Source organism: Podarcis vaucheri (genome assembly GCF_965113315.1).
Source record: "Podarcis vaucheri genome assembly, chromosome: 13".
In the NCBI taxonomy this organism is placed as follows: Eukaryota; Metazoa; Chordata; class Lepidosauria; order Squamata; family Lacertidae; genus Podarcis; species Podarcis vaucheri.
The window spans coordinates 24,694,223-24,816,854 of NC_138751.1; the positions used below are offsets into that span (position 1 = coordinate 24,694,223).

General features: G+C 42.3%; 6 protein-coding genes across 16 annotated transcripts; 1 reads left to right on the forward strand and 5 right to left on the reverse strand.

Annotated features, from left to right (window-relative positions):
- Positions 1-3,195: 3,195 nt before the first annotated feature.
- LOC309517207 (butyrophilin subfamily 1 member A1-like) lies at positions 3,196-19,251 on the reverse strand. Of its 3 annotated transcripts, none has more exons than XM_082196329.1 (13): positions 18,788-19,251; positions 16,950-17,056; positions 16,381-16,722; positions 14,661-15,056; positions 13,631-14,002; positions 12,722-12,775; positions 11,180-11,221; positions 9,732-9,752; positions 9,573-9,614; positions 8,937-8,969; positions 5,338-5,379; positions 5,005-5,031; positions 3,196-4,373 (listed from the first exon to the last, which is right to left on the reverse strand). In XM_082196329.1, the coding sequence occupies exons 2-13, from the start codon at positions 17,020-17,022 to the stop codon at positions 3,859-3,861; spliced, it is 1,959 nt and encodes a 652-aa protein (XP_082052455.1). In that variant the 5' UTR covers positions 17,023-17,056; positions 18,788-19,251; the 3' UTR covers positions 3,196-3,858. The 3 variants fall into 3 exon arrangements, with proteins under 3 accessions (XP_082052455.1, XP_082052456.1, XP_082052457.1); XM_082196330.1 differs by having other exon boundaries at positions 9,573-9,593; positions 13,652-14,011; positions 18,788-19,249; XM_082196331.1 differs by lacking the exon at positions 11,180-11,221 and having other exon boundaries at positions 9,573-9,593; positions 13,652-14,011; positions 18,788-19,249.
- A 1,892-nt stretch (positions 19,252-21,143) lies between these two features.
- On the reverse strand, positions 21,144-35,106 carry LOC309517221 (butyrophilin subfamily 2 member A1-like). 3 transcript variants are annotated; one of them, XM_082196359.1, is made up of 13 exons: positions 34,996-35,106; positions 33,215-33,314; positions 32,824-32,895; positions 31,572-31,847; positions 30,961-31,059; positions 29,190-29,216; positions 28,743-28,769; positions 27,902-27,928; positions 27,299-27,325; positions 26,053-26,079; positions 25,382-25,402; positions 25,257-25,283; positions 21,144-22,967 (listed from the first exon to the last, which is right to left on the reverse strand). In XM_082196359.1, the coding sequence occupies exons 2-13, from the start codon at positions 33,234-33,236 to the stop codon at positions 22,423-22,425; spliced, it is 1,197 nt and encodes a 398-aa protein (XP_082052485.1). In that variant the 5' UTR covers positions 33,237-33,314; positions 34,996-35,106; the 3' UTR covers positions 21,144-22,422. The 3 variants fall into 3 exon arrangements, with proteins under 3 accessions (XP_082052485.1, XP_082052486.1, XP_082052487.1); XM_082196360.1 differs by lacking the exon at positions 34,996-35,106 and adding an exon at positions 34,884-34,990; XM_082196361.1 differs by lacking the exon at positions 34,996-35,106 and adding an exon at positions 34,346-34,839.
- Positions 35,107-35,788: 682 nt separating this feature from the next.
- LOC309517307 (uncharacterized protein) lies at positions 35,789-50,919 on the reverse strand. Of its 4 annotated transcripts, XM_082196449.1 has the most exons (8): positions 50,295-50,919; positions 49,129-49,194; positions 44,705-44,995; positions 42,163-42,246; positions 41,138-41,204; positions 40,510-40,565; positions 38,966-38,997; positions 35,789-38,463 (listed from the first exon to the last, which is right to left on the reverse strand). In XM_082196449.1, exons 1-8 carry the CDS (start codon positions 50,410-50,412, stop codon positions 38,392-38,394), a joined length of 786 nt encoding a protein of 261 aa, XP_082052575.1. In that variant the 5' UTR covers positions 50,413-50,919; the 3' UTR covers positions 35,789-38,391. The 4 variants fall into 4 exon arrangements, 2 of the variants coding, with proteins under 2 accessions (XP_082052575.1, XP_082052576.1); XM_082196450.1 differs by lacking the exon at positions 41,138-41,204; XR_014213176.1 differs by having other exon boundaries at positions 38,383-38,463; positions 38,966-40,565.
- Positions 50,920-54,269: 3,350 nt separating this feature from the next.
- Positions 54,270-92,654, reverse strand: LOC309517308 (uncharacterized protein). Of its 2 annotated transcripts, none has more exons than XM_082196451.1 (7): positions 92,577-92,654; positions 92,315-92,380; positions 90,727-91,017; positions 58,147-58,164; positions 55,929-56,219; positions 54,480-54,785; positions 54,270-54,374 (listed from the first exon to the last, which is right to left on the reverse strand). In XM_082196451.1, the coding sequence occupies exons 1-6, from the start codon at positions 92,596-92,598 to the stop codon at positions 54,658-54,660; spliced, it is 816 nt and encodes a 271-aa protein (XP_082052577.1). In that variant the 5' UTR covers positions 92,599-92,654; the 3' UTR covers positions 54,270-54,374; positions 54,480-54,657. The 2 variants fall into 2 exon arrangements, with proteins under 2 accessions (XP_082052577.1, XP_082052578.1); XM_082196452.1 differs by lacking the exons at positions 90,727-91,017; positions 92,315-92,380; positions 92,577-92,654 and adding exons at positions 59,483-59,773; positions 60,540-60,605; positions 62,615-62,935.
- On the reverse strand, positions 73,690-81,865 carry LOC309517312 (uncharacterized protein). 2 transcript variants are annotated; one of them, XM_082196458.1, is made up of 5 exons: positions 81,765-81,865; positions 79,320-79,385; positions 76,760-77,050; positions 75,894-75,911; positions 73,690-74,096 (listed from the first exon to the last, which is right to left on the reverse strand). In XM_082196458.1, exons 1-5 carry the CDS (start codon positions 81,784-81,786, stop codon positions 73,987-73,989), a joined length of 507 nt encoding a protein of 168 aa, XP_082052584.1. In that variant the 5' UTR covers positions 81,787-81,865; the 3' UTR covers positions 73,690-73,986. The 2 variants fall into 2 exon arrangements, with proteins under 2 accessions (XP_082052584.1, XP_082052583.1); XM_082196457.1 differs by lacking the exon at positions 75,894-75,911 and having other exon boundaries at positions 73,690-74,123.
- A 2,458-nt stretch (positions 92,655-95,112) lies between the features above and the next one.
- Positions 95,113-114,648, forward strand: LOC309517290 (E3 ubiquitin-protein ligase TRIM39-like). Of its 2 annotated transcripts, XM_082196431.1 has the most exons (9): positions 95,113-95,245; positions 96,010-96,114; positions 97,840-97,896; positions 101,187-101,240; positions 104,112-104,156; positions 110,255-110,275; positions 110,505-110,525; positions 111,678-111,704; positions 113,684-114,648. In XM_082196431.1, the coding sequence occupies exons 2-9, from the start codon at positions 96,012-96,014 to the stop codon at positions 114,277-114,279; spliced, it is 924 nt and encodes a 307-aa protein (XP_082052557.1). In that variant the 5' UTR covers positions 95,113-95,245; positions 96,010-96,011; the 3' UTR covers positions 114,280-114,648. The 2 variants fall into 2 exon arrangements, with proteins under 2 accessions (XP_082052557.1, XP_082052558.1); XM_082196432.1 differs by lacking the exon at positions 97,840-97,896 and having other exon boundaries at positions 95,114-95,245.
- The last annotated feature ends 7,984 nt before the right edge of the window (positions 114,649-122,632 follow it).

Genomic DNA, 122,632 nt, shown 5'->3' on the forward strand with positions numbered 1-122,632 from the left:
GATTCTATGATTTGTTAATGTTAAAAACTGTCTGGTCTCCATGTGTCCCCAAGAGAAACGGGGTGGTAGCAGCAAAGAAAGCAATCACAGTGGTGGCACAGGGTCAATAGACTGTCAAACGTCCGGGGGCCCTGTGTGATTGCCACATAGGGAAATATTGGTTATTACATGGAAATGAAAAGAGGCAATGCAGATTGATGCTGCTTCGTACAGCAAGTACAGACACCTTAATCCTAAAGAGCAAAGAGAGTCCCTAACTAGACACTGGGTGCCGTTGTGTGCTGCAGACTCCCACTAAATGAAAAGGGAGGGGTATTCCTGATCCAGAAGCAAGCAGAACACAATGTGAGGGATTTGAGATCTGTGCCTTTTGAAAAAGTTAAGTTCTCCCCTTCAAGGCAACAGTGTCTCTCACCCATTGCTTGGTTTGTGGTCAAGCAAAGCATGTGATTCATAAATTCACTTTTGAAACAGAATTTCATTGTCTGTCTGAAGTCTGGTTCCTGCATATAGGAAAGTGACAATTAAACTTTCTGATAACTACAAGGATTTGTATGCTGATCTTTACTGCAACTGTTAGGGGTCAGGATATTTGCTACACCTTCCAGGTCATGTCTTAGATAGGAGCTTGTACCAGGGTCACAGATACTTCATGAGAGGTATATTTTATACCAATGCTAGCTGCACTAATGCCACAATCCATTGCTTTTCATTAATTGGTTGAAATACTTTTGTTCTTTTAATCTAGAAGGGAGAAAGTGTTTTGGATATTGAAAAGTTAAATTGATTTTGGTAGAGAGGAGAACTGCATGCAACTGGAAGCATGTGTTCCACACACATTTTAAAACATTGGTGCGCTTAGCTTGTTGACAAGGGATACACAAATTTTAAAAAAAGTCTTGTGATAAGCTTTGTATATGGAATCACTCTTGTCTGAAAATCATACTTGGGCCCACTTACATGGATGGTCTTCCCTTGTCCAAATATGTGCACACAATTATTTATTTATTTATTTCAATGGAAATATGCACACTAAATAAGCATTGTAGAAGCTCTGCTGTGGTGAAAACAAGAAGGTTAAAAATTGCAGGCCTGGCAACTCAAAACGTTATCAGTTGCCACCGATTATAACTTTTTGTATTTAATTCTAATTCTAGATATCTGATTATAATCTAATAGATGTCAGCAGCAATACAGAGGAGAGGAAATACAATATACGGTTTGCACCAGAGTTAGGGATAGTGACAGTTCAGACCAATACTTTTAAGATGGGCACTTTTGGTAAGTGTCTTAGGTTCTCCAACAACCACTGTAGGATCTGCAAATCAGCAGTGTTTCCCTTTACCAAGATTTGGGTGAGATGAAGTTATTGGAGATTGCTGGTGCAGAGTTCTTTGGTGTCTAAAATGCTAACCCTGTAATAACTGTTGATCTGACTCCCGAGCATACTATCAAATTTCCAATGGTCTTCTCTTGCATTTGTCATTCCACTGCCACTCACACTTAGCTGGGCCAACAGGAAGAGAATAAGGAGGGGGCTCCGCTAGGGGCGCCACAGAAGATGGCCGACAATACCATCTCTCCAACTCACACGAGGTAATTTAGAGGCTGAGATGGGAGTAATCAGCCTCCCAAATTCTTCCCGGTGGAAGGGAAGATGCAGTCTCATCTGCGGCTGCCTACAAACCATCCCTGAGTTCGTAAAGAAGGAGGGGGTGGGGGCACTGGATGGAAAGCCCTCGAGGGAGATCTCCTGGACTCGAGGGAGATCTCTGTGAGCACTCCAAGTTCCATTTGTTAAGATAAGAGATTGGATTTAAGAATTATGGACATTCTTCAAGCGAAGAAAGGGTATTTAATCTGCTAATTAAGCCAGCCACTGAGATGCCAAGAGTGACGGACTGGAAGAAAGATAACATCAAAGAATAACATCTAAGCTCGTATGTTGAAACGGAATGGAAAGGAGGGGGGGATAAAACTTTTTCTTTTCCTACTACGATACTACCTAACAACCCCCCCCCCAGAAGAACCGTCTACATTATCTATAGCAAGTGAGTTAGGAAAATATAAACTGTGTGGAAATAATAATATTAACTAAAGCCTTTGTTCTTTGAAATATTTGGAAGAAGATAAAAGACTCTCCTGTGATGCACTATTTAATTGGGATCCGCCATTATGAGACAGACTGAGTTGCAGAGATTAATAGTCATAGGGGGAGGCGAGCTCTTACTTTGTTATTATATCTGTATTTCAAGTTCGATTTGGCAAACCTCCTGTGGAAAGACTAATGTTTGGGCCAATGACAAAAAGTCTTGTTTTCTTTTTGTTGTAAACGAACCCCCATCAACTTGGGAATGACAAATAGCACTCCTGCAGACAATCTCAGTGAACAAGCTGGAATATAAGGGTTCAGGTCATCCCTCAGGTACCCTGGACATAAATTGTTCAAGGCTTTGTACATTAATACAAGAACCTTGAACTTGGCTTGGTAGTAAGCAGATATCTAGTGCAGCTGTTTTAACAATGTTGTCATGTGTCATCAGCCAGTCAGCTTTCTGCACTAGCTTGAGCTTCCAAATCAGACTCAAGGGCAGCCCAACATAGAAGGCATTACAGTAATCCAGCCTTGAAGTTACCAACACATGGACTCTAGTGATCAGGCTATCCCTAGAACAGCTGTAGTTGGTAAACCACACAGAGCTTGTAAAAGACACTCTTAGTCACAGAGGACACTTAGACTTCTAGTGACAAAGGTGTATCCAGGAGTACAGAGGGAGTGCAACCCATCCAGAACATGCAACTTGCCAAGCTCCCAAATATGGGAGTGTTCCAAACAAAGAACCTCTGCATTCCCAGGATTCAAGGCCAGTTTATTGGCCATCATCCAGTGCACCTCTGTGGACATCATGCAAAGACAGACTTCTGGACAACATATTTAGAAATATCCCTATTTGGATTGCTCTGATTGGGTTCATATGAGGATTTTTTTATACTACAGTTTTTAATTCTGATATATGTCAAAATTAGTTATACAAAATTCTAAAGAAAACAATGGAAACATGTATTGAATATTCAATATATTTATTCATTTTGAAAATTTGTAAGCAACTCCTTAATCAGATTATCAGAGTGACTTAGATCAACAAAAAAACCAGATCAAGAGTTAAAAGCCTGAGAAAATAGATATATTTGGATGGCCCAGAGTGATCCAGGGCTGTCATGGGGCAAGGCACCAAGCTGGAAGATGAGCAGGCATCATTTAGGAAAACCCACAAAAGGCAAAGATCTATCTGCCCACTGTCTGCACCATACCAGAAAAAGGAAGGTGCCACCTCAATCTCTTTCTTCCCCAATGTAACCTAACTGTCCTTCTTTCCTGAAGACTTGCCCTGCAGGATTGCTCCCCTTGCTCGACAACTTTTGAGTGAAGGCAGCAATGCTGCTTTGCAATCAGAGAAGACACTTAATAAAGGTGCAGAATTGAACCCCAGTTCTCAAATGTAATGGCTCCCTCACCTGCCATCCTCCCAGCTCTGTATTTATTTAGGTTTTTTTTTTACCCTGATTAAAAATTAGCCCCTTCCCAAACTAATTTGGGATGGGTTTCTGGGCTGGCTAAGGAAAGGTTGCTTTAATTAGGGGCTCTGGATTAGAGCCACAAAATTGATTGGGGAAGGGGACTGTACACAGCGCAGTCACTTGTAACATTACTTCTATTCCGAGTCTTTTATTCTCTGACACCAATATGGGAAAGAAAGAAAAAATCATGGTTAAACTAAAGACCTGTGCTAATTAATTCTCAGCTATCTGTGGAATTTGTTTTCATTTTTTCTACACAATCTCATTTTCTTTCAAATATTACACAATTTTCAATGGCTGATTAGTTACAGAGCCTATATAGAAGAAGGGATAAAGCTCCCCAACACCAAGTGTTTTATAAGTGTGCAATTTCCTATGACTGAGAACATCATAAAAAGTTAGGCTTCCAGCTGAATTATCTAGGAATATTCCTAATTTTGTAAGCTTTCCGTTCACTTTCAGGCGGGTCCACTGCTCTGTCCGAGCCCAGTAATCTTTCCCATCATCACATCCTATGACCCAGTACCCATTCTCAGGAGACAGGGTGATCTCCCCCTTTCTAGAAGCAGTTGCAGAGGCAACTCCCAAGTCCCAGGTTTTTTTCTGACCGATCTCCACTTCCCAGTAATGTTTGCCTTCTGAAAATCCACATTCTGCCAGAATGAATGTGCGGGAGTCAAACCGTTCCCCCCAGTCAGAAACCTTAGAAACATTTCCTGTGTTCCAAACACTTTTGCCATCTTTGGACACTTTTAGCTTTGGGTGAGCTGTCCTGGGGTCCAAGACCACATCAGCTGCAAAGGAAAGGAAAGGGCTGAACTCAGAATGCGCAGACTGGAGGGTTGCTTTATGTGACTCTTTGAGGACACCAGCATCTCTTTGTGGGTTACACACACATCTGCTGCTACATGGCATTGTGACATATTATGGAAAATACAAATTTCTATTCCAGAGAACAAAGCTTGTTTCAAAAAGCAATTTAACCCATGTATGCACCAATGTAATTCTGCTGCAATCCTCAGCATACTTGCAGGCCCAGGCACTGTACACCTCCATCCCCAACCCTTTGGAAGAACTGAAGGACAACATAAACTCTTTGGGGAATATCAAAATTAGAAGGGAGTGAAGATCAGCATGATAACGAAATGGGGACTGAAGATCAGCATCAGAGACAAGGAGCAGAGTGAAGATATTTCCCCCATGCTGAGCTTCACTCCGCCTTCATTGCAATGCCAAATTTTACTCCTGTCTCATCACCGCTTATCCCTCTTCCCTTTAAAGAATCATCTGGAAAACCTCTATGAAACTAATTAGAATTGCAGATTACCACCAGTGCATTGGTTGTTATTTTGTGTTGCTTAAAACCCCCCACTATTTTTCATTTATCAAACCATGTGAATTTTTAAAAGTATTTGTTATTCTCACCTTTGTGTAAGTGGGCAGCTAATATTTCTGTATGTAAAGAAATGAACAAAAACATTTCGTGAGGAAGGATGACAACCATAGTTGAATTTTTAGAAGATCTAGCAGTGTAGATGCAAATGTCCACATAATAATTGTTGGCATGGTAAGGTCACACACACACTGCATTGCAGTATGGCAAAGGAAACAATTAAGAGGAAGAGGGTGAGACATTTATGTTTCTATGGTTCTTGTAAACTGCACTTTTAAAAATAAAAAGGATAACCTTTTCAATCCCCGTGCCTCCTAAAGAATATATTTTGTTCACAAATGTGCAAAACATTACATAAGACTCACCTTTAACCATCTCCAATTGTTCCTTTCCTGCTTCATATTGTTCTGCAAATGAAAAAAAATATTTCTCAGATGAAGTACAAGTTTAAAACTAAAAACATGCTTCCCAGTAAATCAGGAGTTTGAAATGTGTTTGTTTGACATAATGAGAAACATAGAATAAGTGAATAATAAGTTGATTGATTCACTGGTTGAAAGCTGAAAGACAATGAGATTTCTCATTATGTTATCTTGAAATTGGAAAAAAAGATTTATGCTCAAATAATGCCACCAAAAATGGTGGGCCATCTAGTGCTCGGTGGTCCAACTTTTCATACCAAGCGTCACAAGCGTACTTTGATATGGTACCCATGGACTGCACACTGCCTTGTCACATGGAGCAGGGGAGGCAAAATTTTCTGAATCTCATTCTTTCGATTCTTGTGCTGTCTCAACTGTCATTTGCATCCAAATTTCCCCTTGTGCATCTAGGTTTCTAGTGCAGCCCTGCTAGATGAGTTGAACTACATTGCCACATATTATACAGAAACCATTAAACTTTTGGGGCTCTGACTTGATCTCTATTATACAAAACAGCTAGATAGGTAAGCTATTAGTTTAGGCAATAAGGGTTTGTGTAGCCTGTGTATCATCTTGCATTAACTGGCAATTTTGGTAGCATTGCATAGCACCTCCACTCACAAAGCCTTTTAATGGACTGTCAGTCCTTTGGGTTGTAAGAATTAAAACGTATTTGAATTTACAATGAGAATCTGCTGTTTTTTCCTAATTCCCCCAAGTGATTAAAAGTGTTTTGGCACACTGAAATAACTACCATGGTATGCAATGATCTCTAGATTTAAGATCTCCCAAAATGCATCTCTGTAAATATACATGGAGCAGGTGAATTTACACACATGTGTAAACTGGCACACTGGCAGAGCTGGTAAAATCATTAATCCAGTTAAGGACTTCCGGGTTAGCGCCTCTGGCAATGGCGGATTTCCTCTGATCGGGAGGAATCCGCTTCGTGGAAATCAGGGTCTGGACCGCCACGGCGAGGCAGAGACCCATTAAAAACCACAGGCGGGAGAAGCCTGTGGATGTGGGATTCGGCAGGCACCTTTTGCACCTCCCCTACTCGCGGGGAAACCTGGTTTCGGGGATCCGGAGCGACGTGGGGTGAGCGGCGCGGTGCTTCAAATCGACTGCTTTTTTCACGAAGTGAAGCCGCATTGCTGTTGCCGGAGAGCGCTGACTTTTTCCTGTGGACAATTGGACTTTAAACAACTACCCGTGAGTAGAATGGAAAATTGGATTACTAAACATCTTAATTTGGCACCGAAACGGGAAGGTTTCAAACAGGAAGTCCACCTTCCTCTTTTGTAAATAGATTGAAGCAAAGACATTGCAAGCTAAAGTCTGGAAAGTCTTTTGTAAAGGTTTAAATCTCCATCGGCTAAAATTACTAAACCCCCCTTGGAAGCAGGAGAAGAGGGGGGAAATTTTAGATTGTTTAAGCCTGCAGGAGAGAGAGTGAAGAAAGAAAAATTACCACCGTTTTGAACCTGGGAACGGGCTGCCAGTAAGACCGACGTTTTGTGAAAGTTCATTGACTGTGAATAAAACGTATGTCGACAGATAGTAAAATAAGAGAAACATATTGATTCCAATGTTTCCTTTTGCACTTAAAAGGAGCAAAATATTTGAAAATTGAAATTAACTTTGTTGCTGGATCTGCTTTTAAAAGGACGGATACAAATAGAAATTGTTTCCCCTAGAGGGAGCTTTTGAAACTGTTGCAGGAGTGGAGCTGGGGAATTTTCCAGCTGCAGAGATTAAAGACCGTGAGAATTAGACATTGACCTTGGACAAGAATGTGGACAGAAGAAGCCTTAGTGATTGCTTTTTGCAAGACAAGTGCTTTATTGGAACAGCTTCATGAGAAGACGGATGTGATGATTACTAAAATTGACAATTTTGGACAAAAAATGACTGATTTGGGACAAAAAGTGAATACTTATACAGAAACTACTCAGGAACCGACCCAGGAATCTGTTTTGACATGGCAAGCTGTGGAGAAGACAAAGGAGGAGGTTGTTGTTGAACCTCAAGCAATACAAGTGGAGAGAGCCTCGGCCTTGCATGAACATAAGCTGTTGTTTTCTATGATCGAATCTGGAGAAAGCCAGATTTGGAGAGATGGAGTCCTGCTTGGATTGGAGAAGGAAAGTTGGATAGATCCCCTTATGCAGGGATGTTCTGGCTTTTGGGATCTGGTTTTGGGCCAGGGGGAGATTGGAGTTGTGGGGGCCTTTAACTTTGGAGGGATTTTGAAACATGCTTTGAAATATCTTTTGGATTTTAGTTCTGACTATGGAGAATGGGCTGACCTGTCAAGAAGGGATAAAGACACTGTCTCTCCGAGATCTACTCCTCAGTGCCAAAGGAAGGAAATTAAGAACAAGATCAGCAGAAGACAAAGTAAAGTGCAGGTATAAATATGAAGAAGATCTGCAGAAGGGACATGGAAAACAGTTAAGAGCCTCGGACAGAAGATCACCAGGTTGATGGACTATATGGAATTGATAGAAAGGACTGACAGAACCCAAGACCAGGGAGAAGAGATGGTGGATGAAGATTGGTAGAAAGTTTTAAAAATTATTTAGAGAAATATTGTAAAATTAATGAGTGTTAGAAAAATGTTGGAATGAAACTATACGGCTTTAGTAGAAATGTTATAAGGAGTTATGTACAAATAAATTTTAGGGTTTTTATGGTAAGATAAGGTTAAAATAAATTAAGACAATTAAATGACAGAAAATAGTGAAAGATGGAAAGGATTTGCTAAAATAATTAATAACTAGAATACAAAAAAGCGAGGTGTGAGGAGGTCGATGAAACAAGTTAATGAAAGATAAAGATATGGAAATATTGGATGTGTTTTTAATTGTTTTAGTTTTAGTTTTGATGTATTGTGTTTTTTTGTTCTTTTTATATATATATGTATTGTAATGTATTGATTTGTATTGCTTACTTTCTCTCTCTCTCTTTTTCTTACCTTTTTCTGTAATCTTAAACTTTTAATAAATATCATTTAAAAAAAAAGGTGTGAGGAGAACTTCTGAATATGTCTTAAATGCTATGTGAAATGTGTGTAAGTATTGAATATGCCTGATCTGTTCTTTAAATAGTAGTTGTGATGGAAGGAACCAGAACTGTGATGCATGAAGCAGAGCTTTAACTCATTTCTCTCCATATTGCACCCCGATGACAATAATCCTCCCCACACTGAAGCTGCTGAAGCTTTCATTAATGTTCAAGGAAGAAGCTTCCTTTCTGAATAGTCCCCCCCCATTGGGGGGTGGGTAATTTCTTAAAGGGCTATAGCAAGGGGAGCATTAATTTGGCACATACTTACTGACAAGGCTATTTTGGCAATGTGTGATTTTGAAGTTACCTTCTTTAGAAGTGGAAAAATAATGGGTGGTATTTAACTAAGTTTTCCTTGGAGCAGACACTTTGAAAAGAATGATCACGACTATGCTAGGCAATTACTCTGAATAAAACTTAGTTTTACTTGAAGAGTAAGTTCCAAACTAAGAAAGGAGAGATTCACTTACCTGTTTTTGCCTTCATTTCTCCCTTTAGTTTTTCTAGAAAGGAGAACATATATGGTTTTTAAAAATCATGTTATGGCATCTGTAAATCTAATTTGCAATACATATTTCCTTACACACACACACACACAGAGAGAGAGAGAGAGAGAGAGAGAGAGAGAGAGAGAGAGATCCTTATAGGATACCTAAGTAATATTGTTGTGAGGTTGGTGGTGGGGTTAGGCTGTATGGTGCTCGAGCCCCTTCTAATTCCTGGTTCCAACAAATGTTAAAATGTAATGAAGGATCTCATTGTTGAATTAGCCAGGGTAGGACCATAATGGGCTATAAGTATAGATTGATAGCATAAGAAAGGAAGTTGCTCTGTGCCAGAGGGGAAATGAGTGGGCCAAATCCAAAGCTGTGACTATGGGAGAAGCAAAACATTCTGGGATGTTAATGCTATGAGCCCCTCCATCGTAGGCTCAGGTTGTATACCATATATCATAAAGACACCACAATCTCCGCAGTCACTTGTTCCAAGGAAACCAAACTCTGGGTAAGTGCCTGGAATCCCTGGAATCTCTCACAGCTCCAAGGTTGGGGTGACGTGCAACAATATTTTGTTTAGATTTTGTTTGAAAAGTTTTTGCTACTTACCATTTTCTGTCTTTAACTGTTCTGCAAGGTAAGATATATTTGCTTTTCATATGAATTTTAAAATGAAAATTTTATCAGCAAGAACAGCATGAGATTTGTGATATGTTTCTTTCACTACCAACTGATGGTTTAAAAGGTGGAATCTATTACAAGACTTACCATTGCCTTTCTTTAATTCTTCTGCAAAGAAAGTCAAAGGTTTCATGTGAGGTAGATATTTTGAAATAATAAACCATACATCCTAGCACAATCAGAGCCCAAGAAGACGTAACAGAGGGAAACCATGATTCAGTTATCTCACTTCTTACAAAACTTCACAGCAACTGCAAGAGATTGAAGTTTTGATTTGAGGAATCACAGGAGGGAAGGGAATATTTAATTGTTTTTCCTCTGTAGCATTTCCTGATGGAAGTCAAGGTTTATTCTTAGCTTTCTGATTGTGGTTTGTTTGAGTGAATCAAACCATGATGCCTGGTTTGGGCAAAACACCAAGACAAGAGAGAACCATGGTTCCCCCTCATTAATGGTGGTGGGAGGAGCAAAGTAGGAGTGATCTGTTTGCTAATGAGTAAACCATTAACTGTGGCTTACTGTGACATGCAGATCCAGCCATTGGAGTTTGCTATGTATTTATTTCACCAAGAGAAACATAGAAACAAATGTTACACTTTACTTTGATTGGGAGCAATTGTTTCTGCAAACCACATGCACACAAATGCAGTGATTTTATTAGAATAAACAGTTTGTTTTCAAAAATAAAATGGCTGCATTAAATCATGGATTATGTTTGTCTTTCCTTTCTACACATCTTCTCTTGCAATTGAAGTCTGCAAGGAGGGCCTCTCTCAGTGTTAACTACTGTATCATTGGCCACCCACTATAACCCAGTGCTTCCCTCTTCTTCTTCACCACATTGCCCTGCTCCCATCCTGAGTGGTACCATGTGCCACAATTTCCAAAGGTGTCGTAATAAACATCCCTTCTTGTAAGAGTCTTTACAAGTATACAAGCTTTCTAATACCCTCCTCTTCTGGTCATGGGGTGATAACTTCAAGTATAGGTGCTATTTGAACCGGTTATTGTTGTTTTCCTTGAGCATTTTCTGTGTTTGACCAGCTGAATCCAAATCGGCCTGAACTTCGTTGATACACCTTTGACCGAAAAACCAAGTATGACACCAACACTAAGGTGGCTAATGCCAATTTGTTGCCAGTATAAACTTATCCTCACATTGGTTCAGCCATATGGAGTCACATTCCTTTAATCTTGAAATAACTCTGTTGGCTGACTATTCATTTCTGAGCTCAGTTGAAAGACTGATGCTTAAAGCCCTAAACAACTTGGGTTTCAAATATCTGAAGGAAAGCAACTTCCCATACCAGTTTCAAGCACTGTTCACTGTTACAAAATGCATCTCCTGCCTCTTGGAAGAAAATCACTCCATAGTTTTCTGTGTCCTAGAATTGTAGTGGCTACAATTAAGAAAGGATTAGGCCTTGTCTCTGATATTAGTTCATAATTGAAGGTAGGGCAAAAACACTGAAAGTATGTTTAAGAAGTTAAAAAAAACCCCACAGACACTTGAACAAATGAGAACATTAACTCACCTAGCTTTGTATAAAAATGCCAACTTACTATGAAGAGGAAAGCTGAGAATAAATGAAAAGATTATTCTTTTTATTTTAAAAAGTGCTAATTACAAGACAAAGAACACTTAAATAGGGATGGAATTACTTTGAGCTTATTCACATGGATCTTTGCCCTGTTTCTTGGGTTTTCCTTAACAGTACTAATAAAAATGCAAAAACATTATGACAATATGCATTATCATATGCATATGCACATATGATAAAATGACCAGCTCAGAAACAGGTACATACAACAATTCATATAACTGTATAAAAACATTTATGCACTAATAATTACAAAGCATGTGTGCGGCTAAACCATGGGTAGGCAAACTAAGGCCCGGGGGCCGGATCCACCCAATCGCCTTCTAAATCCAACCCGCGGACACTCCCGGAATCAGCGTGCTTTTACATAAGTAGAATGTGCCCTTTTATTTAAAATCCATCTCTGGGTTATTTGTGGGGCCTGACTGGTGTTTTTACATGAGTAGAATGCATGCTTTTATATAAAATGCACCTCTGGTTTATTTGTGGGGCATTTTTTCCACAAAATATAGCCCGGCCCCCCACAAGGTCTGAGGGACAGTGGAACGGCCCCCTGCTGAAAATTTTTGCTGACCCCTGGGCTAGACTCTTTGATATGTATTTTAAACTGTGCATTAATAGGGTTGTGCACTGCAATCAGCCATGTTTGGAACTGAATTGGGTCAGTTTCAGTGGAATCCAAGTGTTGCTCAAGTCTGGGGGTTGGGTGGCCCTGAGGGATCCAGGGATGTCAGGGGGTAACCCAACAGGCAGAAAGGAAAGACAGGCATTGGGTGGGAAAGGGAGGCAATGAAAAGTCAGTAGGGGGAACCTACCTGACTAGAAGCAACTTCCCAATTTCCAGGCAGAAGGTGGGGCGGTGATGGTGGATGCCTTTTGATTTGGGGTGCAGGCTTTCACTCCCTACTTATCAATCCTGCCTGGACACTACTTCTTCCCAAAGCCCTACCCTGAAGAAGCATTTCACCTACTTCCAGAGGCCCTGGATTGGGGTGTGTGTGTGTGTGTGTGTGTACACGCACGCATGCAGCCCTGATAACTAATCTAGCTTTAAAAAAGGACAATGACAATGCTCAAGCAGCATAAACAGGCACATGATGCAAGGGACCTTCCAATAAGGGCAAAGCCTGAAGAGGTCAGAAGCCCCAAATACTGTGTTTAAATCCATTAAAATGCATTCCTCCTCCATCCTTACACTTATCTTTTGATCCCTCGCAGCAGTAACAGAAAGGGTCAAAGATGGGAGATAGTCATAGCCCTGTGGGCTTGTTCTGTCAAATAGAAAGGTGGAAAACCTATTTCTTACTTAATGCAATAAATAGATTTGAAGACTGGCTGACACAATGAAAGGAAAGCATCACCTCTTATTTTTAATTATCTGGCTCAAAACATACCTTAATAAATAAATATGTCACAGTGCATAACACTGCATTTTAATGAATTTCATACCTACTCCATTCATGTAAGGAAACTTACCTAGGAAAGCAAAGCCACAGAACATCCAGACTTCAGCACTTTGGACAGGCACTTCTAAAAGACAAAAGCAGGCTTAATTAAATTTCCCTCCATTGCCTCACCAGAAGCAGGGTTTTCAGAGGCTCATAGAAGCTCAGAGTTTATCTTGGAATGTGTCTTAGGTCTCTTCCTTCTAGAACTTACATGAAGCTTTGGCCCCTCCATTTCCCTTTGGCCACATTCAAAAACATTATACATATTCAGGAGCAGGGCAGATGTTCCATTGGGTGCCACAGAAGTCATACAAGGTGGTCTGAGAAGAAGTTATATTTTTTTTTCTTCAGTTTTCCACTTTTAAAAATCAAGTCATGGATTGAAAGTTTCCGGCACCACTCAGGTGGGCTCCATTGCCATTATAAGAGAACAAGGAAAGCGTTCATGGTGAGTCCAGAACCTCTTTTTCTGTCATTACCCCTTTGGAAACATCTCCTGAAGCCCTCACAGAATATATGAGGTCCTCTACAGACCCATGGCCACACCAGGACATGATTGTGGCAGAAAGCCAACAACAAAACTGGAATAGCACCACTAACAGGCAAAGAAAGAGGAGGAAGGAAACTTAAGTTGTTAAGATTTAAGATACTTGAGGTTTTAAATTTTGGAGGTTTCATTTAGGTTTTGAATTTTCTATAGTGTACTTTTTATTGCTGTGAACTGCTTTGAAACCTCAGACGGTGAAAAGCAGGATGTAATTTTTAAATAAATAAACAATTAAAAAAATAAAATAAAACTCCCAGTCCTAAAAAGGAAGAAGTGTTTACTGCAACCCCAAATGCATTTAGGAGGGAAACTTTATCAAATGCACATTTTAGGAAATCAGTGGGTTACAGTTTGTGCTGAGCAGAAGAGAAGAATTATGGAAGTTCTTACCATCTAAGCCTTCATAATTACCTTCTATTGTCACCTCCACAATATCTTCTTTGTAGACATCATCACATGTTGTGGCACAAACATACTGGCCACTGTCTGCTAGTTGCACATTAAGAAGAGTCACTTCAAGGAGCCCATTCTTATAGTATCCTTTGTGAATGCCATTATCATCACTCTCTCCTGTGCTTTTTTCTTCAGCCCTGTGCTGGTTTGTGCTGTTGTGGGTGTACAATGTGTGATTTTTTGAGCCTTCCCACTTATATAATTGCACTTGCACTCTGGAATATTTGCATCCTCTTACTTGGCAATGTAATATCACATCTTGTCCAATTCTGCCAATTTTAGGATTTACATTGCCGACAACTAAAACACCTACAAAGGCTGAAAAGATAATAAGAAATATTATTGGACTTCATTTACCCCTCACCTCTTAGCAAATAAATGACTGAATAAATGCATACTTCCAGCAAAGTCTCTTGATTTAAATGGAACTGATTCTCAGGTGTATGTAAAATTGCCACTTGAGTCTAGAACAAGTTCAGTTAAAATCAATGGACACACATTGGATTAATCATTGTAGGATTGTAAGTTCAAGCTGTAACCCTATCCACATCTACTTGGAAGTAAGTCTCATTGAAGTCAATGGTTGCTTTTGAGTAGACTGATACAGGATTGCACAATTCAAGAATAGGACCATTTATGGCAGATGCAAATATTGACCAGTAGACTATTGATGCAAAACTGGAGGATGTTCATAGTCACACTGGTGTGATCATTTTTCACAAGCACACACAATTTTGGAATTATCAGTTATAACATACAGCTCACAGTAAATACTCTTAAAATAGTACTAGTTTGCCATTTAATCTTGACTATAACCAAAAGCAAAGCTTTAAAATTGCCTGCAAAGACCCCAGTTACTTTTCATGTGATCCCAGTTACTTCTCCTGCAAGCAAAGCAGGAAAAAGGTGTTATTACCAAACCCTTTTCCTTGCTTCTTTCTTTCTTTTTGACATTGGTATTATTTACCTCTCACATCAAGCTTGTAGATTACCACTTTGCGCTTCAAGTTAGAGTTCACTGAACATTCGTATCTCCCTGCATCTTCTTTCTCAATGTTATTCAGTTTCAGGGAAATATTTCCAACCCCAAGATTATTGTGTTTCAACACCTCTGCGTTTAGTTTGTACTTCTTCCTAAGCCATACTTGGCTCTTGGGTCCATTTGAATAAGGGCACCTAGCATTAAATTTGTCTCCATAACAAACCGATGGGCAGGTATCCCAATAAAGCTGGTAAGAATAGATGGTCCTGCTCTTCCCAGGGCTGCGTCTTCTCCACTGCAGTTCCAGATGAGAGGGATAATAGGTCTCAATCATCTGGCATGGAAGAATGGCAACATCCCCAACAGCAACACTAATTAAACCTGGAAAACATTCATTTATGTTAATAACTCATACTTTACATACACTCACACAGTAGTTCATACTTGTGATAGCACAGCTATACTAGGAAATGAGTGGAAAATAGAGATGTATAGAGCTGAAGCTATCATTTCCCATAACCACAACATTCGGTAAAAATTTTAAATTTAACTTGGAAAATTTGCTGTTTGTTTCTGGGTCCAGTTCAAGGTATTCACCTTAGTGTTTCAAACCTTACCTAACTTAGGTCTCAAAGGCCACCTCCTTCCCTACAGACACTCTCTGGTGCTACGAATGGTGTATAAAGTAGCATTGGTTGTTTAACCACCACCAGACCTTCAGGAGATGGCATAATTTGTGGGAGCCCCTAAGTTGTGGAGTTCCATCCCCACAGAGATGTATCTAGCATCTTACAGCTTCTGGTGAATGCTGAAGATGTACCTCTTTTGACACTTGAAATGTATATTTTTAGAACCCATCATATTTCTTGGATAGTAAGTTATTATAATCTATTTGTAACATGGTGCCATAATTGTGTAACCCACCCTGGGATCGTAGAGTGAAGGGCCATAAAATAATAATAATGTGAAGCAGAAGAGGGTGGTCAGAGGCGATTGTATTAATGGCACGAGCAATTCCCATATTTAGCAAATCACCCAGGGGGTGCCAGTCATATCAGCTGCAAAATCCCTCAGAACCATCTGCAAGCCATTTAGATCCAGCAGTCTTCAAGGGTGGACCTTTGTAACAAGTCCCCTGCCTCTGCAGAAGGGGAAAAGGGTGCTGGAAGCCTAAATCTTGACCAGAAGTGATCCAGCCATGACAAGCGACTGTGTTCATATCTCCCACTTCCATATATCCCTCTTACTGCCCAGTCCAGGAAACCAGATCCAGAGATTGTGGCTTGCCCCATGTGTTGGGCCAATAACAGGTTGGGACTACCCCTTGGTTGTCACAGCAGCCATGGTCCTGAGCCAACCCAGAGTTAATGGCCTTGGCAAGGATGCTGAAGTCTCCCAGAACCAATAGTCTGGGACTACTCAGCAGAGCCTTTGAGACTAACCTTGCCAGCTCAGGTATGTAGACTGCTAGGCACTTAGCTACGTAAACCTGCAGAATTCCTAATCTGTACCAATTACCCAATGCCAGGGACAAACAATCTAGGTTCCCAACCAAGTGGACAGAAAGTTTGGAGAGAGAGAATTTTTCTAGAACTCCCCCCCAACTCTCAAGTCCCTTCTGAGACGTCTACCTAGTCTCAGTAATATAAACCAGGTCTCCACAAGTCATGGATTAGGGCGATAGCATCTAAGCCTTCGTAGTTACCTTCTACTGTCACCTCCACAATATCTTCTTTATAGACATCATCACACATCATGGAGCACACATACTGCCCAGCGTTTGCTAGCTGCACCTGGAGGAGAGTCACTTCAAGGAATCCATTCTCATAGTATCCTTTGTGAGTGTTGTTCTCTTGAACACTTTCTTGAACGCTGTACTGCTGCTCTGTGCTATTGTGGATATACAAGGTTTGATTTTTGGAGCCTTCCCACTTATATAAGTGGACTTGTAGCCTGGAAGATGTGCAGCCTCCTACTTGGCAGCACAATATCACATCTTGTCCAACTTGGACAATTTCAGGGCTGACAGTTCCTTTAATATAAACAGCTGTAAGGAAATAAAAACAGCAACTTTGACTGATGGAATTAGTTTGAGGTCTATGTGATCTCAATACCAGCATAATAAAATGGTGTCGTCCCCATCCCCCATCCCCCCCAAAGTCCTGGTAGGTCAGAATTGCATTCTTATGGGAAAACAATTTTGTGGAATGCTGTATATAAGAACTATAATGACAAATCAAGCAGTGTTTCTGGGGAGAGCAAATTGCTTCTTACCCTTCTTCCATATTCCAACAAAACTGATCATAGCAACACCAACCACAAATATCGGCTTGACTAGTCTCTCCATTGTGGTGAGAAGTCCCTGGCAGCCATCCAGATCTCTGGCAGCATAAAAGAGGGGGGGGGGGAGTTGGTTAAACAATGCATGACTTTGCAATGTGTCCCGACTACTCAACACAAACCTATTATCGTCTGTGAACAGAATAATTTTAAGAATTGGATTTCAGTTAACTGATAAACTTCCCAACAGAATGGGTGACAAATGTGGTATTTCCAGGTTCACTAGCATTTTTTTTTTTTACAATCCTTCCCAATTAAAAGCTGTGTTGCCTCCTTCCTCATCCTTAACCTCGATCTTGTTTTAATAATAATAATAATAAATTTTATTTATATCCCGCCCTCCCCAGCCGAAGCCGGGCTCAGGGCGGCTAACAACAATAAAACAGTACAAAGGTACAACATAAACAACATTCTAAAATCATTCATTATAAAAATTAATTAATTCAAGCCACTAGCAACCATTGGGCCAGAGCTCTGCGAAGATTGCCGAGGGAGGGAGTCAGGCTGTGCCCTGGCCAAAGGCCTGGTGGAACAGCTCTGTCTTGCAGGCCCTGCGGAAGCTCCCTCTTTTCCCACCCTGGGCAGCCCACAAGTTGCCCTTGCAGGTGAAGGTTAAGTGTCTGTTTATCGTCAGCATCAACTGCATCTCCATCATCAGCCAACTGCACAATCCTATGCATAAGGCTGCCTCTCCCTATAGGAATCAAACTGGACCCTGCAATCATGATCTGAGGCCCTTCTTCGTGTTTCTCCCCCAGGAGAGGTCTGGCTGCCGGGATCAGCTAAGCAGACTCCAACAGGATTAAAAAGGGAGTGACGGAGACCACAGAGGTCCCAAGTCAGGAAGAGAAGAACTAACCCCAGGTAGCGTGGGGGGGGGGACAGAGAAGAAAAGAGCTGGACACTGGACCCCATGTTCACCCAGTGCCAACAGACAGTTGATCTCTCGTTATTGGATATGGTCCTCATTTGATGCTGGAGTCAGATGGCGGGTGAGTGAGGTGGGTCTATTCAGCTAGTTGCTTCTCTCAATGCAGCAGCAGAGCAGCAACAGCTGGGTAAGCAACAGCCATGCAGTGGGAGCAGATGGCATATAAATATAAATATAAATATAAATATAAATATAAATATAAATATAAATATAAATATAAATATAAATATAAATATAAATATAAATATAAATATAAATATAAATATAAATAAATATAAATATAAATATAAATATAAATATAAATATAAATATATTGCATATCATTTGGGAATTTTCCATGATAAAATCACTCTGAGAGATTTAACATATCTGACAGGGTGTGTAATTCCAAATGACTAAAAATATTACTTGCATGTATATTCACTGGATATTACAGTCAAAAATATTTCAGGATGTTTTGAGTGCTTTATAAACAGCAGTGTCAAATTACTTGAAAAAAGAGCAGAGAAGTTTTTTGTCAAGCGTACCAGTAGATTTGTATAGCCAATAAAGGAGATAATAGTTTAATTCATCTTTGTAAAGGTGTAATTCTTCTTCATAAAGATATCCACAGCTTTTCAAATCGTGCTGTGGGTCTCCTTCTCCCTCCCTCCCTCCCTCCCTCCCTCCCTCCCTCATACAAACACACCTTTGCCCCTAGCTTTATTAAAACATTAAAAATCACCTTGCCAAGTGTAATTAGTGAACAACTCTAAAAGTAGAGACAGACAAGGATCATCTTTCATAATAAAAAATAACATAAAAAACCAGTTTGCCATACCTGAAGACCTCTCCTACTTACAGTTAATTCTCAGAACTGGACAATATATTTTGCAAATGAATTGAAATATGAGCCAACAATCCATTCCTCTGATCCATATCCATATGGCTTCTTCCAAACTATACCTTTAGACTTTTTCATTCATTGGATTAAAACAGCAACAACCTGTAATACTGATCAGGTGGTATCCAGTAGCATCAAATTTGAATAATGGCGGGCTTAGCTCTATATGAATAGGTGGCTGGAGTAGAAAGGATTGGCCCTCTTTCTACCACAAGAGCCAATCAGCAGCAAGTCACTTTCCATGTCTTTGTCAAGATCTTCTTTTTACTACATGAAGTGAAAAGGTAAAAGGTACAGTAATATATCTGAAACTGATGAGTTGGCAATGACAAATACGACAGAGACTAGATTTCTAACTAATCGTCCCTTCACTGAATCTGAATAAAATGGATACGACTGTGCCTCAGATGGGTGTGTCACCACAGAATTCAGAGGAGGAGAGCAAACAAGGAAGTATAATTCTCAACTGCCTGCTTATCCAACCTTTGCTCCCTTTCAATAATTAACTGTTACACACCCTTTCTTCCCTGGTAGTTTTATAACTAAAAGATATGGTTGCTTTATAGTTCAGATCAATAAATAAATTCTTCTCCTACCTTCTTGGCCTGTATCCCTCATTGGCATCTTAGCCAAGAGTCTCAGATCCTGTTTTCACCAACAGGGCTCTAAACTAAAGTTACCAGACATCCCCGTTTCCCGGGGACAGTCCCCAGATTTACAAATCAGTCCTCATACAAAATCCACTGAAGTTGAAAAGTGTCTCCGGATTGAAAAACATCTGGTAACCTTACTCTAAACACACTATCCTTAAGCAGAGTGCATACCATGCAACTGTCCTGTTTTAAGTGTGACATCCTGGATTTACAGGAGCCACCTTGGCTTCTGAATCCCAATCCTGGGTGCCCCATTTTGGTTCCTGTGCTCTGGCAACACCAAAACCAAAGACAAAAAGACACACATGTTTTGCTCCTACACAGTGGCATGAGTCAGTTGGCTCACACCAGACCGTGGGACCAAAAGACAGAACCACTTGTCTTTCTCCTTCAGGACGAGGTACTGGCTTCCGGAAGTGCAGCGCTGGCATCTGGAAGTATGTTGGCTGGAAAGTCAAGTTGTTGTAGGTTTCAAAGCGGTGGCAGGTGTGATGGCCACAGTGGAGATGTCAGCGGGATGGTGCAGGGTAGGGGGAAATGGTGAGCCCAAGGGAGGAAGCTGAGAGCCAGGGGGGCAGGTCCTGATTGAGACGGGGTGCAGCTCCTATGGTCCTGTCCATAGGAGCCAACTCCTAGAGGTCAAATCCCTTCATCCCCCCTAAAATGTTTGAGGGGGCCTCCCTCTGCCCATTGATGGGCATTGCCATCCAAATGGTTTATGCATGCTATGTCTTGTGATTGATCATGCTGGGCGGGACTTATCTCTCCCTCCAATATTTTATAAAAGTGGGCACCCTTGGTCCTGCCATTCTCACTGGCATGCTGGAGAGGGCCTTCTTGGTGGCTGCTCCCAGACTCAAGAACTCCCTCCCTGGAGGAGCTAGACTGACTCTCTCCTTTTCCTTCTGCCAGCAGCTGAAGACCTTCTTGTTCCAACAGGCTTTGGGAAACTGACTGCTTTTAATGAAAGGGCTGGTGTCGTGATGTTTTTATGGAAATTATTTGCATGTTTTAAACAGATTTTATAGACATGTATCATTTTAATTCTATCAATGTTTAATTGTTTTTAATTATTGTTTTTCTATGCTTTTATTGATTCTTGTTTTATCTGCAAGCCACCTTTAATTCCATTAGGGAAAAAGGCATGTTGTCAACAACAACAACAACAAATGTTCCTTCCCTTTTACATTGACTGCCTTAATATTTGGCTTCAAAGGTTGTGCTGTTCCTCATTCCCACCCATCCATCACCACATTGTGCATATCTTTTGCACTTAGAAGTTTCTCTATGTGTGTAGGCTCTCTGCATGATTTATAACCTCTGTTATTTTTCCTAGGGTTGAGCTAAATGTATGGCCTTGCAGCTTTCACTACACTTGTCCTCTACATAAAAGTAAGGCAACAGTGGTGAACAACGAGCTTAGGACTTCCCATTGGGCCTGCAAGTCCACGTGGCCAAGCCACATCTATCTACCCTACCTCTGAAGTCATAAGTAACCATCTCTGCTTGCAAATTTATTCCAATTCATGTATGCAAAGGAAAAACTGTCACAAGATGTCAGATGATAGACAAGTAGGTGGCCCCACAATCTTTGTCAAACTTGGCTGGTGGTGTTGGAAAGGTAAGTACACTGGGTAGATCCAATTCCTCACCCTGTGACTCCTGTGACTCATGGAGAGAGCTAATGGCAACAGGATATAGGATAAGTTGTGCTATACATTCTAGAGTGTGAGAATGAGTTGACACAGGGGTGTTATGTTTGGTGAAAGTCTCAATTCTTTTTAGTAATTAGTAGTTCTGTCCCTAGTCATTGTTCTTTAATTTCCAGTAATAGGATTACTGATCTAAATAAAAATGTTGTGATAAGAATAAACTATCAAATGGCTTCTTCAAGGAGGAATATTGTTGCCCATCCCAGAAGTTACACCATATGTCTGCAGTTTATAAGTTCCAGATTCTAAACCCACTGACAATTGTCTCATTTTTGCTTATGTAACTGACTGTATAAAAATTCCAGCACCTGATGAAAAAGGTACAAAGATATAACCAATATATTAGTACATATATTGTGTTGAAAAAAGTAGTGACATAACTGAAACAAGTAGCCCTTCTCTGCTGTTTACAGTTGAAGACCATGAGACTGATGATTGCAGTCTGTGATAGAGTAATTTCATATTTCATAAATCTTCTTTCAAATTTATTTATTTTTCTATTATTAATATACCAAGAAAAATCACATATCCATATTATATATATATATATATATTTTAAAAAATAACAATATACAAAATATTTTATTTTAATGATTGCTATCAACAGTAGATTTCAAACTACTTCTCCAGTTATTGATATGTACAGAATTGCTGACCAATCTATAGTTTATAGTTTATCTTGTGCTTTTGAGGCTGTGGGATGTTTTGCATATTCTGCAAAACCAAACAAAATCCAACAATCTGGAAAAAACAACAACCCAAACCTGTTGCATATCTGAAGAGACAAGACACATTAGTAACTTGTGGCATGTGCTCTCCAGGGTCAAAATCAATACAAAGAAAGCTAGTCCAAATGTTTGTGATTCTTTCTGTAGCTGAAAGAGCATGAAGGTTGTCTCATTTTTTCTGCTTCTAGAATGAACCTGTCTTCTTCTGATCCAGATCTAGTAACACCTGCTACAAATACCTGCCCTTTGGTTTCTGTTTCCAGGATAACGCTCCCACTTTAGGCTGGTTCAATAATATATGATTATCATCTGACGGAAGCAATATCTAACAATGATGACTTGCAACACAGGCAGAACACCTCACTTCAAAAGTTAGGCTTCCTAATGGAGCATTTACATTAATTGCGAGTCATTAGGTGTAAAAAAAATCAAAATTAAAGGAGCAGATGTAAACCAGTTGTTACACAAGGCTCAGTGAAATGTAGAAAACATGGGAAGTATTAAACATTTAGGGATATTAAACATTTAGGGATGCTAACTGATCGGACTTCCAAGAACCTATCATCACTCCCAGGATTGAAGAATGGATACATTTTCTCAGAGAATTCATAAGGGATTGACCGAATAGGGCACATCTTCTGGACATTATAAAATGACAGCACGTTCTCATTCATGTCCAGAAAAACACCTACAACTTCACATTCTTCATTCTGGCCATCAGTTAGGCTATTTCCTCCAGTGCAATGAAACTTACCCTGGAACCATCGTATACCAATATATCCCTCCTCCAGTGGCTTTTCCAGCTTCTCCTCTTCTAGCCTTTTTCTTGCAGTTATAGTAATTACTCCCAGCTCCCACTCACATTTGTGTCCAACGTCCACCTCCCAGTACATCTCCCCCTCACTATACCCCTCATTTGCCACTGCAATCAGAGGTCCTTTGGGATCTTTCAGTTGTTCTAAGAGAGAATGGTTATATTTGACTTTATTCTTCTCTTTGATGATGAGTTTGGCATGTGTGCATTTCGGATCCAGAGTGACATCGACTAGAGAGCAGGAAGAAACAATAATGCCATTTACAAAAGAAGATTGTTACTATCCATATTAAACACAGGGATCTTTTTTGTGTGAGGTTATTGCTTGTGACCCCTTGCAGTGGTATGGTGAACTATCTCTGTCCCACCTCATAAACCACTGTCCAATTACATTCCACCACATTGTTGGGTATTACGACCATATAGAGTCTAATTTAATGCACTCTCCATCTTGTGTTTCTGCAGTGATTTTTTCTGGGGGGTACGCAGGGGTATACATACCACTAAACATTTTGTGAATCTAAGTTTGGCCTCATTGAGGGGCAATATTTCAATATGAGTAGGAAAATGAGAGTACCCCTAAACATATTTTTAATAGAAAAAAGCACTGTGTTTATGACTTCTAGACTGGAATGAAGATTGTGAGGGGAAAAATATTTCTAACCTCAAAAATGCTTTTACTTTGAACTGTTCTGTGTGAACATTTTTTTAAAAAAATAAAATAAATAAATTTCAACCAAGGATTATGGTTGTTGACTTCAGTGTAATATAGACAGAAACATACTTTTAAAATGATAATGTTGAACCCAGCATCAGCTTTTGAAATCAATGCTCTAATCTAGCTATTCGCTATATGGGGAAAGGACATCTGGAGTATCCCTAAATCAGTGTTTCCCAACAGGTGTTCCGCGGCACACTAGTGTGCCGTGGACACGTTGCCTTGTGTTCCGTGGGAGGGAGGCGGGCGAGTCGGGCGGTGAGAGGTGGGGCGGCGGCGGCGAGCACACGCGGGGCGGCGAGCGAGCGAGCTCCCACGTCCCATCGCCGCTCGCTACTGGGCCTGCACTTCCGGGCCTGCCCCAGGAGGTGGGGTTGGGGCATCACGCCCTTCCCCACATGAGCGGGGAATCCCATCTCAGCCCCCGCGAGAGCAGGGGAATCCCATCCGGCCACGCCTCCTGGCCAGCCAATCGGCTGGCTGGAGGGGGCGTGGCTTGCCCTATTTAGGGCCGGAGCGGAGGGGGCTCGCCCTCTCTTCTCCGGCTAGCCCCATCGCCGCTCGCTACTGGGCCTGCGCATGCTCGGCGAGCACACGCGGGGCGGCGAGCGAGCGAATCCCATCCGCCCCCACATGAGCGGGGAATCCCATCTCAGCCCCCGCGAGAGCAGGGGAATCCCATCCGGCCACGCCTCCTGGCCAGCCAATCAGCTGGCTGGAGGGGGCGTGGCTTGCCCTATTTAGGGCCGGAGCGGAGGGGGTGTGCCGCGAGATTTTTTTCATGAAACAAGTGTGCCTTTGCCCAAAAAAGGTAGGGAAACACTGCCCTAAATACAAGGACTTTCTAACTTGGCACATTGATTGCCCCCTTAACTGATGTAAATTGAATTCTTATGTAGTTCTAGTGTACACTTGAAAACGTTGACAACATTAAAATAAATTCAACAGTGTAAATAAGGTTTGGTAGATGTAATAATGGAATACTGAATGGTTTAGTTTATGTAAAATATGCAGGGATTTATGATATATGAAATGAACTATGGAAAGAGAAGTAGGGAAGTCATTGATATTTTAAGGATGCTTAAATGAGTATTCTAAATTGTAAAACAGAAAATTTAATAAAAATTATATATATAAAGAAAGTGCTTTTTCTGGGGGGACACAGGGGTACGCATACCCCTAAAGATTTTGTTGATCTTTGTACTTTTGTACTTTTCACTGTATTTATTTTTCCCAATTTGAACTATAAAATTGTGATTTTCTTGAGTCAAAATGAGAGTATCCCTAAACATTTTTAAAGAAAAAAAGCACTGTATAAAGGGATTCTTATGTAGTTCTAGATTGGAGTGAAGAGCAAAATAGTTGTTACAATAGATTGCAATTGTTGTGGGGAGTTTATAGTTATCAGAATTACAGCAGATGAATAAGGGAAGTTTAACCCTTTTTGATTTTGCTGTGGTCCAGATGAAGATTGCTCCTCCATTGATGCTGCTTGCATTGGGAAGAAGGGTCTCGTTGGTGCCAACATTCACAGCAACGAATATGCAGATAGCAGCTTTGGGGGTGTGATTTTTGTCAGGAATCAAGATCAAGGGAAGAGAGTTAAACTCCCCACCCGCCTGCAATAATTTATTAGTCTTCTGAGATACTGATAATTATCATTACCAACACCACTATTTGTATTTTTTTAAATGGGCACACTAAATTCAAGGAAGCCTTTAATATACTATATTCTCTCATTTGGCCTTGAGAATATAGACTGACAACTGCTAAAGGTGTTCTATATTCACAAATGAGCATACCTGCACAGGACAATGCCCTCCTGAACTCTGCAATGTAAAACAATAGGTAATCATGAGATTTGCAATGGTGCAACAGTTTCCATTTAAAGAATGTAAGAATCAAAACATGTTTTGATCCAACTCACCTAGTTCATGCTCGGCTTTTGCTGCAAATGAAGATAATATTCAGTCAGCAACTGTTTCACAAATGTCTTCTGACAAAACATAGATAATGTGAGTGTTTCAAGCAATCAGATGGAATGGCTTTAAAACTAAGCATAGAGAAATAAAGAAGTGCAAGGTTTTTGCTCAATTCTTCTTCAGTTGAAGCTGAATGTAGCCTGAGTTTAGGTCTTAAGTGTAGGTAATAAGTATAGCTATAGACCTCAGATCAATGCATAACTTCAATAAATAAAAAGACCTAAAGTGCAAATTAAAGGGGGGCACACTTTGAGGGTGGCTTTTGCATCCTGACTCTGGAATGCCTTATAACCTCTTAGTCAAACAGCAAGCTATATCCTTCCTGGATAGATTCACTTGGCAGAGAAAATAATGTTTCTTCCAGAGCCTTTCTGAGGGCAAAAAGTACCTCAACAAGATACCCACTTTTCTTGTCAGTGACACTACTAGTTGTTTGCCCTGGCAGGTGCATTCTATGGCTTGTGAGTGCGGGGGGGGGGGGAGAGAATAGGAAACAAAGACAATTTAAACCTCATGAGTAAAAACAGCCTCTGGGTGAACACAAAACATATATGAGTGTTGCACCGTCCATCCACTCAGTCACATGTTACTGAATATTACTGAAAATCATCTTTACCGAATTTTTCTTGCACTTTCTTGAATTCTGCAAATGAACAAAATAAAAAGGATCAATATTTTATGAATACAAGCAAGGTAGGGCTTTTCAATTTGCCTTTTAGAATGTTTAAGATTAGCTTAGTTTTATTTAGTTTAGTTTTTCTATACAGTACCCAGAAACAATCAGAACTATCTATCTATCCATCCATCCATCCTAAAATTTAAGGCAAGTATCATTATCTAATTTTATATACAGTGGTACCCCGCAAGACGAATGCCTCACAAGACGGAAAACTCGCTAGACGAAAGAGTTTTCCGTTTTGGAGGTGCTTCGCAAAACGAATCTCCTATGGGCTTGCTTCGCAAGACGAAAATGTCTTGCGAGTTCCTGCGGGTTTTTTCCCCTCCCCCCTTTTTCTAAGCCGCTAAGCCGCTTATCAGCTGATCCGATAAGCTGATAAGCCGCTAAAAGCCGCTAAAAGCGCTAATAGCATTAATCCGCTAATCCGTCAATGGGCTTGCTTCGCAAGACGAAAAAACCGCTAGACGAAGAAAATCACAGAACGGATTCTTTTCGTCTTGCGAGGCACCACTGTACTGTTTTTAGATCAGATTTGATTTGCGGATATCAAAACATTTTGCACTACATTCTGAGGACAAGGACCTTAGAGATTTAAAAAATATTAAGCTGTTTAAAAATTATTATAAATACACCAGCTTCTAAAGTAGTACAGTCATACCTCAGGTTAAAGTAGCTTCAGGTTGAGCATTTTCAGGTTGTGTTCTGCGGCGACCCGGAAGTAACAGAACGGGTTACTTCTGGGTTTTGCCACTTGCGCATGCGCAGATGCTCAAAATGACATCATGCACAGAAGCGGTGAGTCGCGACCTGCGCACGCACAGGCGTGGGTTGTGTTCTGCTCAGGATGCAAACAGGGCTCTGGAACGGATCCCGTTCGCATCCAGAGATACCACTGTATTTCCTTGGCTAGAAGGTGCAGCAATGAATTTCCTCTTCATATTTAGTATCTACTAGACCATTCAATACAATCTCTATTTTATGATTAAATGTCAGTGGGCTTCATCTACCTAGCTGCCAGGTTCAAGTTATGACAGCTGCAGCTGGAGAGAGAATCAGGCTGTAAAAGGAAGAGTGGCTGCAGCAACCCCGTCAGATGGGTGGGGTACAGATAAATTATTATTATTACAGGTATTATTATTAAGAATTTGACTAGTTGACATCCCTGCTAGTGCTATGGAATTACCTTTTCCTGTTTCTTCTTTTACTTTCTCTGAATAATAAAAGAGTGATAGTTAGTCACATGATGAGCAAAGTATTATTAAATTGTTAAAAATGTGTAACAAGTGAAATGTACAAGTTGATGTTTCTGTTTTATCTGTAAGCTGCCACAAGTCCCTGTTAGGGAAAGAGGTAGGATATAAACAAATATAATAATGATGATGGTGATGATAATGTATTGACAGTGAAATTTTAAGTGTGGCACATGGATCTCCATAGCAGTTGTGCAAACTTCATTTCTAACTGTGTCTGGGAACATAAACACAGAATGATATCTGTGTGAAATCTACAATGAATGACCCCAATGTTCCACCAGGCCTTTTGTCAGGGCGCAGCCTGACCCCCTCCTCTGGCAATCTGCACAAAATTTTGCTTGATGGTTGCCATTAATTTGATTTTAATTTGATTTAATTAATTTTATAATGAATGTTTTAGAATGTTGAACTATTTTGATTGTTGTTAGCCGCCCTGAGCCCAGCTTCGGCTGGGGAGGGCGGGATATAAATAAAATTTATTATTATTATTATTATTACCATTATTACAGGCAGAAACTGAATGGGACTCTTACCTAGTTCCCATTGAAGCTTTGCTTTTTCTTAAAGAGAGAGAGAGAAGAGAAATATTATTGTCATCTGTGGATAATGAGGGGGAACGCACATGAATGCACTGTGATTTGGAAGAGAGCTGTACTCTGAATTTCATTATGTTTTTAGTGGGCTTTTCAAAGCTATAAACTAAAAGCATATCCTTAATCAGATTTTAAAGCCACATTTCAGATGTAACATTCACATTCAAATCAGCAAGACCTTTAAAGCCACTAGCATTTATTGGATCATGCCATATATCAAAGGAGAAGGGGATTCTGTTGGGCAGCAGTGGTAACATCCAACTACAAAAGCTGGCCTTCGGGAAGTGGGGAATTAAAGATCTGACCCACTGGCAGTATCTCATCTTCCAGTTCTGGTTTGGGTTTTATATTCCAGAAAACCACCAACTGATACTAGATAGATATCCAAGACACATACACAGGAAGTGTGTGCACTTCATTATGAACGGGAGGTAAACATTTCTCTTTTAGTTCATAGATATTATCTACTGGCCTGTACTCAAATATTCTTCCCCTGCACAATATGCTAAAGCTCACAGTTGGAAACTAGCCAAGAGGACTATGCCATAAACAGTGGTGGCCCCAGATGCAGAGGGCAAGTCAAGCGGAGGGTGTAGTTCTAGCCCTGCACTCTTCTTCCAGACCATTTGCTCAGAGGCGACAGGCAAGTGAGGAAGAGCAGGAGCAATGCCATTGGATTCCAGTGCCAGGGGATGCCCAATGGTGCTAGTCATGGAAGTAAATATATTCAGGGTAATTCATGTGCAATTTTAATAAGGACGAGTAGAAAATCCATGCTTACCTTCCTCTAATGCTAACTTTTCATTTTCTGCACATGGGGAGGAATATATTAGTATTATTAACATTTGTTCAGTGCACTTTGCGAAATGTTTGACTTACAAAATCTTAAAATGATGATCAACTTATGAAACATTTAAAATCCATATCACAGAATATCTAATTATTGGGTGGGTGCAACAAAAGCACTAATATCCATGCTCTGTTATGTAATGTATGGAAACCCAGCCAGCTTTTTTTTTTGGGGGGGTGTTAATAAATAATAAAATTATTATTATTACTTTGAACCTTATAACAAACAATGTATAAACTTTCAGCCCTGGTAAGAACCTCAGCATAGTTAGGACTTGAATGGCTTCACTCTGCCCCACCCAGCAGACTTTGCTCAGCCCCTTATTCTCCCAGTTAACGCAATCCCATAAATCATTCCATAAAGTGATACAGTGATTACCTGAAAAAGCAATCTTCCAACGATCGTCTGAAATAAAATAAAGAACAAGATTTTTAATATACTTTCTATTTTTATACGCATGTTCTTTGTTTATAGGGGGAAACCACTCTCAGCATTATGTAACAATAAATGTTCTGAGAAGGTGCATGCTTAACAGGAGACCATAGACAACCCTGGCTCTATGATGTGATGGTCTAAACCACTGAGCCTCTTGGGCTTGCTGATCAGAAGGTTGGCTATTCGAATCCCCACAACAGGGTGAGCTGCCGTTGCTCTGTCCCAGCTCCTGCCAACCTAGCAGTTCAAAAGCATGCCAATGCAAGTAGATAAATAGGTACCACTGTAGCGGGAAGGTAAACGGCGTTTCTGTGTGCTCTGGTTTCCATCTCGGTGTTCCGTTGCACCAGAAGCGGTTTAGTCATCCTGGCCACATGACCCGGAAATCTGTCTGTGGACAAAGGCCGGCTCCCTCAGCTGAAAAGCGAGATAAGAGCCGCAACCCCATAGTTGCCTTTGACTGGACTTAACTGTCCAGGGGTCCTTTACCTTTTTTTTTTTTTAGGTGCACACTTCTATGACAGAGCCAGTATGGAATGGACTGGGCCAAGAGGATTTGCCTGTGGCAAAATGTACCATACCACATCTCAGTGTTGTGGCCGTTCACTGCCACTACCTGCAAGTACACCAGCATTACGGTGGCCTGCTTGAGTTTAGGTCTGAAGTGCTGTGATGAAGTGGGTTATGGGAGAGGGGGCTGGAGGGCTGCCCTCTCCAAAGTCTCCAGGCTGGTGCTGTACAGCTGTAAAGCCCAAACACTTCCTTCCCGTTTGCCTTTTCACTCAAAGTCTTTGCTTGCTTTTCCTCCAGCACCACCACCAGGCTGCTAGCAATGCGGCGGCAACAGTGGGCGATACCTTCTTTGGAGGCCAGCTCCACCACTGCTGTGGCACCTGCTGCTTGAGGTGGCCATCTTACATTGCCTCATGGGCACAGCGGCCCTAGGAATGGTGGTGTCAGATTAGGCCCCCAGAGACAAGAGTTCAAATCCTGACTCTGCCATGAAGCTCACCTTGAACCAGTCACTGTTCTGCTTAATTTATGTATGCGATGGCACATCCATAATCATTGACACATGCCCTTCTGGCCTGCACTCTTTTATAAAGACTTCAGGAATGAGGTTATTACCCGTCTTTTATTGTCCATTCCGGGTTGCCCAGCCACTGCCACAGTGTCCTTTCTCTTGGCACCTGATCAAGATGAGCAGGTGACAGCAAAGGTTGTAAGGTTTTTAGCTGGGGCAATTAGAATAAAATCCACTATTGGACTATTGATTCAAAACCCTAAAATGTATTTTATATAATTGACTTTTTTATTTTTATTCTTTGTTGTTTTATTGTTATGGCCAATGGTTGACACAAATAAAGATTCATTCATGTATGCCACTATAAGCTTCTTGGAATAGAGATGGGATACAATTGTAATAATAACTACTACAACAATAATAGTAAAATTTCCGTTGTACACCTGACATGTGTACACCAGCCCCTATAGAAAGTATGGAAGTGGGTGTAAACCTAGTTATAGATTAACTTCATATTCTGAATTTTCGTGTTCTGCTTGTGGTTATTTATATACCCTAATGCACATCCAATCCATCTCTCTCTCTCTCCAAATCCAGAAACATGATGATAAAGATATCCCACACCCATTTAATGTGTCTCTCTCTGTGTGTGTCTTCATGTTCATGTTCTGGAACAATGGGAAAACTTACGGTTTAGTTTTAAATAGGTGAAAATTATGACATTGATGATAAGTACTGCAATGATGAAGAAGCCAACCATACAGAGGGAGGTGGAAGGGAAAAAGATATCTGTGAATAGAACAAAGTCAACAGTTAGAAGATCTTCTCTGCTTTTTCTTTTTTTCTTTTTAATTCGTCCATAGGAAACAATAAGCACAGTTTAAACCAAGTTTCAAAATAATAATGATAAATAAATATGAATATCTACAGATAGCAGAAAAGACACCTGGCAAATTCTGCATCCATTGACAGAATTCTTTAGTTCAGACCAATGTGGAGCCATAATGCAACTTGAACAACAATTCATGTTTCTTGTTATATCTCAAATCTTCACAGGATTAATTTTCCTAGTCCTATGGACCATGTAGGAAAGCAACATTAAAGTAAATCCTACTCAGAAGACTGGATTTATTGTTTCTTTGCTCCTAATCCTCAATATGCATAGGCAAATTATTTCACTTAATAATGTTCCCCCAAAAGTTTATACTATTGTTAGGGAGCATTGTGAATATTCATTGTTAACATTGTGTTCATTCTACACATTCATCACCATTTTCTATACAGCACCGTTTCTCATTCACCTGCAATTACAAGGGATGTTGATCCTATTGGTGTATTTGAAGATTTACTGGTGATTCTGCAGGAGACAGCACTCCCAGAACCCCATTCTAGAAGAACAGAATTTTCAATGCTGCTTTTGCCCAGAGTGGTTGGAGTAGCAGAAAGTTCCTGTCCTTTGCCATCCATCCATGACAGCTGCAGAAGCTCAGGAGATCTCACATTCTCAGATTTGCAGACAAGTCTGATCCCACTACCCTCATATTGGTCAAGAACAATCAAAGGGCTCGTACTGTTACCTAAAGAGATAGGAAGATAGTTCAGTGTGAAGCATAAACACCAATAAATATTTGGGCAAAATTTGTATTTATTTCTGTAATCTGGGTTACATAAAGCAATGATATTCAACTAGCGGTCTTGAAACTTGCATGCCAACCCAATCCTACCACCACTTAGTTTTTATAAAATAAATAGGAGAAGCAAACATATTGTAGAAAATCACAAGTGAGTCCTATGTTTTAGGGTAGAATTAATAGTGGTCACTGGGTTTGAAAAGATCAAAAAGTTCTAATATGAAGAACATGATGTTATCCACTATGTGAACTGCATAGCAGGAAAAAACATTGGGCTCTGAGGTAATGCTTGTCAATTTCAAACCAACTCTATTTCAAAGAATGTAGAAAACATTCTCTAGTCATTCCCACTTATAAGAAGAATCATTTTGAGTGTGCTCAGAAATGATCACTTTTTCTGGTAACTGTGGCTTTCCTCGCCCTTAAAAGGTAGGCTTGCTTGGGGACAGAATTATAAGCTCAGTCTGAAGGATATTGAAACAGCAGTTACTGGAAAGGGCGATCACTTCTATGCAGGCTCAAAACTGCATAGACAGGAAAAGGTGAACAAGACAACGCAAAACAGGTTTATTGATCATCAGGGGTTTGCACTAGATGATCATCAAGGGCCTTTACAGTTCTATAATTCCAACCCATTAATTGACTATTCACTGGATTAAATGTATGACCAGAAACTCAAATTAGCTGTCTTCTTGAGACACTGAAGGAGCTTTGTATCACTTTTAGGTTCATTGTTAAATCGATGGGTCATCTTTAATATACGGTATTCTTTACCAATAAAAATAAAAGTCCCTCCAATTAAATCTTTAGTTGGTGACTGTCAATTAAATTGATTAAAGCTGACATTTCTAGTAAAAACAGAGCAGGGAACTGGCCAAGGCAATTCCTTTTTTTAAAAAAAAACACCACTCAGAATACTTACCAGTTGCTGAATAACTCATAATCAGGAATGGCAGCAAGTGAATGGCACTGTTCCTGGAGTTGGCGAGAACAGCTATGAAAGCAAAGAAGCATTTGAACATCAGTTTGGATAATTAAAAAATGTATAGGCAAAACCCACATGGAAGGGGAATGAGAGTGGAATTCAAGAGGAGTTCTATTCTGTCACCAAGTTATTAAGGCTGTGATCCTGTACATTTCCATTCAGAAGAAAGCCATATTGAATTGAATGAGACTTATTCCCAGGTGAGTTAAAAGTCTCTTTTTGATTATAGTTCTCCAATTTTCCTTCACCCCTTATCCCCACAATATTTGTGGTTTTCTGTGGGTAATTTTGCTATGGTTTTTTTTGTAGAGATATAAAAAAATCTTACCGCATAAAAGTGGAATAATCATGATTCGGCTTGCAGTGCATGAAAAGTGATATGCTGTTGTTCTTGCTGTAGATTTTTCCAGTTAATGATTAATCATACACTGAAAGGGAAGCAGCGAAAGGGAAGGGGAATTGCATGAGTTGTGCGCTGATATGTAGGTGAAAAACTCCCTCGCTAAGCATTCAGCAATGAGACTGGGATGATCAGACCACTTAAACAAAAAGCTAGGCTACAGTGCTGTTGTGACTCCAGAACAATTTTAAGACAGGGTTAGCTAAGCTGTGGGCCTCCAGTTTTTGCTGACTACAATTACAATCAGTGCTGACCATGGCCATGCCTGCAAGGTCTGGTTGCAGTTGGTATCTGATAATGTCTGGATGGCCAAAGGTTCCTCGTTTCTGATTTCAGATCTGAAAGAGGAGAGGAGATTCTAAGTAGACCTGACTTAGGACTCAGCTACATTAGTCAAAATACAGTGTTCTAAATGTGTTATAACACTGTGACAGCGGATGGCGCTGTAGAGTTCGATCCTTCGGCAATGTGATTTTGCATTGTGAGCTTTACAACGCATTTTCCTGAAATGTTTTTTGATGTGTCTAGATCCAGCCTTGATCTTCTTAAAGTCTAAGAATTCATACAAACTCTTCATAAGGAGTTCTTACATTTAGGTGTAGGTGGTCCTTGGATGGAGAATAAGGACAGGCTGTGCCCAAACCACCTTCAAAAGGAAGGTGGCTACCAAAGAAAGCCCACCCCCACCAGCCAATCTTTCAGATTCAAGATATTAAGCAGCTTGCCCAGGGATGGGGAATCTGTGGCCTTCCAGATATTGATGGCTTCCATCAGCTTGAGCCAGCATGGTGAATGGTTGGGGAAGATGGGAGTTGTAGTACAACAACCTCTTCCCCATCCCTGTTGGGCCACATCTTCCCTATCCCTGTTCAAGCCCATTTGCAGTTTAAGGAAAACCTAGGAGGCAAAATTCTCTCCAACTGATCATAAAAAGGAAACTTCCTCGCACCTGCCGGTTTTGTGGAATAGAGTGCAAAGGCAGGGGAAACATGACATATACTAGACCTCACTTAAAACACATTAAAACTATTTGTATTTGCATTCTAGCTGTTTTGTTACCTTAGGCTCCCACACCATGATATTTCTGTCTCGAGGTTTGATGCAGCAGTGGGATAAGTCCAAGGAAATGGTTAAGTCCAATTAGCTGTTCTGCCAGGGAAGCCCTCAAGAATGCTTTTTAGTTAATAAAGGCCTTCTAGATGCCCAAATAGGTATCCACATGAAAATGAGGTTGAATTGCCCATTAAGAGTGCTTGGCGTTCATTGTTTCATTGCTTATACATCTGGCACCTGAGGCAGATAATCTGCCTCCTCGGCAGTAAAAATACAATAAAAGCGAATTAACAATTTGTTCCCACCATCTCTCACTCTATGTGCGTCCTTTCTCTCTCTCTCTCTCTGTCTCTCTGTCTCTCTCTCACACACACACACACTCACACACAAACCACTAATAAGTCATTTGCACAGCAGTTTCCTCAGTTTGAGGTCAAAGTGCTAAAACAGAAATTTAGATAGCATCAATGAAAAAGGACACATGGTCTTATTCTGTCCCTTCATGCCCACAAACTCTTGGCTTAGATAGAAAACTGTTGCTCACATATCAAGAGAGGAATTTATTCAGCCTGTCTCCACAAGAGCCGATTTCCTGGAATTGTGTGCCTTACAAGAAAAGAGGCTTTCACTTTTAATCCACCAGGACAGAAACAAACCTGATTTCCCACAACCACTCCTTTTCCAAGAAAGGGTGGCTTTGACACTGCTGGCACTTTCAATTTGTTTTGTGGTTTTCAGTTCCTGACCTTTGCTCTCTGAAACACAAACACACACCTGAAAGGAAAAGGGGAGTAACAGAGGTGCATTTTTTCTGAGCTCAGAATGGTTTTGTTATCCAAAAACAATCAACAAAGGACTACCTCTTGCAGCTTCAACAGTCAGTTCCACGCCAGGAAATGCAACTGGCACCTTTTGGAACATTGAAGAGCAAAGAGAGAAACTTGTGCCAGAAACAACAACTAAAAGTTAGTGTTGATAATGTTAGCCCTGATGAATATTGTAATGCTTACAAATAACTTGGTTTACACAAAGTTTCAAGGTGCCAACGCCTTCACGCGTCACTCTCAGGAGCTATCAGGATTTCAGGATCTTCACACAAACAGATGGTTTTATCAAGAAATTTTGGCAGCAGAGGGAGAGAGGAGGGTTCACCCTTCCTGATTTTGAATTATATCATGCGGCTTCCGGGTTAGTTTGGATTCAGGACTGGATTACTCTAAAAGATGCAGATGTCCTGGACTTAGAGGGTTTTGATAATCGCTTTGGCTGGCACACATATTTGGTGTATGAGAAGGTGAAGGCTCACAAGGGGTTTTTGAACCATATAGTAAGAAAATCACTTTATAAAATATGGGTTAAATATAAAGTCTATTAGAATCCAAAATCCCCTTGTGGACCTCACTGACAGAAGCCCTGACTGCAAAAAAGAAAAACATGAAAGGAGACTGGGCCACATATAGAATGTTGTTAGAAGAAAACAATAATAAACTCAATTTTTTTTTTAAGAAATAAGGATATATTTGATGGACTGTTTACAATATTTTCAAATAAATGAGAGATTAAGTATGGTTAGAAAGAAAGTATTCGAGAATGCAACATCTAAATTTGAAAAAGAATTAATATAATCAAGGATGTACAATATTCTTCTCCAGTGGGAGGTAAAAGAGGAAGAAGTGAAAGGGGTAATAGTAAGGTGGGCCCAGGACCTTGGCTACAATATTACCAATTGGAGAAACTATGGAAGAAAGATATTAAGTTTACGGTGTGCTATAATCTCAGAGAAAACATCATGAAAATGCAATATAGATGGCACCTTACCCTAGCCAAATTGGCTAAAATGTATAAAAAGAGATCAGAACTTTACTGGAGGTGTAAAAAAGGTACAGGTTCTTATATGCATATGTGGTGGGAATGCACGGTAATTAGAGAATTCTGGGATTCCATTTATAATGAATTAAAAAAAACTACTCAGGTTCTCATTCTCAAAAAAACCAGAGGCCTTCCTTTTAGGGATAATGTCATCAGAAATAAAAAATAATGGTAGACCATGTACATAACAACCGCAGCCAAGATTCTGGTGGCAATGAAATGGAAAAGTGAAAAGATTCCTACAGTAACTGAATAGCGGGTCCAAATGATAGAATATTTACAGTTGGCCATGATGACAGGGAGTGTCAGAGGATATCTGACATGGAAGATACACAATGAATGGAAAATATTTAAAGATTACTTGAAAAATTGTTGTAACAATAAAAATCTCCTGGCAGACCTTGATTGATTCTTGTAAGACGAAGGTGACAAATAATCAAATACTCTGGATAAGAATTAGGAAGACAAAATAATAGTATGATGCTGTGTGTAAAATAACCAAAATAAGTGACAGTACAATGGGTTTAATCGGAAGTCAATTTTATTTTCTCTTAATTTTTAATTTTTTCTTCTTTTCTTCTTTCTGTTCTGTAAATTAGTTATTGATAAAATTAGTGATTAGTGATGCAGATAATGTATAGTTGTGTTCAGTAATATATTAGGGTGTGATGTGGGATGTTATGTAATTTTAATGTTGTTTGTCAAATAAAAAAAAATGGCAGCAGGATTTCAATTATACATTATCAAACCCATCATGGATTAAATAGAAAGGGGAATCTGCACTGGACAGGAGAAGGCGGAGAACCTCCATGAGAGAAGTTGTTACAGTAAGTGCCACACTTTCAATATTTGAAGGGGGGGGAGGTGCTGGTACTGCAAACCCTGGAGTTCCCCCAGAAAAACTGCTTGTTCCTCAACTCTGAACTCATACTGTGTTATGAGTCAATTCCTATTGTTGCGTGGTGTTCAGGTCTCTACAGTACTATGTGCACATGAAGTATAGATAGGAAGCCCAGTTTCATTCATATTCATGCTGGAGGAAATTCCACTATGTTCAGTGAGACTGAGTCATGCCCAAACTGGCAAGCATAAGTTACCCCTATTCCTGAACTGGCAGTTGATTGTGGGCCCAAGTTCTGTGAATTAGGCCCTGAGTCACATGATCATGCTAGATTGCATTTGGAATAAATGTATGCCCCTCCTTGCCCCATCGTGTCCCTGCCACCCCCTTTTTAGACTTACACTGGCTTATGTTTCACCAGTGGGAATTCATGCTCATATCTCCAGCTCAGCCAGCACAGGGAACTTAACCAGCATTGCCCTGGCTCAGCCCTGGGAAAATCTAACAACAACAAATTTATATGCCACCCATCTGACTGAGTTACTCCAGCCACTCTGGGTGGCTTCCAACAAATTAAAACACAACACGACATCAAACATTTAAAATTTCCCTATACAGGGCTACCTTCAAATGTCTTCTAAAAGTCAGATAGTTGTTTATTTCCTTGACATCCGATTGGAGGGTGTTGCACAGGGCAGGTGCAACTGCCTAGAAGGCTCTCTAAACTCTCTTATCCGGACAGATCCTGGGTTTTGACCACACTGCTAATTTGGAATATAGGATAATCTCCAACATTCTCATGTGTGAAGGAGAGATTGATTACTTCATCTTCGTATCTAACAAACCAATAGGCATATTACACTTGCCATGATTTCTATGCTTTCTATGGTACCCATATTTATAGGCCTAGGATGTCAGCAAGCAGAATTCCCAGGTATTTCTATTGTGTTGAACAAACAAGTGTACCATAATTAACACAACAGAATGAACATCACTTTTGTCGTTCCATCTACCTGTGGTTACATCATTTAACATTTGACATTACCAATGAAATTGCAATCAGACACAACCATGAGGATATGGTAGAATTTGAAGGTTACCAGTAAGTGCATATAACAGTAGGAAAACACATAAAGGATCCTTGCATGGTTAGAGGCAGGAAAGAGTAAATAAAATAATAAACAGAAAATTGGATGAAAGTCTTCTCAGATCTTCTGGGGGCTGTAAAGCTTCCAAATTCCTCCAGTTCTAGCACTTTCAAACTTCTTCCATATTATCAATTCCCATAAATTGTCATGCATTGTGAGGATGCTGCATCGGCATGTGAAATGTTGGCGGTGTCTCAGGCAGGTTGCATGTACAATGGAGTAACAGATGCATAGGTTGTTGTTTCTGTATTTCGGGGTGGTGGTCGCTTGGAAATTGGAAAAAAAATAGTTACCTACTGATATTGGGCTTTTTGGCAGAAGTAATTTGGGGTCAATTGTTGTTATGGCAAGAAAAAACTGTTCACCTATCTGGAATATATTTGTAGTTTTACACAGTATCCCAGGGTTCTTGGTACATAAGTGGACCCAGAGGGGGTATGAGTGGGGCAGGCTACAATAGTCCACTTCCTTGGGTAATATCAGGCCAATGCAGAGCTTGTCTGAGGCTCACAGAGGAAGTTTTGTTAGAATAAAGTTCTTGGCACAACAGTGTAAGTCCCGCAGGCCCCTGGAGCCCCCCCCCCCAGCCAGCTTAGCCCTCCGAGTCCTGGGGCAAGTGTACTGGACAGCCTCCTACCCCTGAACAGTCCTGGGTTCAGGGGTAGGAGGCTGTCTGCTATAGTTTATAAACTAGTCAAAGTCAGAATTGAATATGGTCTACTGTACCAAGACAGATCACCTCAGATTTGGCTGAGACATTTTACTCACCACTGTTTGATGGAGTCCCGTAAGTGTGGCATCTGAAGACAAATTCACAGTTAGTCTAGTCGCACAGTACAACTTCAAGGATGTGTATAAGTATGTGTACTTATGTTTATTGTGTACAATTGTAACATGTATTAGCCTTTTAGGAGTGGTTCATCCCTGATCACCAGACTCTTTCTTGAAGCTATCATTTGCTTCAAATACACCAATGCCCACACAGCTCCTCAAGGACCATTGTCATCACTGACACCTCCTGTCAGTCCTACTAGTATTGAGCTTCTCCAGGAAAAGGTGTCTGAGAATCAGTCAGCACTGACATAAACATACCTCACAGGCCCCATTCACTCACCAAAGTGCCAATTTGCTTTCTCAGTTTGCTTTTCCAGAGCAGAAACACCTCTCGTTTGCTATGTCAAGACTGGTTTCTGTCCTGCTCTTCAAAAGGAAGAGGCAGGGTGTGTGTAGCTTCTTGGATCAATGTCTCAGCCCACACTAAGCCATACAATTCATCTGCTGTACCTTTACTCTTGTTTGCCTGGGTATCACCCAGGTCTATGCGTTAATGGGTTTGGCAGAAACAGAAAGTTTGAGTTCTTCATTCAACAGCAAGGGTCAGGAGTGGAAAGGCATGTAGGCTGGGTCTGATGAGAGTTATAATCCATCAGTGTCTGGGTGGTTGTGCTATCCTGAGAATGCATCTGACTAAGAGGTCAGGGAGGGCAACAGAAACAGTTGTATACTATAGGCCTTCAAAAATAGCTCTCTGGAAATGAGTAACACATTCAAATTCAGCGGTTCTGGTAAAGCTACATTGAGAGAAGCCTTCTGAAATGGCTATGTGGGCGTCACTGTTTGTTGAATGCATCATGTGGGTTAGGAACCACAGTGAGAGCATTCTCTCCCACAGCCCACAACTTCTATTTATAAGCCTATTCTACCAAATAATGTATTACAATTTTTGTAGGTAAGCATGAACCAGAAGCTTCACTGAGTTAGAAATAACTGCAGAAAAATCTAGTTTCTCCTGGAGACACAAGGGTTTGCATCTCAGGTCATTGGAATGCAGCTACATAACAAAATAAAACCACTGTACCTTCCATTAGGTTTGGAGAGTGAAAGGATTTTTAAAAACTTAATTAAATTTGTGGTTTTCATGTTCCAGAACATAATATTTGTATCCTAAAACTAAATTCTGCCTTTCACACAGAAACCTCCAAAGGGATTGTATAGCAATACTAAAAAGTAACACCTGAATTCAAAGTTCTTAATCCTTCATTTTAGATATTTCAAACACATTTTACAGTCACGTGATTAGCTGAAGAGCATAACTGTCTTCCTAGTTTTTCAGCAGAAACATGTATATACTCGTTTTTAGAGCATTTCCCCACAGTCACAAAGTCTGCAAACTTAACTATTCAGACCAAAAAATATAAAGCTGCTAAACATTCTGCAGATCCTCTGATTGGGTGCTAGACTTGTGGCATGATTCATGATGCAACTGTGGTTTTCATGACCCTCAGTCCAAAGGGAGAAAAGAATTATCTTACACTGAACTTCTTCAGAGGCCAGGTTTCTGCTATTGTCCTTGACTGCAGTTTCTTCCCTAAGAAAAACAAGAGACAAATGCATTTGTGATGCTACATATTTACTGGTTCTGTAGGCAGAAAGCCTTTTCTGAGAAGGATGAGATCTGCCTTCCTTCACACAACCATGAATGATACAAAATGCAGGAGATCTGAATTTTAAAACTTGGTTTAGTCACATGAAGCTTTAAATCTGATAAGAGCAGAAGCTTCAGTATAAATGTTTAGGCAACAGCAGAAGGCTCTTCTTAGTTCATTCATGTATTTTCTTCCCCTGTACCATGTCTCTGATCTAAATCCGTCTGCTATTTGTCCAACAGTGGCAGTGGGGAGATGCAGGGACCTTGCCGGAAAACAGCTTAGGAGAAAGTGTAAAAAACAAGAAACAAAAATCCCCACACATTCTCAACAATAGGGCTGAACAAAGAACATAGTGCATGAAAAAATATTGTTTTGCTATGTTAACAATGACCTTGTTTTTGGAGTGCTTGAAATAAATTCCTGCCTTCTTTCTTTCTATGCTGCTTTGAGCATAATTTTTTTGTGGAAAAGCGGCATACAAATAAAGCGAATGAAGAAATGAAAATCTTACACATAATCAAAAGGAATGTGCTCAGTGTTGACTCTGTCCTGCCTTGAAGATAGCTGACGACACAGCACTAAAACAAAAAAAGAAGAGAGGCAAAGAAGCTGTCATAAATTAGGTACAGTGGTGCCCCGCAAGACGAAATTAATTCGTTCCGCAATTTTTGTCGTCTAGCGAATTTTTCGTCTTGCGAAGCACGAAATCCCATAGGAATGCATTGAAAATCAATTAATGTGTTCCTATGGTCAAAAAAAGTCCAAACAAAGCCAAATTTGGTACAACAACAGTTTATTAACTGCTCTTTAAAGTCACACATACTGTAAAGAGCAGTTCAAAAATTTAAGGGAAAATAAATTAACTTTATAAACAAAACATGTCTTTGTTTTTAGTCAAAGAAAAAAAGTCGCGAGACGTTTTCGTCTTGCGAAGCAAGCCCATAGGGGAAATTCGTCTTGCGAGGCAAATCGCGAACGGAAAAAACTTTCGTCTAGCGAGTTTTTTGTATTGCGAGGCATTCGTCTTGCGGGGCACCACTGTATTTCAAAGGCGGAATTGTCATCTGGATGTAATTTCCAAAAGGCGGTGTTTGGTGGGGGGGGCGTTTATGAAAAGAAAAGAAAAGCTCGACAACTTCAGGGGTGGTTTTGGGTTTTTACTTTTTGTAATATGGCAACCCTATCACAAAATTGGAAGGAGGGGGCAGTTTCATGAAGGAGGAGTGGCAGTTGAAGCCACTCCTCTAAATGCACACTCCTCTAAATGGATACAATTTCCCCTAACAGAATTCAGTTTTGTACTTTCTTTTTGCTAACATATACATGTTTGTGCACAATTTCTCCCATACCTGTGCATGTGTGTGCACACACACATATATGCATACACATAGAAAGTAAAGACATTTCTGGTTGGAGACTTGCATTGCAAGTGTGTGTTTTGAAGGAAAGCTGAGTTTCAGTTCAAATGTTGTTCCTACTTGAAAAATCAACCCTTTTCGTGGTAGATTATCATTGCTTCAGGTTACCAGCACTCACCTTTCTTGACCAAAAGGTAGATCAAAAGTACCAACACCAGAATGGTAACACCCACAACTCCATATATAATTTTCTGATTTGACCCTGTCAAAAAAGAAGAGCAACCTGAATTAGATCAAAGAAGAATGAGCACTCACACTTTACATTGTGGGTGCCCTTTGCGGGATCGCGCACGGTGCTACAGTTCCCAGGGAACATACTGGCAAACGGGGGCTGGCCTGCCTCTCATCATTATTAATTGGAGGTTAATGTCCAGCCTCAGTAATCAAGTTTCTTGTTGGGAGTTGAGGCCAGTCCCATTTATATATAGGGGGTGAAGCCGAAAGTAGCCAGGCAGTTGGCCCAGGAGATTCTCCCACCCTCCCCTCTCTTTGTTTAATGCTTTCTTGTTTGCAGGTTAACTTTTTCTTACTGTTTAGTGGGTGCTGCTATGGTCTTTGATTGGTTGCTGTTGAAGGATTGGGAATAAATTTTCCTGCATTGGCAGGTTTTGTCTTCCCTATAGCAATTCGTCACAACTTTGGCAGTTATGGCCTTGGGTGGAATCCTTTAGTCTTATTTTCCCTATGGGGGGGGTGATCCCAGGGTTCCCTCTTAAAGGGGTTATATAATGGGTGTCACTGACTATACACTGAAAGGTCATCAGTGAACTACATGTGGGGATATGGGCTGGGATGCTTGTGTACACATACATCTTGCAGTGCACCCCCATATCACATTTACCCTGATGTGCCCCAGTTCCCCTGGCTGGGGGGTGGGCTGGGAGGTATACACGCCCAAGGCCTAAGCCAAGGTCTTCTTACATTCGGAAGTTTAATAAAGTTGTGGCCTAATTTTAATTCCATAACACATTGTGAGAGTCTTTGTTCCTTTCCTATGACTCTTGGGGGCTGGGGCTGTTGTGGCCTGGTCACGCAAAAAAGAGTCTTCATTTGGTTTCCCTCACAAAGCCAAAATTGGCCCCACCTAAATCAGGCTGGGATTGCCATATGTCCTGAAAATTCCAGATATGCAAGGAAATCAGATGCCTAAAAAGGCATCCTGGGGGAATTTTTGAATTTTAAGGGATGTCTGGATTTTCCTGTACGTGTGGCAACCAGGGTTTTTTTTTGGGGGGGGTCTGCCCCCCGAGCAGCAGAAGAAATGTCCCCCATTACGTGGGAGACCCAAAGGGTGCTTGTGCCCCCTGACTCCCCACATGCAGTAGTACCAACTGAGGAGTAGGAGGATGGTGGAAAATAAATATGACTTGGTTATCCTGACCTCATCTTCCTCCCCCCGTGTGTTTTTTGGAGCAAGGCTAGGGTGTCAGGAATTTTACTTTTTGAAATATGGCAAGCCTAAATCAGGTATTACTCGTCCCTCATGTTTTTGAATAAATAAACTATTTATCCATTTTCCTCTGTACAGTGGTACCTCGGGTTACATACGCTTCAGGTTACAGACTCCGCTAACCCAGAAATAGTACCTCGGGTTAAGAACTTTGTTCAGGATGAGAACAGAAATCGTGCTCCAGCAGCATGGCGGCAGCAGGAGGCCCATTAGCTAAAGTGATGCTTCAGGTTAAGAACAGTTTCAGGTTAAGAACGGACCTCCAGAACGAATTAAGTTCCTAACCCGAGGTACCACTGTATAGCCAACCGGCTTGATTGGCAATCATTGGCCTTTGTCAAAAATGGAGAAAAATTCAGACATTGACATCAAGAGTGCTATCAAAGTTTCTACAGTGACAAAAATATTCTATTATTGTGGTCTCAGGGTATTAACGATCTCTGACAGGAAATGATAAAAAATATTTTCTTTTCATGATTGTGCTTGAGTAAATTGCATTATTTTGTTTCTGTGTTAAGATTTAAAATGGCATACTAAAACAATCAAACAAATAAACAAATAAATAAGTAAATATTTTTACTCAGTAATGCTGCTTATGTACCATTGGAATATAATGTATATATTAATGTGCATCATTACAATTTGAACTAAATTGTTTCATCTGAACTAAAAATCACTGGTTATGACTAAGAGCCATTCATTTCACTGGGCCTACTCAAAGTATGACTTAGCTGGATGGAAGAACACATGTAACCTTTCATGCACTCTTTAGAAAAAACATGATGTGCCAAAAGAAATGAAACAGGATGGATTTAGGCTGATCTAAGCCCCATCCCTAGAGGCTAGACATATAAATCATGAATGTTTTTGATAAGCTGCCGAATAGCAATACCTATTTTTTAATAGGCCATTAAACAGTGTCCCTGGAGAAGTGCTATCATCTCCATGCTATTGGTCAGATTCTCCAACACTGGTTGCATAGGTGCAAAACAGACCTATTTTCATTTAGATAAATATATGAATGTGCTCCCGGGAAGTCTGAACATGCTCTGTGGCTATGATTAACTGTTGTGGTAGGGGCATAGAAATGGACTGTGCTGAAATATGGCATGGCTGGCTAGCTGGAACTCTAAACAGGACTGTCCCACCATGGAACATTCTCTTGCAGGTCCCTTGCAGGTTCCTAGTCTGATCATTTCTACAATCTTACCTGACTGGAGAATCAGATCCTGAGCAACACTGAGGGCAGAAGTCTTCTCTTGGTTCTTTGCATCCTTCTGCTGGTAACCACAGGAATATTGACCAGTATTCTTCGGCAATGCATTTACGATGTATCGTGCATTTTGAGATGTTGCTTTCTTGAATGAAATAGGAGCCCCATCTTTACAGAAAAAGAATCTGGTCACCATGACCTCTGATGGAGCCGTACAGAGTACTGCAATAATTTCCCCTTCAGGAACCAAAGTTGCGTTCAAGAATAAATCAGGAGCAGGAAGTTCACCTAGAGAACAAACGGAAGAAATAAATAAAGAGCATAAGTGAATGCAATGGACCAAATCAGATTGCTTCATCACCATTATTTTGTCTTGCTTTTTAGCACTTTTTTCATAATTGTGTCTTGTATACTGCCTTTAATTATTTCTTTTTGGGGAAAGTGGCATGTCAGTGCTCTATTCTGTTTTTGTTTTTGTTTTTTAATTTAAAGCATTTAATGCCGCCTCAATTTTCATTTAGAAATTTGGGGTTGTAAACTCTCAATTTAATTATTTAAAAGGTATAGAAGATCAATAATTAGGTGAGCAAAAAGATCCAAGATGGCGACTGAGACAGCAGCCTAGTCAGAGCTCCTGCCTTCAGTTAAGCTTTTAAGTAGTTTTTAGCCATTTCCTGATTCTACTCTCACATTTTTAACATCTTAACGGCTGCCTTATCGCCTCTTCTTGTTTTTAGTTTATTGTTGTATTGTTTTACTGCTCAACCTGACTTACCCCAACAATGGACGGCCGATGAAGCCTGCCTCTGTGACTGACCTGCAGTTTTGTCTACTGGCTAAAATTTTGGACTAACACATTGCTGCAAAGACTCGACTACAGCTTGGTAGAACTCTGCTAACTTTACTGGAATGGCTGCCAGAAGGGGAAAATGAGGCAGGAATAGCCCAAACAGCATAATTGGGACTCCTCTAAAATCCTCTAAAGCAGAGAAGCAGCTGAAAATCGACACCTTCATCCCCAGATTGGAAACCAAACAAATAATAAGTAACGATGTCATGGGAACCCCCTCCCTTTCAGGGAGGCAATGAGACAATCCGACGCAGAGGTTAGGAACAAGAGGGGTTCTCCCTATCCCAAATGCTGGCCTACCCATCTCTTTAGAACAAGTCAGTGGAGGAGCTTGTATTAAACAGATTTCTAACATACACCCCTACCAAGAAATTTGCCTAATGTCTGCAGAAACCATGGTCTTAGTTCTTCAAAGACTGAATGAAATTCTGACTAAATTAGTTAATATAGAGGAAAATTTGGACATGTGCTCCCCCTCCACAAACTCTCAAATGGTTAAAAGGATGACAAGGCACAGCTGCATCATCGATCCAACAACCCGAGTCCCGGATGTAACAAGATCTTGCCAAGTCCTTCAAAAGAATCAGATAATGCTCGAGATTCACCTCAATGTGCACAGATGGGCGAAACACAGGTCAATCATGACATCCCTATCCCAGCTTCTGAACTGCCACTATCAAAATGTAGATCTGGAAAAATTCTACTTTCTGTCCAGCATATGAAATACTATACGTTTACTTATCACTTTTAGCAAACCAGCCCTCCCGTCCCGACTTATGCAGATGAAAAACATCTTATGGCGGACTCACTCCCTTCCCCTTCAAGGATGAAACAGTGAGACAGCTTATCTCTGGCAGAGAATCACAGCCAATGTTGAAAAGTGAAACTAAATTAAATAACAGAAATGCCAGTTGCACGAAGGGGGAGAATAAAACCCTGAGTTTAGAACTACAAGAGCTGAAGAGGAGATTAGTAAGCATAAAGTCTGAAATTTCAACTCTAGACGTAAGGACACTGGAACTGTAAACACAACATTTAAATATGACCAGCAGCTCCCAATCATGAAGAAGGCCATGTGTGCATCTGACTGATCTCTTCCCAAGTGACAGAGATGAAGAGGGGGACACTGACAACCCTGACACACCCATGTTAATAACCTTCAAGGAACCCCATGTCGCCGACAGACAGTTGAAACCACACAATAGTACCCAGGCTACACATGGACTTTTGCCTAATGCCTCCAAAACTCACAATTCAACTGGTGCCCAGATACTCACCGCTAAACAGGAGGACCAGTTTCCCCCACTACCTCTCTGGCAGAACAGGACAAATGAGGTCCCTGCTCAGGAAGTTGGCTCTTTGCTAGTCAAAGATCCCCACTTTGCAGCACATGCCTCCCTAATACTTCCAAAGGCACAGAAAGAACTAATAGCCCCCCAACCATCCCATGAGGGAAAGAGGGACTGACAGCCAACAGGCCAGTATAAGGTCACCCTCCAAACCTGGAATGTAGCCAGATGGGCTGCATCTATCAGGGGTACTTGCTTCACTGATTTTCTATCACAACATCACATCATCTTAATTCAGGAAACCTGGGCCAGGGATGACATATCATTAAATGGATATAATTCATTTACAATCGGAGCTGAACCAGGGAAGAGGCTTGGCAGAGCAAAAGGGGGGTTGGGGACCCTTATCTCTACCAACATTGGCTCTACACCAAGGCCCCTCCCCTCCCTTAAGACACTTGCCATGGCTACTATGCTCCACCTCAATGAGAAGGCTCTACTATTTATAAATGCCTACATGCCCCCAATGTGCCAGAAATCTGATATCAGAACCCAATGGAGTGAGCCGGAAGGATACGTTGCAGACCTCATCCTACAGAACCCTAATGCAGCTCTCTTCTGGAACATCATAAGGCTCTCCCAACCTAACAAACCATTAGTGGCAGAATCCTATATCCCGCCAAGGATTTGGGAGACACGTTTTCAGGAACTCTACAGGGATAGAGCTGATGGGTAAGGCCAAATTCCCCAAAGCATAGCGAACCTCCCAAAGTAGGCCCCAGTAACAACAGGAATTGAGTGGCGGCGGCGCGGCAGCAGCAGGAGGCCCCATTAGCTAAAGTGGCACCTCAGGTTAAGAACAGTTTCAGGTTAAGAACGGACCTCCAAAACGAATTACGTTCTTAACCAGAGGTACCACTGTATTACATAGACATACGAGCCAGGTTTATCCTGGCTATCCTGCAAAAATCCTCAGGACGTACAGAACAACTTAACATCTCCAGGATGAAAACCCAGATGCCAGATACTCAGTTGCCATGATGGATATTCACCGAAGGATGGTTTGTGTCACAAACCAGTCCTAAACTGACAGCCCATATTGCAAGACCTGTCTTCCCTTAAGTTTTGCTTCTTACAGTTGTTTAAACTGCATGTTTTTTATTTGTTTTTTTCTTAGCTTTTATCTGTTTTAATTATCAGTCTTTATTCATCCATTATCAGTGTTTAATCTCATATTTTATTCACATGTTTTATCCTATGCTTGTTTCTTCGTCCTTATTTGCTCTAACAATTATCTGTTTAAATCCTAACCACTATTTTATGTTTTTCTTATGCTGGTCTGTGACCGTAATAAAGTTCATTCGTTCATTCATTCATTCAAGAGCATAAATGAATCCAGAGAGTAAGTGAAAATGTAGTTGCTATGGAGGGTGAACATTTGAATAATCATGTAGAATTAGATTGTTTTATCACCATTAGTTTTGTATTACTGTATTGCTTTTTAGCACAATTTTTCATAATTATTTATTGTATATTGCTTTAAATTATTTCTTTGGGGGGGGGGACTGGCATACAAGTGTTCTACACTGTTTTATTTATTTAAATTTATTTATTTATTTATTTAAAGCATCTTAACACACCTCAATTTTTATTTAGAAATCTGGGTTTGCAGACTCTCAAATTAATTGTTAAAAGGGTATGGAAGATAAATACTTAGGTAAGCAAAATATATCTTATGAGGCAATCCTATGTCAAGTTTCCAATAGGATGATATTTTTAAGGATAAAACAACTTTCTAGCTCCAGCCCACATGAGCTGCTTAAATGAGGATGGGAGGCCCTTCAGAGAGTGGTTTTGCTCTCTAAAGCCCCTCCTGGCCTCATTTAAAAGCAGGCAGTGCAGGATGTAAGAGAAAGCCAGAATAGCTTTAGTAAATGGTCAGAATGTGAGCGAAGGAGGGTTCAGCCAAGCTGAAAGGGGGGGGGAGGTTTGGGCAAGATATGAGGGGATAGGCAAGGGGGTGAGTGAGGGGTAAATGGAGGAGGGGTTAGCCACGTGGAGGGGATGGAGGGCTGGAGGGATTGGTGAGCTGAGAAAGTGTGGGTGGCAGCCTCTAGTACATCCCATATTTTCCAAAAGCTTGATGATGGAACAAAACAGCCCTGACTTTCTTTGATAATGAACATTTAGCATTAAACATGTGGTTCGAGTAGAGGAAGAAACACACACCATTCTCTGCAACACACACTAGCGCACACAGTCTTGCACAGTCTCAAACTCACCTGTAGAAGTGCAAAGCTCTGAATCTTTTTCATCACCCAAACACCAGTGATTTGCAAGCAGAACACCTGCAATAACATCCATGCAATATGTTTATAATATATTTTAACAAGTAAACACAAGGGCAGAGCAGTATTTTAATAATTTTCCAGACTTGCTATTTTGGCTGCAGCCTCTTTGGAGTGGCCTTAGTGTGTTTTCTAGCAATCCCTGGTAGTTTCCAATTATGAAAATAATACATATATAAATGAGAGTCAATGTAATGACATATAATTGCCAAGTTTCCTCTATGTCAGAGCACCTGCTATTCTGCTGCAGGTTTTTTTCTGGGTGCAAAAGGGTGCATGGGGTTGAAAGAGATTAAATAAGCATGTGCGAATGCAGAGCTGAGGAGAAACCAATAAAATTCGCCCTTTGCCATGTGTTTCACACTGTTCCCTCTACTAGCACTTCTTTAATTTGTACATTTACATTATGTTGTGTAACCCAGTCATTCTTAAACTGAAATCCTTTATTCTCTTGCAGATAGTACTAGAAGATGATGATGAAGAAGAAGAAGAAGGGAAAAAAAGAAGTTGGATGTTTTCATGAAATGTCCTCCACAAGTTGAAGAAGAAGACCTTATTTCAGTTTTTTTTTAAAAATGTCTGTTGAAAACAGCTTGGCTTTTCTGCAGTCCTCGGGGGGGGGGGGTCAAAGCTTGACAATCACCCACTCCTGCCCTGCTGTCTACCACCACCAATCACGCTGATCCCCCTCTCACACAGGGACATGTTCCTTCACATGCTCCAGAATTTCCCGGATAAAACATGTCAGTTTCACCATCTCAGCTAAGTCCATTAATTTTAACAACCACTCTTCCATTCTTGTTACAGATGGGTAGCCGTGTTGGTCTGCCATAGTCAAAATAAAAAAAATTCCTTCCTGTAGCACCTTAAAGACCACTGTATCTGAAGAAGTGTGCATGCACACGAAAGCTTATACCAAGAACTAACTTAGTTGGTCTTTAAGGTGCTACAGGAAGGAATTTTTTTATTTATTCCATTCTTGGTAATGATGAATAATTCCATCTTTGACACAAACACACACATTCCTAGGAAAGCTCTGATGGGAATTATGGAGTTTATTTTCCCCAGATCAAGTTGCCCTCCCAGTTTCCCAAACTTACAGAGAACCCAGAAGAGATTCATCAGGGCAGGGCAGGAGTTGGCTTCCCAATCTGATGTTTGTCCCCACCTCTGACTCTCAGCTTCTTCTACTTCTCTCACAGATGAGACGGAAATCATCGCGACTTTTGCAGCATGTATGCTTCTATCCCCTCCCCTGGGGAACACCCCCACATGTGGCTGCAGATACGATTCAAGGATGTATAATTTTACACCATTCCTTCTGGTGAACTATTCAACATATCTGTGACCCTCAGGCACATTCAAGATAATATTTGATGGTCAGAAAGGCAGTTTTTCATCCGTTATCCTATTTCCCCCCACCAGAAGGTGCTGTGAAAATGTGTAGAATAATTCACATGATAGAGAGAAGATTCAGACATTAATTGTGGTGAAAATATTGTTATTGGGAAATAAATAGGAAATCCCCACCTCCTCGAGAACAGTATTCCCTCAAGATAAAGTGAATGGGGTTGCATACCAGCAGCCCATGCCCAAGATAGATCTAAAGCAGTGGTGTCCAAACTTTTTTCAAAGAGGGCCAGATTTGATGAAGTGAAGGGCCGTGAGGACCAACCAAAGGGCCAACCATAGTTGCTGACCTTTTTTAGGATTGAAGTTGTTGAGGTTTTTTAATGATTTTACCCCACAGGGGCTGGATTAAACCAACCGGTGGGCCGGATTAGGGCCCCGAAACAGACTTTGGACATGCCTAAGCTAAAGAATGTACACACCCATGCACACAAACCACCCTCAAGGTAACATGGCCTATAAAAAAGGGAGAGTGCCTGGGCTGCATTGTGAGACCTGGTGGGCCACTTTTATGCCACAGGGCCTTGATCCCTAGTTCAGCAGTTTCTGATGTTGGAGTGGAACGAGTTTTGTGAGGCAACTGATCCTGGTCCTTCCTGCTGTCTGGCTACAAGTTTCATCTTATTATGTTATATCTCAGGTGTGAAGGATTCAGCCATTCTATTAGTATCCCCATGGAAAGGGGCTCCAGCTTCCTTGGAGATGTGGAAGTGGTAATTTCTGTGAGCCTTTAGACTGGTTTAGGAAGATTATTTCTCTGACTTGAAGAACTGCAACAATTTCCAAATTAATCTGAGAGAAGCTCATCAAAATTTACTCATATCAAATTATTGTTCCATTGTTGTGTTTCCTCCCCCCCCCCCCGACTTTTCTTTATGGAAATTCAGTATAAAGAATCTCATGACAGGAAAAGAATACAACATTTTTTGAGGGGGGGGATTGGCTCTTTATATGACAGGGTCTCCAGGTAACTCGAATATCTAGTGGGTGGATTGTTTCTTTTGGTCAAAGCACTATGGCAAGATCTGTTAGATCAGGAGTTTTCGATGCAACGGTTCTTTTGTTAAGCCAGCTGATTCCCGACTCATCTGGGCTCAGCCAGCATTAAGTCCCCAACCCTGGCTCAGTCAAAGGTGCAACTTGCTCAACCCAGTTCAACCAGGGCTCTGCCTGCTCAACGAAAGCTAGCTGAGACAAGGCTGCTGTAACTTCCTAAAATGAGCATCCCGGTGGCATGACATGAGCAAGACCAAGAAGGGAGAGTTTAGGCTTGATTATAAACCCATTCAGCTAGATCATGTGACCTGGCAATCTGGCATAAGCACGCTTTTAATGGGTTGTTTTCGTCTGGCAGGCTTAAGTAGAGCAGCAGCTCTGCTTCTAAAATGAGCCTCGAATGTGGTAAAACTTCATGCCGCTTTAACTTTGGTTTGCTTTACTATAACTTTTTGTGCAAAGGTTTGCTTCCTAATATGATACCCACTTCTACAGATACAGGAACCTCATGAGAGGCAATGGTGTACTTGGAAAAACAGAACTGCAAAAATTAAACATAGCCATTAAGCCAAACTATTAGAAATACATTCATAAAAACCTCAAAGGAAGGAAGTGTATTCATCAAAATAGATGTTAGGCTGAACCAGTGTAGTAAAAGAGTCTACAATAAATCTAAGTGCTATTTTGGGGCTTCACTGCTTTTCCTTTCCCTCCTTTTACTGCTCTTTTAATATTTTAGCTTATTACTCAAGTTCACCTTTCACAGCTGTAACAACAAGAGCCTTTCTCATGAGAGAGTCCATGTCAGCAAACATCACTAGAACAACAGAATATTCTGAAAGTGATCAAAACATTTAATAAACATTATTGTATCATAGTTCCACCTCCCTGTCACTGATATGCAAACTAGAGGGCCCATCACCCTGTTTAGCAAGCATCTGAAGTGGCCCTGTCCATATGCCAACATACTGCATAGAGTAAGCCAGGGAAAGCTGTGGCCCTTGAGATGCTGGTGGACTCTATCTCCCATCTGCCTCAGCCAGCATGTATTATGGCAAAGGAAAATGGGAGCTGTAGTCCAACAGCATCTGGATGACCACAGCTTGATACAGAATCTGGGGTCAATCCACAATCCTGGGACACTTCCCAGCTTGCACTTCTTTCCTCAGAAATAGGCACTGCTCATGCAATGTACATGAAAGGAGTAATGACTTCAAGTCTTCCAAGTAAAGGGAGGCTGGGGAGATGGTCTGTAAGGTGTTCCTGTGAGGAGGAGACCTACGAAATTGCTCTTCATTTGGACTGACTACCTCAGCAGCACAGAGATGAGGGGGTGCAAAGCAAGGCATGACAGAGAAAGTACTAAGGACAGGGTTCCTTGCAGGATTCAGTTTGGGGACTCTATTAAAGCAGAGCTGCTTTTTCAACAGTCATGTTAAGACTGAGCCTTAAATAGGAACTTCCCTGTGGCTATTTTGGCCTTCTGTGAGAAGGACCAGTTCCCTTAAATGGACTTTAATGAACATTGACTCTGACAGTGAAGGAGGCTGATCCCCTCAGCATCCTAGAAGAGCAGCACAACCTCATCTGGTTGGCTAGATACCAGCACAAGCACTTCTGCAAGTGCTTCTGATTTGGTATGTACATCTGGGACAGCTTGTTTGGACAATTTGCTCTCCCACCTGGAATCCCTGGTCATAAGATGGTATACAGCATAACAGTGCTTTCACAGTGTTTCACCCATTTTAAAATCTTTGGCTGCTCATTCCCACTTGCTTGTGTCTTGGGAGGACTGAGGTGTGTAATAAGAATGCATTTGTGGATGAGAACTATTGAGGAGCCAGGAGGGAAGTTGCCATAGGCTGGATTGGTTTTACACTGGTGTGGGAAGCCTCCAGTCCATGAGCACAACAAGGCCCATCACGCCTCCTCCTTTGGCTGACCAAATTATGGGAGCCCTCTCCACCCATTCTAGACCTGACATCCTCAGCTTGTTTCTGATTTTAACCTTTCAATATGGTTCTTATTATATGGCTTTATGTACCATTGTTGTAAACCACTCTGATATTTTCATATGAATATCAGTATATAAATATTTTTCTAAATAAATAAAGTCAGGCCTTCAATGTAATAATTGGGAGCTTCACATGAGCCCCCAGTTGTCCCTTTGCTGGAGCAAAGCATGCCTTGCTCAAGGAGAGGGAAGAATTTTCTTCTTTCAGTGAAGCTCTTTGAAGCTGTCTTGTGCTGTTCCTTTGAGTCCTTAGTTTTGGATATTGAAAGGAGTGTCATGAAGTGGCTTGCAAAACGTAGGGTGGACAACCCCCCCTTTCTTTGTGTTTCACATGTTTGGATAACGTCTGAAGGGATTTTAACAGAATTACATCATGTGACAGACAGGTGGGTTGCCCTGGCCATCTATCAAAGTTGACTAATGGGGTTGGACCCCAAAAGGTCCCCACCATGGTTTACCTGCTGAAGATCCCTATATAATTGTTTTCCTATTTGTGTATCTTTTTCTATACTCCTTTACATAGAATGTGGTCTTTGTAAACATAGCACACACCAGGTGGCTAACATATTATAGAAATACGGCACAATTGAAGCAACATAATAGTGAAACAATTTATTTGGCAGAAATACAAATAATATTTTAAAACATAGGCATGTTAAAATAAGCAGCAGATAATATAAATCCCAGCAGATAAAAGGCTATACATTGATGTCCATTAATTAATACTACGTAGACATCTTTGCTGTATTGTTTTCAGTACCTTAGCAAAATACTGAAAACATTATTGTAAGTGAATAGATGGATGAGTTTAGAAGGACAGACAAAGAAGAGTCTGGAGACACCTTTGCTGTATTGCTTCCAGTACCTGCTATAAAAACTTATGGAACCCATGCCATTTATTGGAACCTTAAAGGTCAAAACCAGTACTTGACCTGGGCTTAGTAGAATACTGGAAACATTACTGTAAGTGAATAGATGGATGAGAGAAGGAGGATAGACAAAGAACAGCCTGGAGGCATTTTTCTTTCTTCCAGTGGGATTACCTAGTTTCTATGTCCGACCAAGGAGCAATTACACTTTTCCATGAAACAGGTCATGATTGGCGCTGAGAGCAGGAGAAGAAGCACCAATGAGGAGCGGAGAATCCAAATATAGGGAGATATTGTCTGACCTGGATTGAATAGAAAAAAAATCAGAAAGGTTTTTGTGTCTATTCAGATATGACCAGATACCAGTGGCATAGCGTGGGGGGTGCAGGGGGGGCGGGCCGCACCAGGCGCAACATCTGGGGGTTAGGGTTAGGGGGCGCAAATCCACGGGTTAGGGGGCGCAAATTACTTGCCTTGCCCCGGGTGCTGACAACCCACGCTACGCCACTGCCAGATACAGATAGTTAAATCAGCAGACAGACGTTAACAAGTTCCCTACAGTTTGATGCTTGTTGGAAGAATGTACAAGTGTATCACAGCACTTTTCCTACTCTGTTTATATACTCCTATTGATTCTCTCATATAGGAACATGTTGGCAGCATAGAATGACTGACATAGCAGCTAAACAAAGGTTTGGTTTAGAGATTCACCTGAACCTAGCTTTGTGGTTCAATCTCTTCCACTTAATCTTAATTTGTAGTCAAGGATGGTCCTATTGTTAGCAAAAACCTGGGTTGAGATGACATGGTAAGGGAAATGTTGGCATAGCTGTTTTGCTATGCAGTACTAAAAGGGCATAAGGATTAATGCAACTATGCACACAGCTCAAAATATTTTTATGCCTACAGTGGAAAATTGAGAGGAGTGCATAAAGTATTCCAGCTCATGGGATAAGGATGTACCTATCATTTACCTCCCTCCCTGGAACAGGGAAAACTGGTTACATCTATGCTGATCATTTAGAAATTCTGTGCCTTCAGATGCCATCAAAGCACTCTGGAGGAACTCACTCCCCTTGATCTACAGAAACAATCATCCATACATTTTCCACGATCTATTTGTTCAGAGTTGAGTGTCAAACCTTATGCAACCAAAATGGCACCTTACACACTCAAGGCATGTGCTAGTTGTATGTAAACAGATGAAAAACATTTTTAAAAACACTGTAAGGTTTGAACACTGTAATCTCAAAAGCAGATCAGGGAGGTCTGAACATGTTCTGTGGCTATGAAATACTGATAAATTATTGTGGTGGGGGGATAGAAACCAGATGGATGGAGAATGAAATGGACTATGCTAGAATATGGCATGGCTGGCTAGCTGGAACCCTAAACAGGACTATCCCACCATGCAACATTCCCTTGCAGGTCCCTGACAATCTTACCTGACTGGACAATCAGATTCTGAGCAACACTGAGGGCAGATGTCTTCACTTGGTTCTTTGAATCCTTCTGCTGGTAACCACAAGAATAATGCCCAGCATTCTTCGGCGATGAATAGACTATGTATTGAGTAATTTGGCATATTGCTTTCTCGACTGAAACAAGAGCCCCATCTTTACAGAAGAAAAATCCAGTCACCACAACCTCTGATGGAGCGAAACATAGTGCTGTGATAGTTTCCCCTTCAGGAACCAAAGTTGCATTCAAGAGTAAATCAGGAGCAGGAAGTTCACCTAGAGAATGAACAAACGGAAGAAATAAAGAAAAAGCATAAATGAATGCAGGGACTAGGTGAAAATGCAGTTGCAATGGAGGGTGAACATTTGAGTAATCAATCGGCATTAGATTGCTTTATTACCATTATTTTGTTTACTTTATTGTTTTTAGCACTGGTTTTTTCCCATAATTGTTTGTTGTATACTACCTTTAATTATTTCTTTCTGGGGAAAGTGTTAAGCAAGTGTTCTACTGTTTTATTCATTTAAAGCATTTTAATGCCACCTCAATTTTTATTTAGAAATTTGGGCTTACAGACTCTCAATTTAATTCTTAAAAAGTTATAGAAGATTAATAGTTAGGTGAGCAAAAAGATCCTACGAGGCAATCCTATGTCAAGAACTTTTGCAGAATGCATGTTTCTATCCCCTCCCTCTAGGGCACACCCTCAAATTTGGTGGCAGCTATGACTCAAGAATGTATAATTTTTACACCATTCCTTCTGATGTATTCAATGTATCTCTGACCCTCAGGCACATTCACTTAGAGAATATTTGATTGTCAGAAAGGCAGCTTTTCATCTGTTATCCCATTTAACACCCATCAGAAACCCCTCTGAAAATTAGTAGCTTAGTTCACATGATAGAGAGAAGATTCAGACATTAATCATGGTTGGAAATTCCTTCTAAGGATATAAGTAGGAAACATTTTTCCAGCATAAAATGAGTGGGGCTGCAAACAAGCAGATAATACCTAAGAGGGAGCTAAATCATGTACACTCCCATGCACACAAACCAGCCCCCATGTAGCCTGACCACTCCCAAGGCCTATAAAGACTGCATTGAGAGACCTCATGGGCCAGGTGTATGCCACAGGTTCTCAATCCCTATTCTAGCGATTATATACTCCTATTGATTTTCTCAAATAATATCAATCAATCAATTTCTATGATCTATTTGTGGCTGGTTTCTTTTAATCATTCTTTGCCCAGGCAGGCACATTATGTGACCCATGAGAACAGCAAAATAGTCAGACAGCACATTGATGATGGGATAAAATCAGGCCAAATCTTTATTGACAGCAGCAGGCAGGGCAAGGGTTTGCATGGCATTGGGTCGCAGGATCAGTTTACCATTCCACAATCCCCATGTAGATGGAATGGATCCGCTGGGTTTGGATCTCTTCTGACCTATACGACAGGAGTCAGCAGGTGTTGAATCTTGCAGTGGTGCCAGCCAAGCATGCAAGGTCTCACTGGGGGACCAGGGTGCAGATTCCAACTAGGCAGATACTGAAACGATGCTTGGGGTTGCCATGGTCAGTCCTGTCCTCTTATGGGGCCCACCTCTATACTCTCAAAGAAAAATGACTGTGAGCTCCAGGGGAAGGAGACTTATGTAAGCTTCCTCCCCGCCCCTTCAGCAAGGGTTCATGGGGCAGCTTTTTCCCATGAGCCCATCACACAGAGAAAAGATACTGACCGAAACCTTGCCCAGTATTTTGCTGCAATCTATGGTCCACAGTCCCGCTGGGCAAAGGCGCCCCATGCTTATTGGGCACGGAATGGGGCATAAAGAGGTATGGTGAAAAGCATGCACAAATAGCAGGAAAGCCAGTAAAGAGTGATGCATTTCCCTGACTCTCTGTATAGCCAACTGGCTCTTGATTGATGGCAATCATTTGTCTTTGCAAAAAAGGAGAAAAATTCAGACATTGACAGCAAGAGTGCTATCAAACTTTCCACAGTGGCAAAAAGATTCTATAAATTTGGCATTAGGGTATTAATGATCTCTGATGGGAAATGAGAAAAAAAATGTTTTCTTTTCGTGATTGTGTTTGAGTATAGATTGCATTATTTTGTCTTTCTGTTAAGATTTAAAATGGCATACTAAAACAAACAAAAAGATAAATAAATATTATTACTCATTGATGCTGCTTACTTACCATTGGAAGGACAATTACCTGGGCAGGAAAAAACATGGACAATATCAGAAAAGCATGGCTCATCAACCCATCAAGAAACACAAAGCTCTCATAAATGTGCTCTTATCAAGGCAGTGGTGCCAAACCGAACTGTGGATCAGAACAAAACTCCTGATTGGATCACACACTTCTCTGGATTTTTTAATGTGGTTTTGTCACAAAAGGGGCCCACTTTATATGTATTTTAATATAACGTGTGTATTTTATTTGGAAATGCATTGAAAAGCAATGCTAAAATGCATATTTTGAAGAATGCATACAAAATGAGTACATTAATGTATATATTAAGGTGCATCATAACAATGGGTTTGATTTGAACTAAAAATCAATTGTTATGACTAAGAATCATTCATTTCATTACTCAATGTATAACTGAGCTGGATGGAAGAACATATGTAACCTTTCATGCACTCTTTAGAAAAACATGATGTGCCAAAAGAAATGAAGCAGGATGGATTTAGGCTGATCTAAGCCCCATCCCTAGAGGCTAGACACATAAATCATGAATGTTTTTGATAAGCTGCCTAATAGCAATACCTATTTTTAATAGGCCATTAAACAGTGTCCCTGGAGAAGTGTTGTCATCTCCATGCTATTGGCCAGATTCTCCAACATTGGTTGCATAGGTTCAAAACAGCACCTATTTTCATTTATATGACTATATGAATGTGCTCCAGGGAAGTCTGAACATGCTCTGTGGCTATAACAGTTGTCGTGGGGGCATAGAAACCAAATGGGTGGGAAATTAAATGGACAGTCCTGGAATATGGCATGGCTGGCTAGCTGGAACTCTAAACAGGACTATCCCACCATGCAACATTCTCTTGCAAGTGATGGGAAGTTTTGCTTCTGCACATTTGCTTCTGCACATGAGTCTGGCATACTGCTCTGAGCTGAAACATTCCTTCCTAGATTGTTCGGTTCACATTGAGTTCATGAAACATCATATCCTGACCTGTTCCTAATGCATGGTTGACCACATCTATGGAATACAATAGTTATGCCCTGTTAAGCTTTGCCATATCAATCATTAGTAATTGTTTAATAAGGAGGTTTTCATGCCTGTCTAATTCTGTGTTCCCTTTCCCAACCTTTAATCTATTGATGATTAATGCCTGTATGCAACCCTTGTATTGTATTTGTGTTAACCAATCAGCAACAAGCACATATGTGGCAATGCTGTAATATTCAATAAAAGGGACTCCCTGAGACATGCTCGGTAGATGCCTCCCATATGACACTTGCCACTCGTCTGTCATTCATTTCAACTCTACACTGATCATTTCTACAACCTTACCTGAGTGGAAAACCAGATTCCGAGCAACACTGAGGGCAGATGTCTTCACTTGGTTCTTTGCATTATTTTGCTGATAACCACAGGAGTATTGGCCAGTATTCTTCAGTGATGCATAGACTATGTATTGAGCAGATTGAGATGTTGCTTTCTTGAATGAAATAGGAGCCCCATCTTTACAGAAAAAAAATCTGGTCACCACAACCTCTGATGGAGCCATACAGAGTATTGTGATAATTTCCCCTTCAGGAACCAAAGTTGAATTCAAGAATAAATCAGGAGCAGGAAGTTCACCTAGAGAACAAACGGAAGAAATAAATAAAGAGCATAAATGAATACAGAGAGTATGCGAAAATGTAGCTGCAATGGAGGGTGAGCATTTGAGGAATCATGTGGAATTAGATTGCTTTATCACCTTTGTTTTTGTCTTACTGTATTGCTTTTTAGCACTGTTTCCCCCCATAATTGTTTATTGTATACTGTTTTTAATTATTTCTTTTTGGGGAAAGTGGCATGCCAGTCTTCTACTCTGTTTTATTTATTTAAAATAAAAAAATTCCTTCCAGTAGCACCTTAAAGACCAACTAAGTTAGTTCTTGGTATGAGCTTTTGTGTGCATGCACACTTCTTCAGATATTTATTTAAAACATTTTAATGTCACCTCAATTTTTATTTAGAAATTTGGGGTTGCAAATTCTCAATTTAATTCTTAAAAATGTATAGAAGAAGGAAGGAGGGTTCAGCCTAGCTTAAAGGGGAGGTTTGGGCAAGATATGAGGGGATAGTCAAGGGGGTGAGTGAGGGGTAAATGAAGGAGGGGTTAGCCAGGTGGAGGGGATGGAGGGCTGGTGGGATTGATGAGCTGAGAAAGTGTGGGTGGCAGCTTCTAGTACACCTCATATTTTCTATAAGCTTGATGATGAAACAAAACATCCCTGACCTTCTTTTATAATGAACATTTAGCATTAAACATTTGGAATGAGTAGAGGAACACCCCCTCACCATTCTCTTCAATCCTTCACACACACAAACACACAGACTTGCAGAGTCTCAAACTCACCTGTAGAAGTGCAAAGCTCTGAATCTTTGACATCACCCAAACACCAGTGATTTACAAGCAGAGCACCTGCAATAACATCCATGCATTGTGTTTATAATATGTTTTAACAAGTAAACACAAGGGCAGAGTAATGATTTAATAATTCTCTCAATCTGTTATTTTTTGCTGCAGCCTTTTGGATTGTCTTAAGTGTTTACTAGCAATCCCTGGTAGTCAGATGTGAAGCAACCTGCTCTGGTACCCAGAGCGGTGCTCGTCTCAGGGGGTGTGGCGTGCAGCCCAGGGGTGTGGTGCACCGCCCACAGGGCACAGTGCACCGCCCGTGGGAGGGGCACGGCAAATGGCATGTGCCCTGGGGGTTGCCGCCAATTGGGGGTCTGCTTTTTGTCACACCCCCCCTTTGGAATGGCACCCGGAGTGAGCCCCCCCTTGGAACGCCCCTGCTGGTAGTTTCCAATTATGCAAGCAATACGTATATAAAGGTAAAGGTAAAGGTACCCCTGCCCAAACGGGCCAGTCTTGCCAGACTCTGGGGTTTGTGCGCCCATCTCACATTTATTGGCCGGGGGCCAGCGCTGTCCGGAGACACTTCCGGGTCACGTGGCCAGCGTGACAACGCTGCTCTGGCGAGCCAGAGCCGCACACGGAACGCCGTTTACCTTCCCGCTGGTAAGCGGTACCTATTTATCTACTTGCCCCCGGGGGTGCTTTCGAACTGCTAGGTTGGCAGGCGCTGGGACCGAGCAGCGGGAGCGCACCCCGCCGCGGGGATTCGAACCGCCGACCTTTCGATCGGCAAGCCCTAGGCGCTGAGGCTTTAGCCCACAGCGCCACCCGCGATGAGAGTTAATGTAAAGGCATATAATTGCCAAGATTCCTATATACCAGAGCACCCCCTATTCTGGTGCATTTTTCTTTCTGGGTGCAAAAGGAGTGCATGGTGTGTGAAAGAGATTAAACAAGCATGTGCATTCGCAGAGCTTAGGAGAAACCAATAAAATTGCCCTTTTCCCCATGTGTTTCACACTGTTCCTTCTCCCAACACTTCTTTAATGTGTACATTTACATTATGTTGTATAAGCCAGCCATTCTTAAACTGAAATCCTTTATTCTCTTGCAGTTAGTACTAGAAGACGATAAGAAGAAGAAAAAGAAAAGGAAGTTAGATGTTTTCATGAAATGTCCTCCACAAGTTAAAGAGGAAGACCTAATTTTGGTTTATTTTTTAAAATGTCTGTTGGAAACAGCTTGGCTTTTCTGCAGTCCTCAGGCGCAATCCTATCACAAGATCTAAAGACATGTGCATCTTAGGATGCAACAGATCTCTCCCTCAGCTAGGCTCACCATGCAGCTCAGACAAAGATATGCTCATCATAGCTTAGCTAGTTAAACTGAGGGCACTGTAAGTCCTCCAGAAGGCTGTTGCAGGGATGTGCCAAGGAGCAGGTGACTTAGACTGGAACCTGAGCTCATTCAAATCAGTCTCGAGTCCTGGCAACCTCAAGTAGAACAATATTTTTTAGACTTGTTTTTCCCCTGCCTCACTTAGAGCAGCAGCCCTTCTGTTGAAAATGGGTTGGAACTGGCTTCAACCCAGCTTAACTTGTCCCAGTATGCTTTATGCCATCTTCTTCTGCATAGGACTTATGATCTATAATGGAAACTTCACAGAACCTATTGTCATACAGCTTGCCAAATTTCCAAAACTACAGATCTGGACAAAATTGTTGAGTTTTTTCTTTTTTGGGGGGTGGTGTGTGTCAAAGTTTTACGATCACCCACTCCCCACCGTGCCATCCACCACCGCTAATTGCAATGATCCCCCTCTCACACAGGCATGTGCTCCCTCAAATGCTCCAGAATTTTCCATATAAAACATGTCAATTTCACGATCTAAGCTAAGTCGATTAATTTTAAAAACCACTCCTCCATTCTTGGTAATGATCAGTCTTCCCATCTTACACACACACACTATCCTAGGAAAGCTCTGATGGGAATTATGGAGTTTACTTTCCCCAGATCTTTCAAGAAGTTGACCATATCCATGAATTCCCTTCCCAGTTTCCCAAACTTACAGAGAACCCAGAAGAGATTCATCAGGGCAGAGCAGGAGTTGGCTTCCCAATCCGATGTTTGTCTATTCTTCCCCACCTCTAACTCTCAGCTCCTTCTACTTCTCTCACAGACGAGACGGAAATCATCATGACTTTTGCAGCATGCATGCTTCTATCCCCTCCCCTGGACAACACCCCCACATGTGGCTGCAGCTACCACTCAAGAATGTTTAATTTTATACCTTTCCTTCAGGTGGACTACTCAACGTATCTATGATCCTCAGGCACATTCACTTAGAGATAATATTTGATGGTCATAAAGGTAGGTTTTCATCCGTTATCCTATTTACTCCTCACCAGAAACCCCTCAGAAAATGAGTAAATTAGTTCACATGATAGAGAGAAGATTCAGACATTTGCTGTGAATAATTCATTCTAGGGAAATAAATAGGAAATCCCCCCCCCACACCAGACAGTATTCCCTTACGACAAAGTAGATGGGGCTGCATAGAAACAGCCCATGCCCAAAATGGAGCTAAAGCATGTACACACCCATGCACACAAACCACCCCCTAGATTGAGGAGATTTCACCCCTCCCATACCCAAGAATATCCTGACCATCTCCTGATGATCTCTGCTGACTCCACAGAGAAGAGGAGGCGTGTCCTGCCTATTAACTTATTCTCCCCAGCAACATATCTCTGTGTGTGAGAGAGAGGCAGTCAGTCAGTGTATCGGAGAGAGTGAGAGTGTTAGAGATCCTAGAGATTTTCATCCGTTATCCTATTTACTCCTCACCAGAAACCCCTCAGAAAATGAGTAAATTAGTTCACATGATAGAGAGAAGATTCAGACATTTGCTGTGAATAATTCATTCTAGGGAAATAAATAGGAAATCCCCCCCCCCACACCAGACAGTATTCCCTTACGACAAAGTAGATGGGGCTGCATAGAAACAGCCCATGCCCAAAATGGAGCTAAAGCATGTACACACCCATGCACACAAACCACCCCCTAGATAACATGGTCTATAAAGAGGGGAGAGTGCCTGGGCTGCATTGTGAGACCTCGTGGGCCAAGTTTACACAAGTTGCCACAGGGCTATGATCCCTAGTCCAGCAGTTTCTGATGTTAAAGTGGAAAGAGCAACCATTTTGTAAGGCAAGTGACCCTGGTCCTTCCTGCTGTCTGGCTATCAGTTTCATTTTATTACATTCTATCTCTGGTGTGAAGGATTCAGCCATTCTATTAGTATCCCCATGGAAAGAGGCTCCAGCTTCCTTTGAGATGTGGAAGTGGTAATTTCTGTGAGCCTTTAGACTGGCTTAGGAAGATTATTTCTCTTCCCCAAAGAAAAGCAACAATTTCCAAATTAATCTGAGATAAACTCATCAAAGCTTACTTATAGCAAATTATTGTTCCATTGTTCATTTCTTTTTCAGCTGTGGGTTAAACTACAGAGCCTAGAACTTGCCGATCAGAAGGTTGGCAGTTCGAATCCCCGTGACAGGGTAAGCTCCCGTTGCTCGGTCCCTGCTCCTGCCAACCTAGCAGTTCGGAAGCACTTCAAAGTGAAAATAGATAAATAGGTGGGGGACTTGGCTCTTTATATAACAGTGTCCCTAGGTTACTCGAATAGTTAGTGGGTGGATTGCTTCTTTTGGTCAAAGCACCATGGCAGGATCTGTTGGGATGAGCAGTTTGGGATGCAATGGATCTTTCGCTCAGCCAGCTGATTCCTGGCTCATCTGGGTTCAGCCAGCATTAAGTCCCCAACTCTGGCTCAGTCAAAGGTGTAACTTGCTCAACCCTTTCAACCAGGGCTCAGCCTACCTAGCCAAAGCTACCTGAGACAAGACTGGTGTAACTAACCCAAAATGAGCATCCCGGTGGCATGACATGGGCAAGACCAAGAAGGGAGGGTTTACGCTGGATCCTAAACCCATTCAGCTAGATCATATGAATCTGGCATAAACCCGCATTTAAAGGATTTTTATCCATCTGGCAGGCTTAAGTAGAGCAGCAGCTCTGCTTCTCAAATGAGGCTCGGATCTGGTAAAACTTCATGCCGCTTTAACTTTGCTTTGCTTTACTATAATTTTTTGTGCAAAGGGTTGCTCCCTAATACTTTTTCTATGATACCCACCTCTACAGATACAGGAACCTCATGAGAGGCAATGATGTGTATGGCAAAACAGAACTGCAAAAATTAAACATAGCCATTAGGCCAATCTATTAGAAATGCATTCATAAAAACCTCAAAGGAAGGAAGTATATTCATCAAAATAGATGCTAGGCTGAACCAGTGTGGTAAATTAGTCTTCAGAAAATGTAAATGCTATTTTGGGGGCTTCAGTACCTATACCATTCTCTCCTTTTAATGCCTTTTTCATATTTTAGCTTATTCCTCAAATTCACCTTTCAGAACTGTAACACCAATAGCCTTGCTCATGAGAGAGTCCATGTTAGCAAACATAACTAGAGCAATGGAATAAAAAATTCTGAAAGTGATCAAAACATTTAATAAACATTGTCTTGGTCCCACCTGTCACTGATATGCAAACTAGCTGCCCCCATCTGCCTCTTTAGTAAGTATCTGAAGTGCCCTTTATATATGCCAACATACTGCATAGAGTTAGCCAGGGAAAGCTGTGGCCCTTGAGATGCTGATGGACTCTATCTCCCATCTGTCTCAGTCAGCATGGCTTATGGTAAAGGAAAATGGGAGTTGTAGTCCATCAGGATCTGGATGACCACAGCTTGATACAGAATTGGAGGTCAATCTGCAATCCTAGGCAATCCCAGCCTGCACATCTTTCCTGGGAAATAGGCAGTACTCATGCAATGTACATCGACTTCAAGTCTTCCAGGTGAAAGGGAGGCCGGGGAGATGGTCTGTAAGGTGTTCCTTTGGGGAGGAGACCTACAAAATTGCTCTCCTTTTTGACTGACTACCTCAGCAGCTCAGAGATGAAGGGATGCAAAACAAGGCATCACAGAGAAAGTAGTATGGACAAGGTTCCTTGCAGGGGTCAGCCTGGGGACTATATTAAAGCAGAGCTGTTTTTTCAGCAGTCATGCTCAAACTGAGCCTGAAACAGGAATGCCCTGTAGCTAGTTTGGCCTTCTATGAGAGGGACCAGTTCCCTTAAAGGGGCTTTAGTGGACATTGACTCTGACAGTGAAGGAGGCTGGTCCTCTGAGCCGGAGTCCTCAGCGTCATAGGAGAGCAGCACTACCTCAGCTGGTTGGATAGATACCAGCACAAGGCAATCTACTTCTGCAAGTGTTTCTGATTTGGTATGTACATTTGGGACAGTTCATTTGGACAATTTGCTCTCCCGCTTGGAATCCCTGGTCACAAGATTGTATACAGCATAACAGTGCTTTCACGTTGTTTTCCCCATTTTAAAATCTTCACCTGCTCATTCCCACTTGTTTGTGTCTTGGGAGGAATGAGATGCATAATAAGAATTCCTTTGTGGATGAGAACGATTTATAAGCCAGGAGGAAAGTTGCCAGAGGCTGGATTGGTTTTACACTGCTGTTGGGAGCCTCCATTCCATGGGCACACCAAGGCCCATCACGTCTCCTCCTTTGGCTGACCAAATTATGGGAGCCCTCTCCACCCATCCTACACCTGACATCCTCAGCCTGTTTCTGATTTTAACCTTTTAATATGGTTCTTATTATATGGTTTTATATACAATTGTTGTAAACCACTCTGATATATACGTATGAATATCAGCATATACGGTAAATATTTTTCTAAATAAATAAAGCCAGGCCTTCAATGGAACAATTGGGAGCTTCATGTGGGCCCCCAGTTGTCCCTTTGCTGGAGCAAAGTATGCCTTGCTCAAGGAGAGGGGAGAAGTTCCTCCTTTCCAGGGTAGCTCTCTGAAGCCGTGTTGTGCTGTTCCTTTAAGTCTTTAATTTTGAAGGTTGAAAGGTATGTCATGAAGTGGCTTGCAAAACATAGGACGGACAGCCCCCCCTTTCTTTGTGGTTCCCATGTTTGGGAAATGTATGAAGGGGTTTTGACCGATTTATGTCATGTGATGGACAGGTGGGTTGCCCTGTCCATCTACCAAAGTTGGCTAATGGGGTTGGACTCCAAAGTTGGCCACCATGGTCTACCAGCTGAGGGTCCCCATATATATTTTTTACTAGCTGTGTACCTGTTTCTCTACTCATTTACATAGAATGTGGTCTGTGTAAACATAGCACACACCTGGTGCCTAACATACTATAGAAATACGGCACAATACAAAGCAACATAATAGCTCAACAATTTATTATTATATTTTTTAATAAAAATTTTATTGGTTTTTCACAGTTTTTAAGAACACAAACATTACACAATACAAACAAACAAACACATAAACAAACATGTATAATTTCGAATCCTTTTTTCTTAGACCTTACTTCACCAACTTCCCCATACCATACACCGACTTTCTGGGGAAGGGTAGCTCAACAATTTATTTGGCAGAAATATAAATAATATTTTAAAACATAGTGTCAGGGGTTCAGAAGCAGAGACGCAGAGAAGGGTGGAAACAGAGAGCGAGGGGGAGGAAACCGAAGGGAGAATGAGTGATGATGACGACCCGAGATCTCCAAGCCTAAGCAGTGAGTCAGAGGACTCCCAAAAGGGAGCCCCAGTGAGCAGAGCAAGGGGGGGATCCGGGGGGACACCCCAGGAGGAAGGGAACAGAGGAGATTCAGAGAGCAGCAGCTGGAAGTCGGGACCCACGCTCAAGACTGAGAGCAGCAGGGAGGAAGGCAGCCAGGCATCGGGTTCCGGAGGCCGTCAGCAGGAGGGAGGGCACGAGTCAGGGGTGGTCACGCCCTCCTCAGAGAGCGAGGCAACGGTCAAGAGGAAAGTAGAGAGTTGGGCGCGCGCGCCAAGTTCAAATGCAGCGGAAGCTGGAGCAGTAAGCAGCCCGGAGAGTGAGCCAGGTCCCAAAGCCCGCCGAAAGGAAGCGGAAGGATCAGGGGGGTCAGCGTCAGAGGAGAGTAGAAGGGAGGAGTCCCAGGGGGGCAGAAGGACCCAGAGACGTAGGGAGAGGCGAAGGAGGTGGAGCAAGGCTAGGGTATTAAGCTGGTGTGCAAGAGGCGGGGACTCAGATGGGTCTTCGCCGACCTAGGGCAGAAGGTGTAGAGCTGCACGCTGCAGTTCGGAAATGAAACCTGTAACTCAATAAAGACTCTTTTAAAGTGGACGCTGTGTGGTGTGGTCCTATGTGAGCTGGGACCTGGTAGCAGCTCTGACAGTAAGACCCATCTCATCAAAGCTTCAGAAACCTGAAACCTCGCAGCGGGAGCAGAAGCCGCTAGGGGAGGAAGAGGGGTGTCTGTAAGCAAGCTCACAAAGGTTAGCAAGATGACGGAAGAACAGAGGATCTCCGCGCTGCAAGAGGCAGTGACCCAGTTGTCCTCAGAGGTATTGGCTTCCAGGAAACGGGAGGAGGAGACTACAGCCGCCTACAGAGACCTACACGCCAGGTTTGAAATGCTTGTTAAGCAAGGGCAACCGGGACCCAGACCGGAGGGCGTGGGATTGGCACGGAGAGCAGGAGGGCTTGTGGCTCACTTCGATGGGACTTTGCAACAGTACCCTAATTTTAGAGCAGACGTAATGTGCGCACTGCAACTGCTGGCAAAAGACTTTAGAGATGAGGAAGAGAAGGTGGGGTTCATATTGTCCCATTTGCATGGGGATGCCAAAGCCTGGCTGCGCAATTTGTGGAGGGATAAAGATCCGGCGCTTCAGAATGCAGATGCCTTTATCAAAGCGATGGATGCGTGTTTTTTGTCTACTATTGATGTGGATCTTGCCAGACGGGAGATTCATGGACTAAAACAAGGGAGGGCGAGCGTCCGGCAGTATCACGCCCGATTTTTTGCGCTGGTCAGTGCTTTAGAATGGGATCGGGATTCGCCCCCTGTCAGAGACCTCTTCTGGGAGGGTCTAAGTTCTGCGGTTAAGGATGAAATTGCAAGGGGGGAGAGGCCCCGAAGCACGCAGGAGGTGGTCCAAAGGGCGCTGACTGTGGGGGTGAGGCTGGAAGAACGTCCATGGTGCAGAGATGAAGGACGTGGAGGGCGCGAAGCAGCGAGAAGTTTCTCTTTCGTTCCGAGGGAAGCAGCGCGTGCGCAATCCACACCTCCGCCAGGAGGGGGAGGGGAACCGATGGAGGTTGGAGGTGCAAGGGCTCAGTCAGCAGCCAGAGCCCTAGCACCGGCAGCAGTGAAAGCGAAGCCTCCTAGAGGGAACAGGAAGTGTTACATCTGCGAGGATCCAGGCCATTTGGCGAAGGAGTGTCCCCGGAGGCTCCACAAGCACACTGCAGCCTCAGCAATGGTGACTGCAGCAACGCAGCAAGGAGAACCACAGCAGGGAAACGACGATGTCTGGCTGGAGACGGAGGCACTGGGGCCCAGCCAGACGCATCTGTGAAGCAGTCCCCAGCGATATTGCAACCCACGGATCCCCTCCCACCCAAACCAGTAGTGCAGCTCACAGCGTCTCTCCAGCTACCCAACGGCGTCACTATCGAAGTGCCGCTTTCTGTGGATTCTGGAAGCAACGCAGACTTTATAGCGCAGAGCTTTGTGGAGCAGCACGCTATACAGCTATTGCCTGCCACTCTGCCCCTGCAAGTCGTCACAGTGGATGGCAGAGAGTTGCTAGGGGGGCAGGTGGTGAAGCAGACGCCACCAATGGTGATGCGCCTTGGCAACCACAGGGAAGTCATCAGTTTTAATGTCACCCAACTGTCGGACACGCCCATTGTGTTGGGCATGAGTTGGCTGGACAGGCACAGTCCGACACTGGCTTGGTACCAGAGACAACTGATCTTCGGCTCCTCTTATTGCGCAGAACACTGCATCCTGCCCCGACGGGAGGGAGAGGAGGAGGAATCACAACTGCAGTTGGGAACGTTGCAAGCGGTCCCCCACAAATACGCGAACTTTTTGGAGGTCTTCTGCGAGAAGGAGGCGGACAAGCTACCCCCTCACCGGCCATATGACTGCAAGATTGACCTCCTACCGGGGGCGACGCTGCCGAAGGGGCGGCTATACTCCATGTCTGAAGATGAAATGCAGGAACTCAAACAGTTCATCAAGCATAATCTGGAGCGTGGCTTCATCAGAGAGTCCAAAGCAGTGGGGGGCAGTCCCGTTTTCTTCGTGAAAAAGAAAGACACGCCCCAAAAAAGACTCGTTGTGGACTACCGCCTTTTGAACCAGATGACCAAACCGTCTGATTACCCCATGCCCAGGATTGACGACCTCCTCGCGACGGTGCGCAAGGGACGCGTGTTCACCAAGTTGGACCTACGAGGGGCGTACAATCTCATCCGCATGCGGGAGGGCGATGAGTGGAAGACGGCCATGTTCACACCGCTGGGCACCTACGAGTACAGGGTTATGCCCTTTGGATTACAAAATGGCTCTCACTGTTTTCAAGCTTTTATGCATCACGTGTTGGAGGGACTCCTCTACAAGACATGCGTCTGCTTCCTGGATGACATCCTGATTTTCTCGGACTCGCAGCAAGCTCACGACCGAGACGTGAGGGAGGTGCTCAGCAGGTTGCAACAACATAGACTGTACGCCAAGCTGGAGAAGTGCCAGTTCGACACGACGGAGGTGGATTTCCTGGGATACAAGTTGTCGGACAAGGGGATAGCCATGGACAGCACCAAGGTTCGTGCGGTATTGGATTGGAAGAGCCCGCGCAACCGGAAGGAGGTCCAGCGGTTTGTCGGCTTCGCCAACTTCTATCGCAAGTTTATCAAGGGGTTCGCGATGCAGACGGCAGCAATTACGGACACGCTCAGCTCCAAAAAAAAGAAATTCATCTGGACGGAGCAGGCGGAGCAGTCCTTTCAAGCGCTCAAGCATCTCTTCGCATCGGAGAAGCAACTGCTGCATATCGACCCCAGTAAACCGTTGAGGGTAGAGACAGACGCGTCAGACAGAGCCGTGGGAGCTGTTCTGCTGCAGCGAGACCCGCAGGGGGTGTGGCGGCCGGGAGCGTTCTACTCCAGAAAGCTCAGCAAGTCGGAGCAGAACTACACCATCTGGGACAGGGAGTTGCTGGCCATTCATGCAGCTTTCAAGGCGTGGAGGCACTTCCTAATCGGCGCCAAGCACACGGTGCAGGTCTGCACGGACCACAAGAATCTGGAGCACTGGCGCACGGCTCAGTTCCTGAACCAGAGGCAGATACGTTGGGCGGAGTTCTTTGCTGACTTCAATTTCCGAATAGAGTACGTCCCAGGCGACACCAACATCATGGCGGATGCACTGTCCCGAAAACCGCAATACCTAGAAGAGGTGACGCCAGCGGCGGCCATGCACATCTTCGCACCGACGGCGTGGGCGTGTGCCTCAGCTACAGTAGACCTGGATGCGGTGTGACGTGCATTGCGGGACGACTCATTCGCACAAGACAAGATGGCGGAACTGCTCAGAGGCACGGCTACCACGGACGAGTTCCAGGTGCGGGACGGCTTGCTCCTACGCAAAGGGGCTGTCTATGTACCAGGAGACGACCTTCGCGCCAAGGTACTGCAACAGTTGCACGACGCACCCACGGCCGGTCACTTTGGCACAGAGAAAACGATGGAATTAGTCGCGAGAGACTTCTGGTGGCCCAGGCTGAGAGGGGAGGTCGCGGACTACGTCGCGAGGTGCGACACCTGCCAGAGGGCCAAGCCGGTACACAGACCACCGGCGGGACTGTTAGAACCGCTGCAAACGCCGTTTGAACCGTGGGAGAGGGTGGCCCTGGACTTTGTGACGGATTTACCCAGCTCGAGAGGCAAGACAGCTGTGCTAGTGGTGGTGGACTTGTTCACCAAGATGGCACATTTCATTCCGTGTGCGAAGGTGGCCACGGCGGAACAAACCGCCAAACTGTTCATAGATCACGTGTTCAAAGTGCATGGCCTGCCACGGTCTATCCTGTCCGACCGCGGACGCCAGTTCATCTCGTCTTTCTGGCAGAAGCTGATGGGTTTTCTAAATGTCAAGGTCAATCTGGCATCAGCAAGACACCCGCAGACCAACGGGCAAGCAGAGAGGGTCAATGCCATCATGCAGCAGTACCTGAGATGCTATGCCAATCAACAGCCTGCGACGTGGGTGGATTACCTGCCGCTAGCCGAGTTCGCTTACAACAACACGAAGCACGTGTCCACAGGAGTGACGCCGTTCTTTGCCAACAATGGGAGGCATCCCAGAACCTTCCCGGGACTGGAGAGAGTGGGGGAAGGAGAACCACAGACGGCGGACGCGTTCGCGTCAGAGCTGCAGGCGGTCCACGATCAACTCAGACGGCAGCTGGAGCTAGCTAAGCACGCCTACAAGGTGCAAGCTGACAAGCACAGGCGGGTTGGCGAAGTGATCCAAGTGGGAGACTGGGTCTGGTTGGCAGCCCACGCAGTGCCGACCAGGTCACTTGCCAAGAAGAAGTTGGGGCACAAGCAGATCGGTCCGTACCAAGTCGAAGCGCAGATCAACCCGGTAGCCTTCCGACTGGCGCTGCCGGAGGGTTCCAGAATGCATCCGGTGTTCCACAGGTCGGTGCTCACTCCCTACAAGGCACCTCACAGGTTCCAGGAGCCAGGGACGGCGCCAAGTCCGCTCCGGGAACGGACGGAGACGCGGGGGGTGAAGCACCAGGACCACATCAACGAGGTCACGGAGATTTTGGACTCCAGATGGGGGGAGGAGGGAGTCGAATACCTCTTAGCCAGAGAGGGCACCCGGGCCAGCGCCAATAGCTGGGTACCAGACTACGCTTTGGAGGAACCCCTGCTCAAGGACGAGTTTCATGCCCTCTTCCCACACAAACCCATGCCAGCGAGCTTCTTCGACGACTGGTTGTTCACACCCACACTTTCTTCCAGCACGTTCCATGGATTCGACTCAGAAGGGGAACCCGCACGGAGCACCCGTTCCCCAGAAGGTTCACCGGCAGGTTCGGCATCAGGCATCTCGTATTGGTGGGACGATCGACCAGAGGAGCAATGGCGCAGGAAGTGGCGGGAGATGCCAGGTCGAGCGACCGACGCAGAGACTGACATGGACGTGTTCGGGGAGGACCTCGGGTTCGAGCACGGCGGTACAGAGATGGAAGAGCAACAAGTCAACGTCGACGACCGCGAGGGGGAAGACTCGGAGGTCTTCAGTTGGCGGCCACCCACGGGGAGCGACCTGTATCCAGCATTCCCTCCCATGATGATGGAGCACCCAGCACCCACACCTGACAGCGGGGAGGGGGGAAGGGGGGGCTTCGAGGGGGGGATGGATGTCAGGGGTTCAGAAGCAGAGACGCAGAGAAGGGTGGAAACAGAGAGCGAGGGGGAGGAAACCGAAGGGAGAATGAGTGATGATGACGACCCGAGATCTCCAAGCCTAAGCAGTGAGTCAGAGGACTCCCAAAAGGGAGCCCCAGTGAGCAGAGCAAGGGGGGGATCCGGGGGGACACCCCAGGAGGAAGGGAACAGAGGAGATTCAGAGAGCAGCAGCTGGAAGTCGGGACCCACGCTCAAGACTGAGAGCAGCAGGGAGGAAGGCAGCCAGGCATCGGGTTCCGGAGGCCGTCAGCAGGAGGGAGGGCACGAGTCAGGGGTGGTCACGCCCTCCTCAGAGAGCGAGGCAACGGTCAAGAGGAAAGTAGAGAGTTGGGCGCGCGCGCCAAGTTCAAATGCAGCGGAAGCTGGAGCAGTAAGCAGCCCGGAGAGTGAGCCAGGTCCCAAAGCCCGCCGAAAGGAAGCGGAAGGATCAGGGGGGTCAGCGTCAGAGGAGAGTAGAAGGGAGGAGTCCCAGGGGGGCAGAAGGACCCAGAGACGTAGGGAGAGGCGAAGGAGGTGGAGCAAGGCTAGGGTATTAAGCTGGTGTGCAAGAGGCGGGGACTCAGATGGGTCTTCGCCGACCTAGGGCAGAAGGTGTAGAGCTGCACGCTGCAGTTCGGAAATGAAACCTGTAACTCAATAAAGACTCTTTTAAAGTGGACGCTGTGTGGTGTGGTCCTATGTGAGCTGGGACCTGGTAGCAGCTCTGACACATAGGTATGTTAAAATAAGCAGCAAATAATATAAATCCCAGTAGACAAAATGCTATCCCTTGAAGATGTCCATTAATACTATGCTGTCACCTTTGCTGTATTGCTATAAAAACCTCTGGGAAGCCTAGCAGATGTCATGAACCCAAGCCATTTATTGGAACCCTAAAGCTCAAAACCAGCTTAGTAAAATACTGGAAACATTATCGTAAGTTTATAGATGGATGAGGTGTGGAGGATAGAAAAAGAAGAGTCTGGAGGCATTTTTCTTTCTTCCAATGGGATTTCCTAGTTTCTAGGTCCAACCTAGGAGCAATTACACTTCTCCATGAAATAGGTGATGATTGGAGCTGAGATCAGGAGAAGAAGCACCAATGAGGAGCGGAGAATCCAAATATAGGTAGGTATTGTCTGACCTGGATCGAATAGAAAAAGATCAGAAACTTTGGGTTTCTATTCAGATATGACCAGAGACAGCTGACAAATCATCAGATAGACATTAACAAGTTCTCTATGGTTTGATACTTGTGGGACGAATGTACAAGTTTATCATAACACTTTTCCTACTCTGATTATATACTCCTTTTGATTCTCTCAAATAGTATCAATCAGTTTTTATTGTATATCACCAAAGGCCTTTACAATGGACAACAGAGAAGAAAAAGAAATTCCTGTAGCAGTTTGCAACATATAATAAAATAGTAAAAGAAGAGCAATCCTCTCAGTTTTCAACTATAGTTCTTTCCTGTATAGTTCTTTCCATCCTATCCACCCTTTGAGGGTGTTTTAGAGAAGGGGAGAACAAGAGAGGAAAATGCTGAAGAATTTGGTGTTTGCTTGAAATGTCTACAGCAAGTTGAAGAGGCAGACCTTATCATTTACATAATCTCCAGTCATAACTGAACTATTGAATACGTTCTATATAATATATATTTTATCTGAGGTTTAAAACTCTCATTATTGATGAAAGTTAATTTTACAGTGGGTGTGAATGATCTATTTGTGGCTGGTTTCTTTTAATCATTTTTTGCCCAGGCAGGTGCACTATGTGACCCATGTGAGCAGCAAAATAACCAGATTGCTCAATGGTGATGGGATAAAATTAGGCCAAATCTTTGTTGACAGCAGCAGGCAGGGCAAGGGTTGGCATGGCATTGGGTCCCAGGATCAGATCATCATTCCATAAGCCCCATGTTGAAGGAATGTATCTGCTGGGTTTGGATCACTCCAGACCTGTACGACAGGAGTCAGCCAGAGTTAAACCTTGCCATGGTGCAAGCCAAGCAAGCCAGGTCTCACTGGGGCATCAGGCTGCAGTTTTCAACCAGGCAGATACCAAACTCATGCTTGAGTTTGCCATGGTCAATCCTTCCCTCCAGCCCCTTATGGGCCCCCCTTTACTATGTTGATCCTGACCAATGCCATTTCCGCCCTCATACAAACAATGTTCTTCCACCTAACAAAGGAAAGTCATAATTTCACTGAGGTAAAGGCGGAAAAAACCCCAACCCCAACCAAATGCCTATCAGGCTGAGAGAAAAAAATTCCTTTCTGGTCCTGTCAACCAACAACCCAAAATAGCTCAGTGAAGGCTCTCACCCGAGGATAGGCAGGCAGGAAGTTCTCAAAGCAAAATGGCTGTGAGCTCTAGGGAAAACATACTTATATAGGCTTTTGCCTCCCGTCCTCAGCAAGGGTTTCATGGGACAGCCTATCACACAGAGAAAAGATACTGACCGAAACCTTGCCCAGTATTTTGCTGCAATCTATGGGCCACATTACTGCTGAGCAAAGGCGTCTCATGCTTATTGGGCATGGAATGGGGCATAAAGTGATATGGTGAAAAGCTTGCACAAATAGCAAGAAAAGCAGTAAGGAGTGATGCATTTCCGTGACTCTGTGTATAGCCACAGAGTGATGGCAATCATTTGTATTTGTCTGATTGATGGCAATCATTTGTATTTGTCAAAAAAGGAGAGAAATTCAGACACTGACATCAAGAGTGCTATCAAACTTTCCACAGTGGCAAAAAGATTCTATAAATGTGGCATTAGGGTATTAATGATCTCTGATGGGAATGAGAAAAATGTTTTCTTTTCATGATTGTGTTTGAGTATCAATTGCATTGTTTTGTTCTTGTGTCAGGATTTAAAATGGCATACTAAAACAGTAAGATAAATCAATATTTTTACTCACTAATGCTGCTTACTTACCATTGGAATCATAAGAACCTGGGTGGGGAAAAACATGGACAATATCAGAAAAGCATGGCTCTTCATCCCATCAAGAACAACAAGGCTCTCATAATTGTGCTCTATCAAGGCAGTGGTGCCAAACTGAACTGTGGATCAGAACACAACTCCTGATTAGATCACACACTTCTCTGGATTTTGTAATGTGGTTTTGCCACAAAAGGCACCTACAGAAATACGTATTTTAATATAACCTGTGTATTTTATTTGGAAATGCATTGAAAAGCAATGCTAAAATGCATATTTTGAGGAATGCATACAAAATATGTACATTAATGTATATATATATGTGTGTGTGTGCATTATTACAATCAGCTTAATTTGAACTAAAAATCAATGGTTATGACAAAGAACCATTCATTTCATTGGCCCTACTCAAAGTATAAATGATCTGGATGGAAGAACACATGTAACCTTTAGAAAAACATGATGTGCCATAAGAAATGAAACAGGATGGACTTAGGTTGACCTAAGCCCCATTCCTAGTGGCTAGACACATAAATAATGAATTTTTTTGATAAGCTGCCTAAAAGCAATACCTATTTTTAATACGCTATTAAACAGTGTTCCAGGAGAAGTGTTGTCATCTCCATGCTATTGGCCAGATCCTCCAACATCTGTTGCATTAGGTGCAAAACAGCACCTATCTTCATTTAAATAAATATATGAATGTGCTCCAGGGAAGTCTGAATATGCTCTGTGGCTGTGATTAACTCTTGTCATAAGGGAATAGAAACCAAATGGGTGGGGAATTAAATGGACAGTGCTGAAATATGGCATGACTGGCTGGTTGGAACTCTAAATGGGACTATCCCATGCAATCTTACGTGGCTGGACAATCAGATTCTGAGCAACACTGAGGGCAGATATCTTCACTTGGTTCTTTGCATCCTTCTGCTGGTAACCACAGGAATATTGGCCAGCATTCTTCGGCGATGCATAGACTATGTATTGAACATATTGTGATGCTGCTTTCTTGGATGAAACAGGAGCCCCATCTTTACAGAAAAAAAATCCAGTCAGAAAAACCTCTGCTGGAGCCGCACATAGTGCTGTGATAGTTTCCCCTTCAGGAACCAAAGTTTTGTTCAAGAATAAATCAGGAGCAGGAAGTTCACCTAGAGAATGAACAAACGAAGGGAAGAAATATAGAAAGAACATAAATGAATGCAGAGAATTAGTGAAAATGCAGTTGCAATGGAAGAATTAGATTGCTTTATCGCCATTATTTTTGTCTTAAAAAGCAGAGACATCACCTTGCCAACAAAGGTCCGTATAGTAAAAGCTATGGTTTTCCCAGTAGTGATGTATAGAAGTGAGAGCTGGACCATAAAGAAGGCTGATCGCTGAAGAATTGATGCTTTTGAATTATGGTGCTGGAGGAGACTCTTGAGAGTCCCATGGACTGCAAGAAGATCAAACCTATTCATTCTGAAGGAAATCAGCCCTGAGTGCTCACTGGAAGGACAGATCCTGAAGCTGAGGCTCCAATACTTTGGCCACCTAATGAGAAGAGAAGACTCCCTGGAAAAGACCCTGATGTTGGGAAAGATTGAGGGCCCAAGGAGAAGGGAACGACAGAGAGGAGATGGTTGGATAGTGTTCTCAAAGCTACCAGCATGAGTTTGACCAAACTGCAGGAGTCAGTGGAAGACAGGAGTGCCTGGCGTGCTCTGGTCCATGGGGTCATGAAGAGTTGGACACGACTAAACGACTAAACAACAACATAGCGTTTTAGCACAGCTTTTTCATAATTATTTGTTGTAAACTGCTTTTAATTTTTTCTTTTTGGGGTAAGTGGCATGCAAGTGTTCTACTCTGTTTTTTTTATTTATAGCATTTTAATACCACCTCAATTTTTATTTAGAAATTTGGGATTGTAAACTCTCAATCTTCTAAAAGGTATAAAAGATTAATAGTTAGGTAAGCACATAGCTGTCAACTTTCAGATTTGAAAATAAGGAAGCAGCAGCCTCGAAAATAAGGGACCAGCAGCCTCACCTGTCCTGGGGATAGTCTACGGGATATCTAACAATCCAGGATAGCAGCAGGAAGCAGCGGGAAATGGCGCTGGAATAAGGGAATTTCCCGCAAAAAAAGGGAAGGTTGACAGCTATGGGTAAGCAAAAAAATCTTATGAGGCAATCCTATGTCACATTTCCAAAAGGCTGAGTATTTTAAAGGTAAAGGTAGAGGGACACCTGACCATTAGGTCCAGTCGTGGCTGACTCTGCGGTTGGGGCGCTCATCTCCCTTTATTGGCCGAGGGAGCCGGCGTACAGCTTCCGGGTCATGTGGCCAGCATGACTAAGCCACTTCTGGCGAACCAGAGCAGCACACGGAAACACTGCTGAGTATTTTAGGATACAGCAACTCTCTAGCTCCAGCCCACATGAGCTGCTTAAATGAGGATGGGAGGCCCTTCAGAGAGTGGTTTTGCTCTCTAAAGCAGTGTTTCCCAACCGGTGTTCCGCGGCACACTAGTGTGCCGTGAGACACCGGCTGGTGTGCCGTGGGAGGGAGGCGGGCGAGTCGGGCGGCGAGAGGCGGCGGCGGCGAGGATCCGCGTCGAGCCGGGGGCGGCTCCGCGGTGGTGGTGCCGAGCGGCGGGGCAGCGCGCGCAAAAGGGAGGAGCGCGAGACAGCGGAGGAGGAGGAGGCCGGCATGTCCGGGCAGCAGCAGCAACAGCAGCAGCAGCAACTCCCGGCGACGGCTCCTCCTCCGCCCGCTATCGCCGCCACCACCACAACAGCCGCCGCCGCCGCCTCAGCTGCCACCGTCCCTCAGTCCCTCGCTCTGCTGCCTCCTCCCACCCTGGCAAGGGGAAGGGAAAAAACGTTCACTTTTGTGCGTCCCTCCCGGCGTGACGCTGCGCGCTGACGTCACGGGGCGGGGCTTTAATGGTGGTGTGCCGCGAGATTTTTTCCCGGTAAACAGGTGTTCCGTTGCCCAAAAACGTTTGGGAAACACTGCTCTAAAGCCCCTGCTGGCCTCATTTAAAAGCAGTCAGTGCAGGATGTGAAAGAAGGTCACAGTAGCTTTAGTAAGTGGTCAGAATGTGAGGGAAGGATGCTTCAGCCAAGCTTAAAGAGGAGGTTTGGGCAAGATATGAGGGGATAGGAAAGGAGGTGAGTGAGGTGAAAATGGAGGAGGGGTTAGCCAGGTGGAGGGGATGGAGGGCTGGTGGGATTGGTGAGCTGAGAAAGTGTGGGTGGCAGCCTCTACATCTCATATTTTCTATAAGCTTGGTGATGAAATGAAACTGCCCTGACCTTCTTTGATAATGAACATTTAGCATTAGACATGTGGTTCGAGTAGAGGAAGAAACACACACCATTCTATGCAATACACACTAGCGCACACAGTCTTGCACAGTCTCAAACTCACCTGTAGAAGTGCAAAGCTCTGAATCTTTGTCATCACCCAAACACCAGTGATTTGCAAGCAGAACACCTGCAATAACATCCATGCAATATGTTTATAATATATTTTAACAAGTAAACACAAGGGCAGAGTAGTATTTTAATAATTCTCCAGACCTGCTATTTTGGCTGCAGCCTCTTTGGAGTGGCTTTAGTGTATTCTAGCAAACCCTGGTAGTTTCCAATTATGAAAATAATACACATATAAATGAGAGTCAATGTAATGGCATATAATTGCCAAGTTTCCTCTATGTCAGAGCACCTGCTATTCTGCTGCAGGTTTTTTTCTGGGTGCAAAAGGGTGCATGGGGTTGAAAGAGATTAAACAAGCATGTGCGAATGCAGAGCTGAGGAGAAACCAATAAAATTGCCCTTTCCCATGTGTTTCACACTGTTCCTTCTACCAACACTTCTTTAATTTCTACATTCACATTATGTTGTATAACCCAGTCATTCTTCAACTGAAATCCTTTATTCTATTGCAGTTAGTACAAGAAGAAGAAGAAGAAGAAGAAGAAGAAGAAGAAGAAGAAGAAGAAGAAGAAGAAGAAGAAGTAGAAGTTGTTGTTGGATGTTTTCATGAAATGTCCTCCAAGAATTAAAGAGGAAGGCCTAATTTTGGTTTATTTTTAAAAATGTCTGTTGGAAACAGCTTGGGTTTTCTGCAGTCCTCAGGATGCAACAGATCTCTCCCTCAGCTGGGCTCACCATGCAGCTCAGACAAAGATATGCTCATCATAGCTTAGCTAGTTAAACTGAGGACACTGTAAGTCCTCCAGAAGGCTGTTGCAGGGATGTGGCAAGGAGCAGGTGACTTAGACTGGAACCTAAGCTCATTCAAATCAGTCTCGAGTCCTGGCAACCTCGCACATAACAGTATTTTTTAGACTTGTTTTTCCCCTGCCTCACTTAGAGCAGCAGCCCTTCTGTTGAAAATGGGTTGGATCTGGCTTCAACCCAGCTTAACTTGTCCCAGTATGCTTTATGCCATCTTCTTCTGCGTAGTACTTATGATCTATAATGGAAACTTCACAAAACCTATCGTCATACATCTTGCCACATTCCCAAAACTAAAAACCCAAAGTTGCTGAGGCACACGCTCTGGAATTTCCAGGACATATGGCAACCCTAAGTATGAGTACGTACTTCTGTCTCTATTAGAGTTACCTCTCCCAATTTTTATTTTTAGAGTCAAGCAAAAAATTCCTACAAGGTATTTTTCTGAGAATATTTCAAAAAATATTTTTTCTATGAGTTTTCCTTTTCTCACTGTTATAGTAAAAGGCCATCTTGAAGCATTTGCTTCTAGTATTTTCAACAATTTTCTATGCTGTTTCTGTTCCCACCCGCCAGATAGCCTTAGAAAGACACTGGTTTCAGGCAATGCGGAAGGATGCCGGATGGGAGCCTGGCTGCCAACTCATTTCCCAATGCCGTTAATACACAGAATCAGAGAAAAGGAGATGGAAAATGAAAAGCTCTGCTACTTCTGGAATGTTGGGGAATTTCTCCTCCACTTCAAGTAATTACATGGAATTTTCTCACTAGTTTCTCTGTCCACTAGTAGTATGGAGAAGTATAAGATGCCATTTGTACATAACTCTCATTACTTATGGGCCTTTTCTAGAATCCTGCTATTTGTCTATTAACTGTTTTTAAAAAATAAATTCTCTTAGAGTTTATAAAGAGAATAACAAAGATTATTGTCCAATACAGTGGTACCTCAGGTTACATACGCTTCAGGTTACATACGCTTCAGGTTACAGACTCCGCTAACCCAGAAATAGTGCTTCAGGTTGAAAACTTTGCTTCAGGATGAGAACAGAAATCATGCTCTGGCGCCGTGACGGCAGCAGGAGGTCCCATTATCTAAAGTGGTGCTTCAGGTTAAGAACAGTTTCAGGTTAAGTATGGACCTCCGGAATGAATTAAGTACTTAACCTGAGGTACCACTGTATCTATTTCTAAAATACAAACAAAAACATTAATCCAGAGGGGGGAAATAAAGGAACAATGAGGAAGAGATAAAGAAAAGGAAATGATAAATGAATTAAAAGAGAAAAAGAGAGAAAAGTTGGGAAGCTAAAGAACTTCTGATTCTTCATCTGACCGCTACGTATAAACATCACTCACTACATCCACTCCAGTGTAACACCTAATAATTCCACCTTCTATAAACGATTTTCTTCAATCCTCAAATCCAAATGTCGTTATTTCATTTTCTTTTCCTCACAAAAAGTCTGTGGCAGGTTTCCAATCTTTAGTAAATGTTAATAATGACTTTTCTCTGATAAAACATGTCAATTTTGTCATCTCAGCTAACTCCATTAATTTTGACAACCACACACACACTCCTAGGAAAACTCTGATGGGAATTATGGAGTTTCCCTTCCCAGTTTCCCTAACTTACAAAGAACCCAGAAGATATTCATCAGGGCAGAGCAGGAGTTGGCTTGCCAATCTGATGTTTGTCCGTTCTTCCCCACTTCTGACGCACAGCTCCTTCTACTTCTCTCACAGACAAGACGGAAATCATCAAGACTTTTGCAGTATGCATGTTTCTATCCCCTCCCCTGGGGAACAGCCCCACATGTGGCTGCAGCTACGACTCAAGGATGTATAATTTTACACCTTTCCTTCTGGTGAACTATTCAACATATCTGTGACCCTCAGGCACATTCACTTAAATATATTATTTGATGGTCAGAAAGGCAGCTTTTCATCCATTATACTATTAACTCCCCACCAGAAACCCCTCTGAGAATGAGTAGATTATTTCACATGATAGAGAGAAGATTTAGACATGAATGCTGTGAAAAATTCATTCTAGGGAAAGAAATAGACAATCTCTCCCCCCTCCCCCCAGGACAGTATTCCCTTAGGATAAAGTGGATGGGGCTGCACACCAGCAGCCCATGCCCAAAATGGAGCTAACGCATGTACACACCCATGCACACAAACCAACCCCTATAATAGGCATGTCCAAAGTCCAGCCCGAGGGCCACTTGTGGTCCCTGGACTGATTTCAAACACCCACACCCACACCCACCCACCCAAGCAATTTTGAAAAAGCAATCTTTTGCAGCCCCCGAGCACCTGCCCACTAAAGCCATTTCCTTTTTGAGGGCTCGTCACGCGTTCTCCCCTCTGCGCGCGGGGGGGGGGGCATTACTAGCCCCTGCTCAATTAGGGAGTCCCCGGTTGCATCACTCCTCGGGTCAACCAATCTGGTCGTCTGAGGCATGCATGGCTAAATAAATAAATACTACAGTACACTTTTGGGACATTGATGCTGCAGCGATGGCGGTGGCAGAGGGGCGGCTGCTGCCTTGACCCAGTGCTGGATTTATGTATAGACTAAGTAGGCTGAAGCCTAGGGCCTCTAAATCTAGGGGGCTCGTCAGCCCACCCGCTCCCCAGCAGGCAGTCTCCCTTCTCCCAAAATTGCAAACCCAAGACTTCATGCGAGGGCAGGGCAACTCAGGCCCAGCAACTATGAGACGCAGGGCTAGTCAGCGGGGCCCAATTTGAAGCAGTGGGGCACAACTTGAATTTTTTTTGTAGGGCCCCAGTTCCCAGCCAAAGTCTGCAAATTCTTATAGATATAAATGAAATCCATCTAGATTGCCCTGATGCGGGGGGGGGGGCCCTTAGGAGCGGCACATGGGGCCCAATTTGGCCAAATTGCCCCAATTGCCTTAAGGTCAGCCCTGATGAGACTGTGCAGGGGTTGGACTGACAAGTCCTGCACCTTCTAGGTCCCTGGTGTCACTATTCAGAGTACAGACTCAAGGACTTGTAATGGAAATAAGGGGGGGGGCACTTATTGGAAATCAGTTTTGTCACCTCCCCCCCCCCACAAATCCCAGGACGATGAGCCCAGCCACCTTTTATTCACAGTCACATAAGCACTACACTACAGCAGGGCCATAAAGCTGTATGTTCAACTGCTGAAATACACACCCAATATGTAGCAATGGAGATTTATGTTACTGTTTTATGAATGAACACTGTGTTTTATTAACAGACTCTGTATTTACCCAAGAGCCACCAATAGGGAGCTCTAGAATCTGACAGCTAACCAACTGGGTACTACCAAACAGTGACCCCTATTGCTGAAAGCAGGTAACCAGCAGGAAACGCTTCAGCTCAGCCTTTGCACTGTTGACTGAACACCCCCTGCTGTGCAGACAATGGAGAAAGCTCATAAATTGTATCTCTTCCTTCATACTGGCCAACTTTATTACGCTGGTGTAAACCCTGGTGCACCAGGAACCCAGAATAACAGCAAATAAAATCTGCTCATACGTCAGCAACTGATAAGACTTGTCAACCTGTTATTCCAAAGTCTTCCTAAATTATAAAGCTCCAAAATACAGGCCAAAAGAGAGCAGGTCTGGGAATAGCGAGGCATACAATGGGCACCACCAGTGAAAAGGCCCTGCTCCCAGTAGCTCCTGCCTTGTCATTTGATAGGGTGCCCACTTGCCCTCCTTCTTGACATGGAATGCTCTCTGTTGGAGTCTCCTGGTCCAATATAAAGACCATTAGAAGGGAGAGCAGGGACCTTCTATGGGACCTTCAAGTTCCCAACAGCTGTTAATCAAGCAAGCAAGCACACAGGTCACCTTTGTCACAGGTGTGTCACGCTTATGTCCTGGCCAGGCCTGCACCCAATCTTGTTTCTGTACACTCTTGTTTGTTCTCAGTAACCAAAATCATATTATCAACATATACAAGGAAAAAAGTTGTTTTCCGTCATTTGCAAAGAATTGTACAAACCCTAGTTGGTTAATTGATTTGGCAACTTCTATGCACATGACGTCTGATGCCAATTCCCCCCCAAAGAGTTAAATAAGATTCAGGTGAGGGTCATATGCCTTGTCGATCCCAGCAGGTATATAACAGGAAGACCCGGCCTGCCCAGGCCGATGACCTGCCCTCAACCACCACATTTCCCCTTCCTCAGAGGCTTCTGTCTCCTTTCTCCATGAGCCTGGGCAGCCCCTGAGTTGTTGGTTCTTCGGTGGTGGTGGTGGTGAAGGGGTGCGCAGTGGGTCAGGCATGGAAGGCGGAGGAGGGCCGAGAGCGGCAGCGGTGAGGCTTGGGCAGTACAGTGCCTCCCTTTCCATTGGAGCAGCCCCAATCCCATTCCTACTTGTGTGCAAGCAGAAGGGGGCGGGGATCCCTCAGCTGCAGTCCAGAAGATCTCAGTTTCACACCGCATTAGTTCAGGCATATTTTTGTTGTTTTTTCAATTGAGATGAATACACTGTAAAATCTCAGTTAATATCAGTTGGTCTAAATCAGGTATAAATATGTTTGGACACAAGTATACCTGGTGTTATGTTCCTGTTAATATGCTGTGAACTTAAAAGTTGACAGACAACCTTTATTACTGTGTAATGTACTTTACCATGTTCCTGACATATATTTCAGCATTCTGGATTTATTTTTCATCTGGCCTTCAGATATGAAAGGCAGAGTGATTTAATTTTAATGATTCTAAGAATGTCAGGCAAAATGGTCGGGCCTCGCGCATGTTCACTTCATCAAATCAGGCCTCAGCTCTGTTGTTGTTGTTGCTGCTGCATGTTGCAGTCTCCATGACAAAGGATGCTGTAGAGTCTCAAAAGTTGAAGGAGCCCAGGTAAGGAGATGCTAATACTAATGGAGAGCTTCTTTATTTGAAGTTTGACCACAGTCACTGTTCTCTTCTGTCTCTTCAACACCTAAGTGTAAATGTAAGTTAAACCCAACAATTTTTGTGGCAACAATTTTGAGGCATTTTTTTTTGAAAAAGCTGAACAACTTTGGCCGGCCCTCACACATGATCACTACATCAAATCTGGCCCACTTTGAAAATTTTTTGGACACCACTGGCCTATAAAGAAGGGAGAGTGCCTGGGTTGCATGGTGAGACCTTGTGGGCCAGCTTAATGCCACAGGGCCTTGATCCCTGCTCTAGCAGTTTCTGATATTAAAGTGGAAAGAGCAACAGTTTTGTAAGGCAAGTGACCTGGTCCTTCCTGCTGTCTGGCTGCAGGTTTCATCTTATTGCATTCTATCTCAGCTGTGAAGGATTCAGCCATTCTATTAGTATCCCCATGGAAAGGGGCTCCAGCTTCCTTTGAGATGTGGAAGTGGTCATTTCAGTGAGCCTTTAGACAGTCCTAGGAAGATTATTTCTGTGCCCCAAAGAACTGTGACAATTTCTGAATTAATCTGAGAGAAACTCATCAAAACTAACTCATATCGAATTATTATTCCAGTGTTGTGTTTCATTTCTTTTTCAAACTTGTCTGTTCATTGCAGTTGCTCTTCTTTATGGAAATTCAGCATAAGGAAAAGAAAAGAACTTTTTTGTGGGGGGACTTGGCTCTTTATATGACAGGGTCCACAGGTAACTTGAATAGCTAGTGGGTGGATTCTTCCTTTTGGTCAAAGCACTATGGCAAGATCTGCTGAGATCGGGAGTTTGGGATGCAATGGCTCTTTGGTTAAGCCAGCTGATTCCTGACTCATCTGGGTTCAGCCAGCATTAAGTCCCCAACCCTGGCTCAGTCAAAGGTGTAACTTGCTCAACCCAGTTCAACCAGAGCTCAGCCTGCTGAGCCAAAACAAGCCGAGACAAGGCCGATGTAACTTCCCCAAATAAATCCCTGTGGCATGACATGGGTAAGACCAAGAAGGGAGAGTTTATGCTGGATTCTAAACCCATTCATCTAGATCATGTGACCTGGCAATCTGGCATAAACACACATTTCAAGAGTTGTTTTCCATTTGGCAGGCTTAAGTAGAGCAGCAGCTCTGCTTCTAAAATGAGGCTCGGATCTGGTTAAATTTCATTCTGGTTTAACTTTGGTTGGCTTTACTGTAGCTTTTTGTGCAAAGGGTTGCTTCCTAATAAGCAATGGCATACTTTGAAAAACAGAACTGCAAAAATTAAACATAACCATTAAGCCAAACTTTTAAAAATGCATTCATAAAAACCTCAAAGGAAGGAAGTGTATTTATCAAAATAGATGTTAGGCTGAACCAATGTGGTAAAGTCTACAGTAAATCTAAGTGCTATTTCAGGGCTTCATTACCTATTCCATTCTCTCCTTTTAATGCCCTTTTAATATTTTAGCTTATTACTCAAGTTCACCTTTCACAGTTGTAACAACGCCATTGCTTATGAGAGTCCATGTCAGCAAACATCACTAGAACAACTGAATAAAAAAATTCTGAAAGTGATCAAAACATTTAATAAACATTATCGTATCATAGTCCCACCTCCCTGTCACTGATATGCAAACTAGCTGCCCTCATCATCCTGTTTAGCAAGCATCTGAAGTGGCCCTGTCCATGTGCCAACATACTGCATAGAGTGAGCATGGGAAAGCTGTGGCTCTTGACATGCTGGTGGACTCCATCTCCCATCTGCCTCAGCCAGCATGGCTTATGGTAAAGGAAAATGGGAATTATAGTCCAGCAGCAACTGGATGACCACAGCTTGATACAGAATCTGGGGTCAATCCACAATCATGGGACACTTCCCAGCCTGCACATTTTCCCTGGGAAATAGGGCAGTACTCATGCAATGTACATGACAGGAGGAAGGATTTCAAGTCTCCCAAGTGAAAGGGAAGGCTGGGGAGATGATCTGTAAGGTGTTCCTTTGGGGAGGAGAACCTATGAAATTTCTCTCCATTTGGACTAACTACTTCAGCAGGACAGAGATGAGGGGGTGCAAAGCAAGGCATCACAGAGAAAGTACTATGGATAGGGTTCCTTGCAGGGTTCAGCTTGGGGACTCTATTAAAGCAGAGCTGTTGTTTCAGCAGTCATGAGCATTACATGGGACCTCCCCTGTAGCTAGTTTGGCCTTCTATGAGAGGGACCAATTCCCTTTAAGGGACTTTAATGAACATTGACTCTGACAGTGAAGGACGCTCGTCCTCTGAGCCGCACAACCTCAAATGGCTGGATAGATACCAGCACAATACCATCTACTACTGAAAATGCTTCTGAATTGGTAGTTACACCTCGGACATCTTGTTTGGACAATTTGCTCTCCCTCCTGCCTGGAATCCGTGGTCACAAAATTGCATGCAGCATAAAAGTGCTTTCGGTGTTTCACCAGTTTTAAAATCTTCACCTGCTCATTCCTTCGTTTGTGTCTTGGGAGGAATGAGTGTGGGATATAAAACTGCAGTCAAGTACAACATTCCTACAGTAGACATGTGACTTGAAGAGGGTGTGGTCTGTTGTACTAGCATGGAGGAGCACATGGCCTCCATGTTCTGATCAGTGTGTATTAAATAATATATCCTCTCCTGCCTCCCTAATCATCCCCACAATGAGGTGCGTAATAAGAATTCCTTTGTGGATGAAAAATATTTAGGAGCCAGGAGGGAAGTTGCCAGTTGGATTGCTTTTAAACTGGTGTTGGGAAACTCCAGTCCATAGGTACACCAAGGCCCATCATGTCTGCTCCTTTGGCTGACCAAATTATGGGAGCCTTCTCCACCCATCCTACACCTTACATCCTCAGCTTGTTTCTGATTTTAACCTTTTAATATGGTTTTTATTATATGGTTTTATGTACCGTAGTTATATATCATTGATATATTCGTATGAATATCAGCATATAAATATTTTTTCTAAATAAATAAAGCCAGGCCTTCAATGGAACAATTGGGCACTTCATGTGGGCCCCCAGTTGTCCCTTTGCTGGAGCAAAGCATGCCTTGCTCAATGAGAGGGGAGAAGCTTCTCCTTCCCAGTGTAGCTCTCTGAAGCTATGTTGTGCTGTTCCTTTGAGTCCTTAGTTTTGGAGGTTGAAAGGCATGTCATGAAGTGGCTTGCAAAACATAGGGTGGACAACCCCCCCTTCTTTGTGGTTACCATGTTTAGGAAATATATGAAGGGATTTTAACAGAATTAATCATGTGGTGGACAGGTGGGTTGCCCTGTCCATCTATCAAAGCTGGCTAATGGGGTTGGACCCCAAAAGGTTTCCCACCATGGTCTTCCAGCTGAGGGTCCCCATATACTTGTATTTCTATCTGTATATCTATTTCTCTACTCATTTACATAGACTATGGTCTTTGTAAACATAGCACACACCAGGTGGCTAACATATTATAGAAATACGGCACAATACAGAGCAACACAATAGCTCAACAATTTATTTGGCAGAAATACAAATAACATTTTAAAACATAGGCATGTTAAAATAAGCAGCACATGATTTAAATCTCAGTTTACATAGACTATGGTCTTTGTAAACATAGCACACACCAGGTGGCTAACATATTATAGAAATACGGCACAATACAGAGCAACACAATAGCTCAACAATTTATTTGGCAGAAATACAAATAACATTTTAAAACATAGGCATGTTAAAATAAGCAGCACATGATTTAAATCTCAGTAGACAAAATGCTATCCATTGAAGATGTCCATTAATACCATGCAAACACCTTTGCTGTACTGTTTTCAGTACCTGCTATAAAAACTTTTGGCAAACCAACCAGATGCCATGAACCCAAGCCATTTATTGGAACCTTAAAGGTCAAAACTAGTTCTTGACCTGGGCTTAGTAGAATACTGGAAACATTATTGTAAGTGAATAGATGGATGAGAGAAGGAGGTTAGACAAAGAACAGTCTGGAGGCATTTTTCTTTCTTCCAGTGGGATTTCCTAGTTTCTAGGTCCGAACACGAACAAGGAGCAATTACACTTCTCCATGAAATAGGTGATGATTGGAGCTGAGACCAGGAGAAGAAGCACCAATGAGGAGCGGAGAATCCAAATATAGGGAGGTATTGTCTGACCTGGATCGACTAGCAAAAGATCAGAAAGGTTTGGGTGTCTATTCAGATATGACCAGAAACAGGTAGATAAATCAGCAGATAGACATTAACAAGTTCCCTATGGTTTGATGCTTTTTGGAAGAATGTGCAAGTGTATTATAACAGTTTTCCACTCTGATTATAAATGTTAATGTGCATCATAACAATGGGTTTGATTTGAAGTAAAAATCAATGGTTATGACATAATCAATGGTTATGACGTACTCAAAGTATAATTTAGCTGGATGGAAGAACACATGTAATCTTTCATGCATTCTTCAGAAAAACATGAAGTGCCAAAAGAATTGAAACAAAATGGACTTGAGATGATTTAAGCCCTATTGCTAGAGGCTAGACACATAAATTATGAATATTTTTAACAGGTTGCAAAAGCATCACTCTTTGATAAGCTGCCTAACAGCAATGACCGCTCCCCACATCTAATGGGGGGGCGCCTTTCGCATGGTTGTGTGCAGCTCCCCGGATCCCAATGCAACTCCTGGTAGTTCAGGCTGGCTTCATCCTCCCCAGGCTGGATACCTGGAGGTTCTGTGCCAATCCCGCCTGGGGAGGTGTTGCCAGGGTGAATCTTACCTGCAAAGCGGCAGTTGGCTCCCACCCTGCCCTCCCTCAGTTAAGTCTTCTTTTGCAGGTTAACCTCTTCTCCACAGGTATGCAGGCGCTGCTACATCAGGGTTACTGTTGAAGGGCCGGAAAGGAATTTTCCTGCATTGGCAGGTTTTGCCTTTCCCGTAGAAAAATGTCACAACTTTGGTGGTTTCAGGCCTTGGGCGGAATCCTTTAGTTTATCTTCCTAAATGGGGGGGGGGTGAAGCGGTGATCCATGCCCCCCTTGTGGCGGTGATACCAGGGTTCCCCGCTAAAGGGGTCTTGAGGGAGGCATTGTCATTGCTCTCCCCTTCAACGGCAGTGAAATGGGGAGCAGGCTCTCTGCTTGAACATATGTTCCCCAGAGCCAGCCCAATCCCCACACATTCTGGATAACCTTGAAGTCTCCCAGATCCCTGGTTGGGGACTGAAAAGGATAAACGCCCAGTGCCTGAGCCAAGGTCTCCCTACATCTGAAACTTAATAAAGTTGTGGCCAATTTTAATCCAACAGCACGTTGTCTTGAGTAATTATTCCACTCAGGGGTGGCCTGGGGTTGGGGGGACACCGCCTGTCCACACAATATCTATTTTAATAGGCCATTGAACAGTGTTCCTGGAGAAGTGCCATCATCTGCATGCTATTGGCCAGGTCCTCCAACATCTGTTGCACAGGTGAAAAACACCACCTATTTTTGTTTAGATAAATGTATGAATGTGCTCCAGGGAAGTCTGAACATGCTCCATGGCTATGATTAACTGTTGTGGTAGGAGAATAGAAACCAAATGGGTGGGGAATTAAATGGACTGTGCTGGAATATGGTGTGGCTGGCTAACTGGAACTCTAAACAGGAGTCTCCCACCATGCAACATTCTCTTGCAGGCCCCTTCCTAGTCTGATCATTTCTACAACCTTACCTGACTGGAGAATCAGATTCTGAGCAAAACTGAGAGCAGATGTCTTCTCTTGGTTCTTTGCATCCTTCTGCTGGTAACCACAGGAATATTGGCCAGCATTCTTTGGCAATGCATAGACTAGGTATCGAGCATATTGAGATGTTGCTTTCTTGAATGAAACAGGAGCCCCATCTTTACAGAGAAAGAATCTGGTCACCTCAACCTCTAATGGAGCTGTACAGAGTACTGCGATAATTTCCCCTTCAGGAGCCAAAGTTGAATTCAAGAATAAGTCAGGAGCAGGAAGTTCACCTAGAGAATGAACAAATGGAAGAAATAAAGAAAGCACATAAATGAATACGGAGAGTAAGTGAAAATATAGTTGCAATAGAGGGTGAACATTTGAGTAATCATGTGGAATTAGATTGCTTTATCACCATTATTTTTGTCTTACTGTAATTGCTTTTTAGCACCGTCCCCCCCCCGTAATTATTTGTTGTATGTTGCCTTTAATTATTTCTTTTTGTGGAAAGTGGCATGCAAGTGTCCTACTCTGTTTTATTTAACTAAAACATTTTAATGCCACCTCGATTTTTATTTAGAAATTTAAGGTTGTAAACTCTTAATTTAATTTTTGAAAATGTAAATAATAATAATAATAATAATAATAATAATAATAATAATGCATTTATTGTCATTGTACAACCTGTGTACAATGAATTTAAACAAGCCTCCCCCCCAGACTCAATCTCTTATCTAACAGCACACCACCTCACAAGTCAATTTCGCTATGTTATTTTCCGTTCAACAGCCTAACAGCCCACGGATAGAAGCTATTTTTTAGCCTGTTGGTGTGGCCGATTATACTTCTATATCTCCTGCCTGAGGGTAGAAGATTAAAGAGGTGATAGCCAGGGTGTGAGTCATCCCTGAGAATTTTTCTTGCTTTCCTAAGGCAACGATCCCTTTCGATGATTGTATAGAAGCTTAATAATTAGGTGAGCAAAAATATCTTATGAGGCAAACCTATGTCAAGCTTCCAATAGGATGAGTATTTTAGGATGCCGCAACTCTGAATATTGGCCAGAATTCTTTGACAATGCATAGACTATGTATCAGCATTTTGGGATATTGCTTTCTGGGATGATATAAGAGCCCCATCTTTACAGAAAATAAATTTGGTCAGCACAACCTGTAATGGACAAACACATAGTATGAAGATAATTTTCACTTCAGGAACAAAAATTGCATTCAATAAGAAAAGAGGACCAGGAGGTTCACCTAGAAAATAAGAAAGAAAGAAAGAAAGAAAGAAAGAAAGAAAGAAAGAAAGAAAGAAAGAAAGAAAGAAAGAAAAGCATAAGTGAATACAGCGAGCAAGCGAAAACTTAATTGCAATGGAGGACGAATATTCGAGCAGTTCTGTGAAAGTGCATAGAGTGATTTATCGGCATTATTTTCTTTCCTAGCACTCCTTTTTGTGCTCTTTTATATCGCATCTTAACATGTTTATTAGTTATACATTGATTTTAGGAATGTGGCAGTACACACACACACACAGTCCTGAAGTCCTTTACATACTTACTGGTGTGCACAGGCTCAAACTCACCTGTCGAAGTGCAAAGCTCTGAATCTTTGCCATCACACAAACACCAGTGATTTGCAAAGAAAGCACCTGCAATGACATTCGTACAATATGTTAACACTATGTTTTAACAGGAAATAACAAGGGCAAAGCAATGATTTAAGAATTCTCCTAACCTACTATTTTTACTTCAGCTTTTTTGGACTTGCTTAAGCGTTTTCTAGCAATCCCTGGTAGTTTCTAATAACCATATTCGTGAGTTCGCTTCCCAGTTTCCCAAACTTACAGAGAATCCAGAAGAAATTCATCAGGGTGGAGGAGTTGGCTTGTCAATCTGACGTTGCCACTCTTCTGACTCTCAGGTCCTTCTACTTCTCTCACAGACGAGATGGAAATGATCAAGATTTTTGCAGCATGCATGTTTCTGTCCCCTCCCTCAGGGCTCACCCTCAGATGTGGCTGCAGCTACAAGTCAAGGATGTATAATTTTTACACCATTCCTTCTGATGAACTATTCAATGTATCTCTGACCCTCAGGCACGTTTACTTAAAGATAATATTTGATGGTCAGAAAGGCAGCTTTTCATCCATTATCCCATTTAACCCTCTTTCAGAAACCACTCTGAAAATTAGTAGCTTAGTTCACGTGAAAGAGAGAAGATTCAGAGATTAATTGTAGTGGAAAATTCCTTCTAAGGATATAAATAGGCAACATTTTTCAGGATAAAATGAGTGGGGCTGCACCCCAGCAGCTAATGCCCAAGATGGAGCTAAAGCATGTACACTCCCATGCATATACACTCCCATGCACACAAACCACCCCCATGTAGCGTGGCCACCCCCATGGCCTATGAAGACTGCATTGAGAGACCTCATGGGCCAGGTGTATGCCACAGGGCCTCGGTCCCTATTCTAGCAGTTTGCACTGAGAAACTGGGTAGAGCATGTCTGCTCACCCTTTTGGCGTGGCGGCATTGTGGGACAGCAGAGGCTCCACTAAGGCCTCAATGAGGGAATCATGACATAAGTGCCCTGCCCAGATAGGTGGCAGTGGTGTAATCAGTTCATTGGGTCTAAACATTGTATTTGGCTAATATTATATTTCATCCTGGTGGTTGAGGTTCATTGATTCAAGTTAATTGATTCTGTACATTGATATTTTTGCTTGATTGTCTAGGTCCACCTGGGTGTTCAGTAGGCATAGTTAATCCATTGTGAATGTGTTTCCTACCTCATTGTTTCAAAGTCCTTCTATAGAAGGCATTGGTAGAGTGTGGGAGCTTTCTTTGGGGACTAGATATCTTATCTCTGTTCAGCAAATATGCCACGTGCTAATCAGCCTGAGCCCGTATCCCCACTGCGTACAAGGAAGGGCACATCCCACAAGCCACTAACAGCAGCAGCACATGGGCAGGCAGCAGGGACCAGCCGACAGGGGCCTACTGCAGGCAATGAGTATGCACGTGGTGCCAACAATAGGAATAACAGCTGCAGTCCAGCCCAAGCAACTGCTAGTCTGGTTGCACCCCCGAATGTGAATGCAAGAAATCGATGAAACTCTACTCTCAGGAGACCTAATATGGGCTATAATTAAGGACTTGCAGACGCTGCACAACATGTACCCCACCATATGCCTTGTATGGTCAGATATGCTTGAACGATGACAATGGCACAAGTGGGAATCAACAGTGCTTGGGAAAAGGCTAACTGTGCAGTTAGGTGCCACATATTGCAATAGGGTGGCTGTGTGATTCAGCACTCCAACATTACATTCTTGGAAGAGACTCTGTTCAGGTCTGGTGGCATGCACCTTTCCAGGAAATTATTTTTGGTTGGCAGACATAGTAGGAGATATCAGGTTTTGGATGCAGATGTGAGTAGTTTGGCGGTGAGTGTTTTGCTTGATTGGCAGTTGGGGCATTGGAACAATCCTTTGTCTTGGGTGGAGGGAAGGTGGCAGTCTCCACCTGCCCCTCTAAACACTGGGGTATCCCGTTAAAGGGATCTGGGGGGGGGGAGTGATAATTTCTGCGTGCCCAGGCAGAGCCCGGACCGATGGCACTCCCCTAGATGGCGGTCCCTTTGGGGGGTCACCTTATTTGATGTAAGTCTTAGGAACCCCCATCTGGATTAATCTACGTGTCACTTCTGGTGGGCAGACCGGAAGTATTTTGATTGCCCCATGCCCAAGCCAAACCTCATTCATACCACTCCCCACCGGATGAGATAAAAGGTCTTCAAGAGGTTATTAAGCAACTCACTCAAAAAGGTAACGCTACACCAAATTCAGTCGCTCCTCGGCCACCTGAACTTTGCATGCAGAGTAACTGCCATGAGCAGAGCTTTCTGTGCACACCTGGTGCAGTTAACAGAGAACTTTCAGTCTTCACATCACAGGGTTCGCCTGGGTAATGCAGTAAAAGCTGATCTGCTCATATGGCTTAAATTCCTTGATAATGGCATATCTCATTGGCAGGACATTCTGGCCACTCAGCGTGATTTCCAGATACTCTGACGCTGCATGTTCCCTAGGTTTTGGGGGTTATTTTATGAGTAGTTGGCCACCCCACTGGGAGGGTTCTCCTATCACCTGTGATCTTACATTCCTTGAATTCTTTCCTATTGTGGTTGCCATTCACCTGTGGGTTGATGTTTTTAAAAATCAGATTATTTTTTTTAACATAATACCTGGCTGAAGAATCCTGTCAAGTTTCATTTTGAAACCATTTTCTCATATCACTGATATGGAATTTGCCCTCTCACTACAAATAAGCTGACAGTCGACTTTCCCTGGGTGGTTAGTATGTGGCATTCCCCACCCGCCTCCAGTCAAAGTTCATACTCTTGTGTGATTTGTTGTTTCCTGCAAAACTGCAAATCTCACTTGAAATCATTCTTTTCCCTTCAGTCAGGGAGTGATTATTTTCAACACCATTGTGGTTGCTTCAGGAAAAGGTATGTATAAAAAGTATTTTTCTGCCATAAAAGTGGGGTAAACATTTCATAATTCTGAATCATATTGCCAGTTCAGTAGACTGAACTTTAATACAAATCTTTAATACAAACTGTATACCTTTCACTTTTATTTTGGTGATTTGACCTTTGTTATTATTTTAACTTGTTGATTTTTCTGGTTTTGGTTATGAGACACCTTTTTTGGGCTTTGCCTAAAATGTAATAAAAATGGTGTAAATAAATAAATGCATTGAGGTAAAATTCACTATTACTGGTGATTTTTTTCATATTATTTGTCAAATTGCACATCTCTCTGTAGTTTCTATAAATCCCTGGGGCATGCCATTAGCATGATATACATAGAGTAGCTGCTTATATAAAGTGTATTAGATTGGCCTGCCAAGGATTCTGCTTCACAAAATGCACTCAATATTTTTCTTAGTGTGCATTTTCGAACCATGTAAAGGGAAACCTCAGCCAAAATTAACTACATTGTTTACAATGGAAGTGTTAAGTAAATGCTTAAAGTTCTCCCTTTGAAATTATTTGTAGCTAAAATGCTTGAAATTACACCTTGAAGTATGAATTACCTACATTCAAATTGGTTAGCAACCTTTCAGGGTTTTTTAATTTTTAAACGTGAAAACAATTCGTGACAAGTTGGTAGACCCATTTAAAAGCAAGTTGTGTTGCAGAAAAACCAAACAAAAACCATGGAGATTTAGCTCAGACTTATCTCATTCTTTTTAATTTCTGCCTTTCAGGCATGAAATGGTTATACTTTTTTTTCTGGATTGCTGATACTGTGAAGCTGATAGTGGGAAAATGTCTTCCCCTTGGAAGTGTGATGCAGTCTTTAAAACCTAAAGGTAACTTAGATTAAAACCAAGTCAAACTTTCTCAGAAAACCTTTTCTTTTTTAAAAATAATTTTTATTAGTTTTCTTTTCTCATAACAAATATCCAATATCATTACTAAACGTTAATTTTCCAATTTCCCCCCTCCTTCTTGACTTCCCTCAACTTCCATTTCTGGTTTGTTACATCAAATGATACATTCTGCTGTTTGTATGTAATACTATGTTATCACATTGCTATACTTCTTCTCTGTAAATAAAGTTGTAAATGTTTATTTAAATCCTGCCAGCGAGTCCATTTCTTTTTGTTGTTTCTGCAAATATGTTGTAAAAGGTTCCCATTCTTTTTCAAAGTCACTATTGTCCTTTTCATGGAGTTTGTCCATTAACGTTGCTTACTCTGCATAGTTCATCAACTTTTCTTGCCATTGTTCTTTTGCTGGTACAGTGGTACCTCGGGTTACAGACACTTCAGGTTACAGATGCTTCAGGTTACAGACTCCGCTAACCAAGAAATAGTACCTCGGATTAAGAACTTTACTTCAGGATGAGAACAGAAATTGTGTGCCAGCGGTGCAGCGGCAGAGGAAGGCCCCATTAGCTAAAGTGATGCCTCAGGTTAAGAATAGTTTGAGGTTAAGAATGGACCTCTGGAACGAATTAAGTTCTTAACCCGAGGTACCACTGTACTTCTCCGGTATTCCAATTTTGTGTTATTAACATTCTTGCTGCTGCTGTAGCATACATAAATAATGTCCGTTTTTCTTTCAGCAACTCTTGTCCTAAAATACCTAATGAAAAAGCTTCTGGGTTTTTTAAATAAAATTTTGCATTTTGTGTTCTGAATATATGGCTTGGATTCCCGTATTAATTTTTTCTCCAAATTCCATTTCTTCAAGAACATTTTTCATAAAGTCCCGAGAAACATTATCAAATGCTTTTTCTGCATCTATAAACATAAATGCAGCTTGATTTCATTTCAAACTTCCAGGTATTCTATTATGTTTAAAACATTCCTAATATTATCTTTCTTTTGCCTACATGGGAGAAATCCTGCTTGATCCTGGTGTATATATTCTTCAAAAAAAATTCATTCTGTTGGCTAAAATATATGCAAACAGTCTGTAATCATTATTTAATAATGAAATGGGCCTATAATTTTTAACTAAAGTTATGTCTGAATCTTGTTTTGGGATTAATGTTATGTATGCCTCTTTCCATGTTTCTGGGGCTTCCCCTGTTTTTAAAATCTCATTCATCATGTCTCAGAATACTTTTTTGAGTGAGCAGGGAGATCATTCTTTCTCACAGCTCAGGAAGAAAAACAACCTTGTAGAGTTTTCTACAAATGCAGTAGAACAACTGCTGCAATAATAAAGTTGCCTGTGAGAATCAGTGGTGGAAAATGTCATTTTCTGGTCGCCTATATCTATATCAATGTAGTGCCCTCCAGATCTTGTTGAAATACAACTCTCAACACTCCCAGCCAGCAGTCTTCACTTATAGTCATAATACCAAAAACTTTAAAGTCCAATTCATCCAAAAGCAATATTTGAGTAGCTATATCCTCACAGAAAAGCATAGGAAAAAAAGTTTATGGGTAAGTTAATGTAGTACAAACCATGGAGAGGAACAATGAATAATGATTTGGTTTTGGAGTGGCTTTAATCATTTAATGTAGTTATAGAGTCCATCTAACCCTGAAGCTTGCATTAAACTTTTTTTCTTCCTATCACAGAGAAGCAGGAAGATTCCCAGCCGAAATGCACTGAAAAAAGGGAAGGAATGAGTCTAGGTAAATATTACGTTCCATACTATGAGGGACGACAAGGTAGTATGATTAATTGTTTGCCTCTGGAAATGCTTTAATAATTTGAATTATGGGTTATTAAACTGTTGGGTCAATGGTTCAGCCCACCTTTTGAATTCATTACACTGAAATCTTAATGAAAATATAGTTAAAATAAAATACTTTTGAATAACGTGTCTGAAAATTACAATGTTATTATTTATCTTGTTTTTGACAATTGTTATGGAGAACTTCATAAATGTATGAAAATACTTGTTGCAGATGTAGCTTACACATTCAGGATAGTTCCTGTCTTTGACCCACAAATGAACTGTGAAAATTTCCATTTCTAATAAGGCTACTCGGTGTCAATTTAGCTTCCTTACACCCCCTGAGAAAACAAAATATCTCCTAGATAAACCCAACCTTACTTTGGAGAGTCTTGGCTTATCCCAGATTTATTCCAGAGGTCAAAGTTTTCACTATGGTCAGTCATCAAGCAAATCAATCCACCTTCTAGCTCCATAGCATTTCCTCTTCCCAGTAAACAAATCTTGTAATGATCCATAGTTTGTCCGCCTTTGGTCTCCAGCCTGCACCCATCTCAGCTCTCACCTGTGGCTCATTGAAGCTGTCAGCATGAGACAGTGGTCACACCACAAGAATGGATTCAACTGGCTGGCTTAATCAGGTGGAGGTAGCTGATGGCTCTCAAACCCTGGGTGAGTTAGGGACTTAACTTGCATGCAAAGACATGCTTCAGTAGATTGAGTGGACCAATAGTGGTTCCAACAGTCAATAAGGCAGTTTCTGCACGTGCTGTAGAGGGAAATGAAGGGCAGATAGGGCTCATCAATCTGGGAGGGTGATCCATCTAGGAGAATGAAAACTCTGATCCCAAACCTCTGCCTTATGGGACATCTTCAGGAGAATAAAAGGCTAAGGAGTAAACCCTACACAAATCTGGAGAGGAGCTTGTAAGATGGTTGGATGGCATCTGGTACACCTCCTTTCAGCAACTCCTGCAGCCAAACTGGTGCCAAATGTATTGCAATCCAATCACTGCCCCCTGGCCATTTTGGAGAACTTACCCAGCAACAAAGGGGGTGGCTCAGTAGACCCCACCGCAACACGTGCTCTCCCTGAAGGAGAACACGCTTTGTTAAAAATCTCTCTAGCCTTAGAGTCCCATCACCTTCCTTTTAAAAACAGTCAAAACTTGTCTTCCTCATAAAACAAAGATAAACAGTGCTTATGTATCATTGATAAAACATTTGCTACTGTTTTCTTACATTATATTCTCCCAAATGATCTTCACTACTGGCATTGTTTTCCCAAATGAATTTATTCCCCAAATGAATTTTGCAGTCACTCCTGCTCTGAGATGGTGGAAGCACTACCATAGATTAGAGGAGAGCTTTCAACCTATTCTTGTTTAGATAAAGAGATTTTCATCAACCAAGGACTTGGGTGATGTTTCTTGTTTGCCACCTCCTGTTTCATTATCGAAACGATATCCAGCAGAGCAAGAAAGTCACAAGGGAACATTGGAAGTTACACAAACTCCTCCTATGGCTTCAGGATAACATAATTGGGGGGGGGGATGATTATGTAACAAGTGAAAGCCTCCTAAAGAGCAAGACTGATTTTTAAAAAACCCATGGGAGTCTAGCTCAGCAGAGGTAGAGCTAGCTGCTCCGGCACCTGGAGCGGCCCCCAGTTGCGGGGGCAGGGCTAGCCGGCTGTGAGGGTGGGGCTAGCCACCCGCAGGGGTGCGCTGGTGGCAGGAAGTGTCCTGGGGGGGTGCCACCTGCAACAGTGTCACCCCCCCTCCGCCTCTGTAGCTCAGGCCTTATTTACCTTTCCCCTTTTTGTTTTTCAGGCATTTCCTTCTATTTTCATGAATTTGTGAGACTGATAACAGAATGTCTACAGCTTTTGAAATCCAAAGGTACTTTAAGTATACGATTGACATGTTAAAAATACAGGTCATCTTTTGCAGGAGTGCAGTGGCCCTAGCCTGGGGGCTGAATGCAGCTCTCCAGGCCTTTCTAACCATCCTTCAGGGTTCTTCCCAAGTTATGCCCCCTCTTCAGGACTCAGTCCTCACCAGCTTTGCTCTGGACCCTCCTTGAGTGTTTTTGTCTGGCTGGGATGTATGCTTGAACTACGATAAAGGTTCGTGCTTGCCAAAACTAAGAGCTACGGGCGTGGGTGTACTAGAAACCCCTGGTTTTTGTATAAATGGAATGAAACTTGCATTTTTACAATATGAGTAATATCTCTTGCAATTCTTACTTCCATCTCTGGCCTCGGCCACCACTGGCACAAAGCCCCCCAGGCTGTGCACTAGCATGGTCCGTCTATGAAGCAGAGTGAAGCAATTTGCCTTGGGTGGCAGATCCATCCCCCTGCCCGCACTGCTGCACTGACACCAGCCCTGCTGCGGCTTTGCCCAGGCCACTGCCACTGCACGACCACGAGTAGGGGTGCAGTTGTGGCAGGACCAACGGCAGTACAGATGCAACAGTGGGGGGGGAGGAAGGGGAGATGAGGGGGGTCTGATTCTGTGGGGGAGGGCATTTTGCCTACAGTGGCCATATTTCCAAGGCTACCCCTGGCTGCCCAAGAATATATCCCTTAGTTGGAAAAGGGTTCCACAACCGTTTTCTGTTAGGTGGAAAACTGAACATTCTATTCTATCCTCACTTTGAAGAAATTGTGATATTGGTCTGGACATCTAAAACAAATCAATGATTCCACACCTTCCAACATTTCTCCAATAAAAATAGGGACATCCCATTCCATAATAATAATTTTACTATTTTTGCCCTACACATCTTACTGGGTTGCCCCAGCCACTCTGGGCTGCTTCCAACATATATAAAAACATAATAAAACATTAAACATTAGAAAAAAATACTTCCCTATACAGAATTGCCTTCAGATGGCTCAGGGTAACTCCATACCCTCCAGCATTTCTCCAATGAAAATTGGGGAAATTCTAAGGAAAAGTAGGACATTCTGGGATCAAATTGGAAACTGGGACAGCTTCTCTAAATCAGTGACACCCCTGGAAAATAGGGACACTTGGAGGGTCTGTGATTCTAGACAGAGGGTGTTGTCTTCATAGCTACACCAACTCCTCCCATAGCTTCAGGACAACTGCATGGGGGTGGGAAGTGATTGTCTGAGATGTGAAAGTCTCCTAAAAAGCAAGCTTGATAAAAATGGGGGGGGACTGTGGAAGTTTAACTCAGGCCTTTCTCATCACCCTCCCCCTTTCTGTTTTTCAGGCATTTTTGCATGCATTCGTGACTCTGTGAGATGGATAGTGAAAAGACTCGTGGGTACTTTAAATATATGATTGTGTAGCATTTTCATTTAACTCTCCTTGAGTGTTTTTGTCTGGCTGCAATGTATGCTTGAAGTACAGTAAAGGCTCTTGCTCGCCTGGGCAAAGAGATATGGGTGTTGGCCATACTTGGGGTGTCAACTTGAATAAAATATGGGGGGCACAGGTAAGCCCCAACCAACATAATCGATCACATGGCATGCCACACACACACCATTTGAATGGCAATGCCCATCAACAGGGATGGGGGATTTGACCCTCTCAAATATTTTATTGGGGCCCTCAGCCTCTAGGAGTTGGCTCCTGTGGGTGTACTAGAAACCTCTGGTTTTTGTGTAGATGGGATGTAGCTTGCTGCACAAATGTAAGATTAAAATCTCTTGCTGTGCCTATTATCACTTCTGGCCCTGGCTACCACTGGCCAAGGATTCAGTTGCCAAGGATTGCATCTCTCTCTCTTTTTTTTAATTTTTATTGGGTTTTCACATTTTATATAGACAAAGACAAAGACACAAAAACAAATAAACAAAAAAAAACACGACAAACATATATATTTTCCAAAAACGTTATTTTCTAACCCTGGTCGTTGACTTCCCCCCACCCCCTCCCTTGCATCCCTATTCCCAAATTTATATCAGCAAATTGGCATTTCCTTATCCATCTTAATATTAGTCCTTTTATAGAAGAAAGCAAAATTAAATTTTTTCTAAGTTGGACCTCAGTTCCCTTCCATCGATTTCCCATTTTGTCTTAAGTAATAATCTTATTAACAAAATCCCATGATCTTGAGTGTTGTTAAAACTTGATTTTTCCCTCCCTCCCATCCCCGGTTTGCGTCCCTTCCAAAAACATGTCCAAAATAACAGTTCTTAGCCCGGGTTCCTCACGTCCGAGGCTCTCAAGTCTCTTTCAGTCCCTCTCCGCCGGTCTTGTTGGTAATCCTTTATGCCGGTCATTGCGTCTCGAAAGAATTCTTTCACAGTCAGTCCAAATTCTCTTCCCATATTTGCAAACAGCTGCTGAAGAATTTCCACAAGGCATGAATCTTGAAGGTAATCAAAGTCAGAGTCTATGTGGAGGCCCCAATTATATTTCTTTATTTTAAATTCCTTAATTTCATAGACTCCCAGGGCCTCCACTTTCGTCTTCTGCATCTTTCGTAGGTTTATAGTAGGTTTACTCCAATAGTCTCCTTGTTTATATTCCACAGGTGTCAGCTTCTGATCAGTGTTTTCCCACATCACTTCTTCTCTTTCTTGTTTTGTCTTCTCCTCTTCTTTAGTTATCATTTCTGGTTCAGCTGTGGATTCTTTCTCATTGAGGTCCTCGTTACATTCAGCAGAACTACTTGTTTCAGAAGTCAAGGTCATCAATTGTTCACTCATAGCCGTAGTCTGCTCTTGTAAGATTCCCACCAGATAGAACATCCTTTCGATTTCTCCCAGTATCTTTCCATCCACAGCCATTGTAATTCCACAGAATTCCCCCTAGAGGGAATCTCGTTACTTAGTATTCTTTTCTCCAACAGTCCTCTGTCTTGTTATTGTTTCTTTATTTCCAACAATTTTAGTTCAATTGTAACTCCTTTTAATCCAGAGGTATCTTAAATAGCAATTTTTCCACTATTAACAGTCCGTTTGACAGCTTTGACAGCTGTCAAACTCTGCACTTCTTAAACAAGCTCCAAAACAGGACGCTCCCGGGCCCGGGAGGGAGGGTTGTTTACAACAAAACACAGAACATCCAACATTCCTCTCTCCTGCTCAAAATTTCTTCCAAATCTTGGAAGTTACTGTCTTTTTAAAACTCACCCTTTACAGGGTAGGCACTCCAGCTTAGTTCTTTTATCGTTGCTCTGGATCGTCTGCAAGGTGGGGGTGCGGACTTCCTTTTAACACATCCCCCGATCGTCTCAAATTCAGTGGATAAATTTCTTAAAGTCCAAATCCAATTTACTCACGGGTTCTTCTTCTCAGCCGAATTTCAAGGAAGGAAGTCAGCGCTCTCCGGTCATGGCTCGCGGCTTCGCTCAGCAGAGGTAGCGATGGACTCTCGGTGCCGCGCCACCCCCGTATCCCCTCCGCAGCCTTTAAAAAGGCTCTTCGCGAATCGGGGGGGTGCTTAAGGCACCCACCGAGTCTTCAGTCCGCAGGCATTCCGCGCCTGCGGTTTTAAGGGTCCCCGTGTCGCCGGCACGGCAAAGACCCGTCCCCTGCTGAGCCGATTCCCTCCGGAGCTCGGAGGGAATCCGCCATTCCCAGATCGCGTCAACCCCGGAAGTCCTGGGATTGCATCTCTTGGGTTCGAAAAGGTTCCCCAAACCTGATCTGTTAGGTAGAAAAACTGGAAATATATGCACACCATCCATTCTTAGTGTTGCTGTATCTTGAAGAACAGATAAGAGGACAGCCCAAGCCACCTGAGCCCAAATACCCCAGACATTTCCTTTAAAATGTAAAAATCTGCTCAGACAGGCATGTTGACCCCCCAAAAGAGGAGATGTCTGGGTTTTCCTGGATGTATGGGAACTCTGCCTTCTCTTTGAAAAAATGATGATATTGGGATGGAATGCCTCACATTAAAGGGCCTACTGAAGTGAGTAGTGAAATAGCAGGGCAAGTTAGTACACAATATTTATTCCATAAAATGGGATTGCTGGTTTCCCATAAGCTGTATTTTAGAAGAAGCTGCAGCGATCTTCTCTGATGCTATATTGCACACAAATAGTCCCCCGTCAGCAGACTACTTGTGAGCAGAGTGATTTCTGTGACTTGTAATCAGGGCCTGGTGAGATTCACAATAGGAATCATCCTTGGTTTCATTTTCGTGCTGTTTACTGTTTTAATCTGAAACTTTTCATTTGCAGGTATAATCTATTTTTCATTGTTTCCTGATTTAAAGTCAGAAAATGGTAAGTGTTGGGAAAGACTCTGAATTAAAAGCAGAGGCACTGTATGTACTTTTCTTTGTTTCTTTGTTTGTTACACAAGAAAATCTTTAATAAAAGCTAATTTTTAGAAAGCTGAAAGATTTAAAAGAATACATCCAATAAAAAATATTAATTCACTTATTCTAAGTTGGTACTGTAGTAGGGGAAGTAAGGCCACTGAGTAGACAGATCAATGAACAGCAAGCGTTTCTGTCCATGCAGGAGTTGAAAAATAGGGAGAGCAATTTGAGGCTGAGAAATATACCAGAATCTGAAAAGGAAGATCTGATTGGCTTCTTGACAGCAGAGATTTCAAAATCTTGGAACCTAGCAGAAGAAAAGGATTTTAAAATAGTCACTGCATTCAGATTGGGAAGAGTGGTGAAGAAGGACAAACCGAGAGACTGCCTGATCATTTTGAGATCTAGGCAAGAAAAAGATAACATACTCAGCCTACATTTTAAAAACTCATTGGTGATTCAGGGCAAGACAGCAGAAATCTACAGAGATATACCAAAACAACTTCTGGACTTGAGAACCATATTTAAAGACCTCGCTGCATTGTTGAGAAATAACTCAATTCCCTATAGGTGGGAATTTCCCAAAGGATTATCTTTCAACTTCAAAGGGAAAAAGGTAAGGATTAGAAGTGAAGAGGACCAAGAAAAATTCCTGAACGATCACGGGGAGGATCTTCGGAAAGGAGTTGCAGGAGCCTGGCCACCACCTCCTACTGGTCCAACACTTATTCCACCTCCAGATTTGGACGAAAAGGGAGATCCATCCCCAGGGAACTGATAAACTGATCCAGGATGTCTCTGCAGCTACTTAGTTGGAACATTCATGGTGCAAATTCCCCCGAGAAAAGGGAAATTTTTTTTCACATATTGAATAAAGAACAATTGGATATTATTTGTCTACAAGAAACACATGTGACCAGGCTTCATAGGAGAGTTTTAATTAACAAAAGACTAGGTCAAGAATTGGACGCGGGTGACGCTGTGGGTTAAAGCCTCAGCGCCTAGGGCTTGCCGATCGAAAGGTCGGCGGTTCGAATCCCCGCGGCGGGGTGCGCTCCCGCTGCTCAGTCCCAGCGCCTGCCAACCTAGCAGTTCGAAAGCACCCCCGGGTGCAAGTAGATAAATAGGTACCGCTTACCAGCGGGAAGGTAAACGGCGTTCCGTGTGCTGCGCTGGCTCGCCAGATGCAGCTTTGTCACGCTGGCCACGTGACCCGGAAGCGTCTCCGGACAGCGCTGGCCCCCGGCCTATAGATGTGAGATGGGCGCACAAACCCCAGAGTCTGTCAAGACTGGCCCGTTCGGGCAGGGGTACCTTTACCTTTACCTAGGTCAAGAATTTATTTCATCAGACAAAGTTAAGAAAAGAGGAGTAGTGATCTACGCAAAAGAAAACCTATCACCAAAATTTTTGTTTAAAGATGAACAAGGAAGAATTTTAGCAATTGAAATACAAACACAAGGAGAGAATTTTTTGTTAGTAGGAATCTATGCACCAAATGAGGGGAAATCGGAATTTTATAAAAAGCTGCATGAGACAATGCTGGACTATATTGACTATACCAACATCATTGTGATGGGAGATATGAATGGGGTGGTCTCCACTTACATGGATAAGTCACAACACCAAAACCTGACTAATGATGGTAGACTACCTAAGACCTTTTTTGAACTAACTGATAACATGGATTTGATTGACATATGGAGGACAAAGAACCCACTAGGTAAAGAAGGAACATTCTTCTCTGAGGCTCATCTATCTTGGACAAGAATAGACCAAATTTGGACATCTAGAGGACTGGCACCGAAAACAAAAAAAGTAGAAATCTGCCCTAAAACCTGCTCCGACCATAATGCTTTAAAAATGGAACTGAGACTTATGCCAACTGGATCTTTCAGATGGAGAATGAATGACACTCTATTTAGAGATCAGGAGATCGTGAAGAAGGCCCAGAAAAATTTGAAGGACTACTTTGAACTAAATCTGAACACTTCGGTGGAAAAAAGAACAATTTGGGACGCAAGTAAAGCAGTTATGAGAGGGTTTCTGATTCAACAAAATTCAATAAAGAAAAAACTCTGGAATGGGAAAAAAGATAAGATATTAGAGAAGATAAGAGAAGGTGAAAAGAGGCTGAGACTTAACCCAAAGTCAAAAGAAGTCTTGAGAGAAATTAAATTTTACCAAGCTCAATATTCGAAATTGGTAAACCAAGAAGTAGAATGGAAAATCAAACAAATGAGACAAAAAACATTTGAATCAGCAAATAAATGTGGAAAACTGCTAGCATGGCAGTTGAAAAAGAGACAAAAATCGAACTTTGTTACCAATCTAGAGGTGGAAGGGGAAAACATTCAGAAACCAGAAGAAATTAGAAAGTGTTTCCTGAAATATTTCAAAAAATTGTTTAAACAAGGGCCTCAGGAAGAGATGGAGATAAATCAATTCATAAAATTAAATGGATTACAAAAACTATCTCAAGAGAAGCAAACAACCCTGAATCATAGAATAACAACACAGGAAATTGAGAGTGCCATTCAGAATATGCAACTAGGTAAATCTCCAGGACCGGACGGACTTACCTCCAAGTATTATAAGACATTAAAGGATTACTTGACTCAACCATTGTTGGAGGTGTGCAACCAGATTATGGAGGGGAAGGAGGTACCGGAGTCGTGGAAAGAAACATTCATCACATTGATACCAAAATCGGAATCTGAAAAGACTCAACTTAAGAATTACCGTCCCATCTCACTCCTAAATGTGGATTACAAAATTTTTGCTAATATTTTGGCAAATAGGCTCAAAAAGGTCTTAAATGAAGTAATTCATAAGGACCAGGCAGGCTTTCTCCCAGGCAGACATTTGTCAGACAATACTAGGAACATTATAGATGTCCTGGAATTATTGCAGGAAAAATTGAATATGAAAGCAGTGTTAATCTTTATAGACGCGGAGAAGGCCTTTGACAACATTTCCTGGAAGTTTATGAAGAAAAATTTGGAAGGGATGGGAGTGGGACGGGCATTCCAAAATAGCATAGAAGCAATCTATTCAGAACAAAAGGCTAAATTGATAGTGAACAATGTGGTGACAGAAGAGTTCAAAATTGAAAAAGGGTCACGACAGGGGTGCCCCTTATCCCCTCTGTTGTTTATATCGGTCCTGGAGGTGTTACTGAATTTGATTAGGAGGGACCAGTTGGTAGAAGGAATACAGGTCGGAGAGAAACAATACAAATTAAAGGCCTTTGCAGATGACTTGGTATTAACATTACGGGAGCCAGAACCTAGTACTAAAAGAGCTTTAGAATTGATAAATGAATTTGGTCGAGTGGCAGGCTTTAAATTGAATAAACAAAAAACTAAGGTATTGGGGGAAAATCTGACGCCTTCAGAAATAGATGGGTTTCAGAAGGAGACAGAGTTAACTGTGGTTAAAAAAGTGAAATACCTGGGGGTCAAATTGTCTGGTAGAAATTTGAATTTATTTAAAGACAATTATGAAAAATGTTGGTCTGAAATCAAAAAAGATTTGGAAATCTGGTCAAGATTGAAACTTTCCTTGTTGGGAAGAATCGCAGCAGTTAAGATGAATGTATTGCCAAGGATGTTATTTTTGTTTCAAACCCTACAGATTGTGGACAGAGTGGAATGTTTTGGAAAGTGGCAGAAAGACATCTCGAAGTTTGTCTGGCAGGGCAAAAAGCCCAGGATAAAATTTAAAATATTAACAGATGCGAAAGAAAGAGGGGGATTTGCCCTGCCGGACTTAAGGTTATACTATGAAGCTGCATCCTTCTGCTGGATGAAAGATTGGTTCTTATTAGAAAACACTGATGTCCTAGATCTGGAAGGGTTTAATAATGCTTTTGGATGGCATGCATATTTGTGGTACGACAAGGTAAAGGTTCATAAATTGTTCAAAAACCACATTGTCAGGAAAGCTTTGTTTATAGTTTGGACTAAATATAAGGACTTGTTAGAAAACAAAACTCCGAGGTGGCTTTCACCAGTTGAGGCAAAAGCCCGAAAAAGACCCAATATGGAGGTTGGTTGGGCAAAGTACTGTGAGATCATAGAAAAGATTGGAGATAATTGGAGGTTGCAGAGCTTAGAGAAATTAAAAAACAAGGTGCATGATTGGTTACACTATGCCCAAATTCAAGAGGTGTTTAAAAAGGATAAAAAAATAGGCTTCCAGGTGGAGAAATCGAAATTAGAGACAGAACTACTTGAACCAAAGACAAAAGTGCTTTCAAGAATGTATAACTTGTTGCTTAAATGGAACACTCAAGATGAGGTAGTCAAATCAGCCATGATAAAGTGGGCACAAGACATTGGGTACAACATCATGTTTGAAGACTGGGAAAGGTTATGGACCACCGGTTTGAAATTCACAGCATGTAATGCTTTGAAAGAAAATGTTATGAAAATGATATATAGGTGGTACATGACCCCAGTCAAGCTCGCAAAGATATACCATTTGTCTGACAATAAATGTTGGAAATGTAGGGAGGCTGAAGGAACATTCTTTCACCTCTGGTGGACTTGCCCGAGAGTGAAGGCCTTCTGGGAAATGATTTATAACGAGCTAAGAAAGGTGTTTAAGTACACCTTTCCCAAGAAACCAGAGGCCTTCCTCTTGGGCATTGTCGGCCAGAAAGTGTTAAAGAAGGATAGAACTTTTTTCCTTTATGCAACTACAGCAGCAAGAATACTTATTGCTAAACATTGGAAGACACAAGATTTACCCACGCTGGAAGAATGGCATACGCAACTGATGGACTACATGGAGTTGGCGGAAATGACTGGCAGAATCCGTGACCGGGGAGAAGAGACAACAGAAGAGGATTGGAGAAAATTTAAGGACTATTTACAAAAATATTATAAGCTATATGAATGTTGAGAATTTGCTAAGCTTTGGAGAAAACTAGCTTCAGTAAAAATATTTGAAGGAAATTTGGGTTAAATCTATGAAGCATTAAAGTTTAGAGTAATTTCTGGACTGAATACATGGTATTAAAATGACTTAATAATAGGTACTCTAAACTGAAAATATGGTTAGTGGAAGATACAAAAACACACGAAACAAGGTAATAATTTGCTGTTATCTTTATTGTTAAGAATGCAGGGTTCGGAGGATGTGGGGAAGTCCGATGGCTTTGAAAGTTGTGATTGAAAAATGGAAAATTTCTTTTTCTGACTTTTTCTTTTCTTTCTTCTGTAAAAATGCTTTTGACGTATATTTGACTATACATCTGTACCTGGAAAAAAAGCAATAAAAAATACTTTAAAAAAAAAACTAAGTTGGTACTGTAGTAAAATACTTCACCACTTAAACAGCTACTTGATCCCAACTTTCTGTTAGAAAATATATCACAAAATTTTAGTTTTCTTGTGGTTATATTTATTACTTTATTACATTTACACTGGGAAGTGTTGTTAAGCGTATGTTCGTTTCCTTGAATAAAAAGTTAGCTTCACTGACAATTGGCCCTGCTTCTTCATGCTGACCTGCATCTGTTCCCATATGCATGTTGGGATTAAAAGTGGGTCCTGGGTCTGTAAACATTGATGATACCCCAGTTGAGAATACTAAGTTCAGCTGATGTATGTTGCACATATATCGGTATGTGCTAATAAAATACCTGCTTAAAATTACAACACATACTAGAACTTCATGTTGAAAACAACACATAGTACCAGGAATGAAATACATTGTGTGGCATTACTATATTATATTTGAGGGCTCTGCATCCTTCATGTCTGACAGAAGGCAGCTAAGAAAAGGGAGAGGGAGCAGTTTGAGTACAGCAAGAATGGAAGAACAGGGGATGGCAGAACTTTGAGTAGAGGAAGCAGGGATGGAGGGACACTGACAGAAAAATGGTTATTCTTAACAACAGCATAGGTCTGAGTAGAGCAAGCAGGGTGAAACAGTGAGAGGGCAGTGGTGATTTTAAATAATGTCAGAGTAGGAATTTGAGCCACACATTGATTCTAGCTTTATTTTGAAATGCTTACTACATGTAAAATCCATATCTTTTTTCCTTTGCAGATGAATTAAAGAGAGAAATAGGTCAGTATTCTAACACCACCCAGCTTAAACTATCAGTTGATTCTATATTGCAACACTTCTTATCCTCTGAATCCATTGTGTCCAGTAGGTTTTTGTGCTAACAGAAAGCACTTCCTTTACACAAGGAAGTTTTTCAGTGTTCCACCACCAAATTTCTGATTTTGGAAGGGGAGGTGAATAATACTTCATTTTAACGTGTCATCTTTATATTATATCTTTTCTTTTTCAGAACAACTGAAGGCAGAAATAGGTAATTCATATGTAACATTTCACACTAACGGGGGAGGGGGAAGGCATGTTCTTGAAAAAATAGTATATGAGAGGTTATCAAACAGAATATGGAAGAGAAGAGGATAGAGAGGTAGTTATAACAGAGCACAAACTTCCTTAGGTGAGGGAGTGATTCTTTATCAAGATCTACTAGGATGAGTAGGGTTAGGATCTAGTGGATCTCTGGCTGACCTGATAGGTTCCTGGCACAACTGGGCTATACTGGCATAACTCCCCATTCTTGGCTCAGCTGGATATATGCTGGCATCCCCCCCCCCTCCATCCCAACTCAGCCAGGACCCAGCTGGCTGTCAAGTAACATGAGCAAAATGTGATATACCATGGTAAAGTGTGCATAGAATATGCATATTTGTGTGGAAATAACATATAAGATTGCTTGTGGAATGTGTACATCAGGAAATATTGCATTAATGTGTGTGTCAAGAGAAATCCACTAACAATGCTAATGAATTTTCACGAGGACTTTTCATTTGGGAATGTGGAGAACTGAGCCTTAAGATTGGGAAAATAAGAAACCAAAGTAGACAGATTAGCCGATCAGTGTCTGTTGCTATCTTTCCTTCTGGCAGCTGCCCCTAGGTGCTGATATTCAAAATATGATTTTATCTTGGCAATTAGCTATTTTCCCTTACTGCCAGGGAATCCAACATATTCCTTGTTGAAAACAAAATCATGCCTGGAACACAGGCCTGAATTGGATGTCATGTTATTCATGCCTTTGGGTCTTTTGTTAATAGATTGCAGTTAAAGGGGAGAGAACCAGTTTGGGAGCAGGGTATAGGGATCCTTTCTCATGAAGAATTCTGGATACATGTGACTTTGGTGGCGGGGGTTGAATGTGAGGGCCCCTTCTATCGAATACTACCTTGCTTTGTTCCCTTACGATACTGGTGCCAGAATGAGGATGGGTCCATTCATGTTTCCACAATTGCGGAAGCAGCCTCTCATTAGAGAACTCCTAACGTGCTCTGCATTGCCCATGTGCAGAGAACTGACACGGGTTGAATATTTGTGTGGACTTCTTGTGCCAGTATTCCCAGTGGTTGTGTGACTAGCACTGCCTGTATCACTATTGCCCATGAAACTTCTTTGTCCATTCCTTTGTTCACAGAATTTGCAGATGTCCATCGCTACAGAGGTGAGAATAACAAATGCTTGGAAATACTAATTAGCAAAATGATAACCAATTAAAATCAATACTGGGGTTTGCAGTATTTAATCATTATAATTAATTAATTATATTAATTAATATAATTAAAACCCTAGTTGTTTCATAGGGCTTATGTAGACCATCCTGCAAACCACACCCCACATCTCTCTCTCTCTCTCTCTCTCTCTCTCTCTCTCTCTCTCATCCATCCTAGATCCTAGATTTTATTGAAACTTTTCAACATACACTGCAGTAAAAAAACAAAAAAACAACACTCTGTGTAGCAAGCAGACTGTACTTGATACTCTGTTTCCCAGAAACAACTGATACAATGGAACCCCAATATCATAAAGGTTTTTGTGCTGGTCTGGGTAAATTAAAGTGGCACTTACAGTGTCAGAATGTGTGTTTTGTACATAGAACGTTTCAAGTTCAATCCCTATCTTTCATCAAAAGGATTTTCAGACCCTTCTGGATTTATTTATTTTTGCCAAGATATGGGATTGTCAGTTCCTCTACTTTCTGATTCAGCTCCAGATGCAGCTTTTAGCTGTATAAAAATGCTATGTGTGATTTGCATCTGACCTTGCATCCCTCAGGGATGTCCCTGGTCCCAGCTAGCACAGTCAGTGGTCAGGGATAAATGGAAGTGTCCAAAGAGATGCTTCTTCCAAACGTTGCCTTGAATGAAACAAAGCTGCCTTTGGTCAAAGGCAGCTCCCTTGCCAAATCCCTTCAAACTAGATAGCAATGAAAGGTAAGAAACCCTTCACCTTTAGAGTGTTCATATTTGTCTGTCCTTCTATCCCTCCTGACCTTTTCTCAGCTTTTCATATTCATGTTTAAGAGGGGTGCACCATTACTTGTTTACAGATTAGCATAATTTATTTAAAAATCAACACAAAGCCTGCTGCCCCAAATGCAAAGAAGGTGCCAATCATCCTGAAAGAAAGAGGTCCACCTGTGCTGTAAATAATGTACAACAAATGACAACCCATTGAACATGCTGGAACTTTGGTTGTCGAACACTTCAGAAGTTGAACATTTGTCAGGGAGGTACGGTTCTCTCTTCACAATAATTGCCACTTCACACCATTGACCTTTTTATGGTCTTTATTTACAAGTATTTACATAAGTCATCATGAGCTAATTACCATTAGTCTGACTCTGTTGAATCAAATTCCTCCAGTGACCTCTTCCTCCATTTCCAGCATCTAACTTTACGACTCTCCTTTGAACCTGTCTTTTGACCTTGTGTCTGGCTCCAGCTGTTGTAAATCTACCTCCTCCTTCCGATTCAGAGCTTAACCCTTGTGGTGCCTGTGAGGCTGCCTGCTCCCTTTCCACCTCTTCCTGATTCCCTGCGTCTACAGGAGCTGACGTTTGCCCGCTGGGCTCTCCTACCCTCTCCTCTTCTGCCTCCTCCATTCCTAACCGAACACTCTCTTCCATGTCAGGGGATTCTGAGCATACTGATTCTGCCCTGAAAACGTTTTGGCTTTCAAACACTGACAACCGAGAAATGAATGCTTCCATTTTCAAACGTGCTTTGGAAGTTGAATGCCTTCTGAGGCGTGTTTCTCAGTTTTTTTCAATGGATTTTTCCAACTGGCAATTGCGCCTCGGTTGCTGAATGTTTCGGAAGTCAAACAATCTTCCGGAATGGATTATAATTGACAACCGAGGTTCCACTGCACTATGGACTGAAATAGAATTGCATGGGGGTGGGCATGGGTTTGATACTCTTTGAAGCACACTTCATTTACTTAGAAATTTAGAGTGCCCATCTATCTATCTATCTATCTATCTATCTATCTATCTATATATATAGAGAGAGAGAGAGACAGGTGCCATTTGTAGTTATCTATTTTCAGGCCTGAGTGTGATCTACAAGGGGGTGTCACTGCCCTTAAAGTGTAACACATAGCCCAAGTCTGTGCCTTTAAGTCCTTTTTTCTTCTTTGCAGCTAATGTGGTCTTGGACCCCAAGACAGCTCACCCAAGACTGAACGTTTCAGATGGAAAATGTTTTTGGGACACAGGAAACATAACTAAGGTTCCTAACTGTGAGGAGAGGTTTGACTCCCATACATTTGTTCTGGCAAAAGAATGTTTTTCCAAAGGAAGACATTACTGGGAAGTGGAAGTTGGCGAGAAAAGAAAGTGGGATTTAGGGGTTGCCTCTGAATTTGCTCATAGAAAAGGGGAGATCACGCTGTCTCCTCAGAATGGCTACTGGGTTATAGGACTCGAAGGTAGAAAAAATTATTGGGCTCGGACAGAACAATGGACCTATCTTAAAGTGAGTGGGAAGCCAACGAAAATAGGGATATTCCTAAACATGCCAGCTGGAAGCCTATGTTTTTATGATGTCCACAATAATAGGAAGTTATACACATTTTCTATTCGTTGTTCTGGGAAGCTGTATCCCTTCTTCTCTACAGGCTCTGTAGCTGCAGAGCTAGACAGCCAGCCACTGAAGATTTCCCCATGGCTTAAAGAAGATGACATTGTTGAGGAAGATGGGAAGAAAGCAAACATCTCAGAGATGGCTCAGGATTAGTGTAAATCTTCCGTTTAATGAAAACAGCAGGAGAGAAGTAGAAGTGGCTTTAAAAAACCTAGACTAAAAGCATCCTTGTTTAAAGGGTTATATTATCACAACTATGGGAAAAAATTCTAACCAAAAGGATGCAATTGTTTTAACATAAAATTTAGATTTTTTTGGTGGGAAAATTCATTATGTAATTACAGAAACAGATTTTCTGTGTACTTTTCTTGTGACCAATGTAAATATCTGTCAACCTCTTTACATAATAGGTTGTGTTGTAGCAAATATGAATTGAACATAATTGAACTTAGCACTCAACTATTTGTGTATTAACTGGCTTGAACTTCCCTACAAAAAGAATAAAGGAGTATGCAAAAGCTAGTTTTAATATTTTTTGTTTTGTTTTAAAAGATGTGACCAATGTAACACTTTTGCAACCTGAAGAATATGTTTGTAACTTAGATAAGTGTTTTCTCTAAAAATATCTTTTTAAGCCCATCTGAGGCAATATACATTAAAAAAACAAAATTACAGGCAAACCAGGCAGACACTGAGGGTAATCTATAATTTACATTACCAAAGAAAAAGACACTAGCATGTAACTACAAATGTGTGGGTGATCCACAAGGGGGCAATGGTGTCCTAAAAAGTAACACAAAGCAACCCTCAAGTGTGTGCGTTTTGAATTAAGCCCTTTTTGTTGCTTTGCAGTGGATGTGATCTTGGATCCCAAGACAGCTCACCCCAAACTGAAAATGACAAAAGATGGGGAAAGTGTTCAGAACACAGGATTTTTTTCTAATGTTGCTGACTGGGAAAACAGGTTTGACTCCCGCACATTCATTCTGGCAAAACATGGATTTTTATAAGGGAAACATTACTAGGAGGTAGAAATTGGTCAGAAGAAAACTTGGGACTTGGGAGTTGCCTCTGCAAACATTTTGAGAAAAGGGAGGGTCACCCTGTCTCCTGAGAATGGCTACTGGGTCATAGGATGCGATGATGGGGGAAATCACTGGGCTCGAACAGAGCCATTGACCCACCTGAAAGTGGAAGGAAAGCTTACAAAATGAGAAATATTCCTAGATATGCATGATCAAGTCTTGTCCTTTTATGATGTTCCCAGTGAAAGGAAATTGAACGTTTACAAAGGATTTGGTGATGGGAAGCAAGATGAACAGCCGCTGAAAATTGCAGTACAGTTGTACCTTGGATCCCCAACACCTTGCGAGTTGAACCTTTTGGCTCCTGAATGCTGCAAACCCAGAAGTGAGTGTTCTGGTTTACAAACATTCTTTGGAACTTGAACTTCCAATGTGGCTTATGTGCAGGAGCTTCCTGCAGCCAGTCGGAACCCGCATCATGGTTTCTGAATGTTTTGGAAGTCTAACAGACTTCCGTAATGGATTCCATTCGACGTCTGAGGTACCACTGTATTTGAAACAAAATGAGATACCGGTGGGGAAATGAAAAACAAAACAAAACAACCCTTGGCTGTCATCGAATCAATTAAGGGCATGTCTTTAATTTAACCAGGTTGGTTTTTCTGCTCTTTAGATATTAACACCTTTTAGGATACTTAGATATTTGACTCTATCCCAGGGGTTGCCAGTGTGGTGCCTATGGACACATATATTCCTGCAGAGTCCTTCCCTGGAATATGCAGTTTGCTTCTCTGTTCCTCTGCTCCCCATTGAAATTAGGCTTGGGGAAAACTATTTTATTTGTGGGCAATAAAAGAGGATACAGAGTGTGCTTGGTTGCAATTTGTGTGGGGTGCCCACAACATTTCTCGAGTTTGCAAATGTACCCCAAAATGATTTGAGGATGCCTACAATATATTCCATTGTGTATTTTAATGTTGAGCCACCCTGATACCCTCACTTATAGAAATTTTGATAATAAAGAAATATACTAAATAAGGGTTTTATCTTTTACAAAGTATTGTCTGTAACTGTGCTAAACATTTGTGATAAACAAATATCCTTGATTTGAACCCAAACAGACCAATTAAAACAGGGATATTCCTACATCTAATTTCCAGAACTATGTATTTGTATGAGTTTGTTGATTTTTCATAGTTGTTATTCCATTCCATTTTATTTATTTCTTCAAATGTTCTAAGAAAGAATAATGCAAAGATTGTTCTTAAAGATTCATTTTGATTTGATTTGTTCTCAGTATGCTCTTTTCCCATAGTATTTTATGCAGTGAAGCCTCCAATATGTTCCCAGCCTCAGCTGAGCCAGGATGACCAAGTTACACCTTCTGAGCCCATGTTGGGGGGCTGATTGTGGACTGAGTCAGGATTTAGCTGTGCATCCTGGAAGATCTTGCCATAGGATTGTCCTCTTAGCTGGATGCAATAATCTTTTTACGGAGGCTTGTTTACACTTTAATTACAAAGGCAAACAATATTGCAAAGAAGGATTACAATTTGAGCTGCTAGAATGAAGTAGGAACTCCATTTAAAAAAGGAAAAAATATAATAAGAACTCCTGGGCAGAGGCATTGTGGAGGGGAGGCAGGGAATCAGAGTGCAGACACACAATTTTGAAGGGCTGCAAACCAGGAGCCCCCATGCAGCGATCCCCATCCTCCCCTGTGCAGGCAGGGCACAGAGGGTTCACAGAGCCTGCCACGCCAGCCCAGCCTTTCCCACTGGCCGTGTTGCTGGTCCCCTTGATTAATGGCCAGCCCTTGATGAATGGCTCAGGTGGGGAGGGCTGTGCTGGCACAATGGTCTCTGTGAATCCTCTGTAGCCTGCTCTCTCCTGTGTGCACATATTTGCAAGCCTTGCATTCAAGAGCAGAAGAAGGGGGAAAACAGAGGTTGTCAAATTGTTCCAGAAACAGTTCTGGAACCCTTTGGAACTAGAATAATCTATGCCAGCTAATTTACAAAGCAGGTGCATTCGTCATCTCCTACTGCAAATATTCGTCATCTCCTACTGCAAAGCCTGAGAGTGGAAGTTGTGTTGGAAGGCGACTCTGCAACTTTGGTCCACTCTAAGGATTGCAGGATGTCGACAAGCATCAGTGAGCATTTCTCTTTATTAAGTGATCTCTTTTGTTCAGTTCTGGCCTCAGCACAATAATGTAACATTTAGGGAAGAAGATGCAACCCAGCAGCCCAGCACTGGAGACTAAGATGGAGAAGATCTCCACAGCAACCATGTATTTCCCTTTGGTGCTCAGATAGGTGGGAAAAAAGGATAACCAAACACTGCAAAACACAAGCATGCTAAAAGTGATTAGTTTGGCTTCGTTGAAACTGTCAGGTAACTTTCTAGCCTGGAAAGCTACAGAGAAGCTCACAATAGCCAGGAAGCCCATGTAACCCAGGACACAGTAGAACATAGTCACAGACCCCTCATTACATTCAAGTACAATTTCTTCAGTCACTGAATTCATGTCAATATCTGGAAATGGAGGATTAATTGCCAGCCATAAGGTACAAATAATTCCTTGAACAAGAGAGCAGAGAAGAACGATGGAGTTGGCCACCTTTTTCCCTACCCATTTCCTCATGCTACTTCCTGGCTTGGTGGCCATGAAAGCCAGAACCACCGTAATGGTTTTTGCTAACACGGAAGAGACAGCCACCGAGAAGACCATGGCAAATGCAACTTGATGGAAGAGACACATCACCTTCACAGGACGGCCAATAAACAGCAAAGCACAAGGGAAGCAGAGCAGGAGGGACATTAGGAGAGCATAGGTGAGGCTCTGGTGTTGGCTTTGACAATAGGAGTGTCGTGGTGCATTATAAAGGCTCCTAGTACTAGAGCAGTGATCAAGGAAAACAAAAGTGCAAAAATAGCTAAACTCATCCCCAAAGGGTCCTTATAAGACAAGAAGGTTATCAGCTTTGGAATGCACTGATTTTTTTCTTTGTTTGGATAATGATCTTTTGGGCACATTGTACAAGAATCTGCATCTGAAAAAAAAGATGAAAAACTTTTCCAGAAGTTGCTTTTTGCAGTTGAAGCTATTCCTTCTATTTCTACAAATAATCAGGTGTAGGAATAGCACCCCCCTTAAAAAAATTAAATCATGTTGTAGTCTTCCCTTTAAGAAGACAAAAGTGTGTGTATGTTGATGTACAACTTTCAAGATAAGTGAATAAAACTACTAACATATCACTTGGCACCAATTGTATTCTAAGGCAAGCTTTCCCTTACTACTTACTAATGTTCCAGCTAGGCTGAATTTAACAGGTAACAGAGAGAGATTGAAACATTTGCACTAGCTTCCAGGATGAGATATCTCTGCCACATGATTCAATGGAAGTAATAGTACCACTCTATCTTGCCTTGGTCAGATGTGGAGTGCTGTGTCCAGTTCTGGGCACCACAATTTAAGAAACATATTGACAAGCTGGGATGTGTGCAGATGAGGGCAACAAAGGTGATCAATGGGCTGCAAACCAAGCCTTATGAGGAATGGTTGAGGAAGTTGGGTTTGTTTAGCCTGGAGAAGGGGAGACTGAGAGCAGATACGACAGCCTTCTTCAAATATCTAAAGGGCTGTCACATGGAAGATGTGGCAAGCTTGTTTTCTCCTGCTCTGTAGGGTGGGACACAAACCACAGAGTTTCAAGTTACAAGAAAGGATTTTCTGACTCAACATCAGGAAGAACTTTCTGGTGGTAAGAGCTGTTTGATAGTGGAACAGACTCCCTCAGAAGATGATGGACTCTCCTTCCTCGGAGGTTTTTAGGCAGAGGCTGGATGGCCGTCTGTCATGGGTGCTTTACTTGAGATTTCCCCACTGTAGATGGAAGGGGTATCAGCTCCTGGGGGCTGTGCCCTTTTTGGCCCCAGGCTGGGCTCCCCCCGAAGTCCAATAAGTGTGGAGGTGAAATACGGAACCAATGGCCAGCCCCTTCTCCACTTCCTCCTGCTGTGGAGTGGAAGGAGGGCCAGTGGTTGTGCCAGGAGGAAGTGGAGGCAGCAATGACTACTATCACCAACTACACGGTGCTTTAACTAAGAAGCCCCTTGTGCCATCATTGCCATACACTTGACACAGTGGTGCAGAATGCTAGATTAGGTGCTGCATATTCTACCTTTTTCATGAGAAATCTTCCCTTTTGGACACTGAATACAATCATAGCAGCAAAATGGCTTCCCCTCCTTTTTCTTCTTCTGGTAACCAGGTTGACAGTTGTCATTACAGAGTGAAAGGGGCATCACCTATTCAGGAAATGTGAATAATTCACAATGAGAATATATATTTATCAAATAGCATGATAACATCACTATCCTCATAGATTAATCCTTGGATTCTGTCATATTATTGCAGGTGCTCATGAGGTGTTGAGCAGTGTCAGTTGGGATGGTCAGTCGGTCTCTATACGTTCTGTGTTGGTAGCATTCTCAGTTTCATTAACATACAGTGGTACCTCAGGTTACAGATGCTTCAGGTTGCAGACTCCGCTAACCCAGAAATAGTACCTTGGGTTAAGAACTTTGCTTCAGGATGAGAACAGAAATTGCACAGCGGCAGCACAGCAGCAGCCGAAGGACCCATTAGCTAAAGTGGTACCTCAGGTTAAGAACAGTTTCAGGTTAAGAACGGACCTCCAGAATGAATTAAGTTCTTAACCTGAGGTACCACTGTATAATAATAATAATACAAAACTGGGATAAAGACTATAGAAACATCCTATTAAGGATGCTACAAACAATTGTTTCTCCTCTTCCTCCCTCCTTTTATTTTATGACAGCTAATGGCTATAGTGTTGTCCCACCTGGTTAAAACTTCTAGGCCACACAATGGTGTCTTCATCAATGCTCAAATGTTTACGATGAGGAGCCCAAGGATTCATTCTTCCAACTTTCATTCTAACAAATGACTTATTGGGGAAAGTAATCAGATTTGTAATATCAAACCCCATTGTCAATTCTCCATTCTCATTCAAGTGCACCGTTTCTGCTGCACTGTTATTAAACGAGATGCTCCTCAGAATATGATGCAGCTAGGTGGAATGGAAAAATAAATCAGTGTTAGAATTGTATTAGTATCCAATAAATTTCCTCTAAACTTGCATCCCATCCCATTTACTTAGATTTGTGGAGGAATATTTGTTGATAGGGTCAAATACACCCCATGTTAAAGCATGCTGTGAACCACACATGCCCTGCCCAACCCTTCTCCTTTCTCAGATTTTCCTCCCTACAGCATCTTCACTTCCTGCCCTTATGCAAAAATAATAGCTGAAGCTATTTTCATATTGTCCCTTCTTAAACTGCTTTCAAAGTGTTTAACTTATTATATATACTTGCAGTGTCTGTATGTTAAAGTGCATATTCTTAGGAAAGTATTAACTTGAAGTTAGCCTTTAATTATGTTTTAAATTGCATATTGTGTTCTGCTTTTAAATTATAGTTTTGCTTCATTTTGGTTTGGGAAACAGCCAGAGAATGCCTGCTTCAGGAGGTGATTTTACTGCAGTTAATAAATTAACCCACTTATCCATCTGTAAGCCCCACTGAATTTAATAGGACCTGTGGGTTAAACCACAGAGCCTAGGATTTGCTGATCAGAAGGTGAGCAGTTCAAATCCCCGTGACGGGGTGAGCTCCCGTTGCTTGGTCCCTGCTCCTGCCAACCTAGCAGTTCGAAAGCACGTCAAAATGCAAGTAGATAAATAGGTACTGCTCCGGTGGGAAGGTAAACGGCGTTTCCGTGTGCTGCTCTGGTTCGTCAGAAGCGGTGTAGTCATGCTGGCCACATGACCCGGAAGCTGTACGCCGGCTCCCTCGGCCAATAAAGCGAGATGAGCACCGCAACTCCAGAGTCAGTCACGACTGGACCTAATGGTCAGGGGTCCCTTTACCTTTACTATTTCAGAGTAGGCATGATTAGAAATGCAGCCTAGGGTAGCCACCAGACCCAATAGAATTGGCTTGTTTATGTTGCTACCTTCCCATGACCAGCTATTCGTGTTGAGTCAAGTAATACAACTGAGTTTGGTTTCCTTTAATGACATCCATGATTCTCCTCTTCCACATTTGATTTTCATAACCCTGAGACATACGGTGTCCATGAATAGTCAAAGATCACCCAAAGTGCCGATTTTAGACTCCTATACCCTAGTCCATTTCATATCCCTCTACATTCTGGAAAGAAGCTGTAGAAGTGAATAAGTTGGGGGGGGGTCTTTTTTCCATAGGGCTGAAAGTTTTGGAGGGAACTTGTTAACAGTTTTGTATGACAGCCTTGACACTAAACAGTTCACAGGAGCCAGTCCTATCTGGTTAACATCTCCATGAAATTTAGTGATGCTGACTTCTGAGTAATTTATGGTTTTTGTGACATCAATCCACACTAGAAAATGTGACAGTAGGGATCCCTTCTAAAACAAAATTAGACACTTTGCAGTTTAGTTGGCACTAAGTACTTATATAACAGCAAAGCTTTGATGTCCACAACTTTGCAGTGGAGGATGTGACAAAAACAGAACAACTTGGCCTTGCCCATGTGACCTATTTGTTCCCACTCATTTGACCTTACTGACTCCATCTTCATGACCTCCTTGGCCATACCAGGTCCAGGTACTAACAGCTGCTACTCATTATATACAAATATTATTATATCCATCCTTATAAAGGCCAATTAATACAGGATGGTACTTGTAGTTATATTTGCAATCAGGTGCTCTGAACGCACTAATATTTCTGTGACGAAGAGCTACCTTGTAAATTTCAGAGTAAACAATTTATGGAAATGTTATAGATATCTCTTTCATTTCCACAGAGAAAACTGTAAAACCGAAAAATGTTGTATTGCAATATTCAGGAAAGGGTCATAAATGTCCAAATGTCAAATTATACAATTAAATTCAATATCTTTGTGAAAGGCCTTCAGAGTACATGATCTTGACACACACAGGCTTCACCAACCGATGACCTCCAATTGTTTTAGAATACAATTCCCATAATTTCTCACCATCAGCCTTCCAGACTCAAAGTGATGGGAGTCATGGTATACACGACTAGAAGACATCAGATGGGTGAAGGCTGCATTAAGATCTTGTGCTCTCATGGTGAAGACAGAATGCTGTGAAAACTACTACCTTCCATGGCTGCATGTTTTTAAGCTGTAGCTTCCTTCTTTCCACCGTAACTTTAGATTTGAAAATGGATAAGTACATGGCATGTACCGAATTTGCCAGAGCCTGTGCAGCATTGTAGATACTGTAGCTGTGGCCAGTCATGCTCATTTCAAAAAAAGGCCCAGGAAGATTCTGCAGCCTCTCTTCTCCAGTACAAGTGTCCACATCATCTCCATTAACATGGGAATTTGGAAATGAACAGCCAAATGCTTGCTCCCAGAATGGTTGGATGAAGCCATCTCC

What these genes read in the sequence shown, in the direction of transcription:
- LOC309517207 (XM_082196329.1), bottom strand. Translation starts at nt 17,022, where the DNA reads ATGGAGAGACTAGTCAAGCCGATATTTGTGGTTGGTGTTGCTATGATC. An exon ending in TGTTGGAATATGGAAGAAGG is followed by an intron (nt 16,723 to 16,949) that starts GTAAGAAGCAAT and finishes ATTTCCTTACAG; the next exon opens with CTGTTTATATTAAAGGAACT. An exon ending in GCATTTTTATACAAAGCTAG is followed by an intron (nt 9,753 to 11,179) that starts GTGAGTTAATGT and finishes CTTTCTTTGCAG; the next exon opens with AAGAATTAAAGAAAGGCAAT.
- LOC309517307 (XM_082196449.1), bottom strand. Translation starts at nt 50,412, where the DNA reads ATGATTTCCGTCTCATCTGTGAGAGAAGTAGAAGAAGCTGAGAGTCAG. An exon ending in GGCCTCTGAAGAAGTTCAGT is followed by an intron (nt 38,998 to 40,509) that starts GTAAGATAATTC and finishes ATTTGTCTTCAG; the next exon opens with ATGCCACACTTACGGGACTC. An exon ending in CGGGACTCCATCAAACAGTG is followed by an intron (nt 38,464 to 38,965) that starts GTGAGTAAAATG and finishes CCAATTTCCAAG; the next exon opens with CGACCACCACCCCGAAATAC.
- LOC309517290 (XM_082196431.1), top strand. Translation starts at nt 96,012, where the DNA reads ATGAAATGGTTATACTTTTTTTTCTGGATTGCTGATACTGTGAAGCTG. An exon ending in GCAGTCTTTAAAACCTAAAG is followed by an intron (nt 96,115 to 97,839) that starts GTAACTTAGATT and finishes TTCCTATCACAG; the next exon opens with AGAAGCAGGAAGATTCCCAG. An exon ending in ACAACTGAAGGCAGAAATAG is followed by an intron (nt 110,526 to 111,677) that starts GTAATTCATATG and finishes CTTTGTTCACAG; the next exon opens with AATTTGCAGATGTCCATCGC.
- LOC309517312 (XM_082196457.1), bottom strand. Translation starts at nt 81,786, where the DNA reads ATGAATATCTTCTGGGTTCTTT. An exon ending in AGAGCTTTGCACTTCTACAG is followed by an intron (nt 77,051 to 79,319) that starts GTGAGTTTGAGA and finishes TTCATTCTCTAG; the next exon opens with GTGAACTTCCTGCTCCTGAT. An exon ending in GAATCTGATTGTCCAGCCAC is followed by an intron (nt 74,124 to 76,759) that starts GTAAGATTGCAT and finishes AGAAACCCAAAG; the next exon opens with TTTCTGATCTTTTTCTATTC.
- LOC309517308 (XM_082196451.1), bottom strand. Translation starts at nt 92,598, where the DNA reads ATGAATTTCTTCTGGATTCTCT. An exon ending in AGAGCTTTGCACTTCGACAG is followed by an intron (nt 91,018 to 92,314) that starts GTGAGTTTGAGC and finishes TTCATTCTCTAG; the next exon opens with GTGAACTTCCTGCTCCTGAC. An exon ending in GAATCTGATTGTCCAGTCAG is followed by an intron (nt 54,786 to 55,928) that starts GTAAGATTGTCA and finishes TATTCAATCCAG; the next exon opens with GTCAGACAATATCTCCCTAT.
- LOC309517221 (XM_082196359.1), bottom strand. Translation starts at nt 33,236, where the DNA reads ATGATTATTCCACTTTTATGCG. An exon ending in CACCTATTTAAAACTAAACC is followed by an intron (nt 29,217 to 30,960) that starts GTAAGTTTTCCC and finishes ATTTTATTTCAG; the next exon opens with ACGATCGTTGGAAGATTGCT. An exon ending in GAGGGCATTGTCCTGTGCAG is followed by an intron (nt 22,968 to 25,256) that starts GTATGCTCATTT and finishes CCTGCTCTCTAG; the next exon opens with TCGATGTCACTCTGGATCCG.